The 131,173-nt window shown below is 36.7% G+C and overlaps 31 protein-coding genes across 46 annotated transcripts in view; 14 read left to right on the top strand and 17 right to left on the bottom strand.

Annotated features, from left to right (window-relative positions):
* LOC9326306 (U3 small nucleolar RNA-associated protein 25) overlaps positions 1-4,024 on the bottom strand; it is a 5,501-nt gene extending 1,477 nt beyond the window's left edge. The window contains exons 1-17 of one of the 2 annotated variants that reach the window (XM_021011450.1): positions 3,749-4,024; positions 3,511-3,640; positions 3,175-3,284; positions 2,887-3,034; positions 2,646-2,790; positions 2,421-2,544; positions 2,214-2,314; positions 1,981-2,112; positions 1,806-1,886; positions 1,406-1,602; positions 1,230-1,302; positions 1,082-1,141; positions 841-879; positions 668-756; positions 504-568; positions 326-372; positions 66-125 (exon numbers count right to left, since the gene is read on the bottom strand). In XM_021011450.1, coding sequence (XP_020867109.1) covers positions 66-125; positions 326-372; positions 504-568; positions 668-756; positions 841-879; positions 1,082-1,141; positions 1,230-1,302; positions 1,406-1,602; positions 1,806-1,886; positions 1,981-2,112; positions 2,214-2,314; positions 2,421-2,544; positions 2,646-2,790; positions 2,887-3,034; positions 3,175-3,284; positions 3,511-3,640; positions 3,749-3,878 — 1,731 coding nt within the window. In that variant the 5' untranslated portion in view covers positions 3,879-4,024. Of the gene's footprint in view, positions 1-65; positions 126-301; positions 373-503; positions 569-667; positions 757-840; positions 880-1,081; positions 1,142-1,229; positions 1,303-1,405; positions 1,603-1,805; positions 1,887-1,980; positions 2,113-2,213; positions 2,315-2,420; positions 2,545-2,645; positions 2,791-2,886; positions 3,035-3,174; positions 3,285-3,510; positions 3,641-3,748 lie in introns of both variants that reach the window. The other variant, XM_021011449.1, reaches the window with a different exon arrangement.
* Positions 4,025-6,374: 2,350 nt separating this feature from the next.
* LOC9329026 (PRA1 family protein F1) lies at positions 6,375-7,278 on the top strand. Its single transcript, XM_002890198.2, has one exon. The coding sequence runs from the start codon at positions 6,618-6,620 to the stop codon at positions 7,158-7,160; it is 543 nt and encodes a 180-aa protein (XP_002890244.1). The 5' UTR covers positions 6,375-6,617; the 3' UTR covers positions 7,161-7,278.
* A 545-nt stretch (positions 7,279-7,823) lies between these two features.
* On the bottom strand, positions 7,824-10,147 carry LOC9326307 (inorganic pyrophosphatase 2). The gene is made up of 4 exons (XM_002892918.2): positions 9,168-10,147; positions 8,936-9,057; positions 8,661-8,862; positions 7,824-8,404 (listed from the first exon to the last, which is right to left on the bottom strand). The coding sequence occupies exons 1-4, from the start codon at positions 9,312-9,314 to the stop codon at positions 8,021-8,023; spliced, it is 855 nt and encodes a 284-aa protein (XP_002892964.1). The 5' UTR covers positions 9,315-10,147; the 3' UTR covers positions 7,824-8,020.
* Positions 10,148-10,562: 415 nt separating this feature from the next.
* On the bottom strand, positions 10,563-15,630 carry LOC9329027 (serine/threonine protein phosphatase 2A 55 kDa regulatory subunit B beta isoform). The gene is made up of 14 exons (XM_021011820.1): positions 15,173-15,630; positions 14,248-14,351; positions 14,071-14,166; positions 13,864-13,983; positions 13,426-13,605; positions 13,107-13,198; positions 12,706-12,824; positions 12,434-12,557; positions 12,117-12,240; positions 11,943-12,011; positions 11,770-11,861; positions 11,593-11,670; positions 11,437-11,504; positions 10,563-11,351 (listed from the first exon to the last, which is right to left on the bottom strand). The coding sequence occupies exons 1-14, from the start codon at positions 15,288-15,290 to the stop codon at positions 11,215-11,217; spliced, it is 1,521 nt and encodes a 506-aa protein (XP_020867479.1). The 5' UTR covers positions 15,291-15,630; the 3' UTR covers positions 10,563-11,214.
* A 6,132-nt stretch (positions 15,631-21,762) lies between these two features.
* On the top strand, positions 21,763-23,222 carry LOC9329028 (ESCRT-related protein CHMP1B). The gene is made up of 2 exons (XM_002890199.2): positions 21,763-22,277; positions 22,754-23,222. The coding sequence occupies exons 1-2, from the start codon at positions 21,953-21,955 to the stop codon at positions 23,038-23,040; spliced, it is 612 nt and encodes a 203-aa protein (XP_002890245.1). The 5' UTR covers positions 21,763-21,952; the 3' UTR covers positions 23,041-23,222.
* An 817-nt stretch (positions 23,223-24,039) lies between these two features.
* Positions 24,040-27,980, top strand: LOC9326308 (D-3-phosphoglycerate dehydrogenase 2, chloroplastic). The gene is given in 5 exon segments (XM_021011242.1): positions 24,040-24,873; positions 26,323-26,810; positions 26,909-27,002; positions 27,005-27,076; positions 27,079-27,980. Coding segments are annotated over 5 exon segments (1,869 nt in total). The 5' UTR covers positions 24,040-24,254; the 3' UTR covers positions 27,675-27,980.
* Positions 27,981-32,608: 4,628 nt separating this feature from the next.
* LOC9326309 (leucine-rich repeat receptor-like protein kinase PEPR2) lies at positions 32,609-36,338 on the top strand. Of its 2 annotated transcripts, none has more exons than XM_021012020.1 (2): positions 32,609-35,791; positions 35,892-36,338. In XM_021012020.1, the coding sequence occupies exons 1-2, from the start codon at positions 32,905-32,907 to the stop codon at positions 36,038-36,040; spliced, it is 3,036 nt and encodes a 1,011-aa protein (XP_020867679.1). In that variant the 5' UTR covers positions 32,609-32,904; the 3' UTR covers positions 36,041-36,338. The 2 variants fall into 2 exon arrangements, with proteins under 2 accessions (XP_020867679.1, XP_002890247.1); XM_002890201.2 differs by having other exon boundaries at positions 32,610-35,791; positions 35,878-36,338.
* A 14-nt stretch (positions 36,339-36,352) lies between these two features.
* LOC9326310 (cleavage stimulation factor subunit 77) lies at positions 36,353-42,701 on the bottom strand. 2 transcript variants are annotated; one of them, XM_002892920.2, is made up of 22 exons: positions 42,448-42,701; positions 42,286-42,348; positions 42,101-42,210; positions 41,883-41,983; positions 41,523-41,584; positions 41,305-41,445; positions 41,049-41,177; positions 40,783-40,829; positions 40,357-40,420; positions 40,134-40,254; positions 39,871-39,929; positions 39,723-39,785; positions 39,458-39,598; positions 38,967-39,031; positions 38,687-38,783; positions 38,236-38,295; positions 37,699-37,851; positions 37,537-37,603; positions 37,372-37,449; positions 37,105-37,269; positions 36,813-37,004; positions 36,353-36,627 (listed from the first exon to the last, which is right to left on the bottom strand). In XM_002892920.2, the coding sequence occupies exons 1-22, from the start codon at positions 42,499-42,501 to the stop codon at positions 36,455-36,457; spliced, it is 2,205 nt and encodes a 734-aa protein (XP_002892966.1). In that variant the 5' UTR covers positions 42,502-42,701; the 3' UTR covers positions 36,353-36,454. The 2 variants fall into 2 exon arrangements, with proteins under 2 accessions (XP_002892966.1, XP_020867680.1); XM_021012021.1 differs by lacking the exon at positions 36,353-36,627 and having other exon boundaries at positions 36,869-36,960.
* A 5,595-nt stretch (positions 42,702-48,296) lies between these two features.
* Positions 48,297-50,460, top strand: LOC110225182 (histone-lysine N-methyltransferase, H3 lysine-9 specific SUVH7). Its single transcript, XM_021014206.1, has one exon. The coding sequence runs from the start codon at positions 48,297-48,299 to the stop codon at positions 50,388-50,390; it is 2,094 nt and encodes a 697-aa protein (XP_020869865.1). The 3' UTR covers positions 50,391-50,460.
* Positions 50,461-50,641: 181 nt separating this feature from the next.
* On the top strand, positions 50,642-52,336 carry LOC9329029. 7 transcript variants are annotated; one of them, XM_021013317.1, is made up of 5 exons: positions 50,642-50,695; positions 51,119-51,221; positions 51,318-51,711; positions 51,805-51,962; positions 52,055-52,336. In XM_021013317.1, the coding sequence occupies exons 2-5, from the start codon at positions 51,144-51,146 to the stop codon at positions 52,250-52,252; spliced, it is 828 nt and encodes a 275-aa protein (XP_020868976.1). In that variant the 5' UTR covers positions 50,642-50,695; positions 51,119-51,143; the 3' UTR covers positions 52,253-52,336. The 7 variants fall into 7 exon arrangements, with proteins under 7 accessions (XP_020868976.1, XP_020868971.1, XP_020868972.1 ...); XM_021013312.1 differs by lacking the exon at positions 50,642-50,695 and adding an exon at positions 50,702-50,948; XM_021013313.1 differs by lacking the exon at positions 50,642-50,695 and adding an exon at positions 50,702-50,948 and having other exon boundaries at positions 51,122-51,221.
* Positions 52,337-52,391: 55 nt separating this feature from the next.
* LOC9326311 (transcription factor GTE5, chloroplastic) lies at positions 52,392-54,644 on the bottom strand. Its single transcript, XM_002892921.2, has 4 exons — positions 53,101-54,644; positions 52,968-53,013; positions 52,741-52,842; positions 52,392-52,664 (listed from the first exon to the last, which is right to left on the bottom strand). The coding sequence occupies exons 1-4, from the start codon at positions 54,349-54,351 to the stop codon at positions 52,615-52,617; spliced, it is 1,449 nt and encodes a 482-aa protein (XP_002892967.1). The 5' UTR covers positions 54,352-54,644; the 3' UTR covers positions 52,392-52,614.
* A 564-nt stretch (positions 54,645-55,208) lies between these two features.
* On the top strand, positions 55,209-55,971 carry LOC9329030 (basic blue protein). The gene is made up of 2 exons (XM_021010882.1): positions 55,209-55,456; positions 55,643-55,971. Exons 1-2 carry the CDS (start codon positions 55,246-55,248, stop codon positions 55,852-55,854), a joined length of 423 nt encoding a protein of 140 aa, XP_020866541.1. The 5' UTR covers positions 55,209-55,245; the 3' UTR covers positions 55,855-55,971.
* A 578-nt stretch (positions 55,972-56,549) lies between these two features.
* Positions 56,550-58,196, top strand: LOC9326312 (probable aquaporin TIP3-2). The gene is made up of 3 exons (XM_002890204.2): positions 56,550-56,898; positions 57,211-57,476; positions 57,620-58,196. Exons 1-3 carry the CDS (start codon positions 56,757-56,759, stop codon positions 58,013-58,015), a joined length of 804 nt encoding a protein of 267 aa, XP_002890250.1. The 5' UTR covers positions 56,550-56,756; the 3' UTR covers positions 58,016-58,196.
* On the bottom strand, positions 58,122-61,867 carry LOC9326313 (testis-expressed protein 2). Its single transcript, XM_002892922.2, has 7 exons — positions 61,412-61,867; positions 60,851-61,092; positions 60,123-60,735; positions 59,654-60,020; positions 59,434-59,528; positions 59,080-59,274; positions 58,122-58,990 (listed from the first exon to the last, which is right to left on the bottom strand). Exons 1-7 carry the CDS (start codon positions 61,616-61,618, stop codon positions 58,316-58,318), a joined length of 2,394 nt encoding a protein of 797 aa, XP_002892968.1. The 5' UTR covers positions 61,619-61,867; the 3' UTR covers positions 58,122-58,315.
* Positions 61,868-64,908: 3,041 nt separating this feature from the next.
* On the bottom strand, positions 64,909-67,547 carry LOC9329031. The gene is made up of 6 exons (XM_021014871.1): positions 67,163-67,547; positions 66,312-66,529; positions 65,995-66,229; positions 65,808-65,893; positions 65,640-65,731; positions 64,909-65,490 (listed from the first exon to the last, which is right to left on the bottom strand). Exons 1-6 carry the CDS (start codon positions 67,274-67,276, stop codon positions 65,222-65,224), a joined length of 1,014 nt encoding a protein of 337 aa, XP_020870530.1. The 5' UTR covers positions 67,277-67,547; the 3' UTR covers positions 64,909-65,221.
* Positions 67,548-76,549: 9,002 nt separating this feature from the next.
* LOC9329032 (ABC transporter G family member 11) lies at positions 76,550-80,473 on the top strand. The gene is made up of 10 exons (XM_021011162.1): positions 76,550-77,378; positions 77,671-77,960; positions 78,052-78,223; positions 78,304-78,426; positions 78,510-78,638; positions 78,733-78,927; positions 79,034-79,120; positions 79,198-79,470; positions 79,585-79,692; positions 79,793-80,473. The coding sequence occupies exons 1-10, from the start codon at positions 76,995-76,997 to the stop codon at positions 80,141-80,143; spliced, it is 2,112 nt and encodes a 703-aa protein (XP_020866821.1). The 5' UTR covers positions 76,550-76,994; the 3' UTR covers positions 80,144-80,473.
* Positions 80,297-83,141, bottom strand: LOC9326314 (rhodanese-like domain-containing protein 8, chloroplastic). Of its 2 annotated transcripts, none has more exons than XM_002892924.2 (8): positions 82,723-83,139; positions 82,534-82,587; positions 82,278-82,427; positions 81,993-82,158; positions 81,683-81,774; positions 81,422-81,525; positions 81,019-81,321; positions 80,297-80,878 (listed from the first exon to the last, which is right to left on the bottom strand). In XM_002892924.2, the coding sequence occupies exons 1-8, from the start codon at positions 83,044-83,046 to the stop codon at positions 80,725-80,727; spliced, it is 1,347 nt and encodes a 448-aa protein (XP_002892970.1). In that variant the 5' UTR covers positions 83,047-83,139; the 3' UTR covers positions 80,297-80,724. The 2 variants fall into 2 exon arrangements, with proteins under 2 accessions (XP_002892970.1, XP_020866822.1); XM_021011163.1 differs by having other exon boundaries at positions 80,335-80,878; positions 82,795-83,141.
* A 172-nt stretch (positions 83,142-83,313) lies between these two features.
* LOC9329033 (kunitz trypsin inhibitor 2) lies at positions 83,314-84,164 on the top strand. The gene has a single exon (XM_002890206.2). It carries the CDS (start codon positions 83,492-83,494, stop codon positions 84,080-84,082), a length of 591 nt encoding a protein of 196 aa, XP_002890252.1. The 5' UTR covers positions 83,314-83,491; the 3' UTR covers positions 84,083-84,164.
* LOC9326315 (probable zinc metallopeptidase EGY3, chloroplastic) lies at positions 84,033-86,463 on the bottom strand. The gene is made up of 6 exons (XM_002892925.2): positions 85,802-86,463; positions 85,513-85,710; positions 85,200-85,424; positions 84,878-85,116; positions 84,613-84,767; positions 84,033-84,536 (listed from the first exon to the last, which is right to left on the bottom strand). Exons 1-6 carry the CDS (start codon positions 86,345-86,347, stop codon positions 84,178-84,180), a joined length of 1,722 nt encoding a protein of 573 aa, XP_002892971.1. The 5' UTR covers positions 86,348-86,463; the 3' UTR covers positions 84,033-84,177.
* A 105-nt stretch (positions 86,464-86,568) lies between these two features.
* Positions 86,569-88,113, bottom strand: LOC9329034 (basic transcription factor 3). Its single transcript, XM_002892926.2, has 6 exons — positions 88,009-88,113; positions 87,515-87,582; positions 87,275-87,423; positions 87,134-87,190; positions 87,002-87,040; positions 86,569-86,914 (listed from the first exon to the last, which is right to left on the bottom strand). The coding sequence occupies exons 2-6, from the start codon at positions 87,580-87,582 to the stop codon at positions 86,733-86,735; spliced, it is 495 nt and encodes a 164-aa protein (XP_002892972.1). The 5' UTR covers positions 88,009-88,113; the 3' UTR covers positions 86,569-86,732.
* A 283-nt stretch (positions 88,114-88,396) lies between these two features.
* Positions 88,397-89,957, bottom strand: LOC9329035 (putative GDP-L-fucose synthase 2). The gene is made up of 2 exons (XM_021011169.1): positions 89,720-89,957; positions 88,397-89,572 (listed from the first exon to the last, which is right to left on the bottom strand). The coding sequence occupies exons 1-2, from the start codon at positions 89,739-89,741 to the stop codon at positions 88,608-88,610; spliced, it is 987 nt and encodes a 328-aa protein (XP_020866828.1). The 5' UTR covers positions 89,742-89,957; the 3' UTR covers positions 88,397-88,607.
* A 669-nt stretch (positions 89,958-90,626) lies between these two features.
* On the top strand, positions 90,627-93,449 carry LOC9329036 (putative wall-associated receptor kinase-like 13). The gene is made up of 3 exons (XM_021011170.1): positions 90,627-91,789; positions 91,913-92,038; positions 92,149-93,449. Exons 1-3 carry the CDS (start codon positions 90,754-90,756, stop codon positions 93,294-93,296), a joined length of 2,310 nt encoding a protein of 769 aa, XP_020866829.1. The 5' UTR covers positions 90,627-90,753; the 3' UTR covers positions 93,297-93,449.
* A 96-nt stretch (positions 93,450-93,545) lies between these two features.
* LOC110224663 (homeobox-leucine zipper protein HDG12) lies at positions 93,546-98,100 on the bottom strand. Its single transcript, XM_021011164.1, has 11 exons — positions 97,106-98,100; positions 96,597-96,846; positions 96,402-96,519; positions 96,129-96,317; positions 95,585-96,040; positions 95,401-95,502; positions 95,118-95,318; positions 94,868-95,039; positions 94,528-94,790; positions 94,331-94,420; positions 93,546-94,247 (listed from the first exon to the last, which is right to left on the bottom strand). Exons 2-11 carry the CDS (start codon positions 96,707-96,709, stop codon positions 93,894-93,896), a joined length of 2,058 nt encoding a protein of 685 aa, XP_020866823.1. The 5' UTR covers positions 96,710-96,846; positions 97,106-98,100; the 3' UTR covers positions 93,546-93,893.
* Positions 96,762-100,559, bottom strand: LOC110224665 (protein MAINTENANCE OF MERISTEMS). 2 transcript variants are annotated; one of them, XR_002329165.1, is made up of 7 exons: positions 100,432-100,558; positions 100,074-100,151; positions 99,332-99,979; positions 99,073-99,225; positions 98,609-98,989; positions 98,259-98,524; positions 96,762-96,846 (listed from the first exon to the last, which is right to left on the bottom strand). XR_002329165.1 is itself a non-coding variant. In XM_021011165.1 (6 exons), exons 2-6 carry the CDS (start codon positions 100,134-100,136, stop codon positions 98,330-98,332), a joined length of 1,440 nt encoding a protein of 479 aa, XP_020866824.1. In that variant the 5' UTR covers positions 100,137-100,151; positions 100,432-100,559; the 3' UTR covers positions 98,117-98,329. The 2 variants fall into 2 exon arrangements, 1 of the variants encoding a protein (XP_020866824.1); XM_021011165.1 differs by lacking the exon at positions 96,762-96,846 and having other exon boundaries at positions 98,117-98,524; positions 100,432-100,559.
* A 490-nt stretch (positions 100,560-101,049) lies between these two features.
* On the bottom strand, positions 101,050-104,930 carry LOC9326316. Of its 5 annotated transcripts, none has more exons than XM_021011166.1 (13): positions 104,749-104,930; positions 104,179-104,214; positions 103,506-103,773; positions 103,339-103,413; positions 103,193-103,251; positions 102,976-103,114; positions 102,719-102,815; positions 102,549-102,615; positions 102,335-102,433; positions 102,118-102,207; positions 101,700-101,854; positions 101,505-101,606; positions 101,050-101,415 (listed from the first exon to the last, which is right to left on the bottom strand). In XM_021011166.1, exons 3-13 carry the CDS (start codon positions 103,750-103,752, stop codon positions 101,331-101,333), a joined length of 1,215 nt encoding a protein of 404 aa, XP_020866825.1. In that variant the 5' UTR covers positions 103,753-103,773; positions 104,179-104,214; positions 104,749-104,930; the 3' UTR covers positions 101,050-101,330. The 5 variants fall into 5 exon arrangements, 4 of the variants coding, with proteins under 4 accessions (XP_020866825.1, XP_020866827.1, XP_020866826.1 ...); XM_021011168.1 differs by lacking the exon at positions 104,749-104,930 and adding an exon at positions 104,579-104,720; XM_021011167.1 differs by lacking the exon at positions 104,749-104,930 and adding an exon at positions 104,438-104,564.
* Positions 104,931-105,640: 710 nt separating this feature from the next.
* On the bottom strand, positions 105,641-106,648 carry LOC9329037 (glutathione S-transferase U7). Its single transcript, XM_021014687.1, has one exon. It carries the CDS (start codon positions 106,646-106,648, stop codon positions 106,316-106,318), a length of 333 nt encoding a protein of 110 aa, XP_020870346.1. The 3' UTR covers positions 105,641-106,315.
* A 5,056-nt stretch (positions 106,649-111,704) lies between these two features.
* Positions 111,705-114,013, top strand: LOC9329038 (transcription factor MYB52). Its single transcript, XM_002890208.2, has 3 exons — positions 111,705-112,634; positions 112,752-113,177; positions 113,608-114,013. The coding sequence occupies exons 1-3, from the start codon at positions 112,517-112,519 to the stop codon at positions 113,808-113,810; spliced, it is 747 nt and encodes a 248-aa protein (XP_002890254.1). The 5' UTR covers positions 111,705-112,516; the 3' UTR covers positions 113,811-114,013.
* A 1,460-nt stretch (positions 114,014-115,473) lies between these two features.
* On the bottom strand, positions 115,474-120,656 carry LOC9326317 (probable threonine--tRNA ligase, cytoplasmic). Its single transcript, XM_021010585.1, is given in 21 exon segments — positions 115,474-115,614; positions 115,914-116,006; positions 116,117-116,188; positions 116,420-116,491; positions 116,599-116,817; positions 116,911-117,003; positions 117,100-117,195; positions 117,292-117,378; positions 117,469-117,501; positions 117,712-117,806; positions 117,926-118,010; positions 118,116-118,202; positions 118,298-118,394; positions 118,482-118,570; positions 118,660-118,749; positions 118,880-119,011; positions 119,110-119,151; positions 119,153-119,185; positions 119,292-119,384; positions 119,546-119,846; positions 119,958-120,656. Coding segments are annotated over 21 exon segments (2,055 nt in total). The 5' UTR covers positions 120,089-120,656; the 3' UTR covers positions 115,474-115,599.
* Positions 120,657-121,129: 473 nt separating this feature from the next.
* Positions 121,130-123,574, top strand: LOC9329039. The gene is made up of 5 exons (XM_021013381.1): positions 121,130-121,748; positions 122,320-122,457; positions 122,794-122,892; positions 122,979-123,113; positions 123,195-123,574. Exons 1-5 carry the CDS (start codon positions 121,215-121,217, stop codon positions 123,327-123,329), a joined length of 1,041 nt encoding a protein of 346 aa, XP_020869040.1. The 5' UTR covers positions 121,130-121,214; the 3' UTR covers positions 123,330-123,574.
* Positions 123,575-123,946: 372 nt separating this feature from the next.
* Positions 123,947-128,452, bottom strand: LOC9326318 (nuclear poly(A) polymerase 1). Its single transcript, XM_021013371.1, has 12 exons — positions 127,701-128,452; positions 127,505-127,582; positions 127,298-127,405; positions 126,833-126,895; positions 126,582-126,743; positions 126,203-126,316; positions 126,039-126,101; positions 125,617-125,946; positions 125,375-125,539; positions 124,426-125,280; positions 124,273-124,340; positions 123,947-124,178 (listed from the first exon to the last, which is right to left on the bottom strand). Exons 1-12 carry the CDS (start codon positions 127,803-127,805, stop codon positions 124,139-124,141), a joined length of 2,151 nt encoding a protein of 716 aa, XP_020869030.1. The 5' UTR covers positions 127,806-128,452; the 3' UTR covers positions 123,947-124,138.
* A 508-nt stretch (positions 128,453-128,960) lies between these two features.
* Positions 128,961-130,745, top strand: LOC9329040 (UNC93-like protein 1). Its single transcript, XM_021013379.1, has one exon. It carries the CDS (start codon positions 129,259-129,261, stop codon positions 130,639-130,641), a length of 1,383 nt encoding a protein of 460 aa, XP_020869038.1. The 5' UTR covers positions 128,961-129,258; the 3' UTR covers positions 130,642-130,745.
* The last annotated feature ends 428 nt before the right edge of the window (positions 130,746-131,173 follow it).

Consider the following 131,173-nt stretch of genomic DNA (forward strand, 5'->3'; position numbering starts at 1 on the left):
GCAACACAGACAGAGAGATAAGATGTCTAGAACTTTTCTTGTGTAAGTAAGAAAAGTTTTTATACCTGACGGACAGGGAGCAACACTTTCTCAAGAACACCCTTGTATTCACACGCCAGCTTCATCTGCATAGATTCAACCAAAAGTGTTATGGGACAATTTTAATTCAAAACTAAAAATGAAAGACAATAAAGATTACAATCTTGGTAAGGGTTCACATAATAGATCAATCATCTTATCCCCTCGCAACACTAGCAACAAAAAAGACTCCCGAAATGCATTTAATATAGAGGGATAATACGCTAGCTGCATGATGAATGTCCACCTTTCCTTTATAGTTCAAGCAGTGGCGATTGAATAGAGAATTCATCTCTGAAACGAAATATTATCTAGGTTAGTATGAGTTTGAAAACTCCACCATAAATAAGGGTAACGGAAATATAGGAAAAACGAAGATCAAATTGAATTTAACCATAGGTGAAAACAAGTGGGCAGATCAACACCTGGGGTTAAATAAGAACTTAGAATTATTGACTGGCGATAAAACCTTGCATGTCCATCCAGATACCTAAACATAAGAATTTTTTTTAAGAACTTCTGGCATAGATGGGCTGCTGGACACACAAAACATATTAGAGAAAAGAAGTTAAAAGTCGGAACTACGTACAACGGCCGAATTCGCATGACATTGGTTCCATGTTGTTTTGATGGCAATCTATTTAAGTGATCAACGACTGTAGCAAGGAATGACCAATTCTGCAACATCATAATAAAGCATATAAGAAATGGAGTCATAGTATTCCATTTTTGAAAACTCTATAAGCTCAGCCCACAACCTACCTGCATAGATATTATGTCTGCATGATCGATAACCAAAACCTATCCACATGTAAATGAAAAAATATTAGTAACTTCTATAAGGAGATGCAGAATACAACCTCGAATATTTGAAAATACATGCAGTAATAGACCAGGTTTAAGAGATATAGCAATAGTAGACTAATGTAACTGAACATTAATGGCATCAACCGTCAGCTATCTATTAAATATATCTTCTGCAAGCAATGATAAACAAAAATACCTCTATGGAGGAAAGATAATCAACATCCCGTTCCTTGTTTTCTTCTGCTTGACCAAAGGTCTAACAAGAGCAAAAATTGATTAGAGATCAAATAAAGAAGATTTGCATAACTGAATCATCTTATCAAAGGATAGATAAGGCTGCCTACCATTTGTAACTTGAGAGGGGAAGCAATTATAATGTCTGAGGAATAAAAATCACCATACAGCCTAATGCTCTTCCTGGAATTGACAAGAGGATTCAAGTCTCAGCACAACGAGCAAATTAGATGCCAACAGAAAGCAGGCACTTCAAATCTAAAGAGGATGTAGGCTTAGGATATACCTTGTATGCTTAATGCCTAGCATGAACTCATCATCGTTGTTACTCGCACCAAAGAGGGATTGCCAATCAGAAGGTTTTGAAGACTTCTGTGTGGTTGAGTTTCCCTTTTTTGACGTATTCTTTTCCACATCACCGTCATCAGTAGCCTCTTCACATCCAAACTCATCGTTAAACCGGTCAAGGTGTTCTACACTAACCTGAAACCAATGAATGATATTGAAGATGGCATAGGTAACTCAAGACATTAGCAACATAGAAAATATCAATGCAAAAAATTCTTTCAACATCAATAACAATCAAACTAGAGAATTTTTTCATCCGCGAGAAGTCGAGTAGAGGCAACAGTCACAAAGCATTGCTAATTGAAAAATTGATGACATAATTTCATAAATTCATATACCCTTTGAGATTCCGGAGTTAGTTGGATGAGCCTCTTGACAACGCGAAAGGCAATGCTCCTCAACGGTAATAGAATCAATACCTGGAATTAAAATAAACGTAAGACCAACTATCAAATGCGAGCAACAACATATTTAAACGCAAAATTTATGCACGAGAAAAGCAGAAGGGGTCACCTTTGGACGAGTAAATCCTTGGTCCAGAAATCCATCATCAGAGAGAATTTCCTCTTCAGAGATCTCTCGATGCTTGGCGATTTTACTTTCATTCTTCTTCACAAGATCTCTAGTTTTAAAGATGTGATTCAACTGCATAAGACAAACTGACTTCAATGAATCCTGAAGATATGCTAAGTCTATTGAAAACCTCATAAATTGTCTTAGAAAAAGGAATACAAGTGTGTACACACAGAATGCATAAGGTACGCATCCATGGCACTTGAGTCTTCGTCAGAGCCACTATGGTAAAAGGGTTTCTTGTTAGAATGCAATATATCCAGATAGTTGTTGCCTACAGTATCAATATACAATGATCAACACAGAGCCATGAAAGAAACAGGAATGATATAAAGTAGAAAGAATCCAGAGATAGGTGAATCCCAGAATTTAATACTTACAAATGGAGAAGAATTTTCTCCTTTTAGATGAGTCCAAATCTTTGCCTCCAGATTTTTTGTATAATTGAAGCCAGTGCTTATATAACTTAGGCTTGAGGCCGTAAGTTGCATCACTCTGAATACCCTGCAAAATAAAAAAAATCTTTAGTGCTACTGGTAACTACTAGGTTTGGAGACAGACTTTGCATCCATATTATTCTGAGGAAAAGGTTAAAGAATACATACATCAAGAAAATTTTCACTCGTTCCTTTCCATCTGCAATTTGGCATGTCAAAGGCAAGTGATTCCCATTTAAATTTCCACTTGCCTTTTGGTAAAGTGTTCACTTCTTCACTGGATAATTTGTGGCTAAGGTGCTCACTAAATGCACTGAACAATACATGTGTGAATAAAAAAGTTGTATTAGATTAACACATCAAACTGTAAATAAAGTTTTGCAGAAACCACCATCTGAATTAAATTTACCTAACAGATGAAGAAGCATCTACAAAGGATTGGCCATTGGTACTCAAGTCATGCTCCTCATCCGTTTCATAGTCGTCAGGATCTTCTTCTTCACTTTGATTATCATTGTTTTCCATCATAAGACCTCTGAGAGTTTCCTGATCATCCCCTTAAATAAAGACAAAAAGAAGCATAGGTAAAATCAAAAGGCAGAACAACGATGCAACTATTGCAAGAATACTTAAGAGCCAATAGGCCACAGATAGGTAAGTACTAAAAACTTCCAATACTAGATAAGGACAAACTTACCTTGAATCTTATCATCATCCCCATCAATAGAGCTTAAATCCTCAGACCCACTGTTTTCCTCCTCATCCTCATCTTCTTCTGTGTCACTTTTCCCTTCCTCCTCTCTCTGCCTGTAAAAAGATTTGGAGATTCAATATCTCCAAGAAACTTGTTGCATATAATCTACAAAATCTTAATGTAAAAAAAAAATGAAGAGTAAAGGACACAGCAGTTCCACAGAGGAACAAGTATATCGAATCTAAATGGTCCACTGTTCAGCCTACCAGTTCACATAAATCAATGGCATATAAAGACTAAGACTTGAACTTGTTAACACAAACGGCATTATAAAAGTACCTTCTTTTGTTCATATCAGCAACAACCTTGTTAGATGAACCAAGAGAAGCGAGCAAATGTTGGTACTGTGTCGGTTCTCTGTAAAGCATTGCTTCCGATTCAGTCTCAATGGAGTCTTCTTCAGGTGAATCTAACGATACAATAACCCAAAAAAAAAAGGTTAATTTTGAGTACCACTTCTCTGTTGGACATAGAATCTGAAAGCACTTGCAGAATCAACGAAGAAGAGCTAACAAACCTGGATCCTCTATTGAAGGATTGGAAACAACAGCCTTTTCAACATGTTTGTGCTTCTTCGTATCCCTTTTCTTATCGAATTTCTCATGAGACCTGTGTCTCTTCATGACTCCAGCACCGTTTGGAGCCATCTTGTGGAAGCTAAGTGGTGCAGAGAAAGAGATTATGGGAGATGTTGAGCTTGCTTGATTTTAGTTGTAAAAAAACTGCCTCAAAACAAAGTTCATAGGTTTGGTCTGAAAATAAAGCGGCGGCCGAGCAGATTAAAACCCCAAAGTCTGAAGTCTGAATGGGCCTTGCAATAGGCCCAATAGATTTAACGCTTTTGCTTTCTTTTTTTGGTTTCCTATTATTTTTTATCCAATATAGAATAAAGAGAGCAATATAATAGTATCTTCTAAGCACCAACTGATAAATATTCATGACAAATGCAACAATAACATCATCGAGTTCCACATGTTAACAAAGAAACAAAGACCTTTGACACATAGATCCAGAGAAATTTCAATTACATCAACATTCCTTTAAGTCTCACAGTTCTGTTTATTTTATTGAGTTGTTGTTACTGTGAGACTTAAAGCAATATTGATTAATTGACTGATTTGTGTTACCTCAATTGAAATTTGTTGGTGCAGGAATTAGCACTTCCGATAATACCGGCTTAAACCGGACGAATTGCGAATAAATCTGAGAATTCAGTTAAATCAGATAATCCCGGTTAGGCTTGTTAATGGGTCAGAAAAAGGAGGTCGCCTGGCGAGCTCAACCCGAAAACGGGAGATCGCCTAAGCCGACTTCTCGTTCAAGAAAAAAGAAAGATTTTCCTTAAGAAAAAAGGAGAATCGCGAAAAGAAAGGAAAAACAGAAGATAAGGCCCCGAAGATTTAGAAGTTTAATTTATCCTAAAAACCGCTTTAATCATGTATAAATAGGGGGTTTGTCCCCTATTCAAAGGATCCGCAACTTTATACAAAAAAAACTAGTTTTCTCGATTGTTCTTGAGCTAAACCCTAACGTTGTCTCTAAGCTATAAAATTCACCCTTCTTTTCGAGTCTTTGATCACAAAATAACAAGAGAGTTAATTGAATTTGTTTTCTTCCTTTAAACAAATTCATTGTGTAATTTTTAGAATCAACAAAAATTACATTAGGTTTTTGAAAAGAACAAAAAAACTCACTTCAAAACTACTACCACTCAAGGGTTAAATTCTAGTTTATGACAGAATTATAGAATTCAGTAATTATTAATTTATAAGTATTCTAACCGTAAGCTCATCATCATCATAATAAAATTATGATCATCGTCACAAACTTGATACCATCATTGTCATCTCTATCCACACCACCGTCCATATCATCATTACACCAATTCATCATTGTCATCCAACGTTACACGATCATCGTTATTATACCATAACAGTAATATTACTATCACTGTTATTAATATCATCATGATCGTGATACCATCATCATCATCATCACCACAATAAGATCATTATTATCATACCATCATCAATTCATCATTATATATATATATATATATATATATATATATATATATATATTGTTTATTGTTTGATAATAAAAAGTCGCAGAATTCAAGGTTTCCAAGTTGGAGGAGTGGTGGGCTTAAAGGAGCCATGTTCATTTTTTCAATAATGCAAGAAAAATAACTTCGGCAGGCAAGTCTCATCTCTTTCTGGTCTGGCCTTTCATGACTCTTGCAGTTTTCTCCTCGTTCTCTTCTTATTACAGCCCCCATCTGGCACCTTCTCATTGGGTCTCACCTCTTTTCACTTTTAAATTTAGACAACGCCAACGTGACCTGTTCTTGCTCCTGTGGCGCCTTTCACCTCGTCGTTTTGTAACTCTAGACACACTTATTCTTATATATACTGTATATTGTGGTTTTTCTCACGTCGTTTTTATGAGTGTGTTTATTACTTTTTTCCCTCACGTTTTATCTTATATAGATAAGAACATCAATATCGATGAGCAAGCCAATCCAATACATTTTACAAATGATAAACATAAATGGCAATAACTTGTGCGACGTGAATAACACAATCAGTTAGAAATTACATGATATAAAATTCAAAAATGAAACATTATATTTGGAAATGAATGTTGGAGATACAATCCAAGTCCCACATCGGAAGTTTGATGGGACAATCAATAATATATAAAGGGTTAGGGCCAATCCACTAATTGCTAATTGGTTTTTAGTTGGAAGCTCAGAATTAGCCCAAATTTAACATGGTATCAGAGCCCAAGGTTCAAATTCTGGTGGACCTAGAAAATTGGATACGGACATACCTCAAATCCGAGTAATGGGGCCCGAGAAAGGGGCTTATTATCGGTCCGAGTGAGGGATCGAGGAGGTGTGTTAAGATTCATGTGGTCCTTGGATTGAAGGGGAGATTGTTGGAGATACAATCCAAGTCCCACATCGGAAGTTTGATGGGACAATCAATAATATATAAAAAGTTATGGTCAATCCACTAATTGCTAATTGGTTTTTAGTTGGAAGCTCAGAATTAGCCCAAATTTAACAATGAAATATAAAAGTCATGCATGTAGGAAATTTTGGCAAATCATCAGAATAGTCAGTCATGACTCATGTGGTTGTGCTCCGAACAATTGGATTCAAAAGTGGTGTGTCCCGTAATTTTAGGTATTTTCAATGTATTCCATATTTCACATTTTTATATACTATACAAGATGTTCAATTTTTATTTTTTTTTGTTATAGAAATACAAAACTCTATAAAACCTCTCAGTTGTAATGCTTTTCTCTTCACATACCACAAACACATCACACTCTTATAGCAAAAATAATATCTCTCCCATATCACAAAAGAGAAAAACAATATGACAACATATGGCACCAATCCGAAGTCGTCTAACGACTTAGCCCCCAAACTCGAGTACATCACCCGCGGCATTAACCAACAAAAAAGATCCGGCCTCGCCACGCGCCGCCCTTGGAAGCAAATGCTAGACCTCGGTTCCTTCAACTTCCCCCGCAAACTAGCCACCGTGATCAGTAGAATCAGAGCCAACACCGTCTACTTCCAGACCAATTACACCATTGTCGTCCTCTTCTCCGTATCTCTCAGTCTGATTTGGAATCCCTTCTCCCTCCTAATCCTAATCGCCCTACTCGGCGCATGGCTCTTCCTCTACTTCCTCCGTGATGAACCGCTCGCTGTGTTTGACCGCGAGATCGACCACCGTATCGTACTTATCGTCATGTCCGTTCTCACTCTTTCGATCCTTTTCTTAACCGATGCTAAGCTCAATATTGCGGTGGCCATCGTGGCAGGTGCCGCGGCTGTGTTGTCTCATGCAGCTGTTAGGAAAACTGAAGATCTTTACCAAACCGACGAAGAAACCAGTCTTTTAAATCCCTAATTATTTTACAATCAAATGTTAGACTATTTCACATTATGGCTACGATTGTTTATTTTGTGTTTCGATTTGATTTTCAATGTTACCGAAACTAAATATTTATAACCATGATTGTTAACTAGCGTTTTCACGTTTTGTTTGTGTTTCTAAGTTATAGTGACTAAAATATATAACATAGAAACACATTGGAAGAAGCATTTGAAATTTAGCGACTCGAAATGGTATGAAGCAATCCCTAGCTAACAGAAGTGTGTTTGATGGTCATGTAACAGAAAACATGTAGACACAACAAAACAATCGTAACCTATATCGAATATTCGTCTCACTTAAACTTATTTCAAAATCATCGATTTTTCTCTGTTACGATAGCCTAGGTTTGTATATAATAGTGGTGAAAACTTGAAATGAGTAAACAATAAACTAATCAAATACTCGTCCCACTAAAACTTGATTAACAAGGTACCGTATATCGAATTTTCGTCCCATTAAAACCTGAATTTATAAATTTGAGTCCGAAATGAATCAACATGCAAACAGGGTAATCCAATCCGAAGTGGGTTTACATGCTTAACGTATACCATTTTTCACTTTCTCGTTATTATTGGATCATTAGAGTAATATTTTGCTATTGATCATGATCGAAGAACAAGAGATTGAAAGAATTGGTACGATAAATGAGCCCATTAAGCTTCCGAGGTAGCTAGGCGATCCTCCGAAGGAAATCCCTTAATTACGTATACAAAATAATTCACTTACGTGCATGAACCATTCATCTTTAGACATCTTACATATATTCTGAATTATATTGCCTGATGAATATTTCGAAAACAAAACAAAAATCTTCAATTTCTTGTTTTCATCAATCACTTAACCAAATTCAAAGGAACTTGAAGAGCAAGAGGCACCATCGGTTCATGAACAATCCCAACAGATATCTTGCAGTTTTCAGAGCTCAACATCTTGTCCTGGTCCTCTTCTTCCTCTAATGACATAATCTCGTTGATTATTTCCATTAGTATCCTCTCCATATCTTCTCCATCGGTCCAATCTCTAACGGTAGCCTTAACCAACATGGGATTTTGACTAATCAAATCCCAAACCGGGAAATTCTTCCTTGGCATCATGTAATCTTCAGCTTTGAGTCCAAGACTTGGACAGTAATCACCAGCACCATCTCCAAGATAAATCATCTTGGTCTTCCTCCCTTCTTTGGTCAGAGAAGCTTGAATCCTTTCGATTATCAAACCCTGTGTAAATAGAATTTAATATTAATTTAGCACTGGAAACAACACAAGTAGGTCCATATTGACTCATAATAACAGAATCAAAGATAATACTATATTTTACACCAAAAAGTTTCCCAAAATCCCTGGAAGTAGTTATGACAAATTAAATGGCAAAATCACTTTTTTTTTTTCTTTTTTTCTTTCTATCACAAAGAATCAGAATTAATCATATCTTTTGAACTAATCAATCAATTTGAGATTAGTGTAACTGCAGTACCTTGCACATGTTAGGAGGGCACCGAGAGCAACCATGAGAAGATTTGGTGAAGTCATGGTAAGGAGAGACTATTAATCTTCCTTGTTCATCTACAAGTCCTGGATTTGTGTTAATCTCGGAGAAAAACTCTCTAATCCCGAGATGTTCGATGATCGTTTCGATGAATAACGTGTTTGCGTCGCTCACTATCCTCAGCTCGCACCTAATGACGTATGATTATTCAGTACCGTGTTATCAAATGAAGATTGATGAATTTAATATGGAGTTTTATTTACCCTAAAGCATGAGCAGATTTGATGGCAGGGATGACACGTGGATGAATTGGGATTCTCCTAAGGACTTGTTTGATTTCTTCAATGGTTTTACCCTGATCATGAAGCTCCTTCATCATCCGATTCTGTTTTGTAATAAGGATTTAGGGTTTCGTTTAAATCATGACTGATGAACATAGAAAACAACAAACGATTCGAGAAGCCGAAGGGTTAGAGATGGATGAACAAAACAAACCATGAGAGAGTTCCAAGGCATTGTTGGGAGAAGCTGGTTGAACAATTCAGTGAAACCAAGTTCATCGACAACCCAATTATCACTGTCTACATCGATGATTGTCTTGTCAAAATCAAAGACGATCACGATGTTGTTTCTGTTAGCCATTCTCAGAGAAACTTTTCTATAGGTAATGTTTTTTCGATTTCTGTGTGATTATGTAATATGGAGAAGAAGGATGTGATATATATATATATATACGAGTGAGAGAAGGTGAAGAGGGAGAGAGGCGAATAGGGATTTTCTAGGAAGATGCCATTGGAATATTACTTACCTTCAGACGCAAGGTGAGAGAATCCTAATCTGATATGATTCGTGTTTTTTGAACCGTTAGATCTGATGACGTTTAAGTGCCAAACATTGACTAGGTATGCTGATCCAACGGTGGTGATGACTCTTGGTGTATTATGTGGGTATTATTTAGGTTGGCTTGTTAAATGTTTTTTTTTTTTAGTGGGATTTAGGCAGTTGAGAAGACACGGGAATGGAATGAGATAAAAGAATATTCCACCTATTAATCCGTTTTCCACCAAAAAAGTTAAATTAAATGAATTAGTTTTGTATTTATCAAATTAGAATGAAAATAAATAAATGTGCATGGGATAGTTGCAATATCCATTAAGTCACACACTTGATCGATAAAGTTAAAAGTGAAAACCACAATATTAATACTCTGTTGGATTTAACGTTAACAAAAATATATGGGAGTTGCATCAGAAGGCACTAGCGAGGAATAAGCTACATTGCAACTTGGAAGGAATGTTGAGTGACAAATGTAAGCCGAAAAGAATATTCTAGGGGTTAAGGATCGATCACATCATCTTTTCTTTTGGTGGCCACATCTTTCAATATTCATCTGTATTTGATTTCTTCAATAACAATAAAAAGTAGTATTCTAACCAAACAAGTCTCAGTATGACAACAAAACAAATGTGTGTGTGTGTGTGTCAGTGTGTGTAATCCTCTATCTATAAAATAATAATACATCTCTATCAGATGATCCGCATCAACACAAGCTTCTTTAATTCCTCTTCCTCAATCCTCATGTCTTTTTAAATGACTTATGTAATATATACAAAAGGAATATAGTGTATATTATAATTTCGTTGTAGAAGATCTGTAGCACCACGTACGAAAAACCATAAACAGGGATGACTCATTTCACTCACATCCACTAGTTGATTTGGTTTACATTTCATTTTTCTTAGCAGAAATCAAATTACTTAGGTAATATATTAATGTTGCCCTATACTATATATACACTCTTGTTGAGGTAGGGATTTATATATTCATCACATCCTTTAAAGTATTAGTCAATGATAATTTATTGTTCTTACAATAAGAATCCATGAGGAATTGAGGAGAAAACTACTTTTTATTGTGGGTAAAAGTAAGAAAACACACAAGAGGTGTCTGACAATACAATTGAAAAATAGACAAATAGCAAAAAAAAAGCCACACGTATGTATGTGGTGTTCAAGAAGAAGAAGAAGAAGAAGATATGACAAAAGAATCAATAAACAAATTTTGAAGCACATCCCTCCCAATCGTCTCATACTAAAAAAATCCCACACACCATAATCTGTTTCTTAAGAAAGAAAAGAAAGTAATAGAATCGAAACTAATAAGAAAATAAAATAAAATGTATCCTTGTGCAACCCAAAAAAAGACAACCTAAGTAGGAGGGGTGGTTCGGATATATCAAAAAAAGACAACCCTTCTTCTGGTAAAAAAGGTCTCTTCTTCTTTTCTTTTCCCAACCCAATACTTTTTTACCTTCTAACTCCTGAAAGATTACTGTTGCTTCTTCCGTTGACTCGTCGCGGTATGACTGGTCTGCCTTTGGTCTTGGACACAGCATAACAATGTTACTACTACACCTTTTCTGGTTACATCATGACTTTGGTTGTTAAAAAGAAAGAGAATGAGAGAGAGAGAGAGCCTGGAAAAGTTAAATTGGAGCAAGCTGGTTCCATGTGTTTGTCTTCTCTCTCTCTCTCTCTCCAATTCATGCATAGTACATGTACAAGCTGTTTGCTGCTGCACAAGCAATTGAGTTCTCTGTTGGGTGCCATGCCATATGCAGCAACTTAGTTGTGAAATCATATGCGTTCCCATTTGCCTCTGTTCCGGGACTCTCTGATCCTGCGTCCAAAACACGAGTTTTTACTCCACAAGAAAATATTAAAAGCTCGAGTATATAAGTTTTACAGTCACTACTACCACTAACCTCGTCTAACCACACGTGTCATACTGCCTATAGATCTGGAAGGTCTTGCAGGTGTCTGGATTTGCCTCCTAATATAAACATTGATGCAAAAGTTTGCAATTGATCAACTTCTATGACTTAATGTTAACTATCAATTTTCTCTGTTTTCTGATTTACCTCATCGGGTTTTTGCTAGCTTCCAAAGTTGCAGCTTCGGTACTACCTTGAGACGCTCCAAATACGCGGAATAGATTGCTGGTTCACCCGGGAAATTAAGCATAATAAATTGGTCTTTTGTTCATTTCTTATTCACGACAGAAAAGTACAGTAATGACCAGAAGAAAGCAAGCAAACCTGTAAGAACCTGTTGCTACCCTCAATCCATCGCCACTCAGACAACACTCAAATTTATCAAAGATGGAGTCATTTTCATATAGATCGCATAGCTGCAACCGGGTAAAACATATTGTGGTTAGCTTTGAAGACAGAATCATCAAATAAAAAATGCCACAGAAAGAAGCTCTCACCCTGGGTCTCAGATGTTCATGAACCTGGTAAGATGCAACTGGACCAGAATCCATGTTTATGTCCCACAGCTGAAACGTCAAAAAGGGTAGAAGATATCAGAAAGAACTAAAGAATAGACCTATATTGTCCCACAATCATATAAATATACACAAGGGAACCGAATGATTTCCAACCTTGAGCGTCATGTAATCGCGACTAAGTATGTATCTCCCATCCTTTGAGAATTTAATATCTGAAATTGAGGCAATTATCTCTGTGAAAAATGATCTTGAACCAGGTGCTTCCGGTTCTTCAAATCTGTGATATGAAGCAAAAATGGTCAGTTGTCAGAAACTTATAGCTTATTAATATTCATTTCCAAGTCATTTCCAACAGGAAAAGAAAAAAATGGAAATGAACCCACTATATTCATATCCCCTTCTTATTATTGTACATGAGTTAAGCACATATTGAAACCTTTCCGATAAAGGATGAGGAGGACAGAACTTACAATTTTGTATGAGAATCACACAGAGCTGATTGACGCATATCAATCAAACGAATTGAGCCTTTTGAACTACTATATGCGAGCATATTACAATGGATAGGATGAAACTCAGCTGATGTAATAACCTCTGCAGAGACCATGTAGCATTTAGAAGCATGCTCAACAAGCAGTAAACGTGGAAAGAATAGATAATCAAAGTAAGGAGTTTGTTGATATATGAATCTATGTTAAGACAATACAAAATAACATCTAACGATATAAAGGAAATAGCATACCAGTTAAGTCCTCCATGTTTGTGGGCTTAACATCAACAATATTGAAACTCTGGTTGCTAATTTCCAAATTCCAGAGATTTACTCGCAGATCATCAGCCGAAATAAAGGTTTCTCCATCGCTATAACAATTAGGGGAACGATAAATTATCACAAGGAATAAAACAATGCAATACATATCTATGTACAAGTTGTGAAATTTAGGGTCAACTAGATTTTCGACAAAGAGAACGGTAGCACGACCAGACATGAAAAGACATGTAAAATAAAATTATAATATATATTTTAGATATTAGCATTGTTTTCTGAGATACAAAAATTAAGGAGAAAGAGAGCAAAAACGTGTTGAAGAGCTATCAAGAGTAATACATATAACCTGAGGGAAAACTTAAGAAAATGATTACCTGCTATTTGAGATTGAATTAATATGGTAATCATGAGCATGAGCATATACTCGTCGGCATCTAGCCACAAGGTTGGTCTCCTGGCTTGTAACCTAAATATGCAGAAAGACCCATTATTTCAAGCAGAACACAAACTAACTAATGCATGAGACTAAGTTTGTACTGAGCTTTAGCTACGACAAAAGGAAACAATGCCAATAGTAAATGTCCTACGTTTCACAACTCAAGTAGTAGGATCATCAACATGACGAAAATATCCACAACTTCCAGTAAATATAGTATACAGGCTTAATATCTATATGCATTTGAGTACAACTACCACTGGCAAACGCAGAGATGGAATGCCTCCTGGCGGGAAAGAATATTCATTGCTCAGGTAGCCATGTGCTTTATTGGCAGGTAATCCATTAGTAACTAATTGAGGAGGGATACTTGAACTTCCTTCTCTCGACGGATCAATATTCATTTCACTAATTTTCTTGATCTTCTTCTCTTGTACCTGTTTGATTCCAAATGAGAGGAGTCAAATTATAAGAGTAAACAAACAAACTATTTCTCTTCTTTTTTTTTGCATGGAGTATTGGAAGCATAAAAACCAGGTTCTAGACAAACAATTTTCACATGTGACACCTAATATAATTCTACACTATAAAGCATATGAAACAAGATTATGGAACCGAGTTACACAGAAAGGAATTGCTATAAATGGCCTATTTTTTGCAGTCATGTGATATAAAATTCCATCCAGATGTCACACCTTCCAATATTTGATGGTTTTATCGTTTGTGGAAAGCAGAAACAATGCACCATTTGCTGGCTGACACCATCTGATTTTGTTGATTTTCTCTTCTATCTCCAAACTCTTGAGATAGTCAAACTGAAACAGATTGAAAAGCAAGCTTATTGAGTAGCACAAGAAACACAATTAATCGTAACTGAAATCTGGTGATAAGTTTTAATGTACCTCTGGCTCATGACTCTGAAATTCTGTTTTATATCTAAACTCAGGATGCCTAACTGGGTAATCCGTCTCCTCAAGATCCTTCCTGGACCCTCCATGCTGAAAGTAACATTTCGCAAGACTGCGTTACAGCACAAAATATTTTTTGAAACAAATCTTGCAGAAGAAAAAGGAACTCACATCTTTAGTATCTGTCCTTTCGAAAAGAACTACTCGGCCCCCACGGTCACCAGTTGCAAGATGGTCTCCACTTTTATCAAATTCGATGGCTGAAATGATGTCAACTGCGGAAGAAAATTGTGCAAACAGAATCATTACATCTGAAATCACCACTAAATTGTAGAAGCTAAACACATAATAACCTTGAGATGCTTATTCTCCAAAACATAGAGAATGTACACCGGTAAAGAAGACTACATACAATAACATGAGAGCAGATTAAGTTTATCTCATACGGAAAGTGCCTCTGAAGACAACCTAGTTACATCAATACCCCTGGAAGTCTCATCAGCCAGAAGAGAGCAGCTATAGAACAACTCAATATTACAAATTCAATTCATGAACCCAAAATGCATGACCATTGATAACCCTTGACACTTGTCGCTGGACAATCCAATCCCTCATGGCCTCATATGCCTTTCTTTGCTGTTAAACAGAGTCGAGACACCATTCTACCAGTCGAAAAAGTACCCATGGCTTATGGCATTGAACAGACAAAAGCTTCACGCTAGATTACCCTCTTAGTCTCAACTTAAAACTATCATCAGCGTATCAAATGATTCAAAAATCTACAATACAGAACAGCTGAAAACTTGTACAAAACAGAGAGTTCCAACCTCACAAAAATCAGCTATAGAGAGATGCTCTCATATCACATAATACCCAACAATCCAAACTTGTCATAGAACTCAGAAACTCTACTAACAGTGCAATAAAAGTCACAGAGATTCATCAATGACACACTAAGTAGTAGAGGCATAACTTACAAATCCCTAGCATCCAAATCAGATCCAAACAACAAATCAAACCCTTAGTCCTCAAATACCCTCCGGATCTAAAAGAAAAAGAGAGCCAAACTCATCACCCCCGAATAGGCAATAATTACCTTCCTGAACTTCTTCTCCGGCGGTTCGCTCGCCGAAGACCTGAGAGAATCTCCACTCTAAAGACGGAGGAGGACCACTAGTAGCGGAGGAGGAAGAGGCATCGTCACCACCGTTCATTTTTTTTTTGGTTTTGGGTTAGATAATCCAACAAAAATTAGAAATCCGAGCTTGAAATCTGAGCTTCCAAATCTTTCAATCACCAAATCGAATCGAAGATCGCGGTCATCACCATCACCAAACCCATTGATTCACATTCCATTCCATAGTTTTATTCATGGATTTTTCGCAACTTGATCGATGATTAAATTTCGTTCCTCTCTCTCTCTCTCTGTAGAAAATGGAATTTTGATATATCTCTCTCTCTCTCTCTGTAGAAGAAAATGGAGGAACGAGAGAAGAAAAAAACGCCTTGGCCTTTTTCTCTCTCTAAAAGGACAAAATCGGAATTATACCTTTTTTCCTGCGAGACCAAAACGAAGGAACAAATCGTATAAGTTAATGTCTAATACTAATGTTTTTGTCCTGATTCTAAAGTTTCCTTAGGGTTACAGGCGGTGACATTTTTTATTTGACCATTAAATATCGGTGGACGGTGACATATGTTTTCGCCTATCATTGGTCAGTTGTGGAGGTGCTGCGCTTGCCACTGTTGTATTTGAGGATGGGGGGTGTAAAGATGAGAACTTGTTTACAATCAAATGAAGATCAAAAGTAACTAAGGTTTTGACTCTAGTCAAGTTAAGATTGGGTTAAGTTACTTTTGGGACCACAAAGAGGAGCCTTTGTGTTTTGTCATCTTGTGCACTAGGTTTAAGGATGTCTCCTTGTATTTAAGTAGTTGGGGACGTGAGAGAGATTGTAGCAGCACACAATGTAGAAAGAGGGTGAGAGAGGAACACATAGAAAGCATTAGCTTTGGGGTGGGTTTTCTCATTAGAACAAGGGTGTGATACAGAGTATTAGTGTGTTAGCGAGAAGGTGTTTTCACATTGTAATATCTCTTGTATCTTTGTTCATTTCTAGTGGATTCCGAGACAAGGTCTCGGCGAGATGTAGGTAGTGTCACATTGACACTGCTGAACTCGTTAAACGTGTGTGTGCTCCCTTCTTCTCTATTCTCATCTCTAATATCTCTCTGCTCTGTTTTCTTGCTGCAACAAAAGCCTCTCTGTTTTAACAAATCCGTTTTTGCACCAAACTACTTTAGTCTTGGTTGTATGAGGTTCATGCTCTAGAAAGTTTAAGTCTTTTGAGCTTCTGAATTCTCAACAAGTGGTATCAGAGCTTAGGTTCTGTGTATTGTGGTTCTCCAAGCCATAGAATCATGTTTTGTCAAGAAAAGAAGTGGTAGAGTTTGGTGCTTGTGGAAACTTTGCTATGCGGAAGGAGAAACTCATGGATACCCTGCAGTTTCTAAGCATGAATGAAGCGTTGAAGATGACTGAGATTTCAAGAAGGAAAGTCTCAGATCTAAGAGAAGTAGAAGCAAAAGAGAGAAAGAAGATTCAGATCTAAGAGAGAAAAGATCTAGAGAAAGAAGGAGAGTGAAGAAAGGTGAAAAAAGGTTGGATCTTTGGAAAGCTAGAGCAGCAAGGCTCCTTTGCTTTAAGCATCCATGACCTTTCTGTGGAGAGCTTGTTTGTGCAGAGACAAGAAGCGTCTCAGGTGCAAGAATCAAACAGAAGCTCTTGGTAAATAGTGTAGAAGAGAGAAAGATGTCATAAAACTCTTTCTTGGTGGAGCACTGTTGGGTTTTCTCAGGTGTTGAGAGAGATTGTGGAGAAATGACTGTCTCTGGTTGGAAAAGCAATCTATGTCTCTTGGAAAAGAGCACGAACCAAAGGAGGAGTTGTAAGACTCGGTCTGGTGACAATAAAGCATCTCATTCACATCATCTAAAAGAAGCAAAAGTTGCAGGTTTTCTAGTTGCTATCTTAGAAGCAGTTCCTGTTGAAACAGGAGAAGAAGTAACAGAGGTAACTCCAGAGACTATTTCAGAGCTGTTGCAGAGCCAACGACAGTTACAGAGACAGCTACAGAGACTGTCTCAGAGGTTGCTGCAAAAGCTCAGGTTATGGTTTGTAGTTGAGTGTGAAAGTGAGATGTTAACAAGTTGTACCATAAGGAGAGATTCATATATAGCAGAAGTTTTGAATCAAGTGAGGTGATTTCTAGGTCATGAAATCAGGTTTCCTCTAAGTTCTTAAAGGGTACAAGAAGCTGCAACATAGTGAGAAGGATTTATAATCACTCACAAGTCAACATGTTGCTAGCACAAAGAAAATTCAGAGATGAATGAAAGAAATACGTGATCAAAGATGGTCTTCTTGATCACTGCTGAAGAAACCGATCAGAGTTTATGTAGGAATCAAAACATAAACTTCAAGACTCAAATTATGGGAAATTTCAAGTCTAATTCCGCTGCAGTCACAAGGTGCTTGTGATGCTCTGTATTGAAGTTTCAGATTTGCTCAAGTTCTGCAGGTTTATGGGAGTTGAAAGCTGGTTAACACAAAGGCAGTGTTATGATTTTGCAAGCGATTGGCCAAGATTCAGTGATGGTTTCAGGTCAACATTTGTGTGGTAAAATCAGTTGCAGGTGGTGTTTAAATACTGTTGTAATCGCAGCCTCGGAAACTCATAACATTCATGGGACTAAGGGACGCCTTAGAAGCTTGAATTTTACGTGTATTAGGCTGTGGAGTATCAGTAAGGTTTTCTGGATTCTCTAAAAAGGGTTTTGCAGATCAGAATTGGGTGAATCAGAGAATGAAGTTTGCTAGAACAGGAACAAGTTTATTGGAACAACAAAAGCTGTTATTGTTCTGTATCGAGAAGATGTGCTGGAGCACTGAAAAGTTGTTGGTATGTCAGTGTTATTATCGGTATAAGCTGATAAAAACTGGAAGTCTCGAGGTGTTCACTTCAATGGTTTGGCTGAGTTTTGAAAGGGGTTTCGGTTGTAGGTTTATCTCTGTGTGTAGTTCTCAGTTCTTGTGAATGAAAGAGTCTATAGGTTGTGGATTATCAGAGAACGTGAAGCTACAAGGCTGCTATTTTCAGAGGGAATGCAGCGTCATTTGTAAGTCCATTTGTTTGGTGTAAGCTGGACAGTTTGTGGTTGTAGGTCATGAGAACGAATTCTCTTGACAAGGTAGTGGCAGCATAAAAGATTCATGTTCTACGCAAATTTGTGTTTGGCATAACACATGGTGATTTTGCTTAAGGAACATGGAGTTCTTATCTCGGGTGGAGCAATATTTTCTCAGAGTGTATCTTGTGTTTTGTGTTTTTTGGATCAGATCTTCAAGTGTTAAAAGAAGCATCTGATGGTATGCAATTGGCTGTACTATTTTCTTGTGTCGAAAGTCTTCCTAGCCAAAGGGTGTTAGGCGGCGTGTCCTGTTCGTTTGAACAGCGGTGCAAGACAAGTATATAGTGGAATTGGCTACAGGAAAGTACAAGATTTTATTTATGAGATTGAGGTATGGTTTGATGGTGTATCAGCCTAAGTTGTTTCACAATTAGATCATGAAGAATGTTCCAAGTAAAGAGAGGACAAGGCTGCAGAAATTAAAGACAAGTTCTTAGTGGTTTTCTAGTTGCAAATGGATCATTTGAGGTGGCTGAAGGAAAAAAGAAGATGTGTCTCATGTTTTGACACACTTTCTCAAGCAAGTAATCATGGTGATTCATAAGAACGTGGAAATGAATCCAAGATACAGTGAAAAGTGGCTTTAACTCAGATTGGTGAAGCTCAGCTTATAGAGACAAAGTGCATCCAAGGGTTATAGTTTCAGGTGGAGTATTGTTGCTACAAAAGGAGCAATGCATATCTAAGGATATTTTTTCCTTCATGGTGGAGCTATGTTTGTGGATGGTGTCTCGGAAGGTTAGCTGAAGATAAAAGAGTTAAATGGCTGTGTAACTCACTAGTTTATCAGATTCATGGAAGTTCAGTATGCTAATAAGAAAACAAGTCAAGAACAGTTTATTATCAACGAGTTTTTCAGCTCAAAGAAGGTTATAGTCTGAGGGTACAAGGCTGGTTACAATTTTTGGTTTTGAAGCTGATTGTTGGTGATGATATCCAGAAGCAGAGCTGCAGGTTTCTAGGAAAGAGTTGCAGGTTTCTGAAAGCTTTTTTCAGAAGATCCTAAGATGTAAACAAAGATGAAGACATTGAAGTGGTTAAGTGAGTTCTCTAAAGGAGAAACTGAAAGGAGACAAGCACGAGTGTTGCAGGAGTTGTCTCAAGGCTGTTCACTTCGGGAATGTGAAAGTGTTGTGTATCAAGTTTGATAACAACCCATCTCAAAGCTGGTCTTGGTAATTGAAAAAGGAATCCTAGGAAGGATGTAAATGCAGAGAATGCATTTGGAAGACAACAACTAAGGAGTTTTTTTTTAGTTTTGGTTGTCTGCATCAAAGGGGAGTATATGTAAGTATCCTCTCAGAGAAAGATACTTGCAGGCCATTCAAGTGGAGTATCTTCAAGTATCATATGATGATAAAGAAGAAAAAGACTTTGCTTAAGTCTGAAAATTGGATGGTGCAAGGTTCAAATCATTTGGTGGAGGTCCGCAGGTTTTGCAGGACTGTACTACAGTAGAAAGTGCATCAGAATTCTAGAATGGATGTGAAAGGTGCTGTAAGGATTGTCTCAGGGTTATCACAAGGTCTTGTTGATGTGAGACAGGTTTAAAGATTGCTGGTAGTGGTTAAAATCTGCTGGTAAAGGCTCTGTTTAAACATAACAGTTGAACAAAGGATGTGTTCTGGATTGGTTTTGTTAAACAGGTTTGTAAAAGTAATCTCAGGTTTCAGTGGTTCTTAACGGGCTGATGAGATTGTCTGCAATGGTGAATCAAGAGCTTCAAAGCTGAAGCTAAGATGATTCAGATACTGCATAAGATTCAGAAAAAAGATTTGATTCAAGGCTCAGTGCACATGAGATGAATCAAGTAGTCGACAAAGGAATCAGGTTTGCAGAACGAAAAAAAGGATGATTACAATCACTGATACATGTGTGTGGTCCTAACAGAGGCCATGGTGGAGAATGTGTGATTGCACGTTTCATAGGTGGTGAAGCTTATGGAGTTTTCTGTTGATATTAACAAGTTGGAGGCGTTTCGTAACTTGTTAATGGAGTTTTCTGAGCGGTGATATCAAGTATTCAGGAGTTGAATGCATCATAGAAGGTGATCAGGGAAGAGTTGAGCTTAATGCAAAACTGCATTGAAGCTGGGTTTCACAACTCGTGATCTAAAGATGTGTTGATGGCTCAGGTTCAGCAGTGTGAGCAGTCACAGCTGAAGTGTATTGAATATAAGTTTAATGCAGGAAGGATCAAGAAGGTTTATAGTTTTTTTTAAACTGCTAAGGATCAAAGGCTAAGTAATGATACTCAGAGCCAAGACTGAAATCCAAGGTTCAGGGTTCAAAATCTCTCTCTTCAAGCTAAGTGCAGGCTGGTTTAGGATTGATCAACATGTTCTCAGGTGGAGATTGTAAAGATGAGAACTTGTTTACAATCAAATGAAGATCAAAAGTAACTAAGGTTTTGACTCTAGTCAAGTTAAGATTGGGTTAAGTTACTTTTGGGACCACAAAGAGGAGCCTTTGTGTTTTGTCATCTTGTGCACTAGGTTTAAGGATGTCTCCTTGTATTTAAGTAGTTGGGGACGTGAGAGAGATTGTAGCAGCACACAATGTAGAAAGAGGGTGAGAGAGGAACACATAGAAAGCATTAGCTTTGGGGTGGGTTTTCTCATTAGAACAAGGGTGTGATACAGAGTATTAGTGTGTTAGCGAGAAGGTGTTTTCACATTGTAATATCTCTTGTATCTTTGTTCATTTCTAGTGGATTCCGAGACAAGGTCTCGGCGAGATGTAGGTAGTGTCACATTGACACTGCTGAACTCGTTAAACGTGTGTGTGCTCCCTTCTTCTCTATTCTCATCTCTAATATCTCTCTGCTCTGTTTTCTTGCTGCAACAAAAGCCTCTCTGTTTTAACAAATCCGTTTTTGCACCAAACTACTTTAGTCTTGGTTGTATGAGGTTCATGCTCTAGAAAGTTTAAGTCTTTTGAGCTTCTGAATTCTCAACAGGGGGAAATGTATAATTATCATTACTAGTACTAAGTACTAACTAATTATTTTTGCCAAATTCTCCTAAGTAGAATTCCATTTTTTTTCCTTCTAAAAACTTTATTAGCTTTATAATCGTTATCATTGCTTAAAAGGATGGATACTCAAAAAACTTGGGCATTTTAATATGAACATTGTTCAGAACATTTTACTTAAAGAAGAATCGTTTTCTTGCAAGTTTCTTTTCAGGGGTCAAAATTAACTCATGAGAATACCCAAGCGGTAGAAAAACGGTTGAAACCAGTACAAATCAAATGAATTAAAAAGTATTACTATTGTTTATACCAAATATCTGGAATTTTTGGATGGTGAAGAATCAAAAATTGAAACTACAAAAAAAAGGAGTGTGTAATTTAATACTAACAACTAACCCCTCAGTGACGGATTAACAGATTCACATCTAAACCGGATATAACCGAATAATTTAACCAGTTAGTACAATTCTATTTAGAACAGAACAGCAAAGCTTTCGTCGTTTAAAAGAAGTTAAAACCTTTATTATATCTCTCATCTGCGGAAGAAACACGCTTGAGAGATCTTGTTTCAAATTCGAAGGAACCCTAATTTCCCGATCTGCATATTTTTTCCGGTTGATCAAACAAGAGAGTTCCGATTAGAACTGATCGAGATGGGTAATACAGATAAGCTGATGAACCAAATCTTTGATTTGAAATTCACGTCAAAGTCTCTGCAGAGGCAAGCTAGGAAGTGCGAAAGAGAGGAGAAGTCGGAGAAGCTCAAGGTCAAGAAAGCCATTGAGAAAGGGAACATGGATGGTGCTCGGATCTATGCCGAGAACGCCATTCGCAAACGCAGTGAGCAGATGAACTACCTTCGTCTCTCTTCTCGCCTGGACGCTGTTGTAGCTCGGCTCGATACCCAGGCTAAGATGGCTACCATCACCAAATCGATGACTAACATTGTCAAATCACTCGAATCGACTCTTGCCACTGGTATTTCACATTATTGTTACTTTTCAGCAATCTCTTATCTTTGATCCAATTAACTGACATTTTTCGTTTTCCCATCAATCTGGCTTTGTGGTGCTCATTGCATTATAGTATAGATGGATAAATTCTGCTCCTTGTTGCTGTTTTTGCTGATTGAAGGATATTATGGTTTTGATGAAATATTAGATTAGCTTGAATTGAACTAGTAAACACCATGGTTCAGGGCGTATTTGTACATGTTAAAGTAATCTAGATTTGAATGGTTTTTTGGTTGAGAGGAGAACATTGTTTCATGGAAACACAAATAGCTCACTGTCATGGTTGTTTTGTGATCTGTGATCAATTTCGGTTGCATTGCTCTCCTATTGTTAAGTGTAGTATAGCGGGAGAAGAAGATAGGGGTTAACTACATATAATACTCTTATACATTGTACTGTAGCAACTCAGGTTATCATCTTCTGGTTTGTTCTTTGCAACAGGCAACTTACAGAAGATGTCAGAGACTATGGATTCGTTTGAGAAACAGTTTGTGAACATGGAAGTCCAAGCTGAGTTTATGGAGAATGCAATGGCTGGTTCCTCTTCATTGTCGACTCCAGAAGGAGAAGTCAACAGCTTGATGCAGCAAGTAGCAGATGATTACGGTCTTGAAGTTTCTGTTGGACTGCCTCAGCCTGCTGGTCATGCCATTCCTACCAACACTGAAGAGAAAGTTGAGGAGGACGATTTATCTAGGAGACTTGCCGAGCTTAAAGCCAGAGGATAATTAACTAACCTAACAAAAAAATGTGTTTGGATTCTACTTACTTATAAAGATGTTGATGCTATTAATCCCTGAACGTAATGGGAATGTTTGTGTAAATTAAATTGCTCACCTTGGAATATGCCTTTGTTTATATTTAACCTTGAGTGTGCTTTTAAAATGAGAAATTTCATTAAACTGCTCAATGGTTCAGACTTCGGATTGTGGTACAAATGTTAATTCTCTTGATGATCTCTCTGGTAGTAGTAGTTTCACCAAATTTTCCAGGTCCATAAAGAGTACACTGGACTTAATTTGATTTTGAAAATGAGCACAAAGGTTTTGATTGATCTTGGAATGTTAAACAGACGAAGGACTGAGGGTGTTGGGGATGCAAGAAGATAAGAATGTTTACGGTATTCTGGGTTTGCGTTTGCGTTATGTTGCAGTTGTCAAATTGGTGGGAGGAGGATTTGGTGAAGTCTGCCTCTCTCTCCCATGTCTTGTTCACTGCAAGTGTTTTGTTTTTCCTTTTGACGCCCCAAGGTCTTTCTTCTTGCATGTTTTTTTTTTATATATATACACTTGTAAATGAATAAATTTTAAGTATATTATTAATCATAAGTGAAAAAATGGAAAGGTTAGAATCTATTTTTACTGCAACAAAAAACAAAAGAAACATATAGTTATGGTTTAAACTTTAAAGATGCTTTTGGAAAACTCCATCATTTTAGTGGAGAATCACAGAAAAGATTGGTCGCCAATTATTTTTCTTTTATTAATAAGGATGCACATGATGATGATTATTAACCACAATATACTAATATAGATGACAATGTATTTTAGTGTTAAAATTATATTAACAATTATATAATTGAACGTGTAAATGAATGTTTTATTATATACTATATATGATTTTTTTTTGAGACAATGATGTACCTAGACAAGAACGCCCTACTCGTTTACAAAAAAAAAAAAAAAAAAAAAAAGAAGAAGACAAGAACGCCCTACTCTGAGTGCATGTGCTTCTCATTTTATATACTCTTTTACCAAACAAACTACTATTCAACTTAACGTATCTTACATAATTTTGGTAGACTTATTTTTAATTTTGACCATAATGAGAAAGATTAAATTAAAACTCATCCATTACCTCATGTAAGCTCTATATTAACCACGTTAGTCCTTCTTCACACACTCACAACAACCAATCATAGTTAAAAAAAAAAAAAGCAGTCATGGCATTTTCAACTTCTTGTTCGTCCGTCAAAGCCGTCAACTCACGGTGGACGTCTCCGTCACCGTCACCATCTTCTCGATTCGCCGTCCTCCCTGTTTTCCTCCACCGCCGTTACGCAACAAGCGTCAAACTAACGGCCACAAGCGCCGCCTTAAAAACCGTCGAGCAAACGACGTTAACAGAGGATAACCAATTCTCCACCATCGGATCTGATTCTGATGAATACAACCCAACGCTTCCAAAGCCGAGGATCCTCGTCGCCGAGAAACTCGGAGAAGCCGGCGTGAATCTCCTCAGGGAATTCGGTGACGTTGACTGCTCTTACGATCTTTCACCAGAGGATCTGAAGAAGAAAGTGGCAGAGAGTGACGCTCTGATCGTGAGAAGTGGAACAAAAGTGACGAGGGAAGTGTTTGAGGCGGCGAAGGGGCGGATGAAAGTGGTCGGAAGAGCCGGAGTTGGGATTGACAATGTTGATCTGCAGGCGGCAACGGAGCACGGCTGTTTGGTGGTTAATGCTCCGACGGCTAATACGGTGGCCGCTGCCGAACATGGAATTGCTTTGCTTGCTTGTATGGCACGTAACGTCGCTCAGGCCGACGCTTCTATTAAAGCCGGTATGTTCCCAATTAGCCCTTTTTTAAAAATGATTTTGAGACACTGATGGACGACATTTAATTTACATACCTAGATTAATTTAAAGTTTATATATTTCACCACGAGTTAGATAGAGTACCGGGCATGGTAAAAAAAACTAATCTAATATGTTTTAGTCTAGAAAGATTACGAGATCTGAAGTACAAAATTTCTTGATTACAAAAAAAAAGGAGAAAAATTCATACATCCCTCTTAGATATATTGGTTATACTTGTACGGGTTTCGTTAATCATCATTGATTATTCTGATAGTTAAGTATTATAAATTTCTATTTCGTTTTGGTTATCATATATTATTATATCGAGAAGAGTTAATGGTCCATTTGAATAATTCCAATATAGTGGCGTAGCGTTAGTGCTTCTTCGTAATAATTGCTCAGTGATGTTGGAGTTATGCAATATGTCATAGAAGTGGCAATTTCTCATTGGATGGTAGAAAAGTCATATTAGAAGCAGAGATAAAATTGGTTTACGTAAGTAGAACAAAAGTGGAAATCATGTTTATCCTCTCCCTGTAAGATGGAAAAAACAAACGAACCTGTCAAATGTAAAATATGGGTCCATTTACTGCAGAAAATAAAGCCTGGGCCCTGTGTTTAAAATGTTTGGGGCCACTAGTGACCTCTCTCATCTTCATTTTACTTTCCTCCGAGTCTCTCACCATGACCAACCACAGTACACAAATTAAATTATTGGAGTCTCCTTGTCTTTTATTACAAACTTCTGGTTATGTTTTGTCATCACGAATTAATCCCAAAATTGAAGAAATAATTCAATTACCTGATATACAATCTCTTTCATTTTCACGCGTCACAGCTCATCAGTTCCACCCATTTTGGAAATTTGAACATTATGGCTAAATTATTTTCTCAAGACTTTGTTGTCTTATTTTCTCTTTTCTTAACTTTATATTCGTTATTATTTAATTACAGTTTTTTAATTACCTAAATTATTGATTCGGCGTATAGTAGAATCTTGATTAACATAATAATATGGAGTCTTTTTACAATAATACAAATTTGTAGAATACACAATATACAAGTGGGTCATTAAAAATATTCATTATTGATTAGACTCAATTATTTGATTCTGGTACTGTTAAGGTGGAATTGTCAGTAGAGACAAAAAAAAGGGTGGAATCAATATAAGATAGATTCAGAAACTGACAAAGTAAAGAGACTATTATTTTTTATTTATTTTTTTGGACAAACTATACGATTATTTCGTCTAAGCAGTAATAATTATTTTGACTTAAAATCACTTATTGTAAAAATAGAGGTTATTTCCTTGCGAGTTAGTAATTTTGTTTTTATATAAATAAAAACAATTTGAGTTGAAACTTCGTTAACTCCTCCGTCAAGTAATACCGAGTTGGTTTCTGAAAGTTTTGACATTTGGAGATTTTTACAGGAAAATGGGAGAGGAGCAAGTACGTCGGCGTATCTCTCGTCGGAAAAACCTTAGCCGTGATGGGTTTCGGGAAAGTCGGGACGGAGGTGGCGAGAAGAGCCAAGGGTCTAGGCATGAACGTTATCTCCCACGACCCTTACGCGCCAGCTGACAGAGCCAGAGCTCTCGGCGTCGATCTTGTCTCCTTTGATCAAGCTATCTCCACCGCCGATTTCGTCTCCCTCCACATGCCTTTAACTCCGGCCACCAAAAAGGTCTTCAACGACGAAACCTTCTCGAAGATGAAGAAAGGTGTTCGTCTCATTAATGTCGCTAGAGGTGGTGTCATCGATGAGGATGCGCTCGTCAGAGCTCTTGATGCCGGAATTGTTGCTCAGGCAGCATTAGATGTGTTCTGTGAGGAACCACCATCGAAAGACAGCAAATTGATTCAGCATGAAAATGTTACTGTGACACCTCATCTTGGAGCTAGCACAAAAGAAGCTCAGGTATCACTTTCTTGATCTTCTTGGTGTTACTTATTTCATCTCTCTACACTTCTTTTCGAGTTTATAGATTCCATTATGAGATTTCTTGATCTTTATAGGAAGGTGTAGCCATCGAGATAGCAGAGGCTGTAGCAGGGGCATTAAGAGGCGAGCTATCAGCTACTGCGGTCAATGCTCCAATGGTTGATCCTGAGTTCTATCTGAGTTGACTCCATACATTGTTTTAGCTGAGAAGCTAGGGAGGTTAGCTGTCCAATTAGCATCTGGAGTAAAGGAGTACAGTCCATTAGGGTGGTGTATCGGTCAGCTCGGAACCGAGATGATTTGGATACTAGACTACTTCGTGCAATGATCACAAAGGGAATCATTGAACCGATCTCAGATTCATATGTCAACCTTGTGAATGCGGATTTCATAGCTAAACAAAAGGGTCTTCGTATTAGTGAGGAACGAATGGTGGTTGATTCATCACCGGAGTACCCTGTTGATTCCATCCAAGTTCAGATTTTGAATGTGGAATCGAACTTCGCTGGTGCTGTCTCTGATTCTGGTGATATAAGTATCGAAGGGAAGGTGAAGTACGGAGTTCCGCATTTAACTTGTGTCGGATCATTTGGTGTGGATGTGAGCCTTGAAGGGAATCTGATACTGTGCAGGCAAGTGGATCAACCAGGGATGATTGGACAGGTTGGTCACATACTTGGGGAACAAAACGTGAATGTGAATTTCATGAGTGTTGGAAGAACGGTCTTGAGGAAACAAGCGATAATGGCGATTGGAGTTGATGAAGAACCAGACAACAAAACACTTGAGAGGATTGGGGGCGTCTCTGCGATTGAAGAGTTTGTGTTTCTGAAACTATAAAGTTTGAGATGGAGTTGCATTGTGGTGTAAGAAGAATAAAACTGTGACCCGGATTAAGGTGTTTTATCCTGTGGTTGTTTTTTTTTTTTATCCTGTGGTTGTTAAGCTGTAGAGAATCTGTGGCATTGTGAGTGAGTGTGAGTCTCTTGGTACTATTACAATGTTCTTGTTTTGATTTCTTATGGTATGTAATGCTTTTGGCTAATGTCATGTTTCTCTTGTTTCTTGATGTCCAAGAAATGTGTGTTTAGGGCCTATATTTTACGATGAACCGTTGGACTTTAAAATAAAATTCCCTTTTCACTACTCTATGGATTGTCGCATTTGGGCCTTTGGGGTTTTAGTCTTAGGGTGTAGGTGGCCTTGTGAACTTGAGACAAAATGTGCAATTTCCAAACCTCATTGAAATCTTTTTTTTTTATAATCCAATGTGAAAATCCTTTGAAGTTATTTTCAATTTTCAACATTCTTTGATCTTTGAAGGAAATTCAAACAAAAGAAAACTGATAGAAGACAAGAACAAGGACCACTCTCTAAACCCTTTAGATGTAAATTTGTCAACTATGAATAAATGGACTCTAGTATAATTCTTATAGGGTTTGGTGATGGAAACCATATATAGAAGTTGTTATTAAATTCGTTTGGGACCTACAAAAGTGACGACCAACCAACTTAAAATCGAAATGGACATGGACAATAAGATATTTTCAAAATCAACGTGTTAAAATGAAGATTGTATACATTAAAGAAAGTATAATCCTTCAGTGAGACTTTTTGACTTCTTAATACCATGTGACCAAATTGAATTAAATTAAGGAATTACATAGTTTATAATATGTTATGGTGCACATCGAATGATTGAGTTATGCTGGTGGAATGAATTTAAAAAAAAAAAAAAAAATCAATTTAAAGATGATAATTGAGTGTAGGAAAAAAGATACTCAGCTACACGAAATATGACGGAATACATGGCTACACATGCCAAGTTTAAAAATGTACAACCAACTACACGAACTAAATGTATTGCATGCCCACATATACCAACTATATGACGACATGTGCTTAACATCACGAACATTTATTTCGGTACACTAATCAACGAAATCCGGCGTAGAACATTGTTGACCGGTATTGACCGGCATTGACCAACAAAAATATTCAAAAAAATTTTTAGTAATTAGTTAATTTTTTTAGTAAATATTCAAAAAAAAATTTTTGGTAATTAGTTAACTTTTTTAGTATTGACCGGTAGTGATTTTAATAATTAGTTAATTTTTTTAACTTCAAAACTAAACTAAAAGTGAAATGAAATAAATTTTATTATTTTCTTAAGAAAAATTGAGTATATGACTCTTTAATCTAAAGTTTGCATGTTTAAAAAATATTAAGTTTTTTTTGCTAAAATCAAAATCATAATACATAGTTAAAAACATAGAAAATTTTACATACTCTTTAGTCTAACTTTAATATATTATTAATTTATGTAATTAAAATTATTAAAAAAAATTCGTAATAACGGATAAATAACAAAAAAAAGGTCGTAATTTGTTTTTTTTAATATATAGCAAATAAAAAATCTAACGATATTGATTTTAGCAAAAACATTTATAAAATAAGAAGTTAATGTTTTTATTGACAATGTAAAAATAAGGAATTCGCTTAATTATTTTTATTTCACTTTTATTTTAGTTTTGAAATTGAAAAAAACTAACTAATTATAATAATCAATTTATTAAATATATATACAAAACTTATTTAAGTTGAATATACTATATAGAATGTGTTTTCCTCTTTAATTATACAATACAATAAAAGATTTAATAGAATAATTTTTTGTTTTTGTTTTTAATATTAAAATATAAAAAAAATTGAATATTTTTGTTGGTCAATACCGGTCAACGATGGTCAACGCCGGATTTCGATGATTAGTATACTAGAATAAGATGTTCGTGATGTTGACCACATGTCGTCATATAGTTGGTATATGTGGGCATGCAATACATTTAGTTCGTGTAGTTGGTTGTACATTTTTAAACTTGGCATGTGTAGCCATGTATTCCGTTATACTTCGTGTAGCTGAGTATCTTTTTTCCTTGAGTGTAAGTTGAGAATGCGTGTTATCTTATTTTATAATCATGAGAGAAAACATTATTCCATAAAAGAGCGATATATATACAAGTGGATTTGATGAGTGCTCCACTATCTTAATCTATATATAATAGCAATCTAATAAATACCATTTGCACATCTGAACGGTTGCGTCTTTTTATCGCAACCTTTCGTTTAAATCAGTTATTTTTTTTCGGTTATGTCTTTTTATTGAATTTTCTCTTTCAATTTTCGTTGAATTATTTACGGTTATATTTGTTCAATTACAGTCGTATCTTTTCAGTTTACAGTTCTATCTTTATAGTTGCATTTATTCATTTAAAGTTACGTCTTTCCAGTTTCCACTATATAATTTCATTTCATTTTTTGTATAGTTAGTAATACTACGAAATTATTTTACATCAACCATTAGACTACATATCAAATTGGTTTTATTAACCAAAATAACAACCTCAATAAATGCATTTTGCACTTTTGAACGGTTGTGTCTCTTTATCGTAACTTTCCGTTAAAATATTAACGGTTATTTTTTCGGGTGTGTTTTTTATCGCAACTCTTCATTAAAATATTGACGGTTTTTTGTGTTTTTTATCGCAACTCTTCATTAAAATATTGACGGTTTTTTTTCGGTTGTGTTTTTTATTGCAACTTTCCGTTAAAATATTGATTGTTACTTTATTCGTTTATGTCTTTTTATCGCAGCTTTCCATTAAAATATTGACGATTATTTTTTCTCGGTTGTGTCTTTTTATCGCAACTTTCCGTTAAAATGTTGACGATTACTTTTTTCGTTGACGGTTATTTTTTTGGTTGTGTTTTTTTCTCGCAACTTTCCGTTAAAATATTGACAGTTACTTTTTTCGTTTCTGTTTTTTATCATAACTTTTTTTAAAACATTGACGATATTTTTTTCTCGATTGTGTCTTTTTTGTCTGTTAAAATATTGACGGTTCTTTTTTTCGTTGACGATTATTTTTTTGGTTGTGTCTTTTTCTCGCAACTTTCCATTAAAATATTGACGGTTACTTTTTTCGTTTCTGTTTTTTTATCATAACTTTTTTAAAAATATTGACGATATTTTTTTCTCGATTGTGTCTTTTTTTGTCTGTTAAAATATTGACGGTTATTATTTTCTCGGTTGTGTCTTTTATTGCTATTTTTGCTAAAATATTGACAGTTATTTTTTCTCGGTTGTATCTTTTTATCGCAACTCTTCGTTAAAATATTGACGGTTACTTTTTTCGTTGACAGTTATTTTTTCGGTTGTGTCTTTTTATCGTATCTTTCCGTTAAAATATTGACGGTCATTGTTTTTGTGTGTATCTTTCCATCGCAACTTTCCGTTAAAAGTTTGACGGTTATTTTTTCTCGGTTGTGTCTTTTTATCGCAACTCTTCGTTAAAATATTGACGGTTATTTTTTTCATTGACGATTATTTTTTTGGTTGTGTCTTTTTATCGCAACTTTCCGTTAAAATATTAACATTACTTTTCTCGTTTGTGTCTTTTTATCGCAACTTTTCGTTAAAATATTAACGGTTATTTTTTCTCGGTTGTATCTTTTTGTCCTAGCTCTTTGTTAAAATATTTACGGTTACAATTTTTAATTGATGGTTATTTTTTCGGTTGTGTCTTTTTATCGTAACTTTCAGTTAAAATATTGACGGTTTCTTTTTTTGTTTTTGTCTTTTTATCGTATCTTTCCGTTAAAATATCGACGGTTTCTTTTTCTCGGTTGTGTCTTTCTATCGCAATTTTCCGTTAAAATATTGACGGTTATTTTTCTCGGTTGTGTCTTTTTATCGCAACTCTTCGTTAAAATATTGACGGTTATTTTTTTCCGTTTGTGTCTTTTTATCGCAATTTTTTGTTTAAATATTGACTGTTATTTTTTTTCGGTTGTGTCTTTTTATCGCAACTCTTCTTTAAAATATTTACAGTTACATTTTTCGTTGACAATTATTTTTTCTGAAGTGTCTTTTTATCATAACTTTTCGTAAAAATGTTGACATTTACTTTTTTTGTTTTGTCTTTTTATCGCAACTTTTCGTTAAAATATTGATGGTTATTTTTTCTCAGTTGTGTTTTTTATCGCAACTTTCCGTTAAAATATCGATGGTTATTTTTTCTCGGTTATGTCTTTTTATAGCAACTCTTCGTTAAAATATTGACGGTTACTTTTTGTGTTGACGGTTATTTTTCTGGTTGTGTTTTTATATCATTTTGGTTTTGACCCGCTAGAATTTTTCCTCTCTATATTTTAACTCTTTGTTAGTTATTTTGTCACTTATAAATAATTTTATATTCACAAAAAATGTTTCAAAAGTGTTTTTTAATCATAATTTTTTTTTTACATTTTTATTCATAAATTTTTTTTAATATCTTTAGAAAATATTTACGATATAACTTTAAGACATAGTTAATTTTATATAATAATTCAATTATTTGAATATATTATAATAATAATTTAATACATAAACGTAATAAAATATATTTGTTGAAAATGAGTTCCCCCGCGATATCGCGGGGTTCATAACCTAGTATTCTTAACAGGGAAGATCAAAATTTATCTGTCAATCAGTTTAAGTGTTGTTTTGAAAACATTTTTGTGTGTATAGAGGGCAGAGACAAGACATGTCAATTAAATTGTTATATACATTATAATGTTTTACGAAAGATTTAAACCTAACAAAGTAACAGTAGGAGGATCAAATGTCAAATAACAACCCCCGAACCCGAAGGAGAATGAAAAAAAAAACGTGGAAAATGGAAAATTTAATAAATTTTTTGAAGTAAAAACAAAATAAAATAAAAGAAAGATGACAAGAGTCTCCGAGTAGTGAAAATGGCGAGAAATGAACACGAAACAGCCAGCGTTGAAGTCGCGAATTCGTAAAGTCTGTTTAGGTTCACAATCTCTGACGAGTAAACCAAAAAGCGCGCTCTTTTTCTCTCTCGCCAAACGCATCGATCGTTTCTTAAATAATGCAATCTATTCCGGTCATTAAATCCAGAAACCCTTTCAAATCAAGCTCTCTCTTTTTTTTTTTCCCCCATCTCATTCTGGGTTCAAGGGTTGGTGAGTGAGGTGCGAGTTTCAGTCTCTTGAGCTCTAATCTCAAATGAGGAATCTTGGGTTTGTCGAAATTGCTCTGCTTTCCTCTCTCTTTGTCCATTTCCGTATAGATTCTGTCTCCTCTTTAAACTCAGATGGTATGGCCTTACTCTCGCTTCTTAACCACTTTGATAACGTCCCACTTGAAGTAACTTCGACATGGAAGAATAACACATCTCAAACCACTCCCTGTGATAATAACTGGTTTGGTGTCATTTGTGATCACTCTGGTAATGTCGAGACCCTTAATTTGAGTGCTTCTGGGCTTTCAGGCCAATTAAGTTCTGAAATTGGGGAGCTTAAGAGCTTGGTCACTTTGGATCTCAGTCTTAACACTTTCTCTGGTTTATTGCCTTCCACTTTAGGAAACTGTACTTCACTTGAGTATTTGGATTTGTCTAACAATGGCTTTTCTGGAGAGATTCCTGATATTTTTGGTAGCTTGCAGAATTTGACGTTTCTGTATCTTGATCGTAATAATCTTAGTGGTCTGATTCCTGCAAGTATTGGTCGGTTGATAGACCTCGTAGATCTGAGGTTGTCTTATAATAACTTGTCTGGTACCATTCCTGAGTCGATTGGGAACTGCACTAAGCTGGAATATATGGCTTTGAACAACAACATGTTTGATGGTTCTTTGCCAGCAAGTCTCAATCTACTTGAGAATCTTGGTGAGTTGTTTGTCAGTAACAACAGCCTTGGAGGGAGGCTTCATTTTGGTTCTAGCAACTGCAAGAAGTTGGTGACGTTAGATCTGTCGTTCAATGATTTCCAAGGCGGAGTTCCACCTGAAATTGGCAAGTGCACTAGTCTTCACTCTTTACTCATGGTGAAATGCAACTTGACAGGTACAATCCCATCATCCTTGGGTTTGTTAAAAAAGGTTTCGCTTATTGACCTTTCCGGGAATGGTCTCTCCGGGAATATACCTCAAGAGCTTGGGAACTGCAGCAGCTTGGAAACCTTGAAGCTGAACGACAACCAGCTCCAAGGCGAGTTACCACCTGCATTGGGTATGCTAAAGAAGCTACAAAGCCTGGAGCTTTTTGTTAATAAGCTGTCCGGTGAGATTCCTATTGGCATATGGAAGATTCAGAGTCTGACACAGATGCTCATTTATAACAACACTGTCACCGGGGAACTACCAGTTGAAGTAACTCAGCTGAAACACCTTAAGAAGCTTACGCTTTTTAACAACAGCTTTTATGGACAGATACCAATGAGTTTAGGCATGAATCAAAGCTTAGAGGAGATGGACTTTCTTGGTAACCGTTTTACCGGGGAGATACCACCCAATCTCTGCCATGGACACAAGTTGAGAATATTCATCTTGGGTTCTAATCAGCTTCATGGTAATATTCCAGCGTCTATTCATCAGTGTAAGACCCTTGAGAGAGTCAGACTTGAAGATAACAAACTTTCAGGTGTTCTTCCGGAATTCCCTGAGAGTCTTTCCTATGTGAACCTCGGAAGCAACAGCTTTGAAGGGTCCATCCCGCACAGCTTGGGAAGCTGTAAAAATCTCTTGACCATTGACCTTTCTCGAAACAAACTCACGGGTCTGATACCTCCAGAACTGGGAAATCTGCAAAGCCTTGGACAGTTGAATCTTTCACATAATCATCTGGAAGGTCCTCTGCCATCCCAGCTATCAGGCTGTGCGAGACTTCTGTATTTTGATGTTGGGTCCAACTCATTGAACGGTTCTGTTCCATCGAGCTTCAGAAGCTGGAAAAGCTTGTCCACTTTAGTTCTCAGTGACAATAATTTTCTAGGAGCCATTCCACCGTTCTTGGCAGAGCTTGACCGCCTCTCAGATCTGCGGATGGCTCGAAATGCTTTTGGAGGTGAGATTCCTTCCTCGGTTGGTTTGTTGAAGAGTCTACGCTATGGCTTAGACCTCAGTGGGAACGTATTTACGGGTGAGATTCCAACCACACTGGGGGCTCTTATCAATCTTGAACGGCTCAACATATCCAACAACAAGTTGACAGGGTCATTATCGGCTCTTCAAAGTCTTAATTCATTGAATCAAGTTGACGTCTCGTATAATCAGTTCACGGGTCCAATACCAGTAAATCTGATATCAAATTCTTCAAAGTTTTCGGGAAATCCAGACCTCTGCATTCAACCTTCTTACTCAGTGAGTGCCATAACCCGCAACGAGTTTAAATCTTGCAAAGGTCAAGTCAAACTTAGCACCTGGAAGATCGCCCTTATAGCAGCTGCGTCATCTCTATCCGTAGTGGCTTTGCTTTTTGCTATCGTTTTGTTTTTTTGCCGCGGCAAAAGAGGAGCCAAGACAGAAGATGCTAATATCCTCGCAGAGGAAGGTCTGTCCTTGTTGCTGAACAAAGTTCTAGCAGCCACTGACAATCTAGATGACAAGTACATCATTGGAAGAGGAGCTCATGGAGTTGTTTACAGAGCTTCTTTAGGGTCAGGCGAAGAATACGCCGTGAAGAAACTCTTCTTTGCGGAACACATACGCGCAAACCGAAATATGAAGAGGGAGATCGAAACAATCGGGCTAGTCAGGCACAGAAATCTCATTCGGTTAGAAAGATTTTGGATGAGGAAAGAAGATGGCTTAATGCTGTATCAGTACATGCCCAAAGGAAGCCTACACGACGTTTTGCACAGAGGTAATCAAGGAGAAGCAGTTCTTGACTGGTCTACACGGTTCAACATAGCCCTTGGGATTTCACATGGACTGGCGTATCTACACCATGATTGTCATCCACCAATAATTCACCGTGACATCAAACCAGAGAACATACTCATGGACTCGGATATGGAGCCTCACATTGGAGATTTCGGTTTGGCTCGGATTCTAGATGACTCAACAGTTTCAACAGCCACCGTTACTGGCACAACTGGGTACATTGCACCAGGTACACATACTACTTCTCAACATAACACGTTCGTATTTTGTTCACCGTTACCTTATTCATGCCCTGACCATTTTTGTAACAAACAGAAAATGCGTACAAGACGGTGAGGAGCAAGGAATCAGATGTTTACAGTTATGGAGTTGTTTTGCTCGAGCTGGTAACGGGAAAGAGAGCAGTGGACAGATCTTTCCCAGAAGATATCAATATTGTGAGCTGGGTCAGATCTGTATTAAGCAGCTACGAGGATGAAGACGATACTGTTGGTCCAATCGTTGATCCAACACTTGTGGATGAGCTTCTGGATACGAAGCTTAGGGAACAAGCAATCCAAGTCACAGACTTGGCTCTTAGATGTACAGACAAGAGGCCGGAGAACAGACCATCCATGCGAGATGTGGTGAAAGATTTGACTGATTTAAAAAGTTTTGTAAGCACTTCTGGTTCAGTTCACTAGTTTCATATTTTGCAGGTTTATATAGTTCACGTTCTTTGTAACTACTAATTTAATTGTAACCACCGTTGAGTAACCTTGAAGATTTGAGAAACATATATATATATATATATCCAAAGAGAGTTAATTTTTATTGCATAAGTTAGAATTGTTGGGAGAAATAAATTACAAGAATAAGAGAGGCTTCACAAATTTGCCAATCTCAGTATATTTTAGCCAGTGCTACCAGAAAGCTCGCCAGAGAAGGCACTACCATACGATGTGGAACCGGTTGGTGTCTGTGATGATGTTGCAATCCCTCGAGCTTTTCGCATCTGCCTTAGTCTAAAAACATCTGTGGGCAGAGGCTGGCTTTGTACAGTTGCTGTATCATCGTCTTCTTGCCCTGTTAACAGAGAGATAGAGTAAGATAAGTAACTATCATTTAACGGTTGTTCTAAGGTATTGAAGAAGTTATATGTATCTGCAGCTACTAAGTGCCAAACATTTGAGTGATGGTATAGATGATTCATTTCCATGATCCATAAATTATATATACTTGAACATAAACTATAAGCAAATGTAACTTACTGTCTGAATCTTTCCTCTTTGTAGCTCTTCTGTCTCGTGGTAATCTTTGAGACATACCACGGGTTGGACCCGAGGGATCGTTTTGACTTGGAGGATTGCCTTTAGCAGCAAAACTCTGCTTTACAATTTGACCTGTTGGAAAGTCACTCTGCAAACATATCGACAGAACAACATCCACATTGGGTGTTGGACCTTGAGAATTGAGAGGATAATGATAAACTAGTTGGTTAGTGGAAACTTATTCAGGTGCTCAGTTCAAATATAACTTGAAGTTGGTTTAAAAGAGATTTACCGTCAACAATAGGTAAGTTAGCTAAAAACGCTAACAATGCAGGTGGAGTAGTCTTTGGTATTTCGTCAAACGTGCTGGCTGATCCATGAGTTGCAGTTGCAGTCACAATACCTGGGAAGGTGTTCGAAGCAGAAGCTGCCACTGGGTTTGCAGAACTAGCAAACTCTACAGTCAAAACATGGGTGGTTCAGATTTAGTTCACAATTCCATTCATTGTGCAGCCAAATGATGCGGCAAAGTGCAAAGTGAAAAGTGCAAATCAGATACCTGATTTCTTTGTCGGGTCTTGAACCACCATCTGCGATGTATCTGGATAAACAACTTTTGACGAAGAAGCTACACTACCTGTCAGCCCAGAAGGCGGTTTACTTACTTCAGTCATCACCAAAGTTTAACATAATCGATCACACCAGAAAATTAAAAAGTACAGACCTATAGCCGCAGGACCATGAGGTAAATTTGTCTTCCCTACTTTCTTATTCAGATTCTTCACAAGCAACTATAGTGAACACATTGATCGGTTAGAATTAATACTAACTAGATGCATCATCAGTAGCTATTTGAGCTAATTGCGATATGTTGCATGGGAAATACCTCTTGTCTGGCTAAATGATCAAGGTCGTTAGAAGTGCATGGCCAAAGATCCATGTAACTGTACCGAGAAACAACATCTTGAAGTGAACTCTCTAGAGGAGAAGATCCCTCTTCCCCTTTTCCAGAAAGTGCTTCTTTCATTCTCTGCTCAACCTAAAAAAAGGTTGTCATAGTAAAGTCTATGAGCAAAAACTAGGGAGATAAGCAGACTACTCCATCAAACAGCCACACTTGATACTGGGTGTATCGTGGATCTAATTTATGTATATTTCATAGTTGATCGAATGTCTCTTTTATGAGGTGCAAGTCTGACAGTCTATTCTAGCAATAAGTTGAAAGTGTCAGCATTTTTAGATCTTCCATGCAACCAAAAACCAGTAAGATGGAATATACATAAATGTTGGGACCCTTCAACAAACTTATCATCATACCGAAGTCAACCGAAAAATAACAACAACAAATGCTGACAAAACACAGGAAGCTAATAATATTTGCTTTCCTAGTATACGTTGACAACACTCAAATAGGTCAAATTACCTTTAGAATACTAGCAAGATCTCCATATGTTTGCTCAAACTGAATGAATCTGTTCCAGACCTGCAAAACATGGAGCAAGAAAAAAGTTAATCCTAGAAAACAATTAGCATTAGGGTGTAACCTATTGAAACCAGTTGTCTTCTTTATTGTATTAGCATTTTAAACAGTATTAGATGTGAACGACAATAATATTGGACTCTTTCATTTCAGTTTTAATTAAATGTCTACCATCCCCACAACTGTTCATAAGGCTCAGCTGTGCATCAAGATTACACATCCAATAGCTAAACCATTATCATATTTAAGCATTCAGAAATGCTATAATCAAATTAGATGCTCGGTTATTTCATTAGCAGGTTGATTATTCTCCTTGTTGTCTCTATTCATGCTTAAGAACAAAATCTGCATACTCTTAACGGCTTTGAGAAACGATACATCACTATCAGCGTACCTCAGCAGAGTCTTCAGCTGGTAATGTGCTTAATGCCCGCTCAAATAGAGCTCTGATGTTTCTATCATCATTCAATCTAGTCAAGAAATCTGCATACCTAGATTGCAAAGCAAAACCAGATGGGTTAACATTCTGTTTTAGGAAAGTTTGGGAGAGAAAACAAGTTTGAGGATATTTTATCTGAGAAGGTCTTAAAGTCTAATTATTTTCTTCAACAAAGAATAGTTTCAAGTATATCTTAAGAAAATGGAACTCTTAGTAAAGCTGCAGTGACCCTTACTCAAGGATGTAAACAGGTTCACTCATATAAAGTTTCAACCCCTCCTCAAAAATATTATGTGCAACCTGCATAAAAATACAAACATAAGGATTTTTATTGTGAAACTGAATAGAATTAAAGTCAGAAGCTTTACATTACTATATTTGTCTTGCAAGAACGTGTTAATTTTTCGGTTAGAGAAACAAACAAATAAAGACAAAGAGGAATGTACATGGCATAAAAGTAAGGTACGTGTACTTTGCAATCAAATGAAGAGTTAAAGTGCATTAATAGCCAACACACCCCAATATTCAAATCATTTAGACTTCATTATCACAAAAGTCTCCTGGGTCCTGGCTTACTTTAACTATAAGAAAAATAAGACGAGTAGGTTCTGAACTTGACTGAACGACCACTACCTCCTTCACAATCAATTTATTCATATACCAACAAGACCAAACAAAAGCAGTTCTAAATAGTACATAGACCACATAGTGGGTAAGAAAATCCACCTTTGGTTCCTTGTCAATACAAAAGGCCATGGTAGCAAAAGCAATATACACATGATATGTGCAGCTAGGAGATTTTCTAGCATCTAAAAAGTACTTGCGAGCAGCTTCAACACCCTCAGCCCTCCGGAGAAAACGAAGGAACTGCGAAAGAATATATAGAAGTATATCATATGAGAATATTTCCAGAGACAAAATTTAAAAGTGAAAGATATGCTGTTTATGCAATCTTAGCAGTCCTTAAGTTCTGAAACTTGAGCGTACTTACTTGTATATGTGCCAAAGAGTTTGTGCTAACCCCCAAAATGCTTTCATATAATTTCTTTGCTGACTGCAAAATCATACAACTATAAGCAACGAGTATGAAGACAACTTATAAAGCTAGATAAAGAGAAGCAAGCAGCAAGTATAAGAACCTGAATTGCTCCACGAGATTCCTCCATCTCAGCATAAGCATATTTCAACATTTCCGAATCTGACATACGAGAGTGGGCAATGTAGACACTTAGTGAAATATAAAAGAGGCGCAGAATGCAGATAAGTGAGAAAATAGTAATCTTAAGAGTAGATAGAAGATAAGATTAACACTGTAAGCCAGCGAGTAAGCAAAGAGTAATAGTCGAACCTTCATAAAGCAACTAGTTCATAGACATAAAGAAAAAGAATAGATTAGATTTACCAGGAATGGCCTTAAGAGCTCGCTGAAATACTTTGATTGCAGCATCCGTGGTACCAGATTTTACATGCCACTCAGCATAGTCATACCATACATCGGGATAGTGATATAAACACATCAGACACTGTAAAACCAGAGTAATAATCAGTCAATTAAGAAAGAAACACATTTCGGAGATTAGTACTCCTAAATTTCAGCAAGAGCATCTCACTGACTCTTCGCGTACCTGTTCATAGGCATATATAATCCGCTTAGTTGAAGAGGCCGTGTCAATCCTTTGAGGGTTTCCTCTGAAAGTTACAATGGTATTAGATATAGAAGTTTGTTTTATTTAGAAGGACTCGTTAAAGAATACTATGCATAAGACCTAATCATCACTTGTTAGATATAATTGGATAGTAAGTTATTCCAGCTTTCTAGTTAAAATCATCAATAAATCTTAATAGCCAATATAAGAGACGGACAAGATATAAAAGTCTCATCACTAGGCATCAACCGAATTTTTTTTACCGAGGGACCAATTAACTATTGCGATATATTGAAATCTAGCTTTTGTAAAGAAAAAATGGCTAAGCAGCAACGTAAAACACAAATCATCACTGAATGAAGTAAATTAAAATTAATAAATTAAGATAAGGTTTTAGGGATTTACTTTTCAAAGGACAAAAACTTTTTCCAAGCCACCCACTGGGTTTCTTCCTGTATAAAATCATAAGACAGTGTAAAGTACCAGGGTGAGCAAATGATGCTCTATATATATTTCCTATCTTAACAACCTGATCTCATGACGTGAATTATGCTCATAATATCTTTTAGCCAATTTAAGAGTCAATCTATCCAATATTATTCAAAACGATAAAGAAAACAATTGTACATTCAGCAGCTCGAAAAGGAAGCAATGGATGAGAAATTCTTTACCTTGGAAGATCCTGTTGGTGGGACAGCAAGCATGTTCCAATCAATTTCTTCAATGTACTTCTTGCGCTCCCTATATACAGCCCTGGCGCTGTTAAATTTGGGTTGATACTCATTTACAAGTCCTTTTGCCTGCTCACAGGATTAGATTAGATCATCCATCAACAAAACAAGAGAATGAATTTCGTACCTACTTGTGATACACTAAATATTCATGAAAATAAGAAACCACACAATTTTATATTTTTAAGAAGTTTACCAATTGACGATTAACAGAATTTTCGAAGTTCTCATAATCTTTCCAAAGTTGTTCAACGTGGTGGGTCGGAGTTAATATAGCTCTATGATACACTTTTCGGAGGGCATTCTTCCGATGCAAATCTTCGTTGAGGTTAAGAGCCTGCACAAGAATCTATTAGTCTCTGAGCAATAACAACTTATTAGTATCAAGGACAAAGTTAGAATGATATAACGAACCGGAAGAGATTTTAGAAAGGTAATGTAGTCGGTCCATATAGGCCCAGATGCTATGTCTGTCCCTGGAGATTCATACATCGAAATAAACAACCATCAGTAAAACCCAAGTTATGTTATGTGTTGGCATGATAAAGAGAAACTAGAGCTCTAAATAGATGCAAAACATAAGCATGTGCTTGCTATTGCTGATGGATAGTAACTTGCACAAATATTTACAATTAGCAACAACATTAAGCATAAAATTGATCAAAATCATAACTCTATCCATTTCTCATAAGCGAAAAATTCCCTCTATGTATGAGACAAGATTAAAGTCAAAAACAAAGAAAATAGAACCAAACTGCGGAAGAGAAACGATACCGATATAGTTAAGCATAAACTCAAAAGCCTTTGTGGTCTCCTCTTGACCCTCTGCTCCCTTCTTGTCGTAGACCTTTCTGATGAACCGAATGTAACATTGCCTAATAGAATAAGATGTTAGAATTATATTGAAGGAGAAGAAAAGACTTGCATTGCAGCTAAGCAAAGATCTTAAATTGACTCTTATCAACGAATAAAAAAGGAAAACATGGCATTACCAAAGAGGAACTTGAAGGCAGGTCAACAAACAACGACTAAAAATCTGTTTGGTAGCATCATCATTGTTTACAGCCATGTGTGCCTCCACATATTGCTTCCAATATCTCGCCTACAGAGTACAGAGGAGCTCACAATTAACCCCCAAACCCCAAAATACGTGGAAGCAAAGTCATGGGAAACTTACAGAAGTGGGATAAAGTGACAAAAGCTGCTCGTAGATGGGCGTCGCCTGTGCAATTGGTAGATGCTGAAGAAAGGACACAATTGGTAGATGGTAAATTAAAAATCCAAACTTTTTAAAAAAGTAGACAAGTATATATATATAGCTCTGGGGAAAGAGTTGTACCAAAGCTCTCTTGGCCAAAGCCTCTGCTTCCTCGACGTTGTACTTATCAGCCATGAATTTCACCTTCGGAAGAACAGTCTTTCAAATATTCCACGCAATGGTGATATACGTAGACCCTAATCTGAGATTCAACACTCCTCCGACGGGTCTGGCCGAAACACGGTGGTCGGTGACGGTGATACCCTATTGTCGAATGGAGAACCTCAAAGCAACCGGTCCGTCTTTAGGAAACGAATATTTTCCGCGGTTCTACTGTCCCACGAGGATTCTACTAAACATAACGGGTATTTTACGGGCCTAGGTTTTAGGCCCATTTAAGGAAAGTTGGGCCGATTACGCCTATGGTACATATACAAAACACGTTAAGCCGTTAACGTAGGTTCAAGAGAGTTAGTGGATTCGAATTTTAAGTCTGATAGATCTTTGGCGGGTTTGAAATCTATTTGGTATATCCCCCTAAGTTCTTTGGAAACATCATGAATTAGTCTCCATTTTTCGTACCAATGAACTAAACTAATGCTTATACATATAAAGCATTTTTATTCGTGAATTCACTTTTAACACTTATAACGATACATATAATATACGAAACTAATCATAAGAAGATATATATTCCAATGGAAATGATGATGATATACAGTAGTTGATTGTTTACGTTGGTGATTAAAAATTTTGTATGTAGCCGCATATCATAGATGAGATAGGGTTGGAATATGGAAAATGAGATTGTGTAGTTTAATTATATTAACTTTGATCACGTTTTTATTAGATATATTATTTGTCATTTCAGTTGAATCATTTTTGCTTAATTAAACCTAGTGCATCGTAAGAGGATGAAGAGCCGTTCATTCATGTTAGAAGAAAATAATCAATTGTTGTGTAGAATGTTAAGTTCAATCATTTTGTTGCAAATTATTCGTTTTCTTTATCAAAGTTTATATTCGTAATATTCATTGTGTGCAGTTCGATCTTGCTAGACATAAAAATAACAAATATAAAAGACTAGAATATCAAAGTTTATCTCTGGTTAATCTGCTTTACTTCATCGATTTCCAAAATCAAATCAATTTAAGTTTCTAACTCAATACAAACCATTAGATATATGAGCTTAATACTATATTCTCAACGCTAAAAGATAGTTATGGAAATGAACATCATATTACATATCATACAATATATGTATCTAAAATTTGTTTAAAAGGCAAATAAATTTCATTTGAATGTTATAGTTCTTATATATAGTATAGGTAATCTATTCTACTTTGAATCCTAACTAATATATTTGTTATATATGTACGTAAAGTATGCTTGGGTATAGTTTTTAATTTGGTAATACAATTTTTTTTATACTTGTGCATGACAATTTGTAGCGCACGTGTTTGCTTTTGTCGTTTTCGACAAAATTTTAATCATGTTTTTTTTCCTATTAAGTATCGCCTCTTAGCCTAATAGATTGATATGTTGGGGTTTTTCTTGTTTTATAATCATTGATGATTTGTGTCAACATCATTATTACTTTCATTTGTTATCCATATATATATATATATATAACAGAATTAATATTATAGGGCTTTTGCAAAAATGCTACTTTTTCAATGTCACTTTTCAAAAATACCTCTTTTTAAAAACCTTATAAAAAATGCTCTTAAAAATATAAGACTTACCCAAATATGTATGTAATATTATTAAAACATACACAAACTACATTTTATCTTAGAAATACTTTATAAATACCTTATAAATGTATTTTAAATACCTTTAAAAACCTTTAAAATATCTTGTAAAACCTTTGAAAACCTTAAAAATCCTTTAAAATAACTTGTAAAACCTTTAAAAACACCTTATAAAACCTTATAAATACTTGGATCGAGTCTTCAAGTAGTAGTTATAATCCATAAGTACCTTATAAACCTAATAAAACTTTATAAAAATTTCATATTTAAAAGGGGCATTTTTGAAAATGGACATCTAAAAGGGGCATTTTTGAAAAGGGACACACCAAAAAAGGTATTTTTAACAATTTCCCTAATATTATTAAACTAACGAACACATAGTAAAAATATAAATTTTACTTTTTCATAATTTGTGTGAAAAAAACTAAAACATCGTTATGTTAGGAACAAAGGTAATAGTCTCTTTTATTGTATACTAAATATATTTCTTCTAAATTAGTAATCCTGCTTATTTCACTTATCCCGATAAATTTTGGCAACATCGTTGTTGCCCTAACTTCAAATACTATTTTGGTTTTTGACATGCATGCTAATATTGTAGCTCACGTGTTTTGTTGCAAAAAAAAATACAAAAAATATATATGGTGAAGAGAGTTGTTTGGGTTATATATTACTATACCACAAAAATTTTGTCATTTCTAAAAAAAATTACTTTTGAAACTGTTTGTTATTGAAATCTCATCTAATGTACTTTATATTTATTTGTATGTTATGAACCATCAATAAAAAAAATGTTCCCATGAATCAAACATTATCCTTTTCTTATGCATTAAAAAACTTTAAAATATTAACGCCGTTAGAAATTTAAGGTAGTTATCGCTTCAAAATAGTCCCTTGACTCCTTTTCTACTAAAGATTATCCACAAAACTTCCCTAAATCATGTTATATTTTAGTACGTACTTTGCAAAAACAATTTGTTTACTTGCAAGTATGCATAGCAATATTATTATTTATTGACATTTGCATTACTCTAAGTGTGTTGCATTCTATAAGATAAGCCAAAACAAATAGTTTTGAAGTAAGCATATTATCAACTTCTGGTCATTTTCTTAGGAAAATATTATGCTACACCTACTATTACAGTGGAACAAAATCTATCTACTAAGAAAATCAAAATTCATTATCGATCCATTTGATATCTCTTTTGTGCTTTTCTAGAAAAGTACATTATCTTATGTCCATCTTTTTGTATGAAACATCTTTTTGTCTCACTATATGTTACCTGGCTTTCCACTTAAATTTCTTGGCTTTGTTGTAGCAAATATCAATATCCATAAAAAGACTTCATCATATATATTTCAAGTCAAATTGGTCTTTATACGTTAGCACAAGTCCATGACTATAGGGAAGAAACTGTAACAAGAACTTTGTATTCACAGACCTATTGATTGCTCGAGTAATTACTCAATACACTTAACCGTTAAGCAGTATATTCGAGGTCGATCCACAAGGACCAAAGATACTCTAAGGATTTCCGAGACTTGTTCTTAGCTAAAACTAAAAAGATTGCTTGTTCGGGTTTTCAGTTTGTAAAATAAAAATGCAAATTAATTAAACGATTTAACTTCAAGATTTAAAGACATTGGGCGTTAGGGTATTTCAGAGATCAACGAACAATGGAAACATGAGACAAGGAATTCAACAATTACGACCCGTTCTTGAACATGAACACATTTAGACCAATTCCCTTTCAAGACATTAATCACTAAATTTGACTATTCGATTACTAAACTTTCGCATGCAATTTCCTAGTCAAATTCGCATTACCAAACAAGTTCATTAAGTTCACAATGCATCCTAACGTCAACTTTCGTTGGCTAGAAATACATTGCTCAATTCACATTCTTTCAGGCATTCTATCGAACACTTTTGATGCATAGAAAAACCTAGGTTCTACAACAGGGTGATCAATCCTATTCTAGCATTAAGAACATGTGAATCAAAGAACCTAAAGAATGAAATTCCTAATAACAATCAATCCATTAATCCATTGAATCTCCTAATTAGGAACCCTAAAAACCCAATAGGATAACTACTCACACATAGAAAAAGAGATAACAAAAATCAATGAAGAATACATGATAAAATTGTAGAAATAACAAGAAAGGATTTAGAAATCTTCTCCAAGTGTCAAGAGGATGGATTATTTTGCCCAAAGTTGTTTACAAACCAAAGAACTAAGTTTAGAACTGAAAAATATCCAAGATAATGTCTCAAAGTCGAGCTTAGGGTTTTAAAACAATAGGAGATGAGCCGGGTCGGATCTGGAGTGACTCGGGTCAAATCTGGGCCAAAAATACGTCTGGGGAAGGGATCGATCGATCCGGTGGGTGGATCGATCGATCCCGAGTCACTAGAAACTGCTTCTTGTCCGTCAGAGGATGGGATCGATCGATCCACTTGTGGATCGATCGATCTAGATCTTCTGGTCTCCAACTCCGCAACTGCTTCAAAAGCTCGGCAGAATGACCTGTCTTCACTAATTCGGGTATAACTCTTGAATGCACCGGTAGATTTCCTTCAAACCACTTGTAAACTCAATCTAACATCTTCATCTAACTTGTATCAAAAATTCAGAAAGATCTAACGGTGGGAAGTATTCCATCTGAGGCCAAACGTCTGACACTTCTAAACGAAACTGCATTTCCAAAAGTGTGTTTATATCCCAAAACAGCTCGTTTTCCTCCGAAGCAACCTAAAACCTGTAGAGACTCGATAAACGACTAAAAGACTCTAAAAAAAACACTTTGACTCGATAAAACATATGATATAAGAAAGAAAACAAAGACTCAAAACCAATAAAAACACAACATATCACCTATTGTAGTGGTGTCACATAATTAATTGAATCAGTTGAATTCTCTAGCTTCATATGAGGCCCGTTCAACTTTTGGATAACTCTTATTCAGTTAATAATAAAATATATATATATATATATATATATATATATATATATATATATTTGTTTCTTAAAATGACAAACTTCTGAAGTCATATTCAAAATATAATTATAGGGTATAATACTTAATACCCTTTTGGATGTACATGTGTCAAAATTGAACTTTTTTAAGATAGTTTGAATAAATTACTTATATGTAGAAAATATTATTTAAAATAGGTAAGTAAAGATATTTTACATTTATTTTAATTATTATTTTCAGGCAAAAGTGTTAAAATATTAATGGGGTAGTCTAAAATACATTGAATAAAATAGAAAAAAATCTAGGATTTTTAAATGATTCAAAATTGAACGGTAGAGATCAATCTAATGACCATCATTCTTCTTGTAAACAACGACACACATCCTAATTGCCTTTAAATAGAAGATTATCTTTACTCTATTATTCACTCTCAAATATCAAATAAACCATTTTAATTTTACTACTTCATCCATCAATCGTTCGTAATTTTCCTAGTAATTTTCAATTTCTCTATTGGGTCTTGGGTTATCTCCTCGAGTCCTCCTCTAATACTTGTTCCTTGTAAACTCATTTCTCGGCTTGTGAGGTATGTGTTGATTTGATTTGTTGTTTCACTATATTATTGTTTTATGTACACTTGGTATTGAGGTATATACAGCTATGCATTTCCATGTTCAAGTTGTAAATTTTTTTGTTCAATTTGCTTGATTAATGTGTCTGGTGTGGATAATTTGTTTTTATTAATTTCTTCCTTGTCTATTTATTTGCTAATTTATATTTCAGATCTTAACATATTGCTAGCAATTTAATAATAACATGTGGTTTAAATATTGTCACAAAATAGTTTTAAAACATCTCTCATCTTCTCTTCTTTTTCTTTTTCTTTCCAAAAACCTAATTATCATTTCATGTCTTTCTTTTTTGTAGCTTGATAAAAATGATTTCAAGTTTCAGAATCTGAGTCTCTCATGAAATTAATGCTTTATACTATTTCTGATAAAAAATTTGAGAAATGTTGTTTACGTTTTTGCAATGTTCGCAATCTTTGAATAATGTTCACAACCATATTTCGTAAATCTACTTGCTATATCATATATATATATATATATATATATATATATATATATATATATATATATCTACTTGTTTAATTATGACTGATTCTTATTTTTGTAATGATAGGATTTTTTTGAAATGGATACGTCTATTCCAATCGAGGCAATACCGCTCGCAAGTTTCATACCGGATTTGGTAGATGACCAGACCAGAAACACATCAACGATTCCGACAATGACGTCACCGCTTCATATAACCATTATGCCATTTGACGATGTCAATGATGAAACCCACAAGACATCTGCAACATCTCCTCCTATAATGGTCTCACCTCTGCGAACCATCTGGCCATCCAACAAGGACTGGTATGATGGAGATGCTGGTCCTAGTACTGGTCCAATCAAACGAGAACCGTTCGATGATGAAACGCACAACTTATCCGCACACCCACCTGAAATGGTGACTCCACTGAACACCATTAGGCCAATTGATGACTCTAACAACAATTCTAATGATGCGGGTGTTGGTCTTAGCACTGTTCCAGCAAAACGAGGACGTGGCCGACCAAAAGGTTCAAAAAACTCAACGTCGACCGAGCGGAAGAAGACAAAAGTATATGATCCCAACAGCTTAAGGGTTACAACTTTTCTTGGGAATTTTGATTCAGAGATAACCGACGCAGAGAGAGAAAATGGAAACCAAGAGTTAGCTGATTCAGTAATGATGCGGTTTGATGCGGTTAGACGCCGATTATGCCAACTAAACCCTACGGAAGACATCCTTGTAACGGCTAATACGAATTTCACGAAATTTGGGGTCAAGACAAATACGAGAAGGAGAATAGGTCCAGTTCCTGGAGTACAAGTAGGAGATATATTCTACTTCTGGGGTGAAATGTGCTTAGTGGGGCTTCACAGACAAATGGTCGGCGGCATTGATTTTCTGACGGCTGCAGAGAGTGTAGTGGAAGGTCATGCTGCAACGAGTGTGGTCACAGCAGGACAATACGATGATGAAACCGATGGGCTTGAATCGTTGATCTATTGCGGACAGGGTGGATCGGACAAGTCCGGTCGTGTTTTTGATCAAGAGCTGAAAGGGGGAAATCTTGCACTGAAAGCAAGTGTAAGCAAAGGGAATGACGTTAGAGTCGTGAGGGGAGTGATGCATCCTTTTGACAACAATCAGAAGGTATATATCTATGATGGGATTTATCTGGTTACAGAGTCCTGGACAGTGACAGGAAAATCCGGTTTCATGGAGTTCAGATTCAAATTGGTAAGGAAACCAAACCAACCTTCTGGTTATGCAATCTGGAAATTAGTTGAAAATTTGAGGGACAATGACTTGATTGATTCAAGGCCAGGTTTTATCCTTAGAGATCTTTCTTTTGGAGCTGAGCTTTTACGAGTTCCGCTTGTTAATGAAGTCGATGAAGACGACAAAACGATTCCCGAAGATTTTGACTACATCACATCTCAGTGTCACTCTGGTATGACGTTTGATCTTCAATCACTTGGATGCCAAAATTTTCAACATCAGTCATGCATTGATCAAAACAGCACCTGCAAGCAGAGAAACGGTGGCCTACTACCGTACCATAACAACATTTTGGTTTGTCGTAAACCGTTGATTTACGAGTGCGGTGGTTCTTGTCCATGCCCTAACAATTGCCCAACCAGGTTGGTTCAAACCGGCTTGAAACTCCAGTTGGAAGTGTTCAAGACAAGAAACTGTGGTTGGGGTTTACGTTCTTGGGATCCAATTCGAGCTGGAACTTTTATCTGCGAGTTTGCCGGTGTGAGAAAGACGACGAAAGAAGAAGTAGAAGAGGATGATGATTACTTGTTCGACACGTCTAAGATTTATCCCAGGTTTAAATGGAACTACGAACCTGAGCTTTTGCTTGGAGATTGTTGGGAGCAAGTCTCAGAATTTATCAATCTTCCAACACAAGTCTTGATAAGCGCCAAGGAAAACGGAAATGTTGGTCGGTTCATGAACCACAGCTGTTCACCGAATGTTTTCTGGCAGCCTATAGAGTATGAAAACAACGGTGATATATATATTCTTATTGGACTTTTTGCTATGAAGCATATTCCTCCAATGACAGAGTTAACATATGACTATGGAGTTTCTCGTGTGGAGAGGACCGAAGAAGATGAAAAGGTTTATATGGGCAAGAAGATTTGTCTCTGTGGTTCAGTCAAATGTCGTGGCACTTTTACCTGATTTGGACTTTATATCATTTGAATGTATTGTTTTTTTAGTTTCTTTGTTTCTTTTGCATTTGTTGTTGTTATTTTCCTTTTTTTAAAACATTAATAAAAGTAATGAATTTTGAATCATATATATATATATTTTTTTGTCTAAATCGATTCATTTTCAGTTGGGCTTACAGGCCCAAATCAGAACTATCCAATAGTTTTTTAATTTCTTAACTGATAAGAAAAATATAAGAACCTTGTTTTTTTTATATAAAAAAGACTGGTTTATATATTTTCTGCGTTCGTTCTTTGTCAAGTCGACTTCTTCGGGTCTTTCTCTTTCCTTTTGTTTGATTTTCATCTACTATATCTGTTTTTAATTTGGATATTAGGGTTTTCTTGTCTGCCCTTACCTTTCTTTCGTCCCTCTGGCCATCTTCCTCGGAAATTCACTTTCATTTCATGTAATTCGATTCTCGTAAGAGTGTTTGTTTTTGTGATGCCTGCCCTCGTGTTTTGATCACAAAATTGGTAGAATATCTCTGGTCTTTCGTAGAACAAAAGATTCTTTCTTCTTTAATAGGTTTTGAACAACATCTTGTCTAATAAAGTATCTCGCTTTCGAAGTGGGGAGCTTTCTTTTTTACTTTATATGGAAAAGCTCCCCTGTTATCATTTGTGTTTTGAATTGTGATGATGATCTTGTTTGTTACACAAAGGTATTTACTGGGTTTTTTTCTACTTCTTTTTCAGTAGTATTTTCGTTGTTGTGTGTGCTATGAGTAGAGATTCTAAAGGAAGAGCATGGTATGATAAAATTAAAATCTACCGTAAATCGGACAGTTTGGCTTCTCAGGTACTTTTGCTAGTTCCTAAGTCTCTTGAGTCTTTGATGGTTTAAAAAGATGTAGAGTAGAAGGCATTGAAGTCTCTTGGTTCTTATGTTGGACAGGGTAAGGTTTCTTTAGAATCAAGTGATTCTTCAGGATTGGATTCTGTAAAGGATGAACCAGAGAAACTTACAGAGGAACAAATGGAGGGAGAGCGTTTTAAGGAGAAGTTATCAGACTCTGTTTTGATTGATGAGAAGCTTGAAGAGTACAGTGATTGTGATCAGACAGCAACCACTTCCCCTTGCCCCAAAGATCCAGTATCTTCTCAATCTACTCACCGCTCCCCGGAAAGCTTTGTGACTGCAATAACATGTGATGATGATACTTTTGTATCTGTCTCTGGGATTTCTAGGGGTGTTTCAAATCTAATCCCATTCGCTACAGAGACTCAAGCTTCACCTGTTCAAGACAAAGTGGCAAGCACTAGATCCTATGGCAGCAACTCTATGAAAGGTTTGTGTGTTTTCTCATCTTTTTCTACAAGTTTTGGAAATTGGTCTCTGTGCAGTTTTGTTAGTTTCATCATGTTCAACTCTTATTGTGTAGTTAATAATCAAGATGAGTTCTTCATTGAAGACTTCGATGTTGGTCCAATGGATACCATTGATTTGTATGACATGACATTTCGAGAAGACCCCTCAGATTTTGACGACAATTTGCTATATGCAACGCGTGACAGGACTAAGCAACTAAGATCATTCAAGGTCCTCTTTCATGATGCATCTGTCATAAAATTGAATACTGCTCTCCCAGTCTCTTTATTCCTAATATGTTTCTTCTTCATCGTAATCATCAGAGAAAGATAATGGATGCTATAACTTCGAAAAGAAGAAGAGAGAAGGAATATGAGCAGCTTTCTATATGGTTCGGAGACGCAGACATGGGTTGTGATCTGGTAAACACTAAGGAACATGCTACAACATCTCTAGACTCCAAAAGCTCACAGTCAAATGTGCCATTTGTATCACAAGATTCTGAGTGGGAGCTTTTGTAAGATATAAATGTCTTCTATTTTGGTGAGACTCATGTGATACCAATATTTAGTTTGTAACTAATATGGAAAAATTAATTTCTTCTTTCTGTCCCTTCTAGTTTCGTTGACTGCTTTTAAACAATCAATTGTTCCAATCAAGAAGCAAGGAACAAGTATGTTGATTAGATCCAAAAACAGGAGAAGAAAACATTAAAAAAAAAAAAAAAATGGTTTCATTTTTCTGTACAGTAAAAAATCGCAATACAGAAACCAATCCTTTTGGGAGAGTTATCGACTTAGTAATCAATCTTACTGTGCTATTGAAAGAGATCAAACAGCATGACAGTCTGACTCTAAAGCTAAAAGACTTTCGACTTGTTGGCCTAATTACCATTATCTGATCCACGTCCTGAGGAGCTGTCACTGTCAGAATCTGCAGATCAGAAGAAAAGTTATGTGAGTTGTGATGCTGATAGCCTGATATGGTAACACAAAGTTTCAACATTTACCACTAGAGCAAGATCCTGAGTCACTACTAGAACTGTTAGAACTACTTGATCCACTTGCATTGTTTTCTTGCCCACCAGGAGATGATGTGCGAATTGCTTTTCCTAGTTTTTTACATGTCAAAACAAATTTATGGAAGAATCATTATTCCCCTGGTTTTTCTTTGTGTAGATAAACAAATACAGTTACATCCGAATTTGGTATGATTATTGTGAACTTAAATGCTTACCTGATTCAGTAACTCTCGATGTATTGGTGCCAGTTACTAGAGTGGTCTGTGAACCAAAAGAAGAAACGATGATATTAGGCAAATACAGTAAGAGCAGAACACCTGAATAAACAATTAGCTATGGAAAGCTTACTGGTTCTTGAATACTATTGTGAACAGATTCAGCATCTCTTTCTGAACCAAATCCCTGGGCCTCGTTTTTCTTGCTCAAGCTCTCCTTATACCCAGTCACAAATCTATAAAGCTCCCAAAGCGTGTTGATATCAAGACTATCAATATCCAGCTCAATCTCATCATCTTGTTGAGAGAGCTCTGGATTGCTCTTCTTTATGATCTGAACAACAGTCTCTAGTTTGTCATAAGGCAAGTCCTGAAGCTCTTCACTGAGTCTCCGTTTCTCTTCCAAAGTGAGGTCCCTGTTGTTAACAGGTGCTTCCTCTTCTTCAGCTTTGTCGGGAGCAGTAGTTACAGCTTCAGGTTCCACTGGGATTGTCATAGATTCTTCTCTCTCCCAAGTCGTATTTTCAAGTACCGGAGGTTGTGGTGGTGGAGGAGGAGACGGGGAAGGTGGTGTAGGAACTGCTGGTAATGGCTCTACAATAGGAGCAATGGTTGAAGCAGGAGCAGGGAACTCAATATCACGAGTTGGTTTGAACTTCCTATGAAGATTATCATACTGCATTTCAATGGATACCCATTTATCTTCAAACATGTTCAACAAAAGCTCAGCAAAACGATGCACATCATGCCCAACCGGATTATACAAAATCGCATTGTTAAAAGTAAGTCTAACATCTTCAGCGAAATCCAATGGCGACTTATACAAATTTTTCCCCAACTTAGTCTTCACTGTACCCAAATCCATAGGCTCTTTAACAATATTGTGATAATCATGCAAGCCAAGTCCTTCAGCATCCACTGGGACATGGAATACCCATGCACACTTATGCTTCATCAATTTCGTAAGCAAACTGTTACAGTTCTTGAAAATCTGAACCGTACCTTTTTCAGCTCCATGCCCACTTTTCTTACCTCCTCCATTCCCTGTTTTCAGCTTCTTGTTTCTCCCTACAACACCAGTTTTAGCCATTGACCCAATATTTCCACCAAGATTAACTTCGGGATCGAACCGTTTGATCAAGCTCCTAACCTCATCTAGCTCAGATTTTAGTTTCCGCTTCAAGTTCCTAAGCTCAAGCTTCGAAATCGAGCTCAGACTTATCTTTAACATGTGATGATCGTCCTCCGAGTTCGAAGGAGATACAAGAGGAACCGATCGCTCGTTTCTAGAAACCACCATTGGTTTGGTTCGGTTCTGGCTTGAGCTCCACTTTTGCTTCTTCGTCTTCGAAGCTCCACCACCTGATATATGGTCAGAAGACATTCCCCTGACAACCAAATTTAGGGTTTCTCTAGGGGTTTTGAGCTCGGAGGTACCAAGATTGATAAATTCAAACACGAAATCGAAGGTCGGTGAGATCGAAAGAGAAGAAAAATTAGGGTTCAATGGTTATAGTTCAAAAAGATCGCTCTGGATTTCTGCAAAGCTGAAAAAAAACCCTAAAGAGAAACAATGGTGAGAGCCGCGAGAATAGCGTAAGCTCACGCGCTTGAACTCACACGCGCTTTAGAACCCGAGAAATTTGGGAAAACATGTGTGTTAAAGGAAAGTAATCTCAGGTGCCCCCCAACATTATACCAAACCGGTACAAACCGAAAAGTACCAATTAAATGTTCCTTTTACGTGACGTCTAACTGCAAACCAATTGCGTAATCCTTTTATCTATCTAATGTAGTAGTTTTTTTCTTTTCAAAAATACAATACAAGGTAATATTTTGTAATCCAATGCATTTTCTTAAGAGTCGAAATCATTAAAGTAATGTATTTGAAAAAACCAATGTAGTGTTTTCGTACTATCATATAAAAACCCTAAATACCAATAAATACATTATATGAAAATCATTAATACTTCAACGCAATAATTTTCAATATTTATATTTCTTCCATAACCACAAGCTAGCATATGTCTGTCTCCTCAATACAAAAAGAAATCTATGAATTTATCGAATTTGTATCTATTTCTGGCAACTGATAAAAATAGTCTACATATATAAAAGTGTTAATTAGTTCACCAAATTAAAACCATTGACCAAAAATCTCTTGCATGGAAATGTATTGATCCTTTTCAAATTCAAGAACAGTCTATATAGTATATATATTAACACTTAGGTGTTGAATAATTCACAAAACTAAAACCTTTAACCTATATTGATCCAAATGGCTCAATCATCTGGACACGTTTCTTATGTGGCGGCTACGGTTCCAATAACTATTGCCATGACAGTGTTGTGCATGTTTCTAGCCAACGCAGTGACCTACGCCCGGAGACCGACCACCTACTTTGTGGGAGGCGACGACGGTTGGGACCCGGTTGTTCCGATGGACACTTGGGCACGAGGCAAAACCTTTTATGCTGGTGATATCCTCGGTATGTTATCAATGATCTTAAAAAAATTCATAATACGGTAGTGTGAATGTGTGATTGATAAAACATATATTCATAGTTTTAATATTGGCTTAACTTTAATCTGCTTAGACAATAGATTTATATTGGTATAATTTTTTGGTTTTAATGTGAAGAGTATATTGGTATATTCATGGTGATGCATTGCAGAATTCAAATACGATGATCAGAGATTTAATTTGATTGTGGTAAACCGAACTGGTTATGAAACTTGTGAAGCGAACGTTGGAGCGATAGAGTATTCGTCCGGAGACGATAAGATCCAACTTCATTATGGTTATAATTATTTCATTGGAACATATACTCCCGAGGATTGTTCCACCGGTTTAAAGATGGCCATCAAAGCATTGGCTCCCAAATAAATTAAATGAAGCAACTAACTATTATACTAAAATGGTATGATAAGTGTTTAATTTCGTAGTGAATTGGAGTTATTTGTAACAGTTTATGCGTTTTAATAAATGTTAGATTAATAAATAATACTCCTATCTTAGTATTAAATTTCTTCACCAAAAAAAAAAAAAATCTTAGTATTAAATTTCATTTGCGTTTTAGTAGCTTTTTCACTTTATAAATAATCTAATGATATAGAATATTAGAATCTAGTTTATGTACATGTTCAAAACGTAAATATTATTAAATTATTTTCTGTTTTAGTAGCGTTCGTACTCTAAAATAAAATCTAATGATGTAGCTAGAATCAACAAAAGTGAAATTATATTTAAAACAAGTTCTTAGATTGAATCTGTCTTAAATTATCAAACTAAAGCAAGTTTTAATCTCTTTTATTTTTTCTTTTCATAATCTTCGTTCTTACCAAAAACTGGTAATAAATATCATGCGATCGATATTTTGACTCTACTGTCTCACATGAAAAGACAAAATAAATGACGAGGAAAACAGAAACCGGATCAAGATTAAGAGAATTGTGACTTGATCCACTTGGCACACATGCATAGATATATAGTCACAACATGGATAATATACATACACATTTACACAGTACCATTGTTATGTATATATTGAATCTTAATAAAGGAACTGTCCAGATTGAATGATCAGGTAAGATCGAGGAATGGATGGATAGACACGAACAGGATCCACGTGTTCAGTTTTAGACACTCTCATATCACATCTGTCTCCTAATTGCTTCCACTTTGCTTCTTTTAAGCTCTCTCTCTTCAAGTCTTCTTCTCTTGCCTTTTCTTCCTTCTTCTTTATCCATTAATAAGGTTTGATCCTCTCACTTAAATTAGGTTTATAAATGGCTACATCTACTAGAAGAGCATATGGATTCGGAAGAGCTGACGAGGCGACTCACCCGGACTCCATTCGAGCCACTTTGGCTGAGTTTCTTTCCACGTTCGTCTTCGTCTTTGCTGGAGAAGGCTCAATCCTCGCTCTAGGTTAGTAGTTTATCCATACACAGAAAATATCCCCCAAACCAAAAAAAAACATTTTCAGCCATATGTTGTTACCATCTTTACTTGAGAGAGTATTATCAGAACTAACACTAGTATATATATAGCTCCTTCACAAACTTATTTATATAAACAATTTTAGATTTATCCGTTTTGAATCAGTATTTTTGTTTTAATAATTAGGAAGGAATATATAAGAATTCCTTTGACTTTAGTTATAGTGAATGTTATCGTTGGAACTATGCATCATCCATGCATGCATGTGTGATATGAACTATGTTATGTGTTATTGGACAGACAAGTTGTATTGGGACACGGCGGCTCACACGGGGACAAACACGCCGGGAGGGTTAGTTCTGGTGGCGTTAGCTCATGCATTGGCCTTGTTTGCGGCTGTTTCGGCGGCCATCAATGTCTCTGGTGGCCACGTGAACCCTGCTGTCACTTTTGCTGCTCTAATCGGAGGCAGGATCTCGGTGATCCGAGCTATCTACTATTGGATTGCTCAGCTTCTTGGTGCCATCATCGCTTGTCTCTTGTTGAGGCTTGCTACCAATGGCTTGGTATAGTACCTCTCATCAATTTCTATATTACTATTATGTATATGACCGTCTTAGTCAGGTTTTCAGTTTGGATGGTCTTTTTGGTACGGTTTTGTGTTGAACCAAGAACTTTGTAAATATACTCATGACTGAATGTGATGCAGAGACCAATAGGTTTCCATGTAGCATCAGGAGTTAGTGAGCTTCATGGGCTAGTGATGGAGATCATACTTACATTTGCTTTGGTTTATGTTGTCTACTCGACCGCAATCGATCCAAAGAGAGGGAGTATTGGGATCATAGCGCCGCTAGCCATCGGGCTCATAGTTGGGGCAAACACTTTGGTGGGAGGACCCTTCGATGGGGCCTCTATGAATCCGGCTAGAGCCTTTGGTCCAGCACTAGTGGGATGGAGATGGAATAACCATTGGATCTATTGGGTTGGACCGTTCATTGGTGGTGCACTCGCCGCTCTTATCTATGAGTACATGATCATCCCCAGCGTGAACGAACCTCCTCACCACAGTACCCACCAACCATTGGCTCCGGAAGATTACTAGGCCGGAGCACATATAGAGGGTTCTCTCTTTGTATAAATAGTCTCTGTGTTTGCTTGTGTTGTTTGTCTCTTTGTATTTTCCTTTTCCTGCCATTTCCTATGTATAATTGAGTCCACACCAAAACCTGCTTTCTTGTATTGTATCTTACAGAATAATAACGGTTTTCAATGATCGGATAAAATTGGAGTTATCTATGGCTTTCTCTCAAAGCGCTGTACATATGTAACAATGCCTAACTTCCTCTGTTTCTATAAATCAGTTTTTGTATCTGAAACCTGCAAAAGCTTCTTCCTTCTCATGTTAGGAAGGTCCTCTCATCTTTTCAACAATCTGTCTACTCTTTTCCTCCATGTGACGCCTCTTCTCCTCCAACTTCTCCCCCATTTTTTTCCCAAGATCTAACATCCTTGCTCGTCTTCCCTGTTTCTTTCCCCTTGAATCATCTTCTTCGCTTGAAAATACAGACCTAGATGGTGATTGAACAGCAGAAACCTCTCTGCTACTCCCTCTTGAGTTCGTCTCCTGCTTTTCACTGCTGCTGGGTAGCAGTAGTGGAGTTTTCAGTTCTTCCATGGATTTATCACTCTCTATTGTTACAGTTGTGGTATTTGACAATGGCGTTGACATAATAGCCTCTGCTTCAGTGTTCGGTTTCTGGAAAGCAGTGGCCGCTTTCTGCACTTGCTCAGACTGAGCACAGGAGGAAGAAGCCAGTGTCCCTATTTCAGAAATAATCTTCTGGGTGGCGTTTGCAGTTCTCTGCATTTGCTCAGCCTGAACACATGAGGACGAAGTAGGTGGCTTGTCAGATTTAGATCTCGCTTCTGTTGCATGGGAGCTATTGTGGTCGTTTTCTTGATTTAGCCACATGAATGGAGCGGCTTTGCGTTGGACCCAATCATCTTTTTCGGCAATCATCCAAGGAATCGTTAGGCTTTCACAGTTGGGAAGAACCACCGCTTCTCGTATAGCTGTCTGCAGAATCACAATATGATCTCATTCTGCCAGCTCAAAGTTCACTAGAGACCAAACAGAAGAGAACCCAAAGGACAAAGAAAGTGTACCTTAAACCGGTTGATCAAGAACATTGCAACATGGCTGTTGGTGATTTTGTGCTCCCCAACAGAAGATGCGAGATCGAATGCTATATCTGGCATGCTCGTGAACCCAAACCATAATTGATCAGAAGGAGGCGGCTTCATGTGTACCCGCAGTGTCCCTCGAAGAGAAGACACCCTTATTGACAAAGAGATAGGCACCTGCATTTGAGAAACAGAGATTTCTAGAAAACCATATTGAAACATGAAGGACTGAAAAAAAAAACATAAGAACCCAATCAAAGGTTATAATTATAACATCAAGCCAACAAGCAAAAAAAAAGAATAGTCTTGTAGATATTTGGAAAAAAGAGAATCAACCTGGGAAACTTGTTCTGCAATTGTTTTAAGAATAGACTTCCACCTGGATACACCATTTGGAGCTGCCTTCGTACCTTTTGAGCTCTTGGATTCATCTGCAACCAACAAAAGGTAAGAATTTCAGTCACAATTATCATCCTGAGAAATACTTTTGAACAGAAAACACGCTTGCATGAACAGAAGACTGCATCAATCTATATTCAGAAAACATTGAACTAGCCTCCTTTATTGGCTCCACCATTTTTCACTTCTCCTGCATCAACAGTTTCCACAGGGATGACTAATTGCTTTTCAAAATCTTCAACAACTTCAGCGAAATTTGATGGGACTTCCCCTGAAGAACTTGGCTGCAACCTTGTATCAGTTATGCCATTTTGCAGATCCACCTCACGGATGTCAACCCGTGTTTCAACGTCAATTACCACGTCACCAGAGTATTCAATATCTAGTTCGAATGCCCACACACCACTCATCTCCATTGGAAGAACCCGTGTAGCATGTATATGAGGTGGGAGATTTCCAGTGTCAACATCGGAGCAGATTAGTTCGCCAATGTAGCTCGGAGTCCTCATGTTAGATAACAACCGCTGTTTAAAACCAAAATGTTACATCTTTGTTTGGTTATAGAAATCATATCATCTCAAATTTCTAAGTTCATGAAAGGTTTCAGAAACATGAAAAGTGCAGACCTGGATTCGTGCTTGCACTGAATTCTTCATTCCTGTCTTCCGTTTGAGATCGAAAAAAAGCCTAGAAATGAGCAAGTTCAACGCTAATGTTCCTTCATCCATGTCAACCTTGTCTTCAGAATCTCCATCTGAAACCCCAGAAATATGACTACTATGGCTCACAGAACGTGAAAAAATAGGCACATCAGTATCATCTGTAATATTATTCTTTCCTGGAAAGCACTTCCCTGAGCTACTTCCATGTTGTGAATAGGTTTTCCTGTCTTCACGATTTGATCGCTTTCTAGAAAATTTCTTCAAAAACAAGCGAACCTTTGAGGATGAACCATCCGTTCTGTTCCCTTTGTCAAGTGTCTCAAAACTAAACCCAAGAGATGGTTTCATAAATGAAGGATATGCAACATTAAGAGAAGTCACATAATTACGGAAATCTTCTTTCAATTTGGTGGAGTACCAAATAAACCTTTCCTGATTTTCGCAAGCAGCAAGACGAAGGGCTTTACACCATGATTCTTTTTCCCAAGAAGTCTCGAGATAGATGTAAAACACTTGGTTTCCCTTGTATAAGGCTGGAGAAATCTTGCCTTCAACTTTTATAGGAAATCTTTTGGCCCTAAGAAACAAAAGAAAAATCAAACTTCATGGTCATAAGAAGTTCCGGAACTTATTAGGATCAAAATATCAGAATTCCCATCATTGAAAAAAGGGTCATAAACAAAGAGGGGTACCATTTTCTTGTAGGGAGATCAGATCCTGAAACAGCCTCAATACTGCAACCTTTTAAAGAAACTGTAGTCTGGCTCTGAGTGCCATCAGCATCTGACAAGATGAGCTTGTGATCTTTGATTCGAGCGAACTTTCGAAGTGGATGAATCTCCAACAAGTGTCTCTTCCTCTTCTGCTCTTTTGGTAACTTTTCCTTCATCCAGTTCTTTATACCTTCATCCAACTCCAAAATCCATACCACTCCCTGGGGAAATAAATACAAAACTTCATTACAGATATTCAAATTTGAGAAGCAATACGAAATGCCAGAAACAGAGTTTGTCTGGCCCTAACTTGGACTACAATTCAAACGCTCTCAATCGAAAGTTGGTGACTTTACAATCTCAATCGAAATTTCCAATGAAACGAAGTCAATTCTCATAATGGAAGCAACATGCACACATTTCATAATTAGACCCAGAATTCGAATTTTCTAAAAGATAAGCTCTTTAGAAAATGAACATTCTTCTCTCTCAGAAACAAAACCCTTGAAAAACTCAAAAAGAGGAATTAAGATCGATCACCTGTTTGTTGATACAGAAATCGATGGATTCGCGAGGATCAAAATCCTTGGTAGATGGATCAGAGACGGGTTTTGACTCTATCCGATCTCTCTTCCGATTAAATCGCTTCAAGAGATACATCAACCCTGCTGCTTCAGCGGCCAAGACGGCGAGAATTCCCAGGAAAAATCCAGATAAGAACACCACGAAACCCACAAACGAAAACATCTCCGGGAAGCTGTGAGACGTTTGAATTTGTCCTCTGGTGCCGAGGAAATGTGGAGAGGGTATCTTGATGAGAAGGAATGAAGAGGAGGAGAAAGATTCGAGGCGTTGAAGTTGTTCATGTCATGTCAGTGTAGAAGAAGGACAATGCGGAAAAATAAGACAAGGAGAAACTGTAGGATTAGCCATCATTCATCTCTGGAACCGCAATTCCAACTTCCAACCAAATAATTATTTTGTCCTACGATAAACATATTAAACCATTACTATTGGTTAATTTTAAAACTCGGTTACAGATTGAAATTATAAATCAAATTTCGTGAAATAATTTTTTTTTTTTTTTAATGGGATAACTTTTCTTTGTTTTTGCGAAAGTAAGTTGCCAAAAAAAAAAATCAAGTATGTAGTCAAAGTAAATGATTTTACATTATGTTTTGGATAATAGAGATAATTAGGTAGATATGTAAATTTTGGTTCAGAAATAGCAAAAAAAAAAGTGAATGGTAAAACCGTAATTAAGAAACAAGTTTTCGCGGGTGATTTTACAAATACAGTGAAACAATGTATAAATTTTGATATCATATACAGAATTACTGCGTCACAACAAAAATAATAATCAACTCCTAACAATTTGATTCTAAGCATAACTTCTTACATTATTTTATTATTAAATCCCCACTAACACACACTCATCCACATGCACAAGTGTGCACTGTGGGTGCTCTAACGGCCCAGTGTCATTTGACTATAGTGGGACTCGAACAACAAATAATTTGTGACCCAAACCCAAAATTTTCATATGCTTTTTAATCAAATTTTCGCCTATACAAAGTTACACCAACTCAAACATGAAATGGAAACTACATACATTAGGTGATTTGGTAGGTTTTTTTTTTTTTTTTTTTTAAAATATATATTCAATACAAGTTCAAGTGGATACAAGGTATGACTAAGAATGTGTGGGCTGTTGTCACTTTTTTTCAGTAAACAAAGAAAGAGAAAAAAAGATACATACAAACTGTTGGCCCATTAAAGCGAAGCCCATTCTGAAGCCTATATATTTGCGGCGTTGGTATTTTATCCCTTCCCATCAGGGATTTCGAAACCCTAGCAGACAGATATCGATATCGAGATCCAACCAATTCTGCTCATCTCTCAGGTAGTGTCGTAGTTAGGGCTGGGCTTTTAAACCGAACCGAAACCGAAGTAAAAAAAACCGAACCGAACCGAACTGAAAATTTGAAAATAACCGAATGGATACTAAATTTGATAACCGAAATAACCGTAACCGAATCGGTACCGAACCGAAATATCTCGGGTAACCGAATACCCGAAATACAATTATATTTTCGAAATAATTAGTTATTTATTGACCAAATAATCAAAAATACTTGAAAAATCTATAAAAATAGTAAAAATACTCAAAAATAACCGAAAAATATTCGAAAATACTCAAAAATAACCGAATATCCGAAAATATCCTAAACAAAATAACCGAATGGATACTAAATTTTAAAACCGAAAGAACCAGAACCAAACCGAAACCGTACCGAAATTTCAAAATATCCGAATGGATACCAAATTTTAAAACCGAAAGTGTACGGAGTTTATTCCAAACATTAGTTATTGGATGCCTGGAAAGATGTCGATGATGATTGAACGTAAACGCCCTTCAGTGTTCACTGACAATCAAGTGAGCTTGGACACATTTTTTTCTATTCGTAGTGGTGATCCAAGCGTCTAACATGTTTGTGTCATTTTCTCCAATCGTTAATCACGCATCGGTTGAAGTAGCTAAAGAGGACGTGGAGGAGGAAGACGAAGAAATGGTGGATGAGGAAGAAAAGTCGTTTGAGGAAGAAGGGGATGACGTCGATGAAGAGGAGGATGCTGAGGATGTCGACAACGATGAAACCGTTGACAATAATGACACCGATATATCAAGCAGTTTGGTGGCATGGAACTGACTGTAGATGGTAGTGAAGGAGACGACGAGGATTATGATTACAATAAGTGGACTGATTTTATAGTCAGTGAATATGGGATAGGCCATGACCGTGACATTGCTGACGTGCACGTGCCCCACCTCCTTATACTGTAGATCCGCCCCTGGTCGTGGACAAACCTGCAGTAGGATCTACAGTAGAGATTTTGGAAGAATCTACCTACGGTGTTGTCACATTGGAAGAGTCTTATGCTGTCTATAATTCTTTCCCTTCAATGTTAAGTGCTGAGGTCAATATACTTGATAATGATGCTCCTCCAATGTTCGATGATTTAACCAATGTTAGAGCTGATGCGACAGAAGTAGAAATTAGCACGACAGGTGAGAAGCTGTACGTTGGAAGTTGCTTCATAAACAGAAAAACCTTGCAATTGACATTGAGTTTCCATGCAATCAAACATTGCTATTGTTATAAGCAACTTCGATCATCACCGAGGAGACTGGAAATGGTTTGGAGAGACTGGGATTATCTGTGGCAGTTGACAGCACATGTGCTAGTTAAACTAAATTTGGGTCAATTAAAAACATGTGAAAATACATTGTAACGTTCTATTCAGAATTCAGATAGGTAGAGGCACCCGTACTTACGTTGATGTACCTAGTTAGTTCGATGTACGTACACTATAACATATTAAAAACAGCTAACCTATTGTGTACGTTTATTTTCCATTATCCAGTTCCGTGTAACTTCTAAAAAGAAAAATATAATGCTGTTTAGAAAAAATTATTTAATAGCTGAATATATATATATATATATATATATATATATATATATTATTTTAAAAATCCACATACATTTTATCCATTTGAGGGTATTTTGCAAATAAATTTTTTCTCTTAATCATTTTGCAATTTAGATTCATCTTATAAAAATACTCTAGATAATATCAAATACAAATTCTTGTGAATCGTCATAAATTGTTAAACTTTATTAGTTGTTCTAATCATCTAAACATTAGGATATAGAAGGGGGGAAAAAGATTTACACGTCAAATGATTAGCTAATTCGGTTATCAATTAAATTTTTTTTATTGAAATATATATATTTTTTTTGGCAGAGTATCACAAGACAGAAGAGTCTAATTCATCCCAAACGCGTAGTCGTGTAGACCGCTCGAAATCATGGTGAAACCACTCAACTATATGATCTTTTGTTCTTCTTTTCTAAAACATTTTTTTGTAAACAAGAGAAAAAATTTATAATTTTGTTTAGGTTTATCAAATGTTGACCCTTTCTTCGGCTGTAACGACAAACCAATTTATAGAAAAGGAAAACATCTGACAGATATGTTCAGACAACAAAATTATCTGGTCAGAAATCCATACAAACATAAAACACATCTAGAAAAGAAAAGAATGAAGAGAAAAACATGAGACAAAACTCATAAGTTTCATATCCATAATCTCTCATAAAACAAAGATTATAAAAAAAAAAAAAAACTATCTTCTCATAACTAAAAAGCCAAAAACAAGCCTAATTCTCTTTATTTTCCATGGGTTCAACAGAAGGAAACGAAACCTCTACAATGACGAGTTGCTATATACCCAAGAAAACAGCTAAAAACAGAGCAAAAAACAGAGTCATGGCTCTTTTTTTGGATCTACAAGCTCATGTTCATGGAGAAGAAGCTATGGTCATGGTGATCATGAACATTAAGCTGTTTCAGCCACGAATCAGCTGCACTGTGGAGATAAACTAGACGTTCTTGGTCACATGATTCTTGATTACTCCACAAATCTCCTTGCATCTTGTAACTAACTAAACCAAAAGGAGCCAAAAGAAGTCTCTTGGTCACTGGTTCATCATCAAAACACAATGTTTCTTCTTCCATGGTTTCGTTAATTTCATCCTCTCCCTCTATCAAGTTACCTAAGAAGTCGAACATCAAAAAGCTAGATGTTTCGAAGTTTGTACCAAAATATGGTCTAAAGCTGAGAGATTCTATAACTATAAGTTTATAACAATCTAAGAATTACACCTTGCAAGTTTTATGCAAGAACATAAGTTTATACATATACCTTGAAAAGCCGAAGATAGTGTATGATAACTCAAGAAACACGTCGATAAGTCTGTATCCATCTTCCGAGAGGGAATGTGGTAAATTGGATACCTAAACCCGTAACAAAAGTTCAAGATTTTATCATCATCGAGGCCGGAAACCAAATGCAGAGAATTTCTATACTTACCAAGCAATGGCCATCCAACTTGCTGGAGACAAATCAACACTCCTTAGAGTCGCAAGTCCGGGATACTTCTCAGCCAATTCATTTACCTAAAACAAACCAAAGGAAGAGGAAAACAAATCCTAAGCTAGTTAGATTCTTTATGCAAGATAAAGAGAATGAGGCCACAAAAATTGAAATGAATGAGAACCTTAGCGGTAAGAGGAGCCCGCAAGTGCGGTTTAGCGGACTCAAAATACTGAAAATCAATGGAACCGAGCTTATCTCGCATCAACGAAGAAACACCATCGATCTCATCACCCGAATCATCAGAAACAGAATCCCATATTTTGCTAGAACCACTGCTCAATGACCTTGACAACTTCTCAATCTCACTATCATCACTCCAACATTCACTCTCACAATCAACCACATCACTCTGGTTCCTGCAAAAACCAATGATTCACTTCTCAAGTTCCTTGACACTGACACATGTATAGAACACTCTTTATATGTAATTGACCGTACCTGGAAATAGCTGTAGATTTGTTAGTATAGATTTGAATGGCGGATAGATACGGGACATAGTACTGCATAACGGATTCACCATTGTTTAAATCGACCTTTGATCCGAGTCCATACGCGCTTGGCTCATCAAAACAGTCCCAAAGATCACTAAGCCTGAAATATTCAATCTCATCTTTGTTCTCATGGATCCACAAACTGTTCACATCATTCTTGCAGCTCTGCAAATTAACATCAAACTTTAAGTAGCTTTTAAACAATTAATTAAAGCCCATGTGTTTAGTGCTAATTATTAATACTCCACTTCTTAAAAGCATTGTAATTAATTCAACACTGTTAATAAATACTACACCACATGCAGTTAATCGCACATTTAATTACAATAATTGCTGAAAGAGACAGTCATCTAATGGTTTAAAGATGAAGAAGACACATTCACACAGGATATACCTTGGTAGATCCAGAATATTCAAACCAATTTCAGTACTACAAGACATTTTTTCTAATTGATTTTGATTTTTCTGTGCCATTTTCAATACAGATATTGCTGTCGTAAGGTTTCCACGTGGAGAAAGAAAACGTCACGAAATGGACATAAAATGCTAAATTTTCTTTGACCTTATTCCAAAATTTCACCAAATTATAATAATAATAATTGTATTGTCGATATGTAATTAACTAAAAACATGAGATTTAATTTTTTTTACTAAAATGATTAGTTGAAATGCGAATATGCTTTGACGCGGATTCTCGTAAGCGGAAAAAAAAAATCACACCAATAGAAGAGAATTAAAAACAATTAGTTTTTGATTTATTTATTAAAGGTTGAAAACAGAATTAGTGTTTTTTTTTACCTGTGATAAAGAGAAAGAAGGAGGCTTTGGAGTGATTCCTCTAAGAAATCTCTCAAGGTTTGATCGGAGTTTCGTCGACGATGATGACCACCACCACATTCTCTCTCTCTCCATCTCTCTAAATATTAGATTACTATATTAAACAGCTTATTAGGCTCTCTCTAAGAAAATTATATTTAACGAAAAACAAGAACTCTCGTAGATGAGTTTACTGAATTTTAGATGAAATCTTTGTGAGAATCTTTGTGAGAATCAGAGTTTGAATGAAGGTTTTTGGAGTATGATTTGCTTCTATTTATTATTGCAATAAAGAAAGAAGAAAAACGAACACGACCAAAAGCTTCTCTCTCTCTCTCCTCTGGCTCTTTCTCTCTTTTTCACTCTTATCGTAATCTATTTTATTTTGTCAGGTAATAAATTTAGCAATTGACCATATCTCTCCTAACTCTCTTTCCCTCTTTAAGATCTTCTTATCGTTAATGTTTTTAATTTTGTAGGTAACTAATTTTCCATTAGATATTTCAAAGTGAGCATGTTTTAAAAACAAACTCTAATATTACCAAGTATGGGGTTTTTAAGCCTAATTAAAGATATAAACTCTTGATGCAAAGAAGAATCGGCAAAGCTATATTTTTTTTTTCGTGAAATGATGTTAAAATTTTATATTTAAAGCAAAATGGCTAAACATAAATTATTTTTTTGTCAGTTTTTAAATTGAACTTTTTCTTTTCACATTAAAAAAAAAACACAGTTTCAATCCTCATGTTTTAAAACAAAAACCAAAGGAAAATAATATTTATATAAACATACTCTCTCTGTTTCACAAAGAGTGTCATTCTACATTTTTTCACATATATTAAGAAAACTATTAAAATTTTTATTATACCCTTTATCAATACACTAAATAAAATTATCTCTCTTATTAATACATTAAAGAAATAAGGTTAAAAATGGATTTTTATTCAAAATTTTGCATTGAAAATACAAAACGACACTCTTTATGAAACAAAAATAAAATCTTAAAACGACACTTTTTGTGAAACGGAGAGAGTATAAGATATATAATTGAACTTTGACATTCGGAATTTAACAGGCCACAAAGAAATACATCAATCCACATAAAGTTTGTAGAGCATCAATATCAGCTCACCTCTCCCACAAACCTTTAATAGGCAAGATATGTATCATCTTTCCATATTTGGGGTTCCATGAGTCTTATCTCTCAAACTCTTTATCCTATTTATGAAATTAGTTAAGAGCATGCATGACATCTTACAATATAAGGAGCCAGCCAAAGGATTTTCCCATTATTCAAGAAGGTTAAAGTTAGTTATTATGGTCTAAATGGTAACTGAGGAATCTGGCTGAATCCGGCTGAATTGCTGAATCTGGCTGAATTTTTAGTGATTTTTAGCTGAATCTGGCTGAATTGTTATATTTCAAATGGTAACCGCTGAATCTAGCTGAATTTTTTTGTGCTTTTTAGCAGAATCTGTCGAAATAATTAAGACTTTAACTGAAATATTGTCAAATAATTACGAATATTAATAGAATAACTAAGGGAAAATATCTAATAAAATAGATAAAATTATCTAATAGTCTAATTAACTCTTATACCAATAAATAAATACTAGAATTAATACCTTTTTAGCAAAATTGAGTTGTTCTTCCAAATCTAATTTTTGAACTATTAAAAAGATATAATTAATTAGTAGAAAGCTTTGTCAAAGTTTTATTGAAAAATTAATTTAAAAATAAACATGATAATATAGTATAGATTATCTTATTGATTTTTCATTGTTCTCTAGTAGTTTAAATCCTTAATATGATTAGGATGATTAACAATTTTTTTTAATTTGATATTTTAAATATTATTTTAGCATAAGTATGAGTTATTTTTGCAAAAAATTGTAAAATTATATTTAAGTATCTAAAATTTATTAAAATTATCTAAAATTATCTATAGATATCTTAACATAAATATGTCTCTTGTCTATTCTGGTAATGATTTTATGTGTATGAATTATTCATATATCGTATTTGTATGATCTAACTTATTTTAAAATATAAATTTGATGTGTAATTTTTAATAGCCAAATATATTTTAATTCGAGTTGTGAATCGCTATAATCCAAATTTTTATCTGAAATGAACATACTATGTATCTGTTGATGTTGGAAAAACTGTTGAATCTGGCTGAATTTAGTTTTATACAAATGGTAACTGCGGAATTGCTGAATCTGGCTGAATATTTTTTTATATTACCATTTACACTTATTTTAGAAACAAAAATACTACTATTTCAGCAAAAACAACAAAATCTATAGCAATTTTATTTTGCCAAAAACTATAACATAGACCTAAAAAAATGTAAGTGGTGCAAATAAACTAATGGCCTTTTATTTCCGGAAAATAACAGTCTTCTAGATTCAGTCAAAATCGTATTTGTACAATGTGAACATCATTTTATAATATAGTATTTAATATATTAAATTAATTTTTCTGTGATATAAAGAATTTTGAAATAATCGATGAGTGAAAAATAAACCAAGTGCAATGAAATCAATTCTCAGATTGGAAGCTCCGACGATTGTTCATAGTGATGTCAACAAAGAGAAAGGAGTAGTCTGTGGATTCAATGAAGATGTGCCTTATTCCCAGAATGTGGTCTGTGGTGATTTGAGGAATAAGTTGAATGCAATCGCAGCTGTTGGATGCTCAGAGAGAAATTGGTTAGTAGAGCCGGAGTCTATTCAATCTGCTGAAGATGCAGGTAATTTCCTTGCGTTATCTCAGCCTTTTCAGGATAGTGCAACAGTTTATAGGCCTGGTTTCTTTGAAGCTGGTTCTTCCGGCACTATCTTGAAAAAGTCTAAACCAAGGAAAAGGCCTCCGAAAATCATCAGAAAACACAAACCAAAATCGGCAGGTGGCTTTTTGGAAACTCAGGGTCTGAATTTGGGTCTAACTGTTGGAGTAAAAGAGAAAAGAAAAGCAGATAATGAAGGTTCAAGCACTGCAAAGTCGAAAAATCTTAACCCTTTGAAGGTGATCCCGAATGAGGGATTGCCCAACGTTTAATGAGCATTCTCAGCTGGAATTGTCAAGGATTGGGATGGTCTCATGATTTGGCGATTCCTCGACTCAAGGAACTGCGTAAAAAGCACTTCCCTGAGATCTTGTTTCTTATGGAAACCATGCAGTGTAGAGATAGTTTGTTGGATTTGCAAGTTCTTCTAGGGTATGATAGGTTGTTCACAGTGGAACCGGTTGGCAAGTGTGGTGGTTTGGCCTTATTGTGGAAGAGCAGTTGTCAGTTGGATATCCCTAAGGATAAGAATTTGATAGATGTTCAAGTTCAGTTTGGGTCTTCAAACTTTTTTCTTTCTTGTGTGTACGGTGATCCAGATTGTAGTAAGCGCAGTGTTGTTTGGGATAAAATCAGTAGGATTGGTGTTAGCAAGAAGGACAGATGGTGTATGGTGGGAGATTTCAACGCTACCCTTCATAATGGAGAAAAATTAGGAGGTCCCAGGAAAGCTGATAGTTTCTTTAAACCTTTCACAGAGTTGGTGGGGAGCTGTGGGTTTTTTGAATTGTCTTTTTTCGGGTGATAAGTTTAATTTACTTGGGCAGGTTGAAGAGGAGACCATTGGGTTCAATGTCGTTTAGATAGAGCCTTTGGAAATAAAGATTGGTTGGATCACTTTCCTGCCTCTAATCAGGTCTTCCTGACATGAGAGGCTCAGATCACAGACCTGTTTTGATATTTTTGGTTGCTTCTCAGGGTTCTTTTAAAGGACATTTTAGATTTGATAGTAGGTTCCTCCACAAACCTGATGTCAAGTTGGCGATTAAGAAAGCTTGGAAACCTGGTAGCAGAAATGAAGGTTTTTTGGTTTCTCATAGATTGAGAGCTTGTAGGAAGGCTTTGAGTTCATGGAAAAAGAAAAATGGTATGAATTCTCTTTTGAAGATTCATCAATGTGAGGAAGCCTTGGAAAGAGTTCAGTCAGAGGTTTGGCCTAATTTGCAACAGATTCATGTCTTGAAAAGAGAACTGGCGAAAGAGTACCGAAATGAAGAAGAATATTGGTGGCAAAGAAGCAGAAAGAAATGGTTAAGACTGGTAATAGGAACTCTAAGTACTTCCACGGATCAGTGAAAGGCAACAGAGCCAGAAAGAGACTTGAAAAGCTGAAGAATATCCATGGGATTTTTCAAAATTATGAGGCAGGTAAAGGGGAGGTTGCGGCTGACTACTTTTGCTCTCTTTTCAAGTCCTCTAATCCGCAAAGCTTCCATGAATGGTTCTCTGGTTTTCCTTCAAAGGTTTCTGCTGAAATGAATGATAACCTCATTGCTCAGGTAACTGCTTCAGAGATTTGTGAGGCTATTTTTTCCATAAAAGCTTCTAGTACTCCTGGGCCTGATGGGATGACAGCATGTTTCTTTCAGCAGTTCTGGGACATTGTTGGTCAGCAAATGATAAAGGAGGTTAAAAGTTTCTTTGAGTTAGGTGTTTTCCCTGCAGAATGGAATTATACATATCTCTGTTTGTTGCCAAAAGTTCAGCTTCCTGAGGAGATGACTGATTTGAGGCCAATTAGTCTATGTTCTGTTCTGTACAAGACTATCTCAAAAATTTTGGTTAATCGTCTACATCCTATCCTACCACAGATAGTTTCAGTGAATCAATCCGCTTTTGTCTCAGAAAGGCTAATCACAGATAATATTTTGGTTGCACATGAAGTGATCCACAGCTTAAAGACTCGGGCAGATATTTCTTCTCAGTTCATGGTGGTCAAGACAGATATGTCAAAGGCTTATGATAGGGTAGAGTGGAGTTACCTAAGAGCTTTGTTGATAGCTATGGGGTTTCATATTAAGTGGGTGGATTGGATCATGGTTTGTGTGTCCACGGTTACCTTCTCAGTTTTAATAAATGATCAGCCTTTTGGTTTGATTACTCGGCAGAGAGGTATTCGACAAGGTGAGCCCTTATCACCCTTTTTGTTTGTGTTGTACACGGAGGGTTTGACTCATTTACTGAATAAGGGTCAACTTGATGGAAGGCTTAATGGGATCAGTTTCTCAGAAGATGGACCAGAGGTGCACCACCTGTTGTTTGCGGATGACAGTCTCTTTGTGTGCAAGGCTTCCATGGATCAGTGTTTGTTTCTTCAGGAGACGCTGTGTAGGTATGGGGCTGCTACTGGTCAAGCTATCAATCTCAGTAAATCTTCCATCTCTTTTGGTGTAAACGTTGATCCCCTTCTTAAGGTGATTATTCAGTCTTTGTTGGGTATTTTTAAAGAAGGAGGGGCTGGAACTTATCTTGGTATGCCAGAATGTTTTAGTGGCTCAAAGGTGGATCTTCTGTGTTTCTTAAAAGATCGTTTAAAAGCTAAACTTTCTGGTTGGTATGCTAGATTTCTGTCACAAGGAGGGAAAGAGGTGTTATTAAAGTCGGTGGCTCTTGCTATGCCGGTCTTTATAATGTCATGTTTTAAATTGCCTAAAACTACCTGTGACAATTTATCAAGCACAATGGCTGACTTTTGGTGGAGCTCGGCTGAGCATTCTAGGAGTGTTCACTGGCAAAGTTGGGAGAAACTCTGTCTTCCAAAGAATCTGGGAGGGCTTGGTTTTAGAGACATTCAAACTTTTAATCAGTCTCTTCTAGCTAAGCAGGCGTGGAGGATCTTGCAATTCCCTAATTGTTTGTTTGCTAAACTCATGAAGAGTAGGTACTTTCCTCTTTCTGACTTTCTGGATGCTCCTCTTGGTAATAGACCTTCTTTTGCTTGGAAAAGCATTTTGCATGGAAGAGAGCTGCTTATTCAAGGTCTGGTTAAGAATGTGGGGAATGGAAAAACTTTCAGGGTTTGGATTGATGAATGGATTGAAGATGATGATGGTTGGAGGGCACCATTGAGGAGAAATTATTTTTTCAATCCAGATTTTAGAGTCTCAGAGTTGATTGACTGGGATAAAAGCGAATGGGATCCACAGAAGCTGAGGGATAATTTTCTACCTGATGATATTTGGAGAATTAAAAGAATCAAGCCTGTGACTGAACTGGAGGATTTTTATTCTTGGAAGCATAATAAGAGTGGTCATTTCTCGGTGAAATCGGCTTATTGGCTTGCTTCTCAAACGTGCAATCTTCAAACTAGGCTTCAGGCGGAACAATTACCCTCTACAAATGATTTAAAAGCCAAAGTCTGGAGTTTACAAACGGATCCAAAAATTCATGTGTTTTTATGGAAGGTCTTGTGTGGTGCTTTGCCTGTTGCATCTGCCCTTAACTACAGGGGAATGAAGACTGATGAGAGGTGTCAGCTTTGTGGAGGAGAGGAAGAAACAGTGAACCATATTCTATTTACTTGTTCATTGGCGAGGCAAATTTGGGCTCTAACTGGAATTCCTTTTCCTCAATGGGGATTTGAGAATGGTTCTGTTTTTGCTAATATTCATTATCTGTTGATGAATATTAATAATCCTCTTTGGCCAGAGGAGCTTCGAGGTTCATTTCCCTGGACTCTTTAGCGCATTTGGAAAAATAGAAATCTTGCTTGTTTTGAAGGTAAAAGATTCTCAGGTCTTGAATCTGCCCAGAAAATCAGAGAGGATTGGTTTGAATGGAGAGAGGCTCAAAAGGTTGGTGATGATGGGGAACAAACTGTTGAAAGTGGTGAGTGTAGAGATGTAATTGTTTCTGGTCATAAGGAAATGTCTATGGGTCTTGGCTGGATGCCGCCACCTTCCTCTTGGGTTAAATGCAATATTGGTATATCTTGGTCCAACAGGAACAAGTTTGCTGGTTGTGCATGGGTGTTAAGAGATCATTTGGGGGTGGTTTTGCTTCATAGCAGAAGAGCTTTTGTGAGGTTATTGGACAAGCAGGAGGCGCAGTTCAAAGGTCTGATGTGGGCTATGGAAAGTATGCGGTTTCACAAAGTTGATAATGTGATTTTTGCATTGCAGGTTAAGGTTTTAGTGAAGGCTATTAACAGACCTAGGGCTTGGCCTTCTTTTAGATACCAATCTATGGAAGCGGGTCGTGTTCTTAGTTCCTTTAAGTGTTGGAAAATACTTTTGGAAAACTCTTCTTCAAACAGAGGTGCTTTTATGATTGCGAAGAGTGTGACTGATGATTGCATGCTTCAATCGTATGTTGCGGTTGGTTCTCCTTCTTGGTTGGATGGTGTCTTCGCAGAGGAAAGGTCGTTTACCTGTGATTGATTTAGAGTTTTTGGATGATTTGGCTCAGTTTTTTGGAGCTTATTCTTTTGTATAGGCCTTTACTTAGTTGTTAAATGGTCTTGTTGGTTGTATTTCGAGAGTGGAGTTGTGGTGCTCACTTTCTCAGATGTTCTATGTTTGGGTTTTAGATTGTAACGTTCGTTATTCCATATATATAATATCAGTTGACAAAAAAAAAAAGAGTGAAAAATAAACCAGAGACAGTAACTGTGTGCAAGAGAGTGATGGGTTAATCTGGTCTCCACATGTCGTCGAAGCTGCGTCGATCTCTCGCGTTTTACTTCTCTCTTCTATTTTGTTTTCTTCCTTATCTTGTCTTTTCTTTTCTTTTCTTTACTTCACCCGACAATAAATCAAAATTCTCGATATTTATTTACTCATCACCGATATCATTTACTCTCATCTAATCTAATTTTAAATCCGATGGTTTGTAAATAAACTCTTCCAAAAAGAAACTTTACGACTAGTAATATACTTTTATTAAAGCCTCTACCGAGATATCAGATATGGTTTCTTTAGATTGAGTCACGTGTTTTGGTTTCTTCTTGTCGTTTTCCTCGTTTCTTATAATATTATTTTTATAATCCATTATTTTTGTTCCCCAAGTTCTTTTTGGACTGTATGATGCGACGGATATCATACAATAATTTTCACTACAATTTTCTCGTCTTTTGCGGTGGTTTAACTTTTGTTTGTGTGATAATTAATCTATAATACTACTATAATATTGAATTACTTTCTTATTTAAAAAAAAAAAAACAAAAAGGTAAGTAAAAGGTATTTTGTCACTAAATGCATGTGTGTATTCGTTTCTTTTTCCTCTGTGTGTAAACATGGATTCAATAGTTCAAAGAAAAAGAAAACACGGATTCAATTATTGAGCCTAATTGTTTAAAGGCCCATTATCACCGTATATATTATATTCCATTTTGTTTTTGGGCTTTGATTCTTTTTATCACACATGCGTTGACCTAGTAGAACTTAATAAACATTTTAGCCCAATATAACTTTTTGGAAATCAACAAAGGGACAGAACTTATAAGAATATTTGTTTTGATTACTATAAATGCCTATGCCTGTATTATGCTGTCAAAAAAATATCCATGTATTGTCTATATCATCAAAGTATGAATATCTATCTAATACTGTAAAAATATTTATTTATCAAAACTACTGTACTTATCCACATATACACATAAATACCTCTGAGTGTAATATTTTATACTATAATTTTTTTTTGGATGAACTACTATAATTTTATTAGTTGAAACAATTATAGAAATAATAGGAATATTTGGCCATAAATTAAATAAAGCAAAGTGCCTTTTCCCCTGAGGCCTGAGTAGCATTACTCAATCATATATCAGTGAAATCCAAAAGAAAACATACAAATTTTTTGAAAGAAATTCGTTAGAATCTGTATTTTTAGATAACTTGACTAACAAAATCGAAAGTCATATCAATTCAAAAATATATTTATTAGTTTCCAATATTTCCTAATTATTTTGTTGAATTAATCATTAATGACAAATGGACCTACATAGAATGCCATCAAGGGTCCTTAATTAAGAAGTATCAACAAATCAACAATAGGGCTCGTACTCTTTTCTAGTTTTTCGGCACTTTTCTGTCAACAATTTTTCAGCATTTATATACGTTTTATAATTAAAAGACAAATAATTATTTGTATCATATGTCTCCTACTACACCGAAATTTACTGGGAAAAAAAACTATAATGAATATCTCAAAAGACAAAAACTAAAATAAAAAAGTACTACAAAAACTTCAATTTCAAAGTAGTAACTTTCATTCAAGCATATAATTTTCTATAAGATGCTTCATAACTAACCTTTTTAATCCTTTTCATTACCATTAAGAATTTAAGCATAAGGTATAATTTATAATACACATAAAAATCCATAATTCATAATATACATAACAATCTTCGATCAAATATATTTCTTTATGAAAGTAAATAACTAAATATATTAAAAAAAAAGAGGCCAGATTTGGGGGTGGTCTATTTTCATACTAAATGCAACCTTCTATCGACTACCAGACTACATTAAATGCAACAAGTAACAACAACCAAAAAAAAGATGAAAATTCACCACATCAACATTATTGGACCCCACATTCTTCTTAATTTTTCATTCAATTCTTCTCCCAACCATCTCTTTGCTGTCTTCATAACTATCTCATTTCTTGTTCGAATCAAGAAATTTTTTCATTTTTGAAAACAAATAAATAAAGAAAAATCTCATTATCTTGTAGAGATAAAAGAGAAACAACCAAAAAGAAACAAGGAGAAGTGTTTGTTCTGTTTCAGTCATCCAAGTTCATGAGAATAAAAACGAGTCCAAGTTTGTTGTTCATGCAAAATTCTCATGACTCTCTTACACTCCTGAATTTCTTCTACTTAAATTTCACTCGATAACTTTATTTTTCTATCAGTTCAACGTTCATACTTTCCCCATTTCCTCGACAAACTCCTTTTTTTTCTCAGATTCTTTTTTTTTCTCTTTCAAGAAAAAACAAAAATCCTCTGTTTCGGTTTAAGAGATGGAGATAGAAGCAAGCAGACAGCAAACGACCGTACCGGTTTCAGTCGGCGGAGGGAATTTTCCGGTTGGTGGGTTAAGTCCGTTGAGTGAAGCTATATGGAGAGAGAAAGCTCCAACGGAGTTCGTCGGAGACGTGTCAGCGAGGCTCACGTGGCAAGATCTGACGGTGATGGTGACTATGGGAGATGGTGAGACTCAAAATGTTCTTGAAGGTCTTACCGGTTACGCTGAACCGGGATCTCTCACGGCTCTCATGGGTCCTTCCGGCTCCGGAAAATCAACTATGCTCGACGCACTAGCTAGCCGCCTCGCCGCTAACGCTTTTCTCTCCGGCACCGTTCTTCTTAACGGCCGCAAAACCAAACTCTCCTTTGGAACAGCTGTTAGTATTTTATACACAACCCTTAAGCTACCTACTATCTTTCATCCTTTTTTTTTTAATAAAAAACAACTTTTAACTTTATAAAAAGGTTACAATCTTTCAAACGTACACATGCTTTTGCTTAGGTTTCAGTTATAGCTTACATGTTGTTTGGTATGACATACAAGAATGTTCTTGGATTTTGGATCTTAGCCATTTTCATAGTGTGTTGGAAAAGAGAAAAAAAAACTAAGGAATCTTTGTTTTTTTTTAATATATTGACTCATGTTTAATGAATTTGGGTATTATACAGGCATATGTGACACAAGACGATAACTTGATTGGGACGTTAACTGTGAGAGAGACAATTTGGTATTCAGCGAGAGTTCGTCTTCCGGACAAGATGTTACGGTCGGAGAAGCGTGCTCTTGTGGAGAGGACAATAATAGAGATGGGTCTTCAGGATTGTGCAGATACTGTTATAGGAAATTGGCATTTGCGTGGAATTAGTGGTGGAGAGAAGAGAAGAGTCAGTATTGCTCTTGAGATTCTAATGAGACCTCGTTTACTGTTTCTCGATGAGCCAACAAGTGGTCTCGATAGGTAAAGTGTTTCAGAAAGAAAGCTTACTCAATTTCCCGATTCTGTAAACTGATTAATGTCTGATGCTTGGTTTCGGTTTTTCTCTTTGTAGTGCTTCTGCTTTCTTTGTGACTCAGACATTGCGTGCGCTATCACGAGATGGAAGGACGGTGATTGCATCGATCCATCAACCGAGTAGTGAGGTTTTCGAGTTGTTTGATCGGTTGTATCTGCTTTCTGGAGGCAAAACTGTTTACTTTGGTCAAGCTTCAGATGCATATGAGGCAAGAAACTAGACCAAAAGAAAACATCAATCTCTGAAGAAATGTTGGAAACTAATCTAAGATTTTACTTTCGAATGCAGTTCTTTGCACAAGCTGGGTTTCCATGTCCTGCGTTAAGGAACCCTTCTGATCATTTCCTGAGATGTATAAACTCAGACTTTGACAAAGTTAGAGCCTCTTTGAAAGGTTCTATGAAGCTAAGGGTACTGAAAAACCTTCCCTTTTAACTGATATCATTTCTCTGCAAGTTTCATTTTGCTGATAGACTTGTTATTCTATTTCCCAGTTTGAAGCAAGCGATGATCCGTTGGAGAAGATTACCACAGCCGAAGCTATTAGAGTCTTGGTTGACTATTACCACACTTCTGATTACTACTACACAGCAAAGGCTAAGGTTGAGGAGATATCCCAATTTGTAAGTACTCTTTGTTCCTTTATCGAGCTTTTGTTTGATTTTAGGACGAGTCTCTTGCCTCTTTTAACCCGTTTCCGCCCTTCTCTGTTGACAGAAAGGGACTATTCTTGACTCTGGAGGCAGCCAGGCTAGTTTCCTTCTGCAGACCTACACTTTAACAAAGCGATCCTTCATCAACATGTCAAGGGACTTTGGATATTACTGGCTTAGACTGTTAATTTACATCTTGGTCACAGTCTGCATCGGAACCATCTATCTGAACGTTGGGACTAGCTACAGCGCCATTCTGGTATTTGCTAATATCATTTATTGGAGAGGAACTCACACTCCAACTTGAACTGAAGTTTTTATCTTATCTCTCACCATGTCCGTCCTTTTTCTGTTTGTGAAATCAGGCACGGGGCTCATGTGCGTCTTTCGTCTTTGGCTTTGTAACATTCATGTCAATTGGTGGATTTCCTTCTTTTGTTGAAGACATGAAGGTTAGTTAGCCCCTCCTGCAGTTTTCTAACGTAAACTGATGAAACAAACGGTTTTGTTAAACTGAAAATGATTGCAGGTCTTTCAAAGAGAGAGACTAAACGGCCACTATGGAGTAGCTGCGTTTGTGATAGCCAACACATTATCTGCAACGCCATTCCTTATCATGATAACTTTCATCTCCGGGACAATCTGTTACTTCATGGTGGGTCTGCATCCAGGATTCACTCACTACCTCTTCTTTGTTCTCTGCCTCTATGCAAGTGTCACCGTAGTAGAGAGCTTAATGATGGCGATAGCTAGCATTGTTCCCAACTTCCTAATGGGTATCATCATCGGAGCTGGAATCCAGGTGATTTCCCCACCACTCCCATGACTCATCATAGACTTCTTTGCGATCTTTTCAACTTTTAAAAAGCAGAAGAGAAGCTCTTCCTAAATCTGCTCATCTGTACTTTTGTTTCAGGGGATCTTCATGCTGGTTTCTGGATTCTTCAGGCTTCCAAATGACATCCCAAAACCTTTCTGGCGTTATCCAATGTCATACATCAGCTTCCACTTCTGGGCTCTACAAGTAAATATTGTTGAAACAAGAAAAAAGTTTCATATCAGCTCATCATCATGTGATCATAATAGCAAAGAGCTAATATTTTTTTGTTTTGCTTGTTCTCCAGGGTCAGTACCAGAATGATCTGAGAGGCTTGATGTTTGACAGTCAGGGGAGTGCTTTCAAGATTCCGGGTGAATATGTTCTGGAGAACGTCTTCCAGATCGACCTGCACCGATCAAAATGGATTAACCTCAGTGTGATTCTTAGCATGATTATTATCTACCGCATCATCTTCTTCATCATGATTAAGACCAACGAGGATGTTACTCCTTGGGTCAGAGGTTACATAGCACGCAGAAGGATGAAGCAGAAGAATGGAACCCAGAACACCACAGTTGCACCAGACGCTCTTACCCAGTCTCCTTCTCTGAGAAATTACATTGCTACACGAACAGATGGAGCTCGCAGATGGTAGAGTTTGAGCTTGTCCAGTGTTTGAAGACACTTCAAGAAAGTTGATTAAAGCAAAGCCACCATATTTCACTAGGCCTGCAATATCAAATCTCCATGTAATGTGACAGCTGAGAAACTTCAAGTGTGTTAGTTATAGAAATATTAAAACCACGGATTTGTCTAAAATAATCACTACTACATTTATTCTTCTACTTTGGTAGTAACAAGCACTATCTTGTTGCATTACAGTTTGCATTGTGCCGCAATTACAGCAGATAGATTAAGTTGTGAATTGTTACAAGCTTTGTTTGTACATGTTGAAATGAAAAATTGAGTTCTGAGTTCTGACAAATGTCACACCCGAAGAACCTCTAAGAATGACTAGTAGTTGTTCTCCCTGGAAAAGGCTTCTGATTAACTTCATTAGCTTCTTCTTCAGCACTCTTCTGCTTTTGCTGTGTGCTGTTTCTCATCTGATCACTTGCCCATGATAGGCCAAACAAAACACTGTAAACAACCACATGGGGAATGCAGTGAACATAATATAAAGTGACAAGGCATGAATTGTCTTCATAACTAGCCTCTAAAATCTCTCAGCCGTGATCAAACCAATGGCGCAGTTTGCACTTCTGAATCACGATATACATGCCATTTCTCATATCTCTTTACTCCATGCAAGACAGGTCTAAGTCGTGGAGCAGTAATGCAGTTTGAACAGCAACATCCCTTCAAGTCGACAACACATTCTGCACAGCATCTGAATCAAAGATAGAGCTAAGTTTAGGGAAAACAATGGAAAATGATCAGTCATCGTCCATCAAAATTAAACTTTCCTAAGTCATACACTATTTGTTAATAGACATAAGAAGATGTAACAAAAACGATAATGCAACTCACAAGAAAAGCCGATTGCAGTCAAGGTTAGCACAGTTCCGATGTCTTATTTCCTGAACTTGTGAATCACAAATATAGCATTTTGCAAAACTTGTATCCACGGGCGTTTGTGGAGTTCTTCCGGCTTTATCCTCGGCGTTGTCACTTCCGGGTTTATCCACGGCCTTGTCACTGTAGGCAGCTGGTGGGAGAGAGAGACGAGAGTCAAACACAAACAGATTTCCAACCCATTCAGCTGTGCCTTCTTCTTCCAGATAATGGGAAACTCCACCCTTCAGTGTATACAGGTTCTTGAAACCCCGCTGTCTGAAAAGAAATTTGACTTCTCACAAGAAAGTTATTTGGGAAAACTTCTTTTGAGGAGATATTAGTAAGAAAAATGAAGAAGTAGAAGCCACAGTGCTACCTTAAAACTGTTGAATATACATCGCAGCGTATGCCTCCAGTACAGTACATCAGTATATCTGTCTTTTCCTTGTCAACATTTATCAAAGGGTCTAAAGGAGCTTCCTATAGTGTAAAAGCATAGTCAAAATTAAGTGTCAGTTACCTTTACCTTCAGTATTTCATAGTAATGTAACCTATAGAAGAGACTCGAGTGATCACTTTCTTCTAATCTACAGGTTATAGGAACTTTTCAGTTGCCATGGTTTAGGATGAGTTGTACCTTTTCATCAGATAGTCCAAAAGAAGTGTTCCGAAAGCAATCAACTTCAGGTCTACGTGCCCCACGAAAATGACCAACATCCCACTCATAACCTGTTCAAATCAAATGTCTATCACCTCCATATACCAGTAAATTCAACTAGAGTAATATGTGACGCCCTTTAAGAATCACAAACAAATTACAGGGGAGCACAACTGAAAATAAAGTGGAGAACCACAACATTACTATCAGAAAATAATGATCAGTCACGTAGATACAGATAATCAAGACAAATCAGTAACTGTAGATAAACTGAAAGAAACTAAAGTACCGTTTCTGACATCCAATAATATGCAGCTTCTGCCACTACTTGATGAAGGTGATGCTTCATCATCATCCGTTAAGTCTTTCAGTTTTCTTTTCCATTCAGATGGTTCTAAGGGTTTTGCTCGCATTGGTGGCTCAAGTAGAGGAAGGTGTGAAATTCCTCCTTCATACTATAGGAATAAAGAAACGCAACTAATGCTAAGTAATCTTACACAATATTTCAGAGGCATTGCACTATAAGTAAGAAAATTTTCATAGATTTAAAGTGGTGTCATGGGTAGTAGCTTGCCTGAACTAAGGAGGGTTTGTTCTGTAGCTTCAACTTAGGGAATGCATGACCATTAATAGCAGGAGACATCTGGACAAGCAAATCCGAGAATCTTTCATCTCCTTTTAACCATTCAACATATGCAAGAGCATCTTTAGATGGTCCACTGTACTGCAGAAAACAAGACTTACAACAAGTAAACACTCAAGATTTGTCCTAGCTTGATATGCAGGATTAATGCAAAGCTAAATATGTGATTGCAAAATGATAACAATACCTGCGCGTTAATTCCTTGTTCATTGAGATATATCCGACCTCGTATATTCAAATCCTGGAAGGCCAAAAAACCATAGAAAAGCTTCAAATTATGAACTAAAGAGAAATGCTCACAAGTTCAAGACTGTTTCAGAATCTAAATTCTTTTTTTCAGACAACTTGACAATTCACATTCTGTAAAAAGACGGACCTTTAAGAAAGAGAGGTGCTTCTCAATCACAGCCTCAGGATCTCCGATTGATACAAACCGAAAGAAGTTTACCACAATGAAATCTTCTCCTTCGTCATCGAATTTCGCGTAACCATTTCTTCCTCTGTTTCGGCATTTGCAGGAGAAGGTCCATCTTCTGGTGGGTTTCGCTGCGACGAGACGTCCTGGTCGCGAGAGAATCTGATAATTGAAAACATATTGTTTGAATCGAAAAGGGACGCCGGAGAAACGAGCTTTGGTTGAAGCAAGAGGTAGTGGAATAGTTAAAGAGACTGAGAGTGTTGCCGCCGGCGAAACTCTCATTATCTTCTCGCGGGTGGAGAAGAGACCGTATCTTTCTTTACGGTAAACGATCTTGTGTTAATCTTAGGCCTAAGCCCAATTCAAGCCCATTTATACTAATCTTTATTTTAAGATTTAAATAGTGGTCGGTCTTATCTAATTTACATTTTGACAGTATCCAGTTATATCAATGAAAGGGAGATTTCGTCAGGAGTGATCAAAATATGACGTCGTGAAGCTTTGACCATAAAGATAAACATATCAACACGTCAGCGAAGTTATCATATGCTCCAGGGCACTAACTAAATTAATACACCGAGCATTTAAGTATTTAACCAAAATCAGATGTACTTTGACTTTGACAATTTCATAGTACATCCGATCCGGCTTATAAATAGAAATCCCTTTTCTCATCTCTTTTCAATTCATTTAATAAAAACTTTCCATAAAAAGAAATCTTCCTACAATGTCCTCACTTCTCTATATCTTCCTCCTCTTTGCCGTCTTTACCAGCCACCGTGGAGCCACCACCGAAGCTGCCGTCGAACCAGTTAAGGATATCAATGGAAAACCTCTCCTAACGAAGTACAACTACTACATCTTGCCTGTAGTTCGCGGCCGCGGAGGCGGATTAACCATGTCCAACTTCAAGAACGAAACCTGTCCGAGAAGTGTGATCCAAGACCAGTTCGAAGTCTCTCAAGGCCTACCGGTTAAATTCTCACCATATGACAAATCAAGAATCGTCCGTGTCTCAACTGATCAAAACATCAAATTCTCTCCAACCTCGATATGGGAATTAGCCAATTTCGACGAGAGGACGAGTCAATGGTTCATTTCAACTTGTGGCGTTGAAGGGAATCCGGGTCAGAAAACGGTTGGTAACTGGTTCAAGATCGACGAATTTGAAAAAGATTACAAGATCAGGTTTTGTCCTACTGTCTGCAATTTCTGCAAAGTCATCTGTAGAGACGTTGGAGTGTTTGTGCAAGATGGAAAGAGAAGACTTGCTTTAAGTGAGGTTCCATTAAAGGTTATGTTCAAAAAAGCATACTAGATACAACAAATTCCACAATAATTTACAAATGCTTTTGTAACACCATTAATAAATAAGAACAATAATGCTTGTTTCTGCAACTTAATCTACATTCTTTAGAAATCATCACCACGGAAGAAAGGTCCATTGAAGAATGAAGTGGAGAAAGTACCTCCGCTGTTAGGAAAGAGAGTGAGGAAGCATATGAGTCCAAGGACTATACCCCAAGCGAACCTATCGTCACCTAGGGGGGTGATTTCGTCTTTTGCGGGTGTTTCTTCACCACCGCGGAAGAAGGTTGCGAATAGCCCCCAAGCTAAACATAAGACACTTCCACTGAGACCTCCGATACCGAGTAGGAGTGATGTGGTAAATGAGAGAATTGCAGCTGTGCTTCTTCCAAACATGGCTTGAGCGATTCGACCTCCTTCGAGTCTTCCACATGGTAATAAGTTCAATGAAGTCACTACCATACCTGAAAAGAGTTTAAATGCGGTTTAGAAAATGATAAGAAACCAGTAATATAAACCAACAAAAGTTATGAAGTTTACCCAAAAGACCAGCGAAAGCAAGCGGATCAACTGGAACACCAACTCCTTCAACCGCGTTAGGCAATACATTACCAAGATCATCCGCATAAGGACCAACAACGAATTGGACAAACGAAAGCAACGGATTCTTATCGAAGAACTGTGGTCTTATATACCTATATAGAATGTTGAAAAACCAATCAGAGACAAAAAAAAAAAAAAAAAAAAAAAACTGTGTCGATACAGTAACAAAAAAAAAGAGAGAGTTATTTAATGAAATACTTACAAAGCATTGTCTCCTCCATTGAAACTACCATCAGATATAAACGCAGCTGCTGCAAGCAGAAGCGAGGTCAGGTACGCGCTAGCTGTACGGGCTACTGGGATATCGAATAACGCCTTTTTATTAGGAAGCAATGACTCGTAATTGTTCATAACTCCTAAGCAACCAGTCCAATTCGATGGCACCAGAAACGACGGGCTTAATCTGACACCGTGTCGCGCAGCGGTTACTCTGGTTGCAATCTGAAACAAACAACTAACAAGTTTAGTTATATGTATACAACACTGCAACTTGGAGCTAGTTCTCTTGATTTGCTTCAGTTTACCTCTGAGACGCCTAAGATGGAAAGAAACCCGCCGAAGAGAGGAACTACATTAGCAATGTAGTCATCAAAAGTGGCGTCAGGTTTAAGGAAAAACCCACTCATAAGCGCTATGGTTCCAAAGGTTGTAACACATAAAGCAATTGCACTAATATATCCCCAAGGAGTGCTTAATCTAGTTGATTCAAATTGTAGATCGATTTCCGCCTTCGGTTGCACCATACACACCTTTACAAACACAGAGAACAAACAATCCAACATTTTTAGCCTTAATCCAGAAATCAAGAACATCTGAATTTTGAAGGCCTTGTTCTACCTGTTTTGTGATCTCATTGGACCTTTCTTCCATAAACCACACAACAACATCACGCCCTGCTGCTTCAGATAGCTTAGCTTCAAGCTTAGGTGTGACTTCATCAATGGGTTTTCTCAGATTCCCAATGAAGATTCCTCCATCTCCAAACCGACGAACATCCGTAGCAAAAAACGTATCGAACCCAAAACAACTCTTCAACTGTCCATCATCACAAAACACTTTCAAAAACGATTCATTCCAACAAAACAAACAAGAATCATAGCGTAAGAGAAATGAATTCATTCTTTACCTTGTTGAGATCAAGAGCCTTGAAAGTCTCTTCTGCTTTCTCAAGCCTTTCCTTCTCTCTGGTCAAAGTATCACGAGCCAAGCTGTTCAAAATTCCGATGATCGGATTCTGACTGTTGCTTTCCTTGTTCAGCTCCTTGAGCTTACGATCAGTTCTCGTCTTCTCAAGCTTTATAGCAGCTTCGATTGATGGATTCCCCATAAACTTCTTAAACTCTTCGTCTGTTTTCCAATCCATCTCTTGCTGCTTTGATTTCTTCTCCTCCTCTTCTTCACTGCTTTCTGGAGAAGGCGGCGCATTATTGCTCGCGTGGTCCTCCTTTTGCTCCTCCGCTATCGCCACCGGAGACGAAGCTTCCTTCACAGGTTCACGAACTCGATCATCTTCAGCTGAACATCTCAAAAGATTTCGGCTTCTCGTTGTCTGATTCACGTAAGCTTTCCCAAATTTCTGAAATATGGGACTGTCAAAGCGACGAAGACGCAAGTTGTGACAGGATTTGAGAGCCAAGGAAGGTGAGGGAGTAGATACAAAGAGAGAAGCCATGGTTTACGAAAACTCAGAAAGATTGAGATTTGACGAAGAAGAGACATGTCTCTGAGAAAGAATTTGTAGAGAGAATGCTGAAATGTCTGGAAAGTTTGAGAAGAAACTCAAACAGTACAGGTGGAATGGTTTTTATGCAACAAGACAATGTATCACATCAAAATCTTCTAATCCACATAGTGAAGAAGACGAGAGAACCTGATTCGCTGTCAAAGAATCAATAAGACATCAAATAATTGGATAAAACCTTAAGTCATTAGATGGAAAACAAGGATCTGGTCGGAAACTACAAAAAGGATCGAGCGAACAAACATATTATAAAGATATGTAAAAATCAAAGTGCGGTTTTCTTTTTTTTTTGTGATGTGGTCTCGCTCTTTTCTCTCTAAGAAGAAGCAGCAGCAGCTGGTAATTTCTCTTCAGCAGCAGCTTCGAATGTCTCTCCAACTAGCTCTGGGACATCGTCATCATCTTCCTCTTGTATGGTTGCTGAGGCCTTACCTTCACCAGGAGACTGTTTCTGGAACTGCTCTGCTAGCTTCTTCAGGTTGTCCATGTTGTCTGGTCCTGAAAGAGGTCAAAGTAACATTTAGTTAAGGATCTTAGGATCGGGGAAGACATGTAAGAGCTGTACAGTTACTACATGGTACATACCAAGTTGGCTGATAATCTGAGGAAGGATATCTTGCAATTCTGCAGGAAGCAACAGGTTTTACATCAATCAGTGAAGATGCAATGAAGAAGACACAAGAAAATAGAGAATCAAAAAGATGATCAGATGCATACTTTTGGTCTGAGGAGAACCGCTAACAACCCATGTGTTTGCAGCAATTGAAGCTTGAACTGTAGTAACATTCAAAAGATCAACAAAGTAACATAAAAAAAATGGTTCTCATGTATGGATAAAAATGGTTAAAAAAGACTTACCCTTAGGGTTGATGAATTGGATAACAACATCATCCTTAAAGATGTTAACTTCTTCAATTGCGGGAATAGAGTTAACTCCAATCCTCTTAAGAGTGCTTTGGAGCCTCTTGTCATCAGTTGTATTGGTCTTGTGCACAGCCTTCTTCTTTCTACAAGTAAAATCCAAATGGTTTCATAACACAAATCAGAGTAAAATGCAAAGTATTGAACAATGAAATTGGTAGAGAAAAACTCTAATACCTTCTGACGGTACCCTTTCCGCCAGTGCGGACAGTGTTAGCCATCTTCATCAACTTTTCCCTATTCATCTATGTATAATAAAGCATAATAAGAAGCAACATCTATCAATACCCAAATCACATCCAAAAGATTCAATGGAACTCATTAACTTCTAAAAATACATTCAAAAACTCTTCTTAGTATAAAGAGAAACTAATGCGAATAAAGAAGTAAATCTTCAGACACCGATGATGTTACTTTTAGTCTTAACCTAAGTTTCATCTTTTTCAATCGATTAGGTATACCAAATCCCCCCCAATCAAACACACAAAGAAGTTGAAAACCCAGTAAATATCGTCTACGAAATCCCAAACCCCGACAAACTAATCCTATCGCGAAATGAATCAAGAAAGCAATTTTGAGCTGAACCCATTTACAAAATCGGAAATTAGAAAAACCCTAAAACCGGAGAGATAAAGCACTTAAAGAAAGGGAAATTACAGTGATGGATTTACCTTGAGATTAGGGTTCTTCCTTGTTCGAAGAGTGGAGATAAGAAAAAGAAAAGAAAAAGAAGAAACAGAGAAGAGAGACGCGGGCGGCGCAGGGTTTTGCCCTTTAACTATATGCTATTCGGAGCCAAGCTCGTCTCTTCATCTAACGGTGGATATCAGTTATTCCATAAACAAGTCTCGATCTCTACCGTTGGATGCTCGATGAGAATCTTGGCCCATTAGGCCCAAAATAAACTGGGCGAATAAATATTTACTGGGCTCTTTTGTGCCATAATTAATCACCGGTATTAGCGCGTACCAAACCATAATCTTTTGGTTTATCAACTAACCAGAATTTCAATATCCACAAATTTATCAAATCGATTACCTCGTCTTAGCACCAATTGAGTTTATCAACAAACGGACTTGTTTATTACTGATAATCTCAACAACAATATTACATTTATTACAAAATAAGTTTGCTTAACTTGCACGGTATGAAATCCATGAATACAAAAATTACATTAAAGAGATAGAGATCTGTATTGAAACCAAATTTCAGACGCACAAACATTCACGTGTGAAGAGAATGAATTGCGTTGAATTTGGACGTTGTTTTTTTACTGCTTCTGCTGCACAACATTCTCCAAATACCATTCATAAGTTTGGGAGAGACCATCTTTTAGAGAAATCTTCGGTGTCCATCCCAAAGACGCGAGCTTCGAGTTATCCATCAGTTTCCGTGGTGTCCCGTCTGGTTTTGTGCAATCCCAAACTAACTTTCCTTTAAACCCAACAACTTCTTTCACCAACTCAGCCAATTCTTTGATCGTCACTTCGACACCACTTCCTACATTCACATGCTCGAATCCGCTGTACTGATCCATCAAGAAAACACAAGCATCAGCCAAATCATCGACATGTAAAAACTCCCGCAACGGGCTTCCGCTTCCCCAAACCACAACTTCGTCAGCATTGTTGGCTTTAGCTTCATGGAACCTCCTCATGAGAGCAGGCAACACATGGGAATTCTCCGGGTGGAAATTATCATTTTGACCGTAGAGATTCGTGGGCATACCGGAGATGGCATCCCATTGATGCTGAAGCCGGTAAGCTTGACACATCTTAATCCCTGCGATCTTGGCGATCGCATACCATTCGTTAGTCGGTTCAAGCGGGCCAGTGAGAAGCGCAGATTCGGGAATCGGTTGAGGAGCGAATTTGGGGTAAATGCAAGAGGAACCAAGGAAGAGGAGTTTCTTCACACCATGCTTATAAGCAGAGTGGATCACATTGGTCTGGATTTGGAGATTGACACCAATGAAATCAGCTGGGTATGTGTTGTTGGCATGAATCCCACCGACTTTAGCCGCAGCGAGGATGACATAAACTGGTTTCTCTGTAGCAAAGAAGGATTCAACATCGGATTGGCTAGTGAGATCAAGCTCGGAATGGGTTCGAAGGACGAGATTGGTGAAACCCTGATCCTGGAGCTTGCGGACAATGGCAGATCCAACCAATCCCCTATGTCCAGCGACAAAGATCTTGGCCGATTTCTCTAACATAAACGAACCTGATTTCATCTCTGCACAGAAGAATTACGAGGAATTAAAGACCTAGGGTTTCAATATTTCCACGACCGTCTAAAGTCAATTCCACAAAATTTCGTATATAGACATGGAAACATTAAATTCAGATCAAACAGAGAGATGAAATTTAAAGATTGACGTACCGGATCCTGTGGTGTTCGCCATTGTCGAGTCAATTAGTTCAAAAAAAGTTTCTACAAGACGATGAGAGATTGAGAAAGGGGACTTTGACTTATAGCTACCAGTTTTTCAAGTCAACGAACAGAAGCTTAGATTTGTAGGTAAAGGTTAAATTCCTCGGAGAATGTAAGGTGGAGGAGATCTGAATATCCGCCGGCGATCTGAATCGGTGTCGGCCATTTTGTAATTCAGTTTATCGATTCTGGCCCATGGGCCTAAATAAAATAGTCACCTCAGCCTCCGCCCATTTCGCTTACTTTTTCCATCGTTACGGTATTGCACTGTTAACCGGACCAAATTCCGGTTAGTAGCTGTGAGTTACCAAATTAGCTCCATTAACCAGGTGTCCGTATCTTCAAAATCAAGGTATCCAAATAAACTAGCCTAGTGGTTTGGGGAAACATTAGCATATTGGATTTGCGATCAAAGAAAACATATTCTTTGATATCATGGATGATTGGATGATTTTTTTAGACAAAAAAAAAAAAAAAAGGATGATTGGATGATTTTCAAACACAAGCAAGTAGTGGTAGTTGCAAATGATGGTGACCGTAGACTCAAATATATTATAATGTTCTTAGACATGTTCGTTACACACAATAAGAAGAGAAAAAATCAATTTATGTGTAGAAAATTTCGCTCATAGAGACCTTTTGAGAAAGGAATTGGGCAAAGGAAATAGTACTTAATCCGTACCTTTTGAGAACCACTTGGTTTAACTATGATGAATTTTAAATTTGATTGGCTGCAACTTTGAGCTGTAGTAAGTAAAAAAAAAAAGGGATGGTGGGCGTTGACTTAAGATGTTTTGAGCTATCAGATATTCGTCACTGTTTGATTTCTTCTAAGGCCAGAAGCGCTTCCGACATAAAAAACAAGTAGCATATATTGTACCAGCAGAACTGGTCTAAAGAAACAATTAACGTAACCTTCCCTATGACTCTATAAGTATCCGTCTCAGCCGTGCATACTTGTTTAACAAGAAACATTCAACATCATGAGGGGAAACAAGAATTACTACTTTCTGATTCTCCTCTATTTTCTAAATCTACACATCCTACATTCAAGATCTTGTACACACAAATGTGGAGATATCCAGATCCCGTTCCCCTTTGGAATCGGAGAAAAAGGTTGCTATCTCGACGAGTGGTACCAAGTCGAATGTCTACCAAATGCTATTTCCAGGAAAGTTTTCCCCTTCCTTCCCAAACTAAACATGGAGGTTGTGAATATTTCGCTTCCGTGGGCCAATTATAATGGCTTTTCTAGTGACGTGAAAGTCTCTTCAATTCGTGTCAAAAGCCCGATTGCATCCATGGGATGTTCTAGCGATGGAAAAGATCATGGATTGACGTTGAATTTGACGGACACTCCTTTTTTTTTTGGGGACCAAAACAACCTCGTGGCTGTTGGTTGCAACAACAAGGCGTCGCTGACAAATGTGGAACCAAAGATGGTGGGATGCGAGTCGACTTGCACTACAAGCACCAATTCGCAGAGCATCCCTTTTTTCGACAAAATTCGATGCTCCACTTCCCACTACAACAACCCTATAGGCATCTTACCTAACAACTACTTACCATTTTGTAATATAACGGAAAATCAGAGCGACACAATCTGCAACGGGAACGGATGCTGCCAGGCAAAAGTACCTGTTGGTGCTCAACAACTCATTGGTGTCACAATATCGAACACTAGTAATGGAAACCTTACAACGGGAGGAGGATGCAAAGTTGCCTTTTTAACAGATGAAGTCTACACTTTATCGAATGCAACCAATCCTGAACAGTTTTTCTCTAAGGGCTACGCTATTGTTAGCCTAGGATGGTTCATCCAAACGAAGAAACTTTTGTTTCTAGAATCATTGGGCTGCCAAAACAGAGAAGAGTTCGATCAAAGTAAAACACTCTCTGTTAAGAGTACAGCAAAATGCACATGCGATAATTATACAGCCTCCGGGATCAATTATGCAAGTTGTGCATGTGCTAGAGGGTACAAGGGTAATCCATACCTTACTGTAGACGACTGCCAAGGTATATATGTAATTTCTCCTTCAAGTTTATTTTTTCCTTGTGTGTCTCACATCACCAATCATTTCAGTACAAATTCATGACTTCCTTTTTTTATACGTCGTTTCATGACTCTTTCGTTTGCAGATATTAATGAGTGTGCTGACCGTAACAATCGCTGTTGGAATACCGATATTTTATATCGCAAAAAATGTAAGAATACACCGGGAGATTATGATTGCGTGGACTACCACATTCCAGAAACAATGCTAGGTAAGTCATTGAATTTAATTTGTTATATATCGAAATTCAAGCAAAAAAAATTTTAGATATCAAAAAGAAATGATGATGAACATCTAGTTTTTCTTGTGTGGTGTGTACAGGATTAGGTGCAGGTTTTTTTGTCTTAATCGTAGCCGGTGGTATATGGTGGTTGAAAAAGCTTCTTAGAAAAAAAAGGATGACAAAGCGCAAGAGGAAATTCTTCAAACGTAATGGAGGACTATTGTTGCAGCAACAGTTAACTACAACTCAAGGCAGAGTTGAAAAAACAAAAATATTCAGCTCAAGAGAGCTGGAAAAAGCCACTGATAACTTCAACGAAAATAGGGTTATTGGACAAGGTGGCCAAGGAACTGTGTACAAAGGTATGCTTGTAGATGGTAGGTCTGTTGCAGTCAAGAAATCCAATGTTGTAGATGAAGACAAACTACAAGAGTTCATCAACGAAGTCATTATTCTCTCCCAGATCAACCATAGACACGTCGTGAAGCTTTTGGGATGTTGTCTTGAGACCGAAGTTCCTGTTCTTGTTTACGAGTTTATCACCAACGGAAACCTCTTTCAGCATCTCCATGAAGAATTTGACGACTACACGGTGTTATGGGGTGTACGTATGCGCATTGCTGTAGATATCGCGGGAGCTTTTTCGTATCTACACACTGCTGCATGTTCTCCAATTTATCACAGAGATATCAAGTCAACAAACATATTACTAGATGAGAAATACCGAGCTAAAGTGTCTGACTTTGGAACTTCAAGATCAGTTTCCATAGATCATACTCATTGGACAACGGTAATATCGGGTACAGTCGGGTATGTGGATCCAGAATACTACGGGTCCAGCCATTTTACTGAAAAAAGTGATGTTTATAGTTTCGGGGTTGTCCTAGTAGAGCTTATTACTGGAGAGAAGCCTGTTATAACCCTTTCAGAGACTCAAGAAATAACAGGGTTGGCAGATTATTTCAGACTTGCAATGAAAGAGAACAGATTGTTTGAGATCATCGATGCTCGAATAAGAAATGATTGCAAGCTGGAACAGGTGATTGCAGTGGCAAATCTAGCATTGAGGTGTCTGAAGAAGACAGGGAAGACTCGGCCAGATATGAGAGAAGTTGCTACAGCTTTGGAGAGGATCTGTTCATCTCCAGAGGATTTTCAGGTGCAAATTCAAATTGATGGAGAAGAAGAAACCATGAAGTTATTTACAGGATATTCTGGAAGCACTGCGAGTGCAAGAACAATGTGAGATAATTGAGAGTAATTGGATAGTCTTCTCGAAGTTTGGGAAATAATGTTTGTCAATACGTTTGAACTCATTTGATATATTGAGTGTGGTTCTGATTCTCTAAAAAAACAACTTATCAAAACTTCTCAGTTCCATTACTTGTCCTAAGATCCCCACCCATACTATCACATTAATGTCTCAGCTTATGCTAATGGACAGATTATAAACTATAATTCAATAGCAATAGAGAGATTAATGGCCACTATGGAATAAACAAAACCAAGAAAAAATAGTAACTTGGTAATTGTAATTAGACAAAAAGACGTAAATAAACAAACAAACAGAAGTCAATGCCCGAACCATACAAAAAAAACATTTGTGCATGGTGCGTTCTTGACTCCCACTTTCCCACTAAGCTTAAAAAAGAAAGAGACTTAAAAAAAAAAAAAACCCAAAAAAAAGAACAAGAAAGAGAGAGAGAGTGATACCCAGAAGAATAATGATTTCTTACACTCTTTGCAGGCATTGAAGACAAAATACTATTAATGACTTTCACTTCTCTGCTCATTGAAGACCCTTCTCAGAAATCAGATGGGGAAATGGCTTTTAATGGTGTCGTCAAGCAGTTGAAGGACAATTTAAGGTCGTTTTAATTTGGTGGACAGTGGTATTGATGAGATTATTTACTGTCTCCATTGACTCCATGTTCAGTTTTGCCGGTTGCAAACCACTCACCATTATCTGAAACCCAACCGTTATCAATGATCCTCCTCCTCCTTTGCTGCTTCCGTCTGGCGAAATGGCAAAACCCGAGGGTAATATCGGAATATAAGATGTGTCTTGACCACTCATTGCTATGTTCAATGCTGGTAAATCCACTGGAGTGTAGATCACAAGCGCTGCGCTTGTTGAGTCTATGCAGCTTTCTTGTAGAATCAGCATATTGTTTTGTGATGATGATGCATTGAATCCCTGATGAAAACAGAGGAACCAAATTATCAATCAGGAGAATCAAGAATCCAAAAATCTGTATAGTTTCGAATGAGGAAGCTTACACGAAGAACCGATATGCAGTTTCCAGGATTTGATCCGTTTGTGATATGAGCAACTTCTTGAACAGAGTTTCCATTTGAAAGAACGTCCCACTATAAAACCAAAACAGAGGAAAAATAAAGAAAATGTCACTTGGACTATTAATTTTTAAACACCAAATGATTCTTGTTTCTATGGAAATGTTAAATCTGTGTAGTACCTGAGGCCGAGTTCTTTCATCTTTGAGGAAATTGAAGACGTTTTGTGGAGAAATTGGGAGCCAGAAACTGGTGGCTGCACATAGAACCATTCCATTTGGTTCATGACGGCTCTTATGCGAAGTCACACGGATTCCAAATTCATCCAGTCCCGAGACAACCGTTGAGCGAGTGTTATTAGATGTGCCAACACTCAAGCAGAAATTGTTTACCATTCTGTGAGCAAGTCTCATTATACTTCTCTTCCCTTCTGACGATGGAATCACTGAATTGATTCAAATCGGTAACTTATGTTTTAATTAGCTGAACAATTAAAGATTTCTAAAAACTGTCTTTGATTACCTCCTCCAAGATCAAGAGATGATGTTGCGGGTTCCAATAGATTCGTGAATCGCTCACACATTCTTTGGAGAGTAGCAATCCAACGTTCAGCCCCAAAAGCTAATCCTTTATGAACAAGATCTTTAAACATCTCATGGTGCTCCTCGAATTCACCATGTTCGACCCAAGTAACCTGTTGTTGTACATTCAAAAGATACAATCAAATGGTTCGAGATGCTAAAAGAATGAAACACACAGGACAGTTACACACCTTTGAATAGCCATTGGACATATCTTGGATCAAGCAACCAGAAGGAAATCTATATGACCGAGATTGAGATGTAAACTGAGGAAACTCATAGGAGACATTTACAATTGCCCAAGTTCCATGTTCAATCTGCTGACAATATCTTAGCACACAGAACTCACGCGTAGCTACCAATGGCGAAAGCACTTGAACCTCTTCAATCATCTAACACAAGCCAAAGCGAAGTTATTCAAAAGCTTCAAACAAAAAAAGATAATCTAATTTAATAGTTAGTGGTTGTTTTTACCAAATGCAATGCATCTCCATGGTTTCCACGCAATCCCGATGAAATCACTGCAAGGGTTTTAGATGATGCAACGATTGAGGGAAAAAGCTCTGCTGATTTGACCTGCAAATTAATGAAAAACCACATGAGAAAAAATCAGAACACCAACTGTTAAAACAAAAACTTTGATTTGGTTATTGCTTACAGAGTCCATGAGCATGTCCACAAGTGTAATAGCATTAGTGAAAACAACACCAGAAGATCTAGATGCTTCCATTCGAAGGTTATTCTTCTTTCCACCACTAGTACTTGATCTTGGAAATATATTCTCATAGCTTTCGAGATTGAGAACATCTCTGCATCCATCAGTTTTGATCCATAGAGGCTCATTTGTTTGAAGTAGCCTAAGCAATTCTTCCATAGCGGTCACAGCAATGTTGGTCATAAGAGACTTATCCATCTCTGATAAAACCAAGTTTGGCTGAGATGGTAAACTAGGAACAGCCATTGAAGAACAACTTCCTGGAAGAAGATCAAAATCAAGTGAAGGACCGCTATGGAATAACTCTAATGGTGAAACATGCATCGGATTTAGTAATGGTGGAAGATGAGAGATTGGTCTCCCTATGAATTTAGCTGCAATACTCGAAACCCTTTCGAGCTGCAAAAAGAAACATCAAATGTTTATTGAATTTTAACACTAAAGACAATCACAATGCAGCAAAAGGTTTCAAAAAACAAACAAAAACCTCATCTCTAAGCTGTGCATTTTCGATGCGAAGCTTTTGTTCATCAAAGTAAGAGTCTTCATTAACAGGAGAATCACCACAGTTGGGGCAAATGGCGTGTTTAATAGCTTCTCTAATAGCAATGTTTTCGCAACGAATCTTGTCATTCTCTTCTTTCAATGCACAATTATCAGCTCTCTCGTGTTGTGCCTGCAACAAAACAAACAGAGAAGCAAAATTAAGAGATTTTCATGTAGACAAACAAGAAAGAGAGACTTAAAAACAAAAAGGAACCTTCTTTTGAGTTCTTCTGTTTTGAAACCAGAACTTGATCTGTCTTGGAGCCAAACCCAATTCTCTACTAAGTTGGTTCCTCTGTTTCTCATCTGGATGTTGACACTCATTGAAAGTTCTACAAACAAAAACAAAAATCATCAGAGAACATAAAACAAAAACAGAGAAAGCATTGAGAGAAAACGGGTTATTTACGATTCAAGCCGTTGGATCTGGTGAGGTGTGTGGCGGTGAAATCGCTTCTTCTTCTTGTTCTTTTTCTCCGTTTCAGAACTGTCGTGATTTTGACTGTCGCCGAGAAACTCCATCTTCACCAAAGTAACGTGTAGACACTAGAAGAAGAACAAAACAGTAACAAACCCTTTTTCCTCTGTCCTTTTAACCAAACCAGAAAGTAAAACTTGCTAACTCTGGACCATCACACAACTGTCGCCATTAACACAACCTAGTGGAACAAAAAAAAAAGTTTCAAACTTTTTATCTTCCCTTAATCAAAAGATCTCTAAGAGTATAATGGTGAATAAAAAAACGAAACGGAAGAGAATCAGAGAATAGATATTAAGGGAAGAAGAAAAGGCTAGATTTGGAAAACGATAATCTCCACAAAGAAGAAGAAGAATCTCATAAAAAAAAAAACAAATTCAAAATCCGTAATTATGGTTTCTACAGTGAGAGAGAGAAACAAGAGTAATTGATGAATCGACCTTTCGTCTCGAGCCTATCATAAGCCGCCATTAGTGCATTCGTTTCTCCCACCTTTCGCTCCTTTTACATTCATTACAGATTCCAAAAAAACTCTCTCTCTCTTCTTACCTGTCTGCCTTGAGAAATTGCGTAACTGATACTGATGGGTTTTTAATGGCGTTTGACACAAGGAGAAGAGAGAGAGGTTATGGGTTTTTAATTCTCTTGCTCCTTTCTCCATTACTCCCAAGTACTACTCTCTCTCTCTCTCTCTCTCTCACCTTCTTCGAGGGTAGTGAGACAGATGCTCCTTAATCCAACCCTTCACTTAAATGTGGGTTCCGGAGAGATTTATGGTTAATTTAATGGCCGGTAAGTCGCCGGCGAGTTTTAAATCAACGGAGGTTTTATAAAACGGAGAATTTACTTGCTCCGAGTGATTTTCTCAACGTCATGTAATGACAAAAATCAACTTTTCTTTCGGGGTTTAGCTGACTTCAGCAGCTTCTCTTCTTCTTTTTCTTCCTGTACTTTTTTTTTTTTTTAACTCTCTCAACTTTTGTTTTTCCCTTGTGAGCAAAAAAATTGGAATGTTCTTTAATGCAATCAAATGAACTTGCATAGTTTTAGGCAAAGTCATACAGTTGTGGTAATCATTCTAGGGAAATTATACAACTTGTTGAACATAAGGTAGTAGATAGATGATAAGAGAGAAAAAAAACATTTTGTTTGCTGTGATATTATACCTATCCTTTTTAATGTAAATGGTGGTTATGATACTATGAAAATACCATATTTATCACATCTCGTTCTTTAGGAACATCAAACACACATTATGTGTTGTTACTTTCTCCAATTAATCAGTGTATTTTAAATACACTCTGATTAGAACACCAACTTATTAAAAAAATTCAGACATGATATTAACGTTTGACAGTATCCGTATCTTCTCATCTAATGCTCTTGATGAGCTGGAACGAAATTAACTGCACATTGATTTCTCAAAAATTTGCAGCTGCCATGTAAATCTGTAGTTAAAAACTTAAAACCCTCTCTTCAATTTATTTACCCACTTTAGTACTCTTTAAGATACCAAACCAAGATCTCTACTTCTAAACAATTAGCAGAGTATATGAATGTTAAAGCATTAACTCAAGTGATGATGGGACTTACATTTTCTTTCTCTAAGTAAATGCCTGAAGCTAACTGATGGGCCACAAAATACAAGGATCTTCTTCCTTTTTTCATTCGCTCCAATCCGTTTGTTGTTCCTCTCTCCGTTTTCGTTTATTAGTTGTTGATGCCTCATACCAATCTCCTACTCTCAAGGCATTGGACATAGACATCACTGCTTCTTCAATTGCTTCTCTCTCCTCTGGATGTAGATCCTCTAATGATAACGTTGACGCCACCTCGTCAAATTGCAGTATAGCAGCTTGCTAGAAAAGAAACAACAATGGCAATAAGAAGTAATTCCGAGGTGCTTACGCATAATTAAATAACCAAGAAGAAGATCCATTTACCACGTTCATTATATCAGCTTCGAGACTTGTATCTCTGTGAAGCTTTGGGACTGTGATGCTATTGAACCACTGCATATATTCACTTTCATCACCGTTACCTCCTTCATTCTCCACGATGTTTTCCCTTCGTCTCATCCATTCCTCATCTGCTGTGTTCATGTCTTCCAGTAAGTCTTCATCATGGTTTTTCTCGTTTTTCCTGGGAGGAACTTCTCCGGGGATAACTTGGCACAGCCCAAACTGCTTCATGCATCGATCTGGGAAGTGCCATTCTACTACTTTTGGACCAATCAGTTTTGTTCTGGACCTTCCAAGTAGTAGATTATCTTTAAAACTTTGTGGCACAATGTTGAGGTCTCCTTCAAAGGGGCACCAACTAACCTAAAAGAGAATTCAGGGGTAACAAAAATTCAAAGAGATTCAAAACAAAAAAATGTATAAGATAACAATGATTTAATTCTTACATTCGATGGATCTAGATCGTCAAGTGCTTTGCGATACTTGAACAAATCATTCTTTGATCGACTCTGTTGCCTTCCTTTCCACAAAAGAGCTAGTGGAAATTGGCGAGTGGTTCTCTTTGGCCTGTCAATATTGAGGTGGAAGTAACTCCAGCACTGAAGATGGTAACACAACTGGTTAAGAACTTTTTGGGGAAAAAGAAACAACACAGAAGATGATGCTCTTAAAGATACACAGGGCTTAAAATAAATGAAAACAAACCTGTAAGAGTGTCAAGCAACCACCAATGATACTCTGAGACCGTTGAGAGGCATTACCAATTTGTCTATACAAGAAAGCTAGTGCGGCAGCACCCCAAGCATATTCTCCAGCTTTCTCAAAATCCTCAAAGAGGATAAGGTAATCAACAGAGATCTTACTGGGATCTGTAGTTGCAAATATCGTGCTCCCAACAATGTATATAAGATACGCACGAGTGTGATACTCAATCTCTTTCATTGTAGCTCCCTTTGGACACTCTGCAAAACTCTCCTTCAACCATTTCGCAGTCACTCGATTACCGCTCAATTCACCTTTCGGAAGTTTCCCCAAAAGTCTCAGACATACTTGAGAAGGGTCTTCATCTTTTTCCTTAACACCAACCACAGGCTTCCCATCGACAGCAAGACCGAGAATCAACGATACCTCATCGAGAGTGATTGTCATTTCGCCGCAAGGGAAGTGAAACGTGTTAGTTTCTCTACGCCATCTCTCGACAAGCGCAGAGATAAGCGAATTGTTCAAACTAATTGATCCTATTAGCCTAAACCAACCAAAACCTGCTTTCTCAACCAATTCTATCTGCTCCTTTGTAAGCTTCCAGTGATGAAGCAATGACGTTCGTTCCTGACATCTAAGCACACCTCTCTCCTGCAAAAACAAACAAACATTATCCAAAGTTGTTCGATTTAAGACAGATATAAACCAGATTGAGAGATTGATAGAAACTATGATTACTACTTACCTGTCCGGTCAGAATAGCAGAGGAGACGTGCTTATCTTGCTCGTAAAGGACGGGCATGGTCATCAATACGTGGTTTATCTGATAATGGCACTCGAAATTAGGGTTTATGTGTAAAAACGCGATCAATTCGACACAATGATTGTTCCGTTTATATGAACATCACAATAACTATATGGTTCCTGAACCGAAGACTTTACGAGTACGTCGCGATTAATCTAGGTAAAATTTCAACGAGCGGTGCATTACGATAGAAAGAGAAACAATTTAGGGTTCATCAATCTCTTAACTTTGAAATTGGCACAGACCAGAACTACCAGTGGTAAGAAGAACATATGTAATCAACAAAACGAAAGCTTACGATTTAGGACGAAACCAGACGAGGAAGATCGAACAAGGTTGCTTCCAAGAAGAAATTTGAGACCAATGTTGAGATCGCTGCGCAGAGAGAGTGAAGAATCTGGTTTGGGTAAAAATTAAACTCTTTTTACTAAAATTCGTCATTTTATTTTCACATTTTTTATACATTAAATTATTAATAATCGTTAAATACTTTTTTATGGAATTTCGCATTACAATTTCTATAAAATGACATTTTAAATAACTGGTAATTTATTTGGTAAGAATTACAAAATTTACAGCCTCTTATTTGACTTTTCCTTGCGTGAAAGAGTTTGACTTCATATAACTTCTTTGAAACGAAGCTGTGTCTAAAAGCAGAGACAAGAACCGGTGCTGAATCTTACGATCCTGTTGTTGTCTGAAAGAAATCTTCAACATCTTCTCTAGATTCTGCTTTTATTCTAAAACTTTTGTACAACTTTCTCTGATTCTTCAAGCTCCAAACTAAACCTTCTCTTACCTATCTTCAGCAACCTCATTCACCAAGAACATATATATATATACTCTCGGTGTCTCAGAGCCCTACCATTTTTGCTTTTGCATATACTTTAGATATACTGTTGAAGTCTTATCAATATTGGAAATGAAAAAAAATAATGCTTTATTGAAGAAATATATCATTACATTAACATACAAAGATCTCTCTCATGTAAACTGATCCAAACCCAATTTGATAAGTTTTTTTTCTCACACAATATTGATCAGATCATAGACTCCTGTCGGGCAAATTCTATAGCCATACCATAATTTGCAGGCAGCCATTGGAAACCACTGAATTTTTGGCTCTACAAGGTTTACACATCTCTATCTTCGATTGCTCATACACTTGTTTGAAGCGCTTTGAGCATCTTCAGACTACTAAGCTTCGACGAGAGGAAGTTGATACTCATCTGGTTTCAATGCCAAAGCGAAATCAGGAAGTGTTGGTGCTGTCTCCATGATTCTGTTAATCAGAAAGCATTAACAGATTAATATTAAAAAACTGTGCTTTATAATGATATTGCAAAAGAAAGAAAGAGAGATTAAACTCACTTTTCATAAGAGTATAGATCACGGTTTATCCTGACTTTACTCGAAGTATCTTTCGGGATTTTCTCAGTTAGATACTTCATTGTTCCAAATAGCGGCGGTGTCCTGCAGGAAAAATTAAAATAGATCTTCAAAACAACTGCTACTTTGTGACCAAATGAGCTCAAAATAAAACCGATTAAAAGAGAAAGAAATTACCTTGAAGTAGGTGAAGAGGCGTTAAATGCTTCAGATGCTTTCTTACTCTCTTTAAAACATTCATCTGCAGCTTGTAAAGCAGCAACTGCCATGCCATGTGACTTCTCTGTGTTTCCTTCATCAAGAATCAAACCATGATAGTAGTAAGCCGCAGCCTGATCCAAAAGATTCCAGAAGATGAAACAAGACATTAGACAAATGGACCTTAATCGCCCACATTGAGAGATAGACTCTCTTTAAAGCCCCCATGGTTCTCAAAGCATAATGATAGGGATCATATAATCAAAAACGAAAAATTTGTCTTATAGAGGCAGATTTTACAAGAAAGGGCCATAGCTCAAGACAATAACTGAAAAGGAACAGAAAAATTTAGATATGAAAGGGGTAAGAGAGTAAGAGAGAAAGAATCAAACAGTACCTTAGCTTCAACATACTTCCACTTAACAAAGAGTCCATGCTTTTCTCCCCAACCATTTGCTAATGGAAGATTCATTAAATTATCTTGTGCCTGTTTCAACGCACACCGACAAGGAATAGGAAGCATTAACAAATAATTTCAGATGTTTCCAAGAGAAGTATGGGGCAGTTAATATATAGACGAAGTCTCAATGAGAAACAAGTTGGATAAGAGTTACCTGCTGCCAATATTTCACCATTTCACATGAAAGTCTTCGTTTTACTGCAAGAGTGGCCTTTGAGCTATCAATCGCCATGCCAAGTTGGATATCAACACCCTAAATTTCAGCAACTTGAAAGATGTTAGATACTAAATGAGAGAAAGAAACTACATGAGGTACAGTTAGATGCCATGGCATAGCTTAACCATATCCATCAAAAGAGAGGTACTACCTGGCCAAGTGCTTGCAAGCAAAGAGCCCGTAGAACCCCTTCCGCTAAGTCAACCGGTAAACTTCTCCTGCAGAAAAATGAAAACAAAGACAAGGATTGTGCCATTAGGCTCAATTGATAATAGTCAACAAATAGAGTGAATGACTTTAGAAACTTTGTCATCTATAAACCTTTGCTCAGCAGAAAACTGAGGGAGAACATGCTTAACGGCACAGTCAAGATATCCAGCTGCTTTTAAGAAGATATCAATCGAAGTTCGTCTGTTTTCTATAATGAACAAAAACAAACAGACTGTTAAGTCCGAGAGACCTTACCCATTTTTAAGAAAAAAAATCATCGAATAAAAAAAGGTCTAGAGACTGTATGAGAATTCTCATAACAGAATGTTTGAAAAGATAGATGAGAAAGTTTCTCAGAGAAGCCTAACCTTCGGATACTTTCGGATGGTTGTGACCATCACTAGAACCTCTAGGAAGAAGCAGTAAATTGGCTTGAGACATTTGTAGCATTGCCATTAGATGCAAAACAGATAAAACTTCATACCAAACGTTTGACATCTCTGTTTCCTGGTTAGAAGTAAACATGTAAGAGTCTGTACATTATGATGACACCTGAAGACAAACTGCTTTGATAAATTATCACACCTCTTCCTCGTCCTCCTGATTTACCCAATTAAATTGTACTTTAAACTGTAGATGACTACCTGAAAAACATCACAAATACTGTAGGGTCAGAATAAATCTCTGAAACCGAATAGATCTTTTTCTAAGAAACACATAATAGTATATACCATCTTTAGTTAATCCCAAGACAACAGGTAGATAATCTAGCAAAGCTTGATGGAGATCCAAGAGCGTTGAACCTCCTGCCAGAGAACAATAGTCATTAAGAGTTCCAAACCATATAAAGCAGACGGAGATAGAAAACACACAAAGATCTTGACAGACATATATATACCATGTTGTGTCTTTCTCCTCGTTCTCGTAATTGTAGGTCCTTCTTGATTAGCCATCACTACTATACGCGTCCTTAAAGCTGTCAGGCGTTCCACTAGAGTCTTGGGTAACTGATCACCAAGTGATTGCAAAAAATCCACCGCTCTAGGTATCCTTAAACCAGGTACATACACTGAAACCTCACCGATGCTTGTTGGCTTTCTTCTATTCCCACCAGAGTCTTTCGGTGTTGATGCAAAGCATCCCATTTTCAACAGAGCTTAAGAAATCTATAAACCCAAAAGACAACAAATCTACACTATAAGTGCCAAACTTTGATAAAAGGTTTCACATAGAATCCTGTGAGAAACAATCTCTGACTATAAAATGATCAAGCTAGAAGAAAAGAGGAGAATGATTCCACATCTACAAAATGCAATAAGGAGAGTTGATAAAAAATTAATGTCCAACCGAAAAAACAGCTCAAGTCCTTGCTCCTCCACTAGATTCATAGGGATAAAGTAAAACCCAGCTCACGAGTTATCTGCCATTACTATACCATCTTCACAGTTCAACGTGACTAATCTACACAAGAATCTTAACAATAATCTTACTTTAAGACCAAGTTCCAAGCAGAAACAAACAAGCAAATAACAACGTTTGATAAACAAGTAAGAGGTTGTTGATTTTCTCACCTTGATTGGCTATAAGCTATCAAAACCAATCGAGTTCTGCAAGAAAAGTAAAGAAAAAGATACTAACTTGATCAGCCCAAAAAAGAAAGGCATGTGAGTTCACGGAGAAAGCATGAAACTTTGAAGTTAGTATAACATTTTCTCCACTATGAAACGTTATACCGAAAATAGGAAAAACAAACCCATAAAAAAAACGAGGAATTTCAAAGGCTGCAAAGCAACTTGACTTAAAAAGGGAAGATTTTGAGTAAAGGCTCACCAATAATTATGCTCAAGAGTAATGGAAAGTGATGCTTTATCGAGCTCAAACCAAAATAATAATAATTCAAAATCCATGAAAAAAGGGAAAAACCTTAAGCAACATTTTCCCCAGAGAGGAATGAAGAAAACAGTAGACTACCAAATCTGGACGAGCCAGGATTTCTGATTTTGGAATTCGGATTAAACCACCTACTAGATAGCTTAAACCTCTTATTCAGCATTGAATCGCTCAAAAATTGAAGCGGATAAAAAACGAAAACGAATTCTGAATCTGAAAATAAAAAGATATACAACAAGTAGATTCTTTACCTAAGATATTTTAAAATAGCTCCTTTATATAGCTAAATTGGAAGGAGAGATATAGAGATAATGGTTCTTTAAAATGATTGATACAGAGAACAATTATGAAGAAGAAGAAGAAGAGAGTTAAAAAAATACAAGGAATCAATTTCAACGCGAGGAGAAAATAATGCTTTGGCTTACTACCCAACTTCACTAATCAGCACAGCTAACTACCCAAAAAAAAAATCAATGATTATTAATTTAGCTAAAAGCCTAAAACCCGATTTTGTATCTTTTTTATTTTTTTTGTTATTATTAAAGTTATGGTAACTAACATGAAATTTTTACAATCATTAGACCATCATAATGCAACATAGTAATTCGTTTCCTTGGTAGCTGATTTTCCTAGGTGTTTAATATGATAATGACTATGTTTAGACTGTCATTAAGCTCAAATTAGACCGTATCTTAAAGCAATTACTTATGATTAATATAAATACAGTTTACATATAAAATAGAATGTAAAATGACCTTATGACCTTATCCTCTATGAAAAATAGTGCCTAGTGGGTATGACTAGTGTTTTAATGATTTAAAATTTTGAACTTATTGGCACCATTAGCTGTCGATCGGCCTCTTTCTAACAAGATCTCGTAAAATGATACTCCGTTTTAATCCGTTTTTTACATTACAATATTTCTCAAATACGATTCTCTTGGCATAGTTCGAATAATTGCATTTTAATATTACTATTCAGATATTTTAAGCTTACACTAATTCTATCGAAAAATAATAATACAGCTTAATGTCTCATGATCGATCATAAAAAATGTTTAACAGAAGAAGAATCTTTTTAAAAATATTTAATATTGCGGTAGATTTGGATATTTAATTATAGAATGAATATAATACATCAACCAGCATTTTCTTAGCATTCATTGCTGCTTTTTTCAGCAATCGTTCATTTAAACTTGCAATCTAACATATAAACTTGATACATATTGTGAAATACCGGATTAGAATAGGGAAAAATGTCATTTAATAGCCTAACTTTTAAATTGTGGCCATTTGGCACACCAACTTCACATATGGCCATTTTGTACATGATAAAATCGTTGACTTCCGTTTAGCACATGACAAAATCGTTGACCAAGCCAAAACAACACACCGTTAACAGATCCGCTAACACCCGTTAACACCCGTTAAAACCTCCGTTACTGCCCAAAACGATGTCGTTTTGGTCTTAATCGAAACTTCAAAAAGCTCAAACCTCCATCTATGTATCTCCTGAAACTTCTCCACCGGAACAACCTTAACTCCGACGATCTCCTCCGTCCTCATCAACCAAAACGCCACCAACGTCGCCACAATATCCACAAACCCCAAACTTCTCCCTCCAAAAAAATCTTTCCCAACGATTTCTTTCTCTAAAAACATCAACAAATCTCTCGTCGCTTCAACCACCGCATCTCTCTCTTCTCTGATCTTCCCCACCACTTTCATAGCCGTCACATAAATCTGAAACTCCCCAATAACCGGTTTAAGAATCAAAACCCGGTTTAAAAATCTAAAACCGGTTTACTGAAATTGAAAATCATACATGTTCATCAACAAATTTAGCCCAGAATCGAGCCATAGCTCTCTCATAAGGATCTTGAGGAAGAATCGGATTGTCTCTCCAAGTCTCATCAATATACTCAAGAATCACAAGTGGTTCAGAAATCGGTTTACCATTATGAACAAGAACCGGAATCATCTTATAAACCGGATTCAACTGAAGCAACAAAGAGCTCTTGTTAGTGATATCTTCCTCTGAGAATTCGTAAGAAACACCTTTAAGTGTAGGAGCAATCTCAATCCTACGACTAAAAGGACTCGCCCACATTCCCAAAAGCTTCACTTCCTCTGAATATGATCTCTCCGCCATTATTAGGGATTTGATGAAAAATTAGGGATTTGATTTTTGTGATTTGGGGATTTTTGAGCTTTTTGAAGTTTCGAATAAGACCAAAACGACGTCGTTTTGGGCAGTAACGGAGGTTTTAACGGGTGTTAGCGGATCTGTTAACGGCGTGTTGTTTTGGCTTGGTCAACGATTTTGTCATGTGCTAAATGGAAGTCAACGATTTTATCATGTATAAGATGGCCATATGTGAAGTTGGTGTGCCAAATGGCCACAATTTGAAAGTTGGGCTATTAAATGACATTTTTCCCGATTAGAATATAATAATGTGATGCTTATTGCAAGACCTAGCAAACTAAAAGACAATCGTCACAGAAAAATCTTATAGATTTTTGTTGGTGTTCCAAATAGAATAATAATTAATGACGGACAAAATCCTCACCGGCCTAATTACGTTAAGGACTCCACGTCCGTTCACACTTGTTTGTCTATGTTCCCATAATTAGGCCCCATGGCTGGCTGCTCAAAGCTATACAAGGAAAACGCCATCCACGTGGCAGCCTCGTTGGTCACGTGACGGTTACTATTTTGGGCGGGCTCACACATACTACAAAAGTACTAAACAATTAAATGTGGGGACTTTTGGACAGGTGTCAAAAGGTTCGTGAGTCGTTCGCGGTTAGAAACGTCGCGGCTGTCTTTCACGGTCACCGTCCAATGGTCGGGAATGCTTTAATAAGGCTGGCAAGGTGGTTGGTGACGACACGTGTCCTCAATCATTCCGTTATGTTGAAGATATCTTCTGATTTCTCTCTCTTTTTCGTCTTCGTTTTGGACTCTTTCCTTTTATAGAACAGTCTTCTTTTTTTTTCTGTGATTTATTATATAACCAACAAACATCAATAGAGAACTACACTAGTTTTATAATTATGTGGAATTATTACATACGTAATCATTTTGTAATTTGGAATGCTTTTATATATACTTTATTAAACATTTAGAGCATATCCATGGTAAATATGATGGGAGTGTCTAAAAAAAAAATTATTTAATTAAATTATTTCTTTTTTTATTTATTTTTAATAACTAAATCCAGTAAAATTATGACATGTGTCCAGAAAAATTTCTCAAAATGTTTCAAATGAAAAATTGTGTCTCTTTCTCTCTCTTCATTTATTGCTTTTTTAATTAATAAATTTTGGTGAGAAACTCTCTTTCATCTCACCGATGGAAGTGCTCTTATGCGATGCTGGTTTTTTTATTTGTCAGAGATGAAAGGTGAACAAACAAAAAGTTTTTATCGAAACATAAAATCAAAAAAAAAAAAAAAATCGAACGTCGTTTGGATGAAAAGCTCAAAAAAACAGTATATGACGTCGTTTAGGTGAAAGCTATGAATTTTACAGTTTACAAGATGACGTTTCCATGACACGATGTCGTTTCATAAAAAATTAAAGATGCTATATGCCGTCGTTTCGTTTCCCAAGCATATTCGTGTCCGGTTAAAAAGTTAGTACTTGTGGATTTTTCTTATAGGGGTTCCAAAATTTAAGGAAATTTGTTAGAACTTTGGTTTGAGTGATATCTGATTTTTTTTTGATGAGATAGTTGATCTGTTTTGTTGGCTCTAGCAAGACTAGCATCTTTCTAGATTCATCGTCAATTCCACCACCAAATAGTCGGGAAAACGGCCAAATCCCCCCGAACTTAGTTGTTTTATCGTATTCATACACAGAACTTTGGTTCGTGCCTATAACTACATGAACTCAACTAAGATTTAAATTTCCTACATGAACAATCGAAATCCGGCCAAAACCATCAAATTGACTAGCGGTGTTACTGTTCCGTTAATAAATGCTGACTAGGATACCACATTTGCAGTCTGAGATGCCACATGGACTACGAAACGACGTCGTTTCACTAAAAAAAAAATTAATTATTGAAAAAATGGCTAAGCAAGGAATTGAACCCATGACCAATGGTACCAGAAATAAGTCTCAGAACCAATGAGCCATGGAAGCTCTTGTTAACATTCATTCAGAAATACATATAGATACGTATATAACGTAATGAGCCATGACCATTCTTCTCCTCCATGACCAACTTCGAATCACACTCTGTTCTACTCATATCCTTTCATCATCACTTAGCTTCATAGAGAGAGTTTCATGTAATGTGAGATGTCTATTGACCAATGCAACAAGAAGCCCTCTCTTTCCCCTCTTCCTCTTTCCCTTCCCTTCACCACAATTTTCCCACACTTCATCTTCATCTTCATCACTCTTTAAATCCCCAGATTTTCCCAATTTCTCCAATACCCCTACAATAACCAACGAAAACCCAGAATCCTCAATCCACGAGAAACTCATTTACCTTGATTCACTCAAAGGCTGCGTTGACTCAGTCCAAGATTTTGCCATTTTTAATTTATTGCGTTATATATATTTATATAATTCTGAATGCAAAGTTTACAAAAGTTTCAGTGGCTCAGTTTGTTGTTGGTTTGATTATGGGTAGCGAAGGTCATGGGTTTGATTCCGTATTTGTAATGTTTGTCTCCGTATTCCGTATTCGATTGGCATTTTTAATTATTGTGTTATATATATTTATATAATTCTGAATGCAAAGTTTACAAAAGTTTCAGTGGCTCAGTTGGTTGTTGGTTTGATTATGGGTAGTCAAGGTCATGGGTTCGATTCCGTATTTGTTTGTAATGTTTGTCTCAGTTTTTTATTTCTTTCTAAATTAAATAAAACGACGTCGTTTCGTAGTCCATGTGGCATTTCAGACTGCAAATGTGGCATCCTAGTCAGCATTTATTAACGGAACACTAACACCGTTAGTCAATTTGATGGTTTTGGCCGGATTTCGATAGTTCATGTAGGAAATTCAAATTTTAGTTGAGTTTATGTCACGAACCAAAATTCTGTGTCTGAATACGATAAAGCAACTAAGTTCGGGGGAGGGGATTTGGCCGTTTCCCCCAAATAGTCCGAGTTACTGTTCAGTCTTAGGAGAAAGGGTTCTCATCATTAAGGGACATTGTAATGTGTTTTGATGGTATTGATGAAATATTGTTTTAAGTTCTTAAAATTTTACTAAGGTAATGAGCTTTGTGTTCTGCATATATTGAGATGATTGATATACTGTCTACCACCAAAGTAGTTTAAGAATTTTATTGAAATACTTTCTTTCATCAAGAGCAAGAATAAGACCACTATTTCTAATGCGTTGTTGATCAAGAACAGAGGTTGGACTTGGACACACTTAGTTAGTAGTCGATGGATCTGATTGTAGAAATGATCCCAGATTGGTCATTTGATGTGAGTGCAGTGATGCTGAGAGCCGTGCTTCTAGTGTAATTAAAAAGACATTTGCCTTAGGCCACATGAAATATTAACATTTTAAAGGCCACATTTCTATATACTTTTTAATGAGTGTAATTAGATTATATGATGAAATCTTCCACAATATCATACTTTGAAATCATTTCTTAAAAAATACATGTATATCTATTATTAATCCTTACATACACATACTAATATGCATAAAAGAATTGTTTTTTCTTTTTTGTTACATGTTATGGAGTTATAAATTAAATTGTAAAATACATTAACTATAATGATTTTATAGTGCTTTAAGTCATATTTGTTAAAAACAAAAATTTGAGTGATAAGTACATTTTTTAAAAAGGCCACATAATTTACAAGTTGCCTTAAGCCTCTCAAAGCCTAGGGACGGCACTGGTGATGCTACTACATATTAGATAGATATTACCCACTCGTGAAACCAGCAAGCTCATTGTCTCCCTGATTAATAGCCATCATTGCTTTGCCTTTTGCTATTTGATTAACCAATTTGATAGACCTAGACCGGTTTAATGTAATCAGGATCCAGTTTGCTTATGTGGAGTATTTGAATAATTCCTTTTTAGTCGTGAAATATTGTATTTGACTTCCTTCCCAACTAACTCTGCCTATTTTCCTACTAAACTTCACCGGTAATTAAGTTTGGCTTTGTTCCTACACACGTGCAAGTGAGTTCTAAAACAGTTTGGTTATAGCTTACCTAGTATTGAATTGATTAGTTGATTGGAATATAAGCTATATCTCCAATCAATCCTTAAAAAGATTCTATAAACTGTTTTGCAAGCAATCCCAAGGAAAATTTGAAGTACAACATATCACTTTTCAGGTTTTCAACTTTATTCCTGTCATTTTTTTCAATCTTTTATATATATTTTTAATGTTCTTAAGTATTTAGGCTATGTTATTATATCTGAACGTATGTTAAAAATAGAAGCCGGTAACTAATGCCAAATTATTTTTGTTAATTTAAATTTGTTAAGAGGACTGAGAGTACAAAAAGCCAACCGTCGTAGACAAGACAAGAGGGAAAGTTGGTGATGTGCTTGGAGACCAAATGTTTGTGCAAATAAGATGTCAAATTCATTTTTATAAAGTACAAAGCCACTGATATATCAATCAGTTAACCAATTAAATAATTAAGACACAGAGTCGTTTTAGGGTTTCCAAGTTGGTCCGATTTAAGGAAAAGAAACATTTGGTTAGGTCTGAAAGGTTTAACAAAACATATCCAACGATATTTAATTATTTAATTCTACTTATACGTGACCTGCAATTAAATTACAGGTCCACAACATCTTTACCAAACTCTCTCCTTAGTTTTTGTTTTTTAACAATGTAGTATTGATATTTTCGAAGTTATAAAACCATTTAATAGCTTGTAATGATAGTCCATTAGTTATACCAAAAAACAATACGGTTGAAATTTTTAGTCAACAAGTTCGATCCACAAATCCTGGAATAATAAATGTTACATTCTCCCCTATTGTGGACGTATAGTTCTCCTTAGTTATTTTTATTGTTGATTTAGTTTGCCATAATGTAAAATTTCATAAAATTTGATAATGTTATCCACATGCAATATACATAGACTTTTAAGATTTTGATTGTTTGTAACATTGTTGTTTTATATAGTTAAACACTAACAAATCTAAGTTTCCTTTATTAAGAAAAAAAACAAATTGTGTTTTTTTTTTTTTTCAAAGTAAAATCAAAATAATAATATATAGCTGTGTTTACATTTTCACCAACATCATAATAAATATGAATACAATTTCATATAAATGCAACCAAAGTTTTTGCAATCTAATGTACGTACATTAATTCTTGGAGCCATATATTGTAATCTCTCCCATCTTGAGTCATATTCTAGAAGGTTTTCCTTATATAAAAAGCTGAATAGCTGACTATAAAATTGCATACATATAATAATATACATGGGTATATGTAGCTTGCATAAGATTATACGAACGTAGATGAAGTATTGGTGGCTGAAGTAGAGGGTTTAGGTTGGAAAAAAAAATATTTAAGAGTAGACGTTGAAACTTGAAAGTTTAACGAAAACACCCCACCAAGCAATCTCTTCCCTCCTGTGTATAATCTCCTTTTTCTCTTTTCATTATTCATGATAATTAATAAGATTCCCACATAAATGTAAAAAAATAATAATAAGAAATAGATGGGGAAAAAAAGAAGAAGGTAGATTACTTAAGAGTGTGTTTGGTTAGGGAAGACGTTGGCATCAATCGCCGGTGAAAACCTCCCTCCAAACTTTCTATCACTCTCTAACGAATCTTATAATATTCATTACTTTCAATTCTTTATATAATATCTAAATATATAAATATATATGTATGTATGGTGCTGTTGCTCTTCAGCTTTCTTCTTGTTCCTACATACCCATCTTCCCTCACCTACATCAAACCTAGGGTTTCTTAACTATAGCAACAACATATATAAATTTATATATAGGTTGTGATTTATAGAAGATCATAGTATAGAGATCAGAAGGAGAGGAATTAGAAGAATGATGTGCAGTCGAGGCCATTGGAGACCTGCAGAAGATGAGAAGCTAAGAGAACTCGTCGAACAATTTGGTCCTCATAATTGGAACGCCATAGCTCAGAAGCTCTCTGGTCGATCTGGTAAAAACTGACTTTAAAAAGTCATTTCTATAAATTTCTTAATAAGCCTAAACTAGGGTACGGTTGAATATATAAATAACTATATACGTTGCTTTGGTTTGGATTTTTTGGTTTCAGGCAAGAGTTGTAGATTGAGATGGTTTAATCAATTGGATCCTAGGATTAACCGAAACCCTTTCACGGAGGAAGAAGAAGAAAGGCTTTTAGCGTCTCATCGGATCCATGGGAATAGATGGTCTGTGATCGCTAGATTTTTCCCAGGTCGAACCGATAACGCTGTTAAAAACCATTGGCACGTCATCATGGCTCGTCGTGGCCGAGAACGGTCCAAGCTCCGACCACGTGGCCATGGCCATGATGGCACGGTATCTGCGACTGGGATGATGGGTAATTATAACGACTGCGATAAGGAGAGAAGATTGGCAACCACAACCGCTATCAATTTTCCTTATCAATTCTCTCATATTAGTCATTTTCAAGTCCTCAAAGAATTCTTGACCGGAAAGATCGGGTTCCGGAATAGTACTACTCCAATACAAGAAGGTAATAAGATAAAATATGGCTTGAATTTGTGTGTTTATGTAGCTAATATAGCTGCACAAACATAAACAAGCGTAGCATAAGTATACTTTATTTTGAGTGAATACATATATGCATATATAAATTACAAACTCATAACCATTAGATAACATGTACATTCGTCTTATTAAATGTGCAAGTAATGGTGCATTAATTCGTATACAAATTAGATTGAAAAAAAATTGAAATTAAATTTTGACATTGTATATGGGTTAGTTCATGGTTTTCTGTAAACACTAATTAATTTTTGATCCTAAAAATTGTAAAAATAGTTTGAAACGATCATGATTTTCATAGTTACATGCATGTATATGGATGTACACTTGCTTGTGGGTACGATTAAATAATTGTATAACTTCTAAAACTAGCTTTTGGACATGGATTATTTGGTCAGGAGCAATAGACCAAACTAAACGACCGATGGAGTTCTACAATTTTCTCCAATTAAACACGGATTCGAAGAAACCCGTAGTGATAGACAATTCAAGAAAAGATGAAGAAGAAGAAGATGTCGCTCAAAACAACCGTAACGAGAATTGTGTTCCCTTTTTCGACTTTTTGTCTGTTGGAAACTCTGCCTCTCAGGGTTTATGTTAATTAGTCCGTACCACATGTATAAGGTGGACCATATGTAGAAATTACTAATCAATTAGAGCTCTTGTTTGAGCCAAATGTGAAAATTAGTTAAGGCAGCCCAAACATTTCTTGTATAACAAATCTAAGGTTGTACTACTTTTATCAGGTCTAATTTCCTATATTTATTTTAAGGGTGTTTAATCAGACTTAAAAATAACTATTCGGCAAAAAAAAAAAAAAAAAAAAAAAAAAAATTCAATCAGACCAATCGATTAAAAGTTTGAGCAGAAGCTTAATTAATTTTAAAACACATTCAAGTTTAAAGGTTTGTTGTGAAACCAAACTTAAACTGAAATTCTGAAGTAAAACCAATAATTTATTCCAAACTGGCCTAGTTTCACTTTGTACTCATTTTGGCTCTGAACTTTGGTATTGCCTAAATTGCAAGATGTGTATGTACTGATCAGACAATAATCTGTCCTGATCAACCTAAAAATTATCGTAATAGAGGGATTTAAGACCAAAAATTTATACATTGTGAAATTTGCAATCGTTGGATATAATTTTTGTGTTGTTGCGGTCTTAAGTAAGATCAAATATTAAGAGGTTTAATTATTAACTGAAGAAAATATGTACTGGTGCCTAATGCATCAACAAATGAACATCCTTAATACAGTTATAATTTCATGCAGACTATTTTGACTCGTATAATATGCGATGATGAACCTATGTCAAAAAAGAAACTTTTTTAACTAATGGTTTTAACTTTTATGAGAGTCTTTTAACTTTTAAAATAAAATTTAGTTTCTTTAATTAATTGTGAAGAATAATAATAAGTTAATAACGGAAAGACGAAATCGAGGTTGGAGTATAGATATGATTAAGTTGGGAGTAGTTATCAGCCACCAAGAAATACAATCCAAAGTAGCAAATCTACCTTTGTCTAGCTTAAGAAAACACGAATAAAATAGTTCGTTTTATTTAGGTGGAGATGAAGAACACACATCTTGACACGACTTATAACCATACAATTCTCCTTTCGAAATAAATAAATTCATTTTAATTTAATCATCGAGTTTTCTTTTTCTTTTCAGTTTGTTTTTCTAAAACTGATGTCATTACGATTGCTAGGCTTTCCTCGTTGAGTTAGATATGTATGTCACCTTGATTATTGTTTAAGACAATACGAAAGAACAACCCAAAAAGATAAGTAACTGTATTATATACATATATATTTTATTATGGAAGATAATGAAACGAAACGTTGATCAATGTATATAGATGTTGAATTAATCAAATTTTGGATAAGATTAAGACACCCACTAGAACAAGAATGTATAAATTTCTGATTGGATATGTGTATATTATCTCACACAGAATCACTTCCTATCAAAAATCATGAAGCGAATCGTTGGATCTTTTTCAGTGGTGACTCGTTGATTAATTGTTCAAAATATTTGAGTTTTACTTATATCATCTTTCATTCAAGTAAGTTTGTGAAAAAAAGACTCATCTAGAATTTCCAGCGGAAAATCTATTGATGGGGGTTCAAAATCAATTATAGGACAACATCTTTCGTTGGCTTTTAATTAAGCTTGGATTCAACGAAAACATTGCGTCTTAATTATCCAAACAAATTAAATACTGCCCCAAAAGTCTATATTTTATTTTGTTAATTGGTTAATTATATTTCAACAGTACCTTTTATTCCAAAATATGTCTTGGTACAACGAAAAAGACTTATATTATAAAAGAAATACATTCATCATCAACAGGAAAATGAATTTTTAACCCATAAACAGATCGGATCTCAGAGAAAGTTGACAGTGGCCCAGTTCTTTTCGTTATCGCGCGATTCTTGCGGAGACCAACAAAAAAATGCCTTGTTTTTTAATTTTATTTACACCCAGCGACTGAACATCTCGTGAAAAGCAAGAAAAAGTGACGCCGGTGTTGGTTTACTCAGTCGCTGAAAAAACAAGCGACACCGGCGACTGCAAATATCACGAACAAAAATTGCAGTGACAGGGAAAGAGAAAGAAACCAACGACTAGGAAAGAGAAAGAAAGCAACAACATCAGTGTAATTTTGTGTCGCTGCGACGTCCAAAAGAACACGCCCACTTGTCTTGAACTTGAATTCATCCAGCAAACTGTCGATGCTCATCTCTGGCAAGTCTTTACGGCCTGCAGGGTCCTCTCTGAGCCGAACTGTCACCTGAAAATGTTTTCAGTCCCAACAAAACAAATTGATCAATCAATGTTTGAGAAAGTCGATGGTCAAAGAGACATAGGAATCATGAGACAAAAGTGCATGTGCCCTCTAACCTGTCCCGTTGTAGCCTCTTTTTGACCTACGACCAGTATGTAGTTGTATGGTGCAGCCCGAGCATCTGCCACCTACACACACAACATAAACATCACACTCGTGAGTCGTGAACGCAAATAACTATACATTTTCTTGATAATTTCTATACATTCGTCTTTACCAAGAAAACACGACTTTACTTTATAATGAAAATTAAATAGCTAGCCTTACGAGGTTAAAATTTATGGCCTTAACCCTCACTTGTACAATATTCTCAATTAGACCTTGTCATTTAGAAAAGCCTGTAATGCATAAAAATTTACCTTTTTACAGATGCTTCTGTCACTTTCATCAATATCAACATAGTACCCAGCTTCTTGAATCTGTTTTTGTACCTGTTTGAATATACGTGCAAATCAAGGAAACAAAAAAAAGGCTTAGAGATTAGACACTGCAAGAATTGCAGGTGTGAGTTCATATCAAAGAAAGAATGTAAGAGAACCTGTTTTGCATAGGAACTATAATCCTCTGAAAGAGAGCAAACTATGGCCTGGCGGGGACTAAGCCAGAAAGGCCAGATTCCTTTGTAATGCTCCAACAATATGGCAAACATACGCTCAATAGATCCCAACACCGCTCTATGTATCATCACAGGTCTCTCCTTTTCGTTTTTTTTAGTTATGTATTTCAGTTTGAAGCAAGCCGGAAGTTGAAAATCAAGCTGATATGAAGCAAACAAGGATCAAACTCTTATTGCAAGAGATCGGGAGCAATAAAAGGAGAAAACTAAAAAGAGTTTGGGAGCCTAGCTAACCTGTAAAGTAGCACACTGGAATTTCCTTTTCATTGCATCCGACACTGTTATGTCTATCTTTGGGCCATAAAATGCACCGTCTCCTTTGTTTATCTGCAGAGAACATGAAACTTAAGATTAATGGATGCATACTCTCAGTGAATAATAAAAAAGTTTTTGAGTATAAGCATCAGAAAGTAGTCCACATACAACCCATGGCTTTCCAAAATTATCTAGCGCTTTTTCAAGATCCTTTTCAGCTTTATCCCATGTTTCCAAATCTCCAATGTACTTCTTCTCTGGCCTCTGAAATTGAAAATAACATGCAAACAATAAGATACATGATCATTATCGCACAAAGTGTTGTATCAGATTTGGTAAAAGAAATCTGCAATATCCTACCGTTGAAAGCTTTAGCTCATAGGTAAACCCAAATATTTTGTAAACATAGTCAATGAAATCCAACACACCCTTCACTTCTTCTCCAACCTGCAAATAGACAAGAATATACTAGCTCTAACAAGAAGCTGGGAGGATAAGGAGTTCCAACATTGCTGCATAGAAACAAATATCACAAACCTGATCCACTCTACAGAATATGTGTGCATCATCCTGAAAACAAGTATGCACAAAAGGGTTAAAATCGAATTGACAAACTAAGTAAAGTAAAGTAAAGGGGGGACTTCTTCACTTCAGCATGGCAAATAAGCTGTTTAACTACATCATGATATCATTTTAATGTCGCTAGTCTTTATATAAAGCAATCAATTTTAAGTTTTAAATATTTTTCCACAAGAAAAGTCCAGAAAGATGCAAACATACCTGTACGAACCGTCGGACACGGGTCATTCCACTAAGTGCTCCACTTTCCTCATTTCGATGTAACACTCCAAAATCAGCCATTCTAATGGGCAATTCTACATTCCATACCGCAAAACAAAAAGATGTTGTCAGCAAAAGATATATGATGGATATACATGTATATTATTTTGAATGAGATCAAACTTCACTGCAGGAACAGGAACAGAGCCCCAACCTTTATATGAGCGAACTTTGTCTTGGAAGACCAAGCAGTGACCGGGGCAATTCATAGGTTTGAGCCCGAATTCTTGTTCATCAATCTGCGCAAGGAAGAACACACAAAAAAAAAGAAATGGCAGCTTAGAAGCTTGGTGCTATAAAGTAACAAAGTCAAGAAGACTGCTGAGCTTTGCATGCGCTCTTACATCGAACGTAAACATGTTTTTCTTGTAGTTTTGAGCATGTCCTGATGTCGCCCAGAGTTTCATGTTGTACATATTTGGTGTCATGACCTGCCAATTATCCAAAGTAAATTCAGCAACCCCTCTCCTCCACACACATATTCATCAAGTATATTTTAAATAGTGAAATGAGAAGTAAGAAAAACCTCTTTGTAACCCCTTTTCTTATATTCCTTCTTAATTAATTCCATCAACTTGTTATATACGATAGCTCCATGTTCGTGGAAGAACCAACTGCCAGGGCTGCATTTCTTACACATATTGTATATTAACACAAATAAAGAGGAACTAGCAAAATATTTCCAATTGTATATTAGCACTGAAAAGAACCTGAATTCGTGACAAAAGATTAGACCCTGCTGTTTGCCCAACAATCTGTGGTCATATTTCTTTGCTTCTTCTATAGACTTAAGATAGTCCTGCAATGATTATAGAAAATTAGAAATCATGCATATATAGTCATGATTAACATTTTAAAATATTTTAACAAGCAACTAAAGCAGGGTACCTTGAGTTGCTTATTATCCGGATAAGATATCCCATAAACTCTCTGCAAGCTCTCGCGGTAGCTGTTACCTCTCCAGTAAGAGGCTGACGCCTGAGATTAAAAAAAAAAAAAAAAAAAAAAAAAAAAGATTGAATAATGGTAAATTTCGAAAGCATCAGAAAACAAACAATAATTTGTAGTCTTGTAGTTTCTAGCTAGAGATAAGAGTTGGAATGTTCACCTTCAAACATTTGAAAGCTTTCACAAAGGAAGTATTTGGTATATGTGGTCCGGGACACAAATCAACCAAGGGGCCACATCTGTAGACTGTAATGGTCGCTTCTTCAGCCAAGTCGTCATTGACGATTTCAACCTATAAGATAATTAATTAACAGCAGAAGAATAAGTCCAAAAAAGACAATTCAAAGGTTGAATGATTTTTATGTCACTACTTCTTCTCTAAAACCCCACCTTAAATTTATTATCAGAAAACATCTCGAGTGCCTGATCCTTTGGTCACTTGAATCCTTTCAAATGGTTGTCTTTCCTGCGATGTACATATGAATAGAATTAGAACACTATATATTGGTTGACATATATCACTCAGCAAACATATTACAACATCTACTACTACAAGGAAGAAGCAATAATACCTGAACAGCTTTCGAAACACCTGCTTCGATGTTTGGAAAATGATTGTCGTTTAAGCCCAGCTCGCCGTGATAAAATGCATCGCAAAAGAAGCCCTGAAATAACAATTACCATCAGAGATAGCCTGTCTTTGCAACATTACAGATGAAATACCAAGAACCAAACAATATTGATTCCTCCTTTCTTTTTCTACTCTTAGCCAAAGAAACATAATTAAGGGAAAATAAAAAACAGAACAAACGATAACTGCTCTTACCTCATCTATGGTTTTGCAGGGTCCAATGCATAGCTTGCATCCATACTCCTGCTCGAGAGCGTGACCTAGAATGAGAGCACTAGAATGCCAGAAAGTATCACGGCCTTGGTCGCTGTCAAATCCGAAAATCTCTAGCGAACAATCACCTTCCAGGGGCCTATTCATGTCCCACAGGACATGATCAACCGAAGAAACCAGAGCAGATTTGGCGAAACCCTTAGAAATCTGCACTGCGATATCCATTGGAGTTGTCTCCCATCTCTTCCCCTCTTTCACGATACCGTCTGGGAGAAGAGTGATCCTAAGCAGTCAAAACAAAAACCAGAAATTAACAAATTGCAAAAACCCTAGCTAGGCAAACAAATTAAAGCACCCTAGTGTATTATGAACAATTTAATAGAATCGTATTTACTTGATCGGATCGTGTGGCCGAGATTGAAGCTGCTCAAGTTGTTCGGCTTGGATTTCCTCGAAGATCCTGATACGCTTGGGGATGACGGATGAGAGATAAGCCTCATCCTTGGGATGATGATTATTCGCCATCGATGGAGGAGCAGAGAACGAAGACGAAGAGAAACTGTAGAGAGTTGAAAGAAAGTGAAGAAGATGACGATGAGAGCAGAGGAGTAGATCACCCAAGCCCCAAGGTCTAACTGCCCTTATATAGCTAGCTACAACACAAAAGTGACTTGCGGGTCAAGCTTTAGAGCTTTTCCTTTTCTTTTCTTTTTGGTATAAATAAGTTAATGATAACAGGTGGCAGATGCACTTAATTTTACATAACTTCCTTTTCTATTGAAGTAATTTTCTATAATTTTTTAGATTATTTCACATTTATCTCTGTTGCATTTTCTTTGTTTTATTTTAACATTGTTTAGATAAAAAATTTAACCATATCTTACAATTATATGTGTATGAATAATAATATCCTAAGGACCATTAAGGCATATTAATGTGGAAGCTAAAATCAGTTTCAAGTGGGCTTATTATGTCTAGTTTTGGGCTCTCAAAGGACCAGTAGGCCAATTAATGTGGAAGCTAGAATCAGTTTTCAATAGGGTTGCAACTTTCACGTTTTATTGCGAAATAGATCTGACAAAAAGGAAAAAGTGACATTAGATGAGATGAGACCTTTCCTATTCTTACAAGCAAGCATCACTTTAAAATTTTGAAATCTGGAAATAAGCAAAATCATTGAAATAAATTGTCCAAAAGATCTAAAAACCCTGACAAGTTCTCAAATTAACCAACAAAACATATAAATCCACACTATGTATCTCTTTAATTAAATCATTATTACTAATTTGGTAGTAATGTTATTACAAAATTAACAAAACTTGGCACGTCACGTATATAGTTGATATTTGAAATTTCTCACAACGCATATACTAATATTCACAAGATATGCATGAGCTGATTTTGTTTGGAAGCATACTAACGGTTGCATGTAAATACAAAAGCTATTTCTTAAAAAATAAACTTCTAATAATGGAGTATTATATATGAAAATTTATACTAATCATTTTTTAAAAGAAATTATAATCATTATACAAAAACTGTATCATCATCATGAGCTTGAATCACTCTCTCTCATCCTTCTTCCCCGCACGCTGTCTCTCTCTCTCTCTCTCTCTCTCTCTCTCTCCCACATTTCCATTTTCTCCTGAGAATGTCTTCGACAACAATCGGCGAACACATCAGACTCCGAGGAGCTAGAAACCAAACAATCCGTCATCTCCATGTCGTTCTTCCGATTTCTCAACCTAATCGGTTCTGTAACTCCGCAATGTCTTCCTTCTTTCTCCTCCCGACTTCCTCCTCCAACGAAACCACCAGGAAGAAACCGTACCAAACGTCGTCGTTTCGTGGTATGGGTTGCACTGCCGCAGCAGCAGCAGCTCAGGAGGTTTCTGTTCCCTCCGTGATTCGCTCTTCTGCAGATTGGGATGCCAGAATCAGAAAAGATAAGAAGAAGAAGCATAAGAAAAAGAAGAACAAAGGAAGCTACGAAGATGGTTCGATTAGGATCTTAAACGAAGCTAGAGACGTTGATGGTGGTGGTTGCGTCGCGATTCCTGATGTTTGGTGCGGACCTGGACTAGGGTTCTCGACGGATGCTGTTGTTGATCGATCGGTCGATCCTCTTCGGAGAAAGAATATTCCGTCGTCTCGTCGCAACATTGATGTGGATAACAACACACAGGTAAATTTGATCTAACTTGCCAGTGAATTTTGATGAATGATAGTAATTAGGAGTGTTATTGATTTTGACTTTGAGCAAATGGTATAGTTTAGGAAGAACTATTTGGAGTGGTTGTAGTTAGCTCTATACTATTGCTCTGGGCCATGTTGGTTTGGTTTATTAAATTTGTGTTTCTGTTTTGGACTCTCTTTTAGACAAATCACAAGGGTCTACTTTAGTTGTAGAGATTATTCTCTATTATTAGTTTTTGTTTCATGTGAGGATTATATAGAGTTATTACTTTGTTTGACGTGTGGGTGGTCCTTCTGGGTTTGATGATCAATAAACAAAATCAGAATTGTGGTTTGGTTAGAGAATGGAATCTTAGCATGCTTTTTGTCTCGTTTGCTTAGAGGATGGAATCTTAGCGTTGTTTAAGCTTATGGTTGGATTCAATTGGTTAGGGGAGTTCTTGGATTTATTTTGATCAAAGAAACTCATTGCTTCAGAGGACTTGAAAATTAAGGAACTATATATCATCTTGTGTAAGTTTGAGAAATGATAACACAATAATGCTACAAATGTTCTTCAGGGTTCTTCTGTCGATCAAGAATCTCATTCTCATGCTTTCTTCAACTCTGATTCGACTTTTGTGACATCATCACGCGCTGAACCAACAAGCAGATGTCGTGGCCATCTTCGACGCTCTTACCGTGATGATCTTACCCAGGTAGAATGTTCTTGCCAAATAGTTGCCTTATCTTTCTTGTATCTGGTAAATGTTATAGATTTGACTCCTAACTTTATTAACTGATCACATTCAACGCTGTTTTAAGGTTTGACTTGTTACTTGGCTTCATATCACCTAAGTGGTTATTCTAGATTGCCCTTTTGTCTCTAACATATTCCAGTGACTGATAGAGTAGAAGCCAAATAACGTACTCGTTCTCTTCGGCTAAATATTTTCTATGGTGCTGTAAAACTGTTTTGGATGGCTAATGGCAAGTGAGCAAGTTAAAGAACTAAACCATGCAGCATGTTAAAAAGATCCTGCTGTTGACTGCAGATGATGATGCTCCAGAATGGTTTCGTAATGGGAAGAATAACAGATTCCCGTGATCACTACCATGAATTGAGGCTCGATGTTGATAGCATGTCATACGAGGTAATGTTTCTCAAAATCTCATGAGAAAAACGCTTACAATCTCATCTTCTCAACTTTATCGAGCGTGTTTCCTTTGATATACACAGCAACTTCTTGAGCTTGGTGATAGGATTGGTTATGTGAAAACTGGACTTAAAGAAAGCGAGATACATCGCTGTCTTGGGAAAATCACACCCTCCATATCACATACTCTTGGTGATAGAAAATGTAGCATTTGTCAGGTAAACTCCAGATTGAGACAATGGCTTCTCGAAACTTCAGACAGTTTCATACTGCTATTCCTTATTGTTTGATGATGACAGGATGAGTATGAGAGTGAGGATGAGGTTGGGAAATTAAACTGTGGACACAGCTTTCATGTCCATTGCGTGAAACAATGGCTATCGAGGAAGAATGCTTGCCCGGTCTGTAAGAAGACAGCATACGTCAAGCCTTGAGAGAGTTGTGTGTATCTCGTCTGGTTTCTGATAGCTCAAGATATTCCATTTAAGCCATCTTGCTGTATAGATCTGAATCATCTGATACTCAATTCATATTTGTTTGTTTTTGCATTTAGCAATTACAATTATATGTCTTTTGATTTTCTTCTGTTGGGTCTCTATTTATGTGACTGAAATCACTATTTTTACAACACTTGTAAGAACAAGAGTTTGCAATCTATGTATTATGTTGCCTTGGTAGATTTAAAACAGGTAGAGAGTAGTAAGTTAGCATATAGCAGACACGCACGCAACTAAGATTTAAGACGATGTTTTAACGTTGAATCTGCATTTCAGATTTCGGCAAAGATTAGAGATTAATCTAAAGTTGTTGATTTGAGATAATCGAAAGTTGTCATAACCTTACATTTAAAAGATTTTCTTAAAGATGTTCTAATGACAATTGAATGTAGTATTTGTCAAATTAAAAGTTAGTATCAATTTTGGTGTACTTTTCAAATGATATTGGTAGGACATACATCATTCAACAAGTTTGTCATTTCGTAATGTTGCTATGCGTTTATTTATCTGTGAAGAGAACTCAATGCAGACTTTTGTTCAGGACAGAAAAAGTGTTTGGGATCCATAGACAAGAACACATTACATTAATCTTATCCAAACGAGTTTTACATGAGGTCAAAGTATTTAGGACTTGGAACATCTAAGAGAAGCATATAATATAAGACTTGTCTTTTACATAAAGTAACAAGAACCCCTCAACTTAACATAAGTGCTAAGATTCTTGACAATGTAGGGAAAAGCCATTATTACTTGCCATTGGTTTTGCCTAGAGACGTGAAGCTCAATCTGCGAATAATCAGACAAACAAAAAGCAAACAATCTTAGTCAAATTCCAAAAATGCATATTCAAACGTTACACATAAGACACAAAACCACTTACTTGATTATCGGTTTTCGCTGTTGTACTGAAGGTCTATGTGCCGCATCGGGCTGTCGCATGGGAAGAACCTTTCAAGAAAAGAAAAATTAGACAGGAGGAACAAGATCAAGAGACCAGTTTATGTATCCAAAATTGATAAGAAAAATAAGAAACCTCAAGTTCTTCCACTGCTTCGTTAGGGAATGCAGAGCCATTTGAAGTAGCTTCGAATGGAGGTATAGTTGCAGTAGCAGTCAGGATTGCAACTTTATGAGATATCTGCTCAACCACTTGATTTCCAAAATCAAAACTTTCTTCAAGCTCCTCAGTTTCTTGACTAGGAGCTTGAGGAGTGGCTATCTTTTCTATCGGAAGACTCTCTGCTGGTTCCTTACTGAAAGCAACAACATTCTCTGGTGGATCCTTACTAATAGGCTCAGATTTACCGTTTGTACAATAATCTTTCATAGGACTTGAACAAATCGATCCAACAGATGGATTTGGACTCCCGCCTTCACAATTCTCTACAGGTACTGAAACAGCAATGTGTTTAGACTTCCTTAGCTGATCGGTGAGTGTTTCATTATCTCCCCATTTTCTCTTCTTCCCATCAACTGGACTGTTAGAACCAGCTTTACTTTCAGAACTCATTTCAGTAGTGGTAGTAGCAGCAGCTAGTGCACTTGATGTAGAAGAATTTCTGTGCTCTGAACGGCGATTGCTATCCCATGTTCCTTTAGAGGTATGTGAAGGTCTAACTCCACCAGGAAACACATAATTAGGTAAGCTTCTCCGTTTTATATGGCTGACACTAATCTCCATCCCAGGAATCCACAATGTGTAAGCGTTGACAGTGTGTTTAAACTCCTCAACGGTTCTTCTGATATCAAATTGCTCGCCTTCTGCTGCTGGAACTCCTTGTTTACGTTGCAGACCCATGAAGTAAGAGCAATGGAGTGGCCGGGATGCGTCTTGAAAATCATGGGGATGAGGGTGGCATTGAAGCATATCATAAGTATGTCTCTCGATCTAAGATTACAATGCAAACATCCAAGACAAGTCATTAGCAAAGCAAAATCAAGCGAAACTATTCATTCAAGTTAAAGGAAACAGGGGTTTTCACCTTCAGTGTGAGCTGGCGGAGGCGTGACTCAACCCAGCCTTTCCATTTTCTTAGATCATTGACATTTGCAGCGGAAATGTCTATCTGAAGATAGTTTTTATACGCTTCAAAGAATGCAAATGGCTCAAAAAGGGTATCCCAATCAGCTTTGTTTGCTTCCATAGCCTGCAAGACATCAAGCCGTTGTAATAAGTCCATGAATCTGCATAGAAGCCAACTATTTGGACTTATCGAAATCTTACCTCACATATTTCTTTTCCTCTCTGAAACTCTCCTGTCATAATCCGCAATGTACTTGCAGAGACATTGTAACTGGAGTTCATACAAGGATAAGCGGGAGTAATGATGGGCATTATATGCAATCGGTCCTTTGGGTTTCTTCTAGGATCCCAAACTTGAAGACCGAAGGATCCTTCATCCATAGAACAAAGAAGAACGGGATTCGGCCAACGCCATTGATTGTAGACCCTAAAGAAACGAGACGCTAACATATTTGGGAGGGCGTTAGGATAAAGTTGACATATCCGAGCTACAAGCAATGCCCAGTTTATACCACCAAGAAATCCCGAGACCTAGCAATTGTCAGAAAGATACTTTACTTGAGCAACATGATAGTCACATAAAAGACATGGAATAAAGAGCACTAGAGAAGAATTCTCCATACATTAGAGTATACTCCACGTCGTTTGGCCCAAAATCGCATGCATCTTAATGTTGTCCTGAAATTCTGCTCAGAAACAAAAATCATGTACTCAGGTAAAGCAAATCATATGGATGAGTAATAAAATTTTAAAAGATAAAGATATTTATCGTCAGTGAGCACAAAACCTGAATGTTTGGAACCAGACGCAAGATTTGGTCAGTAACTCTACAACCGTTGAGGCTTCGAACAGTTTGCTCATCAGCATTCTGTAGAATGGAGTCCTGTGATATATCTAAGTCCTGCACCATTAACATCAGGCAGGGAACACAATTAAGACTCCATAAGAGGAACAGATTCAGATTACCTATTTTCTACGAGATCCACTCATAACATTCATTTAAATTCATATACATACTGTAAACTGTGTAATATATAGCGTGAAACCAATTGACTGTAAGCAGTAAGGATGAGTTTATTGAGGTTCAAATCAATTAGTTAAAATAAAATAATCTACAAATTTCCTAATCCCCATTAACAATCACCTCATTGTGGACCAGAAATTACCTCAGGTATAACCCAGAGGGGAAGTTGTGCATAAAGGAGATCTATCGAAACTCCATTAAGTTTGAATCCCATCAATGGAACATGAGCATCAGGCACGGGGTGCAGTTCGGTTACTTCAGGCATTTCTGACAGCATCCTTTGTAGCTCACCAAAGAAATCCCCCTAATGGCAAATATACAGATGAATATTGAACACAATAAATCGACAGAATAAATATTCAGCCTACATATTGATGCAAGAGGTTATAGTACTTCTCTAGTTGCATGTCTAGGTCCCACACATAAAGTGTCTATATCAGCACCAGGTCCATGTACCTATTTGAAGAAGTAAAACGAACTGTTATAGGAACACTCAATATGCTAGAAATTGGTGAAAAGGAACTCTTTAGGACATTGAATTCTCTTCAAGAACCAATTGCAACCATAAATAACACCCTATTGTGTCCAAGATTTGCCAATAATTAAAATGACTGAAAAGCTCATTTAGATATGATTAAAGTGACATATATAACATTGAGATCTCAATATGTTTAAATGAACGCAAAGAGCATGTAAAGACAAGTGATTCCACTTTCACCTCAGGGACATCTCACAAGACAACAGAAACAAAACACAGCTTCCACCAATTCACATTGTTCCCTTTCCCTCTACACCAAAGTGCAATACAAGAAGAATGACTAAAACAAAGCTAAATCTTCTATAGATCTTAATCGTTACCCCTAGTCGATAAGAACCGAAAGTAAATATCTTCGCATTCGCCAAATGAAGCAGCTCATCATTCAACCCTTTGGTGCGGCTTATTGTTTTAATCCATGTTTTTACAATCTGGACACATCAAAAACAAAGATCTATTAAGAGTTTGTTACAAAAATCGATGAAAAATACATAAGCACAAGTTCTTAGAATTCGAAGGTACTACAAAACCTGATCTAGTATCCCCAGAACCTCCTCCCTTCTAACAGCTTCCTCCTTACTCTCGTACAATCCAACATCTTGCAAGTGCTGAGCAACCAAATAAAACAAATGTAATATCAATCAGTAAAAGATAGAAGTATTTCATGAATAAAAAACTAAAACTCTAAGGCATAACAAGAAACAAGCTTTAAGATATCAGTAAAACCTTCTCGAGCTCTCTAGTCTTGATGACATCAAGCTCCGTTGGTCCTCCCAAAGAGATAGGTTCTGTAATGCCAAACCTTTGCCCATTTTGCTGGACACTAGCCATCGATCTTACTTACTTTGTTCTTTTCCTCTCTCTTTTTTTTTCCTCTCTTTTTTTTTTCTTAATATTTCAATCAGATTCTACGAGTATAAAAAATTTCGATCTTTTTTTCTCAACGATTCTTTTGCCTGAATATTTTCCAATAATGTAAAGCTAAAAAACGAAAAACTCTGAGAAAATTACTATCGAGAAATTGTTGATCATACAGGATACAAAATCAAGCCTTTTTGCTAAATTATAAAGCAAAGCAACAAAAAACAACACAGGAATTCATACAAAAGTAGCCAAAGGAGTCGGGAGGCTCTTCTCGGGAACAACCCTTAAACCCTAATCCGATTGACTGGTAATACAACGAATGGAATCGCGGGAACAGTAGAAAGTCTCGGCCTTTGAACACCCGATTGATCGATGCGAACTGGGTCCGGTCGGTAGAGTCGATCTCCGGCGATACACGACGAATAGATTCTCCGGCGAAGTGAAGAACTTTTTTCCCCCAAATTGTCGTGCGGAGTTTCTAGGTTTGGGTCGCAACGAATTTCACCCTTCTCGCGTAGGGTTGCGACGAAGAGCTCTCGGGCCACACATATATAAAATTTATGGATTTTAGGAACCTATTGATTGATATTCCCACGAGAAAGAAACCGTGTTCCGTATGTACACCTGACCCGATTATAGATCCGATTCCTTTAATTGGAAACCCGAACCGGAACTATTTCTAGTTTTTATATAAATTGAAATCATTATTTCACATACACTATTTCTACTAATATTCGTTTTGCATTAATAAAATTTCATTTGATTTAGTTCTATTTAGAAAAAAACAACTCGTGAATGAAAAGCATAAATTATAAATATAGTCTGACTATATCAATTTTAAATATTTATAAAATAGAAAATTTATTGGGTTATGTTAAAGTTTGATTTGATTCTGCTACTATTTTGATATTTATACATTTTTATTAACAAAATTTGGTTCAATCTTGGTTTAACTATTTTAATTTATAGTTTTTGACTCATCTAATATAAAAAGTATTAAGTATTATCTAGGTCCTTATTAATTGATTTTATAAAAAAAATATCTACGGAATTTAGTTTTTATTTATTTTGGTTGTAAGTGTCAACGTCAAGAATTAGCTATTGTTTCGTCTAAAAATTTGACTTTTTTTAGTTGAAATCCAAGAACGTAATAACAACAGATACATTCATTGTCATGTTCTTTTCGCTGTAATTATGACAGTTAGATACTAGGACTAGATTAAACCAGTAGACAGCATCAATCTGTTTTGTTAGAAAATTAATAAGTTTACTAATATTTTTAATAATCATTTCTTCCCATGAAAATGTCCGCTACTAAAGGAAGAATCGTAACAGACGGATCACAATCAAAGATCCGTGCCCTGCTTTGAGTTTACGGGACGAAAATTAAAATTCTCATCTTTCACCTTTTTTTCCGATCATGAATGGGAAAAACGAGGAAAAAATTCCGGCGGAGAATCACGGCGGAGGAGAAGATATTAAACCACCGGGAAATAAAAAATGGCGATTTAATTCTCCTTTTGTTCAAGTGAGCTTAATGGGGTTCGTCTGTTTCTGTTGTCCAGGAATGTTCAACGCTCTCTCCGGTATGGGAGGCGGTGGTCAAGTAGATCCCACCGCCGCTAACAACGCCAACACTGCCGTTTACACCGCTTTCACCGTTTTCGGCCTTTTGGGCGGCGCGTTTTACAACGTCCTCGGTCCACGGCTCACGTTAGCCGCTGGATGTTCGACTTACGTACTCTACGCCGGATCTTTCCTCTACTACAACCATCACCACCACCAAGCCTTCGCGATAGTCGCCGGAGCTTTACTCGGTTGCGGCGCGGGACTTCTCTGGGCTGGAGAAGGAGCTGTGATGACGTCATATCCACCGCCGCATCGGAAAGGTACTTACATCGCTTTGTTCTGGAGTATCTTCAATCTAGGCGGCGTAATCGGTGGGTTAATCCCGTTTATCCTAAATTACCACCGTAGCTCCGCCGCATCGGTCAACGACTCGACGTACATCGCGTTCATGTGTTTCATGTTCGCCGGCGTTCTCCTCTCTTTGGGAATCCTTCCGGCGACCTCCGTAATCCGCAACGATGGATCTAGATGCTCTGCCGTGAAATACTCCCGTCCGTCAACAGAAGCAGCGGCCGTGCTACGGCTATTCCTCGATCGGAAAATGCTCCTCATTGTGCCCGCGGCTTGGGCTAGCAACTTCTTCTATAGCTATCAATTTAACAATGTGAATGGAATTCTCTTTAACTTAAGAACCAGAGGATTCAACAATGTTTTCTACTGGGGAGCTCAAATGGCTGGATCCATTGCCATTGGTTACGTGATGGACTTCAGCTTCAAAAGCCGGAGAGCGAGGGGATTTGCCGGAATATCATTAGTTGCGGTAATCGGAACCATTATTTGGGCGGGAGGGTTAGCGAATCAGCACGGCTACTCGCTAAACAATCTACCGGGAAAGAAACTTGATTTTAAAGATTCCGGGATAGAATTTGCGGGACCTTTCGTGTTATACATGAGCTATGGATTGTTAGATGCGATGTATCAGAGTATGGTTTATTGGTTGATAGGAGCATTGGCTGATGACTCGCAGACTTTGAGTAGATATAGTGGATTCTACAAAGGAGTGCAGAGTGCAGGAGCTGCAGTGGCTTGGCAAGTGGATACTCGTAAGGTTCCGTTAATGTCACAGCTTATTGTTAATTGGTCACTTACTACTGTAAGTTATCCTTTACTTGTTCTTCTTGTGTATTTTTATGTTAAAAATGATAATGATGATGATAGTAATGATAAGGTTTAGATAGTAGTTTATTAGAACATTGAGTAAGTTTACTGTTTTTAATTCAATGATGTTCCGTTATGAATAACAGTTACATAGAGAAACAAAGATTTGAGGCTGTGAAATGAATGTCTCTATTCTTTAATGGTAATTGAGACTGTTTGGGTTCTCATAAAGTAGTGTCCTTTGTTGAGTATTACACAAAACTTTTGAGTAGTGATGTCATCGAAATGGGGTCAGACAGAGATGAAAATAACAGAGAATACAAGTTGGCTTCCATGGTGCAATCTTCATTGTATGGTCTGGTGTGTTACACCAATCACATCCTTGTCATGGACCAGCAATTTCCATAACCTTATCAGGATAGGGCAAGGCTAAGGGATAAAAGATAAAAAAATTTAACGTCAGATATCACAACCGGAAAAATCTCATTCTTCACTGAATAATCACTAAACTTGAAATGTCTATGTGTAAAGACATCACTCTGTTACATCACATAAGTGTAACACCTCACCTACTTTACTACGGAAAGTTGAATGAGTCAAGATGGAGA

The sequence above is a fragment of the Arabidopsis lyrata genome (genome assembly GCF_000004255.2).
Source record: "Arabidopsis lyrata subsp. lyrata unplaced genomic scaffold ARALYscaffold_1, whole genome shotgun sequence".
Taxonomy (NCBI): domain Eukaryota; kingdom Viridiplantae; phylum Streptophyta; class Magnoliopsida; order Brassicales; family Brassicaceae; genus Arabidopsis; species Arabidopsis lyrata.

Bases quoted from the DNA above. Each gene is read 5' to 3' on its own strand.
- LOC9329026 (XM_002890198.2), top strand. From the start codon at position 6,618: ATGACAACATATGGCACCAATCCGAAGTCGTCTAACGACTTAGCCCCC.
- LOC9326307 (XM_002892918.2), bottom strand. From the start codon at position 9,314: ATGGCTAACAGAAACAACATCGTGATCGTCTTTGATTTTGACAAGACA. The intron at 9,058-9,167 runs GTTTGTTTTGTT...ATTACAAAACAG, and splicing joins TGCCTTGGAACTCTCTCATG to AATCGGATGATGAAGGAGCT. The intron at 8,405-8,660 runs GTACTGCAGTTA...CTATTTACACAG, and splicing joins GCCCTCCTAACATGTGCAAG to GGTTTGATAATCGAAAGGAT.
- LOC9329027 (XM_021011820.1), bottom strand. From the start codon at position 15,290: ATGAACGGTGGTGACGATGCCTCTTCCTCCTCCGCTACTAGTGGTCCT. The intron at 14,352-15,172 runs GTAATTATTGCC...TTTCTTCCGCAG, and splicing joins CGGAGAAGAAGTTCAGGAAG to TTGACATCATTTCAGCCATC. The intron at 13,199-13,425 runs GTAGTTGTACTC...CTGCATATTTAG, and splicing joins CATCTCTGCGTTTGCCAGTG to GTTACAAGCCAGGAGACCAA.
- LOC9329028 (XM_002890199.2), top strand. From the start codon at position 21,953: ATGGGTAATACAGATAAGCTGATGAACCAAATCTTTGATTTGAAATTC. The intron at 22,278-22,753 runs GTATTTCACATT...TCTTTGCAACAG, and splicing joins CGAATCGACTCTTGCCACTG to GCAACTTACAGAAGATGTCA.
- LOC9326309 (XM_002890201.2), top strand. From the start codon at position 32,905: ATGAGGAATCTTGGGTTTGTCGAAATTGCTCTGCTTTCCTCTCTCTTT. The intron at 35,792-35,877 runs GTACACATACTA...TGTAACAAACAG, and splicing joins AACTGGGTACATTGCACCAG to AAAATGCGTACAAGACGGTG.
- LOC9326310 (XM_002892920.2), bottom strand. From the start codon at position 42,501: ATGGCTGATAAGTACAACGTCGAGGAAGCAGAGGCTTTGGCCAAGAGA. The intron at 40,421-40,782 runs GTAAATCCCTAA...TGTAACTTTCAG, and splicing joins AAGTTTTTGTCCTTTGAAAA to AGGAAACCCTCAAAGGATTG. The intron at 39,930-40,133 runs GTAAATCTAATC...CTCGTATGTCAG, and splicing joins AGCTCTTAAGGCCATTCCTG to ATTCGGAAATGTTGAAATAT.
- LOC110225182 (XM_021014206.1), top strand. From the start codon at position 48,297: ATGGATACGTCTATTCCAATCGAGGCAATACCGCTCGCAAGTTTCATA.
- LOC9329029 (XM_021013317.1), top strand. From the start codon at position 51,144: ATGAGTAGAGATTCTAAAGGAAGAGCATGGTATGATAAAATTAAAATC. The intron at 51,222-51,317 runs GTACTTTTGCTA...TATGTTGGACAG, and splicing joins CGGACAGTTTGGCTTCTCAG to GGTAAGGTTTCTTTAGAATC. The intron at 51,712-51,804 runs GTTTGTGTGTTT...CTTATTGTGTAG, and splicing joins TGGCAGCAACTCTATGAAAG to TTAATAATCAAGATGAGTTC.
- LOC9326311 (XM_002892921.2), bottom strand. From the start codon at position 54,351: ATGTCTTCTGACCATATATCAGGTGGTGGAGCTTCGAAGACGAAGAAG. The intron at 52,843-52,967 runs GTAAGCATTTAA...GTAAAAAACTAG, and splicing joins ATCGAGAGTTACTGAATCAG to GAAAAGCAATTCGCACATCA. The intron at 52,665-52,740 runs GTAAATGTTGAA...TCTGATCTGCAG, and splicing joins CTCAGGATCTTGCTCTAGTG to ATTCTGACAGTGACAGCTCC.
- LOC9329030 (XM_021010882.1), top strand. From the start codon at position 55,246: ATGGCTCAATCATCTGGACACGTTTCTTATGTGGCGGCTACGGTTCCA. The intron at 55,457-55,642 runs GTATGTTATCAA...GATGCATTGCAG, and splicing joins TTATGCTGGTGATATCCTCG to AATTCAAATACGATGATCAG.
- LOC9326312 (XM_002890204.2), top strand. From the start codon at position 56,757: ATGGCTACATCTACTAGAAGAGCATATGGATTCGGAAGAGCTGACGAG. The intron at 56,899-57,210 runs GTTAGTAGTTTA...GTTATTGGACAG, and splicing joins AGGCTCAATCCTCGCTCTAG to ACAAGTTGTATTGGGACACG. The intron at 57,477-57,619 runs GTATAGTACCTC...AATGTGATGCAG, and splicing joins GGCTTGCTACCAATGGCTTG to AGACCAATAGGTTTCCATGT.
- LOC9326313 (XM_002892922.2), bottom strand. From the start codon at position 61,618: ATGTTTTCGTTTGTGGGTTTCGTGGTGTTCTTATCTGGATTTTTCCTG. The intron at 59,529-59,653 runs GCTAGTTCAATG...TGTTGGTTGCAG, and splicing joins TGGTGGAGCCAATAAAGGAG to ATGAATCCAAGAGCTCAAAA. The intron at 58,991-59,079 runs GTACACTTTCTT...GTGATTCTGCAG, and splicing joins TCTTGATCAACCGGTTTAAG to ACAGCTATACGAGAAGCGGT.
- LOC9329031 (XM_021014871.1), bottom strand. From the start codon at position 67,276: ATGGAGAGAGAGAGAATGTGGTGGTGGTCATCATCGTCGACGAAACTC. The intron at 66,530-67,162 runs GTAAAAAAAAAC...GTTAATTTGCAG, and splicing joins CTTCTTTCTCTTTATCACAG to AGCTGCAAGAATGATGTGAA. The intron at 65,894-65,994 runs GTTCTCATTCAT...GGTTTGTTTTAG, and splicing joins GGGCTCCTCTTACCGCTAAG to GTAAATGAATTGGCTGAGAA.
- LOC9329032 (XM_021011162.1), top strand. From the start codon at position 76,995: ATGGAGATAGAAGCAAGCAGACAGCAAACGACCGTACCGGTTTCAGTC. The intron at 78,928-79,033 runs GTATTTGCTAAT...TTGTGAAATCAG, and splicing joins CTAGCTACAGCGCCATTCTG to GCACGGGGCTCATGTGCGTC. The intron at 79,693-79,792 runs GTAAATATTGTT...CTTGTTCTCCAG, and splicing joins TCCACTTCTGGGCTCTACAA to GGTCAGTACCAGAATGATCT.
- LOC9326314 (XM_002892924.2), bottom strand. From the start codon at position 83,046: ATGAGAGTTTCGCCGGCGGCAACACTCTCAGTCTCTTTAACTATTCCA. The intron at 81,775-81,992 runs GTACTTTAGTTT...TGATTTGAACAG, and splicing joins ATTATTGGATGTCAGAAACG to GTTATGAGTGGGATGTTGGT. The intron at 81,322-81,421 runs GTAGCACTGTGG...ATTTCTTTTCAG, and splicing joins GTATATTCAACAGTTTTAAG to ACAGCGGGGTTTCAAGAACC.
- LOC9329033 (XM_002890206.2), top strand. From the start codon at position 83,492: ATGTCCTCACTTCTCTATATCTTCCTCCTCTTTGCCGTCTTTACCAGC.
- LOC9326315 (XM_002892925.2), bottom strand. From the start codon at position 86,347: ATGGCTTCTCTCTTTGTATCTACTCCCTCACCTTCCTTGGCTCTCAAA. The intron at 85,425-85,512 runs GTAGAACAAGGC...GTGTTTGTAAAG, and splicing joins CCAATGAGATCACAAAACAG to GTGTGTATGGTGCAACCGAA. The intron at 84,537-84,612 runs GTAAACTTCATA...AACTCTTTTCAG, and splicing joins TGCTTTCGCTGGTCTTTTGG to GTATGGTAGTGACTTCATTG.
- LOC9329034 (XM_002892926.2), bottom strand. From the start codon at position 87,582: ATGAATAGGGAAAAGTTGATGAAGATGGCTAACACTGTCCGCACTGGC. The intron at 87,424-87,514 runs GTATTAGAGTTT...TTTTACTTGTAG, and splicing joins GGAAAGGGTACCGTCAGAAG to AAAGAAGAAGGCTGTGCACA. The intron at 86,915-87,001 runs GTATGTACCATG...GACCTCTTTCAG, and splicing joins TCAGATTATCAGCCAACTTG to GACCAGACAACATGGACAAC.
- LOC9329035 (XM_021011169.1), bottom strand. From the start codon at position 89,741: ATGGCGAACACCACAGGATCCG. The intron at 89,573-89,719 runs GTACGTCAATCT...TCTTCTGTGCAG, and splicing joins GGCGAACACCACAGGATCCG to AGATGAAATCAGGTTCGTTT.
- LOC9329036 (XM_021011170.1), top strand. From the start codon at position 90,754: ATGAGGGGAAACAAGAATTACTACTTTCTGATTCTCCTCTATTTTCTA. The intron at 91,790-91,912 runs GTATATATGTAA...TTTCGTTTGCAG, and splicing joins TACTGTAGACGACTGCCAAG to ATATTAATGAGTGTGCTGAC. The intron at 92,039-92,148 runs GTAAGTCATTGA...TGGTGTGTACAG, and splicing joins CATTCCAGAAACAATGCTAG to GATTAGGTGCAGGTTTTTTT.
- LOC110224663 (XM_021011164.1), bottom strand. From the start codon at position 96,709: ATGGAGTTTCTCGGCGACAGTCAAAATCACGACAGTTCTGAAACGGAG. The intron at 96,318-96,401 runs GTTCCTTTTTGT...GTTTTGTTGCAG, and splicing joins ACAGAAGAACTCAAAAGAAG to GCACAACACGAGAGAGCTGA. The intron at 95,040-95,117 runs GTGTGTAACTGT...GTACAACAACAG, and splicing joins TGTCCAATGGCTATTCAAAG to GTTACTTGGGTCGAACATGG.
- LOC110224665 (XM_021011165.1), bottom strand. From the start codon at position 100,136: ATGACCATGCCCGTCCTTTACGAGCAAGATAAGCACGTCTCCTCTGCT. The intron at 99,226-99,331 runs GTTTGTTTTCAT...TACCATCTTCAG, and splicing joins GTTGCTTGACACTCTTACAG to TGCTGGAGTTACTTCCACCT. The intron at 98,990-99,072 runs GTAAGAATTAAA...ATTCTCTTTTAG, and splicing joins ACGATCTAGATCCATCGAAT to GTTAGTTGGTGCCCCTTTGA.
- LOC9326316 (XM_021011166.1), bottom strand. From the start codon at position 103,752: ATGGGATGCTTTGCATCAACACCGAAAGACTCTGGTGGGAATAGAAGA. The intron at 103,252-103,338 runs GTATATACTATT...GATGTTTTTCAG, and splicing joins CTTGGGATTAACTAAAGATG to GTAGTCATCTACAGTTTAAA. The intron at 103,115-103,192 runs GTGTGATAATTT...ACTTCTAACCAG, and splicing joins ATCAGGAGGACGAGGAAGAG to GAAACAGAGATGTCAAACGT.
- LOC9329037 (XM_021014687.1), bottom strand. From the start codon at position 106,648: ATGGCGGAGAGATCATATTCAGAGGAAGTGAAGCTTTTGGGAATGTGG.
- LOC9329038 (XM_002890208.2), top strand. From the start codon at position 112,517: ATGATGTGCAGTCGAGGCCATTGGAGACCTGCAGAAGATGAGAAGCTA. The intron at 112,635-112,751 runs GTAAAAACTGAC...TTTTGGTTTCAG, and splicing joins GAAGCTCTCTGGTCGATCTG to GCAAGAGTTGTAGATTGAGA. The intron at 113,178-113,607 runs GTAATAAGATAA...TTATTTGGTCAG, and splicing joins TACTACTCCAATACAAGAAG to GAGCAATAGACCAAACTAAA.
- LOC9329039 (XM_021013381.1), top strand. From the start codon at position 121,215: ATGTCTTCGACAACAATCGGCGAACACATCAGACTCCGAGGAGCTAGA. The intron at 121,749-122,319 runs GTAAATTTGATC...AATGTTCTTCAG, and splicing joins ATGTGGATAACAACACACAG to GGTTCTTCTGTCGATCAAGA. The intron at 123,114-123,194 runs GTAAACTCCAGA...TGATGATGACAG, and splicing joins GAAAATGTAGCATTTGTCAG to GATGAGTATGAGAGTGAGGA.
- LOC9326318 (XM_021013371.1), bottom strand. From the start codon at position 127,805: ATGGCTAGTGTCCAGCAAAATGGGCAAAGGTTTGGCATTACAGAACCT. The intron at 126,102-126,202 runs GTTTTGTGCTCA...GTTTCTGAGCAG, and splicing joins GTCTGGTTCCAAACATTCAG to AATTTCAGGACAACATTAAG. The intron at 125,947-126,038 runs GTATGGAGAATT...GACAATTGCTAG, and splicing joins GACGTGGAGTATACTCTAAT to GTCTCGGGATTTCTTGGTGG.
- LOC9329040 (XM_021013379.1), top strand. From the start codon at position 129,259: ATGAATGGGAAAAACGAGGAAAAAATTCCGGCGGAGAATCACGGCGGA.